Source organism: Mercenaria mercenaria, chromosome 13 (genome assembly GCF_021730395.1).
Source record: "Mercenaria mercenaria strain notata chromosome 13, MADL_Memer_1, whole genome shotgun sequence".
In the NCBI taxonomy this organism is placed as follows: Eukaryota; Metazoa; Mollusca; class Bivalvia; order Venerida; family Veneridae; genus Mercenaria; species Mercenaria mercenaria.
Window position 1 is genome coordinate 14794970 of NC_069373.1, and position 144179 is coordinate 14939148.

Sequence of the window (144179 nt, forward strand, 5' to 3'; positions counted from 1 at the left end):
TCATACCCACATTTTAGGTGTCTGTTTGGAAGATATCATCTCTCTGACGATACATGACCCCTACTTTTCTTGTTGTTTTTCTTTTGTGTGTGTGTGTGTGTGGTTTATAGGTCATTTAAGAACATAAGGCTAGTTATTGACCCTGGCTATGTGTTGCAGCTCTATGTAGATTGTTATTTGATACTGTATACCCATAAACAATAAACTAGAAAGAATTATTTAGGCTTGGTGGGGATGACGGGATACTAAAAGACAGCGTAAAGAAATGTAAGAAACAAAGAAATAATAATACGATGGGTTGGTGGGGAAGATGTTATGTGATACTAATAGATAATATCAAATAACACAAGAGTCTAAAAGTAAATTAATATTGCTTGAGTAGATGGCTGAATGCTTTGGATATAGTGTTAGTCAGTATGTCAAATGCCAATTAACTACCTAACCTCAAAATATCGTATGAACAAAATATTTTTGAATAAAAAAGGTTTTACAACATGTACCTTCATAGAAACTGGATGATGCAACTTTGTCATCATTAGGCGTTTTGATATATTCAAGATGGCCGCCAAGATGGCCGCCAAAAATGCAAAATTGACTTATTTCCTCAATTATAGAAGAATTCGACAAATATTATTAATGTATATATTATTTTTGTTGCTAGAGGTAACAACATAAACATCAAATGTATATTTTGAAGAAGAAAATCATTTGAAAAATCCAAAATGGCTGTCAAAATAGCCGCCAAAACGGAAAGTTCCTATATTTTTAATTAAGACACTCTAAATCTGCAGGTTTTCCAAATAATTGTTCCTTCTCTTGAGAAGGAATATCTTAATTTGGTAAGTCACACTTGACTGAGCAACTGATATCGAAAGCTATTGTCATTACAAGCTGGCCAGTTAAACTCCGTGACCTTAGAAATAACCTCTGACGTTAAACTATTCTTTCCTAATTGAGGCGACCCTCTGACTAAACGCGTTCCGTGGAATACATATGACTAAACCCGGGGATGATTGATTGATTCTTCTATTTCCTCCATTTTTGAAGAACATAACTTATGTACATTCAGTCGGCCAGATAGACATATATCAGCAAATTTACATGTAAACAATTAAATATTATCGTCACCTTCAACTGCATGGTTAATATGTGAAAACAAACCCCATTGCGACCTTCTAATTATGCGCAACAAATTCACGCATCGAATCGTAATAGATTGACCGGGTCAATGTCTTATTGCCGTATAAAAAATTTACTCTACTGAAAGTGGTAACAGATTTAATTTGTTGTTGGATTTAATAATTTATGTTAAATAACTAGCGTAAATACTTACTTGACATTTTTGGCAGTATAAAACAGACATTGCAACCAAGATTTACAAGATGATCATTATATATTTATATAGATGTGCCCTAGAAGGAACTTTTGCTATGCTTTAACTTGTAATAATCTAATAATTGAAAATGTTTATAACATTTTGAATGTTTCTTCAGTAATTTTATAAAAAAAGGTGGATAAAATTGATGTTCTCATTCAAAAGCATTACAATTTGAACACAAAAAATATATAAGAACGTTGTATGATTTGTGATCAGTTTGCTACAAACAGTAATGACACACTCAAAGACTTTAGAACGCCCAATCTATGCATTTGTAAAATTTGTTTCAATACGATAATCGTAATGCATATGCATAATTTAGATAAAGGTATAATGGTGGAAATTTGTCTGTGCTAAACGAAGCGTGAAGCTCATATTCGATTACGTTTTATTCCGATATCGGTTGCCGTCTCTGGATAGAAATAGCAAATTACTATCTGTTTGTCTTTACATTGTTAAACCATAAACGAATTGACCATTTTGTCCAATGATAAAAGGGTTGATTGATTTTTACGTTGCAACACGACAAGGTAGGTGACGTTGACGTAATGTAAAACGTTAACATGGTGGCGTTAAGTGACTCTCCCGTACTGATATAAGTGGTTGGTGATTGATATTTTCGATTTATTATACCTCACTTTTGTTTACAATGGTAAAATCCCATTACCCGAAAAGAGATATTTTGACTATCAGAAACATTTTCAACTTTTCTGACACGTGACCAAGCGAAAGTGACTGTCAGGTCATGTGACCGCGCTGATATTTTGAATGTCATATAAGGGCAAATAACTGCTTCAGGTTTTTAGCCATATGATTGCCTCCCTTGTACACAATGTCATATTGTAATGACGTCACTTTTCAATGTGTACACAGCTGATTACCGCGCTAAAGATGAAACTGAATTAAATGAATTAAAAACTTTTTAAAAACTTTTTATGTGCCTAGTTTTGTTCGGTATAATAAAATAAATACCATATGGCAGCGTGTGTGACATTGATAGTCAACCCTCGGAACAGAATGTCACCACTCGGCTTTCGCCTCGGGTGACATTCTGCCCTCGGGTTGACAATATCAATGTCGCACACGCTGCCATATGATATTTATATATTATAGCGTTTCAATAAAAGATTTTGAAAAACGCCTTTAAATAAAAGTCCGAATTGCTTTATGAAAACGTTGCTCATGACCTTGTTATCGACGTCATAATGTAATAACATTTAATTTTTATAAATGCGCTTAAGGTGGGTTACAGCACAAGCTACACTTGCATACTCGGGCAAAATAATAGTTTTTTTGAAAAGACAATCTGGATGTAACGTATTTGAATAATAGTGTTCTACGTTACATCCAGATTGTCTTTTCAAAAAAACTATTGAACGATTGACATATACATTGAATAGCACTTCAGTTTTCGAAGTCTCTGTCAGAATCACTAGAATCATCATCTGTATCACTGAATATTACACCAATAGCCTTCGTCCATATATATTGAGAGGTACATGCTTTATGCCAGTTACAGAATATTGTGCGGGTGAAATGAGCTACAGAACAATAATCACAGCTTCTTCAAAAACCTTGATCATATTTGCATTGATATATCCACTTTTGTCCTGATTGCACTCTGTTGTCAGCTGTTTGGCAACGGCTGTCTATCCAATACCACTTAGCTCGAATACATTATCGCATCCAGACAGACAGGGCATGAGTAGGTAATAACAAGGGCATAATAGCTGAATTTTTTATGTACCTTACATGTTGCTGTATATTCAATTATCATCCACTGAGCACCAGTGCCTTCCATCAGTATTCATATTCTGAAACCTGTGTTTATCAAAACCATATGTCATGCCTGTGATTGTATTATGGTATTTAAGAACTGATAGACATAACTTGCAAGCACCACAAAGACAAGGCCATGAGGTTACATGCAAGCTTCAGTCACAGGTTAACAAACACAGACTCCTTAAATATATAAATGAGAATTGTCATTGATACAATAGATTTAAGGACTAACAAGGACGAAACGGATGTCATAATTCCACAGCAGTTGGTGTGTGAGCAGAATTTGTGACAGTGACATATGATGACACATTCAGATTTGTTTTGTTGATGCACTTTTTATGTTTTGTTGGTGGACTTTTTATGTTTTGTTGGTGCACTTTTATGTTTTGTTGATGCACTTTTATGTTTTGTTGATGCACTTTTTATGTTTTGTTGGTGCACTTTTTATGTTTTGTTGGTGCACTTTTATGTTTTGTTGGTGCACTTTTATGTTTTGTTGGTGCACTTTTATGTTTTGTTGATGCACTTTTATGCACTCAAGGATTTTTCATGCCTTATACTGCTGGAGAAAACTGCTTAGCAGACAATAGTGGATATTGTAGCAACATCAGGCTTTCAGGCACTATTTGGCAAATATTAGGGCTGAAATTAGGGCAATTTTTGCCAAAAATAAGGGCTAAATTATCCCTAACTTTTTGTAATTTCAGTCTCAACTTCCTCACTGCGAGGCGCATAGCGCTGAGAGGGGGTAAGTATGGGGAGGGGTTGCCTCTGCCCATGTTGGGGGGGGGGGTTCAGGTGGTCACCCCCTGGAAATTTTTGAAATACAGGTATGAAATAGTGGCCTCTGGTGCATTTACTGGTGGGGTTCCACCCTCATTTTAGGGGGTGGGGTCAGGGGGTTCTCCCCTGGAAATGTTTGGTGGCCTCTGGTGCAGTTTAAGATCTAAACTTTGAGGTAATGGAGGGGTTACTCCCCTGTTGATGGGGGTGGGGGTCAGGGGGCAAAATTTTGAAATACAGGTATCAAATGATGGCCTCTGGTGCGTTTCTGGGTCTTAATTTTGAGAAAATATTTTTACATTGCCAAAATAGTAGGGTTCATCTTTGATGAGTAAAGGTCACTTCTCAGCCAACCGGAGGGCACAAGCCCCCTCGGCCCGACCTTGAATCTGGGCCTGATACTTCATTGAGTGATGATGAAAAGCAACAATATAGATCTATATGGAGCTATTACTGGTGAGTTAAAAAAAACAACAACAAAAAAACCCTAAAAAGTAGATCTATTCCCAGTGAAGCTTATCTGAGGGAAAGTGTTTAGTGCCAAAACAAAAATTTAGGGACTAGATATTCTAGATCTAATTAAAAAATAACGGCTTTTATAGGAATTTGGCCCTTTTTGTTTTGTTTTCAGGAATTTTAGGGAGGCCTAAAAATTGGGATTTCTTAGGAATTCTATGGCAACTTGAAAGCCAGCAACATGTAAGACTATTTAGATCTATATGACTGCCTTTGTAAGACAGGGTTTCCCAGGGCAGCGTGGAATGGAAAACCGAGCACTAGCGAGGTGTTTTATACACGCTGTCCCGAGAGTTGGGAAATCGCCTGCCTTACTCAGGCAGTCACGTTAGATCATTTTTCTTGCCTACTGTTGATATTTCTGCAACCTTTTTCAAAGATATCATCAATCAAATTTGCTCAGACGCTATGACGTCATAATACGATGTCAAATTATGACGTCAATGTGCGCATATGTTCTCCAGCCCGCCTTTCCCCGCGTGGTGGCAAGAAACACCCAGTTATTACATTCCAGCTCTTAGCAGCTCATACCCTGTTTGGATGCGATACTGTTGCCAGACTATGTCAGGCACTGGAATGCAACTGCTGTCAAACAGGTGAAACGAGGATGCATTCTAGACAAATTGGAGATGTAGACTTAGATGGGATATGGACAAGTTCTTTGGAGAAACTATCAGTCCGATGTCAGAAAAGATAGATCTAGATCTAGATCTATTTGGACAAGAAAAATGGGAAACAAAACTGCGCAAATGATGTCTAAACAACAATCGATTCGTTACCACCTACATTGGAATCGTTCAATTAGAATGTCAAGAGCACACGTAGGCTACAGACATGCATCGGCCTATGATGGAGTAGTTTGGACCCAGACCCTTCAAATTTTGATGCTATCAGTTTTAGATGGAGCAAGGATCCAGCTCTTAAGAGGCTTGTTCCGACGGCAATCCTGAAGACAGTCCCACCCAGGCACCAGCTTTGTCCAGAAGTTCATCCTTTCTCAATCAGAACAGCCATGTGCAACATCCCGCTGTCGTTCTGTGGCTTACCTCGCCTGCACAATATTATGTAACTGCTATTAAAAGTGTAGCTGTCAAAAAATGGATCTAGATGAAATACATACTCAGTGATGCAGTCTGCCAGATGATGATTCTAGTGATTCTGACGGAGAATACGAAAACTTAACAAGTATATACATGCCAGTCGTTCAATAGCTCGTTAGAAAGTCAAACAAAATATATCATATATAGATAACAATACGAAGATAGAACAAGAACCAGTTAAGATTATACAGTAACATTGTAATGACACTTGATATGTCATTACTGGTATTTATAGCTAATTGATCATACCTACTTCTTATATACATTTTATGTTCAAAGCGTTATGCTTTCAAATAAGAATATCAATTTTATCAACCTTTTTGTTACAAAATTACTGAAGAAACATTTAAAGTGTTGTAAACATTTTCAATTATTTGAAGTACCCATATACGGTGGGGAAAAAACAGCACATTTAAAATGTTTAATGCAAAATACAGGGAGTTACCGTTTTGGCGGCCATTTTGACCGCCATTTTGGATTTTTCGAAAGAATTTCTTCTTTGAAATATACATTTGATGTTTATCATGTTACCTCTAGCAAAAAAGAAATAATATACACATTACAATCATGTCCTAATTTCCTGTAATTTAGTAGATAGATAGTAGTTCTCTTTGCATTTTTGGCGGCCATCTTGAATATGTCAAAATGCTCAATGATGACAAAGTTGCATCATCCAGTTTCATGAAGGTACATGTTGTAGAACCTTTCCATGTAAAAATATTTTGTGCATACTCCAACATTTTTTTTTTGGCGGCATACTATGTGTCATGGGATGTCTAGAGACAAGAAAATCGAGAAGATTTGTTTAAGCTGGTGTGGTAAGGGTGACGAATGCCAAGAAATAGGCCTACAAGGAACTAAAAGTTTGTTGTTGTTCTTATTTTTTGTTTTGTTTTTGGGACTGGTAATGTGATGATCAGAGGGGTGAGGTTAAGGGCAGGGCTTTTCATCAGGAAAATGGGAAGAGGCTTTGGCCTTTCAAATTGGGGAATTTATGCGCGATAATTGTCCATTTTGGGAACAATAATCAACCAAAAGTTAACACCAAAACACAATTAAATTTATCTCCCCTGAAACACGGACAAAATCCAGGCCATGGAACAAAACGGACTCGGTAATGCGTCACAAGTTGTTCTGTGCCTTTTTAGGCTATATAGTGCGACAATAATCATTACGAGACAAACGCTTCCTCTGAAAGTACTTAAAAATGTAAACAAAATCTTAACTATCTGTTAGCATGATTTTGAGAAATCTTACCTTGCATTTTGGGAAATATCGCTGCCACAGTTGGGAAAAAATAATACATTTTTGGATTGGGAAGTGGCCTTATATAGGTCTCTGTTATATAAGGATGAAAAGCCTTTAAGGGGTTGATAATATTAGAGATTGGAGGCATATTACAGAACACTGTAAGTGTGTGTGTGTGTGTGTGTGTGTGTGTGTGTGTGTGTGTGTGTGTGTGTGTGTGTTCGGGTTTAACGTCTTTTTCAACATTTTTTCAGTTATATAAACGACAGTGTCTACTTGTAGCAGTGAGCACAATGCCCAACTTTATAGTGCTGCCTCACTGGAATATCACGCCGTAGACACGTGACATGATACCCCACCCAGTCACATTATACTGACACAGGGCTGACCAGTCCTAACACTACCCTCTTAATGCTGAGCGCCAAGCGAGGAAGCTGCTAGTACCATTTTTTACGTCTTTGGTATCTCGCGGCCGGGGATTGAACCCACGACCTCCCGCGCTGGCTCTACCACTAGGCTACGAGACGAATACTGAGACACATTGAAGCAAGGACTAACTTTACCGGTGGTGGCGTTGTAGGAGGTAGTACGGTCAGACAGATACGGAGCACGGTGTAAACAAATACTATACTCACTGCACTTTTCAACAGGAATAACAAAGTATTTCAAGAAAAACGAAAGAAACAGAATCTTAACTCGGATTTGTATGAAACTGGCTATAAATAAATGAAGAGACATACTTTCACCTATCTCGGAACTTGAGTCATGGCAAAGAAGTGTGTGAGACGGAAAAATGGCTATGAATAAAAAGGGGCATTATTTCATTAAATCGAAAGCAAGCGGTGTGAGACCTGTGTCTTTCTACTGGTATTGCCATGGCGAATAAGTATGTAACTTCAGTCAATTCTGGTTGGAAGGATAACAGACACGCCTTGCGGGTCTGACGCTCATCTGATTTTTTTGTGTAATAGAATATGTCCTACCATGATTGTCAAGTCTAAAAAGGCCACATTCTGCAAAGAGCAGGATAGAGTTATGTTTCTTGAGTACAGTGTCCACTATGATGTGAAAAAACGTTGCAAGTTTAAAGCAATAGCTGGATATTTATGAGAAAAGTTGACTTAAACATAATACTCACAAGAAATGAATTTTCTAAGTCAAAGGGCATAATTATTGCAAAAAGTAGGTGGAGTTATGTTGCTGCTGTACAGGGTCACTTATGGTGAACATGTGTTGCAAGTTCAAAGCAATAGCTTTGAAGATTTAAAGAAAAAGTTGAGCCTAAATCATAAAAACTTAACCATGAAATCTGTATTTTCTATGTCCAAAAGGGGCCAATAATATGCAAAAAGCAGGACGGGTTTGTTTCTTGCTGTACAGGGTCAACTTATGATGGTGAACAAGTGTTGCAAGTTTAAAGCAATAGCTTTGATAGTTAGGATAAAAGTGACCTAACATAAACTTAACCAAGGAAAACTGATTTCTAAGTCCAAAGGGGCAATAAATCTGCAAAAAGCAAGATGAGTTATGTTTCTGATGTACAGGGTCAGCTTATGATGGTAAACAAGTATTCCAAGTTTCAAAGCAATAGCTTTGATAGTTTAGGAGAAAAGTTGACCTAAACATAAAACTTAACCAAGAAATCTGATATTTTCTAAGTACAAAAGGGGCCATAAATCTTGCAAAAAGCAAGATGGAGTTATGTTTCTTGCTATACAGGGTCAGCTTATGATGGTGAACAAGTATTCCAAGTTTCAAAGCAATAGCTTTGATAGTTTAGGAGAAAAGCTGACCTAAACATAAAACTTAACCAGGCAACGCCGACGCCGACGCCGACAACCGCTCAAGTGATGACAATAACTCATCATTTTTTTTCAAAAAATCAGATGAGCTAAAAAGGGACATAACTTCTGGCAGAATTGTATCATAACGAAGGCGGAGTTACGGAGGAACCCACGTCCGCATCATCAGTATGATTGAGAGTTTACACACGACGTCAACGCAGGGGGAAACACAGTGACTCAGTTGACTTAAGCCACGGCGGGCTAAAATCATGTTCATGCAACCGTTGAATCTGAGCAAACTTTTAATGAATGTTTACTTTCTCAGCTTACCACATAGAGTAATCAAACTGTTTAATTTGCTTAATTTACGATCAACCGTATTTTTGTTACATGTATGTAGCCTAAGCAGAGTTCCTGCGTGCCATGAATGATATACAGTTGTCACAAGACTTTTTTCTCCACATGTGCCATGAATCCTATGGTAGGTGCAAGATGAATGACATCAAAGTCGAATTTTCCTCACGCCCAGGGAAAGAACCAGCAAATTCTAGGTTCATGTTTTCACATCACACAGCAAGGAACCAGCAAATTCTAGGTTCAAGTTTTCATCTCGCACAGGAATGAACCAGCAACTTCTAGGTTCAAGTTTTCACCTCACACAGCAAGGAACCAGCAAATTCTAGGTTCATGTTTTCACATCACACAGCAAGGAATCACAGGAATGAACCAGCAACTTCTAGGTTCAAGTTTTCACCTCACACAGCAAGGAACCAGCAAATTCTAGGTTCATGTTTTCACATCACACAGCAAGGAACCAGCAAATTCTAGGTTCAAGTTTTCATCTCGCACAGGAAGGAACCAGCAACTTCTAGGTTCAAGTTTTCACCTCACACAGCAAGGAACCGGCAACTTCTTGGTTCAAGTTTTCACCTCACACAGCAAGGAAACGGCAACTTCAAGGTTCAAGTTTTCACCTCACGCAGCAAGGAACCGGCAACTTCAAGGTTCAAGTTTTCACCTCACGCAGCAAGGAACCGGCAACTTCTAGGTTCAAGTTTTCACCTCACGCAGCAAGGAACCGGCAACTTCTAGGTTCAAGTTTTCACCTCACACAGCAAGGAACCAGCAACTTCTTGGTTCAAGTTTTCACCTCACACAGCAAGGAATCAGCAAATTCTAGGTTCAAGTTTTGACCTCACACAGTAAGGAACCAGCAACTTCTAGGTTCAAGTTCAAGGAACCAGCAACTTCTAGGTTCAAGTTTTCACCTTACAAAGGGAAAAGCTTGCAACTAGCCAAGTAGTTCGCTAGCAATTAACACAGACGTGCAGAAGAGACAACAGAAAATGGTGAAAATACTGCTGGAGTAAAAACGACAAGACCAAATGTATGTTTCTAGGAATTGATTTATTAATTCCTGCACTGTCACATAGAGAACAAAGTATGAGATGATAAAGTCAATATAAATTCCTACTACAATTGGGAACATATTCATCAAAAACAATCATACTAAACATAAAACTGAAGTCAACACAAGTTGGCCGTATCTGCTTAGTTTGTCATAATTATAATTTAACCTGTATGAGTCAAAACATGAAAATGACCTCTCTCTTTAATTTTCAGTGCTTGTGCAGGCAGAAACAACACTAGAGGAAATACAAGAGCTGTCACAGGAGACAGTGCGCTCGACTATTTCCATGCTGGATAGCGAAACTGGGCACATTTGAGGAAACTGGAGCTGTCACTGGAGTGTTTAATGACTCCAATGGTGGATGAAGATATTGCACAATAGCTTGAGTCTGTGTCAAAATATTAAGTAATAAGAGAGGTAAAGATAAAGTGTATCAAAATACCATGAAAGTATAATTCTAAGCAAAAAGGGGGAATAATTCAGGTAATATTTGTGCAAGAGTTATGCACCTTGTGTCATGATGTGGAACAACTACGTCAAGTCTGACCAAGTCTAAATTAAATCCATTTCCTAATAACTGAGATATAGTGAAAATGCATCAAAATTTACATAAGATTCTAAGTAAAAGGGGGAACAATTCATGAAATATTGGTCCAGAGTTATGCACCTTGTGTCATATGATGTGGGTGGTAAGGTAGAACAACTCTTTTAAGTTTGAATCAAATCCATTTAGTAATAAGTCAGATATTTAGTGAAAGTGCACCAAATTAACCTGAAAATCCAAGTATAAGGAGGGGACAATTCATGAAATATTGGTGCCAGAGTTATGACCCTTTAGCCATTTGAAGCAAATCCATCAAGTAATAACAAAGATAAAGTGAAAATGCATCAACACTTTGACCTGAAATTTTAAAGACAAAAAGGGGGTAAATCCTAAAATACAGGTGTCACAGTTATGCCCCTTGTGTCAAAAGATGCAGGTAGTGATGATGAACAATTATTTTGTTTGAATCAAATTCCTTGTGAAATAACACAGATACAATGAAAATGAATCCAAAAATAACATAAAATTCTAAGTAACAAGGGGGCATAATTGATGAAAAATTGATGCCAGAGTTATGCACCTTCTATCATATGAGTTGGGTGATGATGTGGAACAACTATTTTAAGTTTGAATCAAAACCATTAAGTAATCACTGAAATAAAGTGAAAGTGCACCAAAACTTTGACCAAAAATTCTAAGTAAAAAGGGGGCATAATTCATGAAAAATTGGTGCCAGAGTTATGCACCTTGTGTTATATGATGTGGGTGATGATGTGGAACAACTATTTCAAGTTTGAATCAAATCCTTTAAGTAATAACTGAGATAAAGTGAAAGTGCACCAAAACTTTGACCTGAAATTCTAAGTAAAAAGGGGGATAATTCATGAAATATTGATGCAAGAGACCCTTGTGCCATATGATATGGGTGATGATAAGGAACAACTATTTTAAGTTTGAAGCAAATCCATCAAGTAATAACAAAGATAATGAGAAAGTGCATCAAAACTTTAACCGAAGTGCGGACACAGAAGGACGCCGACGCCGGGTCGAGTAGGATAGCTCTCCATACTTCGTATAGTCGAGCTAAAAATGTTTAATAAATTTTATACCTTGAAAAGATACTTAAAATTAGATGTCTTCATGTGTGCTAAAACTTAATTAAAACACAGTGTGTAAGTTGCATGCAAAAATGCAAATGAATTTGAAGATATTAGTAAACGTGTTGCACTAAGAACAAAGTGTTTATCAACAAGATGGCACCATTTCATGTGATGACTCACAAATATTCAAATTTCCAATGTTTTAAAACATAGCCTCTTCTCACATTAAGCTGAAGGTGTAAAAAAATGTACATCAAATTTTCTTAATTCTACATATTCATAAAGTGAAAAATGTACACAAGCATTTTTTTTATCTAAAAAGGCCTTGTACATACACATAACTTATTTTAGCCACAATAGTTTTACTGAAATGGTTTAACGGCAGAACTGCACCGGTTTCTATATAATACATACATGTTTATGAGAAAAATATTCACATCATATTCCAGGTACAAAAATATTCCATCAGTTACATAGGTTATTCTGAGCAAAACATGAAACTGTTGTCCATATGTTTTCAAAATAGTACAGCTAGATTTAACAGTAATTCATATCTGCCGCTATAAAATATACATACACAGGGACAAATATGACAAGTTTTTCCGAATGCATTAGGTATCAGATAGGCATGATAATACACTGGTCTCAACTTCAGACCGAATGATGGAAAAAATCCTTAAAACTGCACATTTAAAAACAAAAATTGTACAATTTTATTGCCTTTACATGGCATAGCTTTACCCCTGACAAGAGTTAACATATGTATATACATTACATAAATTGGTCAACAGCTCTAAGAACTGTTCAGTTTGATCATTCGAGAGACACCATCTTTTATATACATTCAACAGTTTTTAAGGCAGAATGAAAATATCCACACCTTGTTAAAACAATAAAACTGCACAATATATTATTATACTCTGTAAAATGATATTCTAAGTTAACATTTATTACAGAGTTAAACATAACTCCATGTCAAGTACCTGGTCCAAAAAGAACTGAATAAATTAAAATGATTGTACTGTGTCAAATTTTGACGAGTGAGTTCACCAGAAGCTAAAAAAAAAAAAAGATATATCATTAAATATAAAAGATCTTTAAAGTATAAACTAAAACTGGAATCCCTGCTTTATAATGATAAAAAGAAGTCTCACTTTCCTACATTAAAACAGGACAATGACAGGTGGAAATATTTCAACTATTTTCACCTGAGCAAAGGGAGTGAAAATGTGAACATTTTCTTATTTATATATCGTGGGCTGAGCGCGAAACTATTGTAACTGTATATAAATAAAGAACAAGATACAATAGTTTCGCGCTCGGCCCTCGATATTCTATATTCATGAAAAAACAAAAAAGTTCTTTTTACTTAATGTTTAATACCTTGATCTAAGCATTTTAGAATGAACTTTAAATCTCTGCATGAAAATCAGATTCATGTAAAGAAAGATGACGTTAAATGGAGATGACATTAGACATCTTGTGATATTAAAAAAGACACATGTGACATTAAATTCCATTCCATTTTATTTTAATCAGCATACCATTCTGTAATTTTTGTTAAGTAGATATTTGAATTGAGAATTATACATAAAAAAACGTGACTACAGTTTTTTATCTCTTTGTATGTAAAAAATCAGAAATTTGTACACAATGTACAAGGACAAAGCTGTAGGACAGTGAGTGATATGTAGAAAATGATGAGGATTATACTTCACTAATTCCACTGACAGAACACAGTATTTTATAATTTAGTATAAAACAGATATTATATATCAGCCATTTATCATATTGTCTAAGAAACCTATATGGAAAAAATCAGCATGCCTCCAGATTTGGCTAAAAAATAACCTTTCTTTCAAATTGAAATTTGGTCATATTATGAAGAATTTGAATTTTTGTTTCTCAAATATTTTAAGAGTTCCAAATCAAGAAAAAAAGATGACCGCGTCAGGAATTGAACCCCAGACCGCCGCAGCAATAAATACATTTTCCCGTCGTCGTAACCAATAGCGCTATAGATGAAATAGTGAATAATGACTTCAAAATATAGATATTTATAATTGAGACAGTTTACCTGGAGTAAAAGCGTGACAAACGCTTTTCGATTTTCATCGTTAAAAGTAGTAAAAACAGCAAATTCTCATGTGTTTCCGTAACATAAAGTTTGTCAGTAATTAAGTTTTAAAGCCTTCTTAAGAAATATAGCATTTATTTCAAGAAATCTAAAAAAAAATTTATTTTTTTTGTTGTCGAACGATCTGGAGGCATGCCGCTTTAATAACTGTTTTAATGTAAAAAAGTGAAGTTCCAAGAGATATGAACGATCTTCAAGGATTATTTTACTTCATGCATCCCTGAGTCATGAATATGAAACCTGCAATTATAAATAACTATTTTAGTCTGTACATATATATTAATATTTTCATGATTATATCTGTGCTGCAGATAAAATATGTGCTTAAACAGTTAAAATATGTGCTTAAACAGTTAAAATATGTGCTTACAGTGCAACATATAACATTACAACCATTCAACAACACCTGTTTTCCATTGCATTCTAGAACCTCAAAGGTCAATATAAAAACAACACTAAGCAGGATACAGACCGAGTGTTATATTAAATAGATGTCAAAGCAGAATAAAGACCGAGTGTATATTCATCAACTACCTCTAGCACATTAAATGTGTAGCAACCTTTTTCAAACAAAAACCTTCAAGAGATAAAAAAAAAAAGTATTATTTTTTAGCTCCCTGTGATGCCCGAATGATTTTGAACGAAGGACACTGTATCAATTCAAAGAATTCTGTCAAAGTTGTACCATAAAAACTAGTTCAGAAGTTAACATTTAGAAGCAAGTAACAAAATATGCTGTTCTACAACTGATGAAATTTTTCTATGACACTTAACCTTTAGCCTGCTGGTGTCAAGTGATTCTGCCTTTGTGACCAGTGCAGACGACAATATGCAGGCTGATCATGGTCTGCACTGGTTGCATTTCAGTCAGTAAATTTTCAGTGAACACCTCTTGAATAATATGTGGAGGCCAAAATTGAATTATGGACCAGTCCATTTTAGAAATTTAGCAGAGTAAAGGTTAAAAAGTATGGGGAATTATAAAAAAATCAATAAAAGATAAACAACTAGAAAGACACTGACTAGAGAGAACAAAGGACATGACATGGATGAACAATGAAACGTTTTAGAAACAGTGAAATAGTGTGACTGAGAGAAGGGACATAAAACAAGAGAAGACAAGACAGAGTACACCTTGGGCTGGACACACAGTCAGTAACCAGGTAACATACATTACTTATAATAATGTACACTTACACCATACAGGAAGTACTTAAAATATGCTATACAGGAAGTACCTGAAATAATGCCACACAGGAAGAACCTTGCTCCAAACAGGAAATACTATAAACATGAGCCATTGTTTTTACCAGCCTTTTCTTCCAGTTTGTTTATGAAATGCATATGACCAAAGACAAGGAAAGATTTCTAAACGACACTTGCAAAGATTCCCTAAATTATGGCGACCTTGTCATTCTTATATATATATAGTAATGCTAAATATGTTCACTCCATTCAGTGTAAGATTTTTGTTCAGCACTACGATGTGTTACTATTTATAGATCCTTATCATGACAACATCCATTTTTGTTAGAAATGATATCCGATCTGGTCAATAAAATGTCGTCTCTTCCAAACGTATTAATGAAGAAGAATAAATCGTTTGTATATACTCCTATCTGGAACAAACAAAAGTTTGAAAACAATATGAAGACATCATTCAATAACCTATATATTATATGCCTGATGACCTATATTATACACTTACTGAATGGTAAAAACTATATGTTTTATATTACGATGTCAGAAATAAAGTTTAATAACTGTTTTCTTCAAGCTTTGCCTTTAGCCCATCAAAATTTAGTGTTGAACTATACACCAATCAATTGCACAAATTTGTATCAGGAATTCTGTAATAATCATACCTGATGGCCTGCACTGGTACCTGCCAAGGCTGAGGAGCAATATTTATACCAGTTGGTCTGTATTTACACCTGATGACCTATATTTATATTTACACCTGATGACCTATATTTATATTTACACCTGATGACCTATATTTAAACTTAAAGACATACATTTACAACATATTTCAAGAGGAAGTTGTTAAAGAATGTGCAGAAAAGATTAAGTAAAAACCCCATCAATTAAAGATCCATAACTGCGGTTCGCAATGTGGAAAAGACGCATACACTGTGTGTCACAAGATAATATAATAAATACATGTAATATAATAAGCATAGTGCCTTTATTGATCAACTTGTCATATCAAAGTACATACAAAAATGTACAAGATCTTACAATAAAGGTGACAAAATGTGCCTGTGTAAATATAATAAATGAAAAAGAAACATTTCTATATGTCTGAAGACCCAAATAAAAAGGAAAGTTAACAACAATAACAAATTTCTGTCAAAAAAGACAATTTAGCACACTTGGTTATTACCAGTACAATGGATTGGGCCATCAATGCCCACCTTGTACAGTTTTTTGTAAAAAAAAAAAAAAAAAAAAAAAAAAAAAAAAAAAACACATTTGAGCCACGCCATGAGAAAACCAACATAGTGCGTTTACGACCAGCATGGATCCAGACCAGCCTGCACATCCACGCAGTCTGGTCAGGAGCCATACTGTTCACTTTCAAAGCCTATTGCAATAAGAGAAACCATTAGCAAACAGCATGATGGATCCTGACCAGATGGCACGGATGTGCAGGCTGGTCTGGATCCATGCTGGTCGCAAATGCACTATGTTAGTTTTCTCATGGCATGGCTCATTTATACAATAAGTACAGCTGGAAAATAGTGAAACTCCTAAATACACCCTGTTTAAATAACAAAAAAATTATAACAAAAAACATTATGTGTCAGTATATTAACATATTCACCTTGTTTAAATCTGTTCAATCAGACTTAATCTGAGGTCAATATACACTTCTGTTGACCTACCTTAAAGTACTATCAATCTAGGAATTATCCACTGTTGATCTTACATTACAGGCAGGTAGGAAACATTATCCTCGGTCAGTACTACTTTCATACAAGTAGGGGACAAAGTCCGCAGTCAGTACTACTTTCAAGCAGGTCGGGGACATACTCCTTGGTCAATGTTACTTTCAGGCAGATCAACAGATCTACATCTACATCTAGACTTAACAGTTTTATCATATACCCACAATGTTCAATGACAAAAGTGAGAGTTTATTTAGCAGGGTAGATAATATTCATTTCTATTTATGTACTATTGTTTTTTTTAAAATAGAAAATCAAAGTACATATTTAATGTAGCACGACAGAGCATCAATATTAAAAAAAAAAAAAAAACTCTCCTGGATGCCTGTTCTTTATCTTTTTCTTTGGACAAGTACTTTATGATTACATCATGTGACAAAAGACTGTTCAAAATGGATAACAAACACTTTATCGAAGCTCCGATGATTTTTATGGCCAATGGAGAGGGCTACCTTATACAATTAAAAAAAGTCCTATAATCTAAAAAATATGTCTGTGATCATGCACAAACAAACTTAACAACAAAAACAAAAGCAAAAAATGTAACTACTAACTGATTGTACAATTATTTTGATTAAAAAAAAAAAAGAATACAAAACAATAAAACCTTTGTTTCCTGAAATAAAATGACAACATAGGCAGTACTAACTAAACTAAATGATAAAATGACATCCTAATTATCACTTACTGTTACAGTAATAATTTTAATGCGAAGCAGGAATCCATTTCAAATATTACCTATCAAAAGCCCTGAAATGGTAACAATATCATATTTTTTGTACTATAATACAAGTTCTTAAGTTAGGAAATTAACAAATATCACTTATTATAATATAGGACACTGTCCTCTAGATAGTTTTAAAGCCGAGTTATGTAAATTTGACATTTATAATATATTCTAACCCCAATGTCTGGTTTCTCTATATTATGTTGGTATGGCAAATTTTATTGAATTACATGTATGGAAATGGAGCCTTTCTCTTTACCATGATTTCGAATGAACCAGCCATGAAAATATTGTGAAAACATGTGAAACTATCCTATATAATTAGATAAAGCTGTCTTCTAAATGAAAAAAAAAAAATCAAAATTTATATCTAGTAAAATATATTAATGAGCCGCGCCATGTGAAAACCAACAGTGGGTTTGCGACCAGCATGGATCCAGACCAGCCTGCGCATCTGTGCTGGTCGCAAACCCACTATGTTGGTTTTCTCATGGCATGGCTCATTTAATGGTTGATCCCTAAAGTCTGTAACAAGGTTTTTTATATATTTCTTCTGTATTATGCATGACCGAGATATACATGTAAGCTACTTCATTCTATAGGTCTCTGCAGGTGGTAAAAAGATTATTTGGAAATTTGAACATGCGAATTCTACAGTGATTTTTAACAAGTTTTAAGAGTTCCTTTTTAATAATTCCAACTTGTTTTGTTACGAGACATCTGATTGGTCGGCTGAAATCATGACCCAAGTTTATTGTTAAATCCACCATTTCTGTTGAAATGTGGCTAAATTTTCACACATTGTTTGCACTGTGGGTTGTTTTATTGAGAAAAAATGATATGTAGCTGGTAAAACTGGTAACAACCTCATTGTTTCTGGATAAAAAGTATTTCTGTGACCAATCATTTTCTTACGTGATTTCCTACTACAGTCTCTAATTGTTTTTTCAAAATGTTTGGTGCAAACAGAAAAAAAAAATAAAAATTGTGAAATAATAATAGGTTATTAGCTTTGTATCGGGAAATATGCACGAGTTCTTCAGTGGAAATATTGCGCGACTTTAGGAGCGCAATATTCTTCCGCTGAAGAACGAGTGCATATTTCCCGATGCAAAGATAATAACCTTTTTATTACATACGCATCTACACGCATAAATATTATGCAGATATCATAAATATGATCAATAGCCTGAATAGGATTGACAATACTGAACTAAATAGAAAAAATAGTGCAACAACACACACTGAATTACGTAACGCACCCGATATGAAATTCAGGTGTCAGTGTATGGAAAAATATTGACGTTTCCGGTACCAGTGTAACTTAACGGGGAATAGAAAGAAGTATGTAATAATATCTTCAAAGTTTTATGCATAATGCATTTAGTAATGTGCACTCTGTACTTTATTCAATATGCGCCAGACTTAGCAAAAGTAAACATTCTGTATAAAACCCAGGAAAACAGAAAATCTTCCTGTATTACCACCTTCAGAGTCCTTTTTTTTAAAAAGATGTTTGATTTTAACTGCATTGATGTATTAACCCTTAGCCTGCTAAATTTCCTAAATGGACTGGTCCATCATTCAATTTGGGCATTACCATTTATTATTTGAAGGGGTGTTCACTGAAAATTTACTGACTGAATAGCGAACAATGCAGACCATGATCAGACTGCACGGATGTGCAGGCTGATCTTGGTCTGCACTGGTCGCAAAGGCAGAATTACTGCTGCCAGCAGGCAAAGGGTTAAAAGCGAAATAAATGCAAAACCTTGTTACCGAAAATCTGAACCAAACAGTTATAAAAACTTCTATTATTATAATATATGAAAATCTGTGTAAAACCTGGTACAACATTTTGAGGTACAATCCAGAAATTCTGAGGTAAGCTGGTATTCTTGGTGTTAAATCTGAGTAAATATTAAATATTACCAATCATAACTCTGCAAATTGATACATAAAATTAAGTAAAAAGCGAGAGACCCAATTTTACATTCAGAGGCAATAAGACAATCAAACTGTAAGTAAAACAAGAGGCTGTTATTGAAAAAAAGCATGTCTCCCATTACCCCTTCATTTAGACATCAGAATCTGGCATTATGAGGGAAAACAAGATGGGAAATCATTAAAAGTAAACAGCATACTGTGTGCAACCATAACTAATTCACGAAAGTAAAAACAGAGATTTGATGACCCTTTATCTTTCACCTCAGTACCAATGCACTTAATGCAATGTCAAACTGAATATAAATGTAACACAGAATTATTACTGAATCAAGACTAAATAACTCCGCAATCAATACCCTGACCACTTCACTTTGACTTTAACCCTTGCCCTACTAAATTTCTATAATGAACTTGTCCATCTTTCAATTTGGACAGTACCATTAACTGTTAAAAGGGGTGCTCACCAAAAAGATACTGACTGAATGGCGAACAGTGTTGATCATGATCTACACTGGTCGCAAAAGGCAGCATCAGTCGTGTCCAGCATGATAAGGGCTAATATTCAGTATAAATATGATCAGGATGTGTTCCAAAATGAAGGCACTGGAGTGTAAATATAGAAATATGGCACTTTTCTTGACAATTCAAGGGCATGTAACTCTCAATCTACTTATCTAATCTGGCCCTTAATTGAACTTGAAAGAGACCACATTGGCATACACATTCTGTTAAATAGATTATAAATATGATTAAGACTGGTTAAGAAAGAAAAGCATTCTTGATAAAGTAGTACAGAAAAAACAGTCCAGACAAACTTTATCAAATATTAATCTGAAAGGGCCATAACTCTGTCAAAATAAAATCAACCATAAAATGCTGCTAACATCTGAAACCTTACTTGGTACTGAACCTTTCAACAAAATTTGGTTTAAATCTTTCCAAAGAAGTAGTCTAGAACAAACATTTGTGACAGATGGACAGACAGACGGCACAAAATCCATATTTCCCCCACATTAATTTTGTGGAGACATTCTTACCCATTTTAAGTCTAGAATAATATCTCTGGAAAACAGTAACAAAGCATTAACCTTTATCCTGCTGGCGGCAAATGATTTTGCCTTTGCGACCACTGCAGACCAAGATCAGCCTGCACTGTTCGCTATTCAAACAGTAAAATTTCACAGAACAGCCCTTTGAATAATACATGGTACTGCTCAGATTGAATGATAAACTAGTCCATTTTAAAAATATAGTAGGGTAAAGGTTAATGTCTACATCATTGTCAAAGAAAATCATACACACAGAAGTCATTAACATTCATGGTGGACAAGGTTTTGCGAAATTTCCGAGTACATCCACAAAATTTAATCCCAAGAAATGAATAAAATTACCATTTCATCTTCGTAAGTTCAATTCCACATATATGTATCTCCATGAAATAGTTGTTAAGGTCAAAACCATGAAACTTGATACCCAAGAAATAAATTGATTTTATAGTAAACTACACGAAGCATTGAAGACAAAGTTAATAACTGCTGCAGAAATAGTACTAGGATTCAAAATAATTACATCCATACTAACCAGACCTTTGATTTAAAAGATTTCCAGATTTACATGTACAAAACATACACAGTGTACATAACGAGGGTTGTTTGTAAAACTATCTCAACAATATTAAATAGAGATGAAGTTACAACAGTTTTGCAATCAACCCCAGTAATTTTCATTGAATTTAAATGTGTCAAGTACCATCTGCATTTCAGATTGTCGTACTGTGTGATAATTCCTTCTATTAATTTTTTCTCTGGTATTAAGCTAATGGAAATGTCCGCCTTAGTAACTCGTAGGTAATTCATACTTGGATGAATACAAATATCTTGATAATGACCTACTGAGAATCCATTATTGATACCCGATAACTACCAACATGATGTCAGAGTTATCTTTCTTTATGATAATGTTATATTAATTATCTAAAAATATTCTTTATTTAACATAAATGGAATAGGCATAAAACATAATGTGGTAAGATATTTTTGTTGTAACTTGAAGGGCTAGAAATCAGTTTCTTACAATAAATTTTTGGTCATGTTTTCGAACTTTGAAAAAAAAGATATTGTAGTACCCATGGATGTGTCAAACTTTACACCTACCTTATTTTTTTCTCAATCTGCTCTTTTAGATTATTTAGCTGTTATCATTACTTATTCTTCCATTGTAATACTTTCTTGGGTTAATTTACGATAAGAACAATTTCCTCCCTTGAGATATGTTTTCATTTTTCTGAAATCCTGGTGTAAAGACTAATTTACTATCATATAACAGATACTCCATTATAAATGTCAGCCCAAAATCTTACATAAATTTCTAAAACAACAAGCATTAAAAATATTATGCAAACTGACAAAAAAAAAAACAACAACAAATTAAGAACACCATGAAGGTCTGGTAACACCTGAATAACTTGCCAACATTTAGAAAACCATTCATTCCTCTAAAATGCTGAATACTTTCTCATAGACAAATATTTAATAAATTTTCTTTAATAATCAACCAATTCGACAAAAGCCTGTTCAGTCTGAAGAAAATGAATGCCCATTGCCAAGACATTATTGCATACATTTTTTATTTTAGTAACAGTGAGATGCCACAGAAAACAGATGATTATCCTGTTCCTAACAAAAAAAAGCATTTTTAAGCACTATCTATCAGAGCAGTAAATGAAATGGATTATACAAGCTCCCTGGCAGTTTTATAAAAGAGGAAACACATCAGACAAAATGGTTAATGACAATGAGTTACTTTCCCTACAATCTTATTATAGACTATTCTACCACACATAATGAGAGAATCTATTTTTGGATTGTAGGGGTGTCAGATAACGATGAAAATCATTTAATGACTCTATGAAACAAAAATAAGTTTACCCTTCACAAAAGCTGAGCATTGTTTCTGTCAACAAACACAAATTCTATCCTGCCCTTTTTTACTGATGAGATCCTGGGACAATTCCTCTCTTCTCCCCTTAACCATTTACAACAAATTTATTTTAAAATCAAAGAAAAATAATAAACAGCCGTATTGTTCAGATGATACAAAAAATCAAAACCCTCTTTAAATTCTATGTCTGTTTCTAAACCCTTTCTCAAAAATTCAATAGAAATATCAATGTTGTGCAATGTTGTACAATTTTATTACACTGAATATTTTATTGACTTACCTTTAAATACATTCAGATTACAGTGATTTATTACATTAAGTTTTTCGTTACAAAGATCTTTCTAGAAAACATAATCATTTCTAGGTTTTCTACTATAGATTCAAATATCACTGAATTATGATTATGTTACAAAGGCATCATCTAGGATTTTATGTGCCTGAAAACATTTGTTTTTATATTTAACAGAATATTCTCTTGAATCATAAACTGAAGTGGAACTATTAGTTGTTTCCAAATGAACGTAAGAAATGAAATTAAGCATATTACATAGGCCAATCTTTTATTCAGACAAGAAAAACTTCAAAATCAGATCCATATTTTCAGTCAGAAAAGGAAATGAATTAAGTATATACATTTCCTCATGTTTCTTCTTAAAGATTAACAACCTGAAAATTTTCCAATTTTCAAAACAAACTATTTTTAAGTATCTTTAACATTATTTCTTTCAAAACAAACTATTTTTAAGTATCTTTAACATTATTTCTTTCACACTTAATTAAAACAAATTCAATATAGCAATATATCGTTGAAATATTTAGAATTTTCTTCAATACACATTTTATTAAATTTACATGTAATTATAAAATAATATAACAAAATATCTACTCATTTAATCTCTTTTGAGAAGAAGAATAAGTATAGAGACAACTTAGTCATGGAATGTGAGACTGTACATATTTTGCTAGGGAAATTAGATGAATAAATTTTATCTGCTAGTCGTTGATCACGCGTGAATTCTCTCATAATGTTGATCCACCACTGAATAATTGCCAGTTTCTGCCACTTGTTGTTCATTTTAACTTCTGCTTTATATATTTCTGATAATCTGTTTGGTTCATTTTCATATTCAGCTTCTGTTGGGCAGTATGGAACTAATTTGCATATCTAGGCCAGCTTGATTGGTAACAGACTCATCACTTTGTCTAGAATAATGTTCCTGATGGTGCAAGTAATGTTCCTCAGAACTATTCACAAATCTTCCATTTGTAGATTCTGACAAATCAGATTCCTGAGACTGTAGCCTAGATTGTTCGCTTGCACCGCTATACGCCAGGGAACTCCCTAATTGCCCTTTAGGACTATTCTGACTAGACTTCGGACTGAGATCTAGACCCTGACTGCTATAATCTTGAGGTGAGCTGTTCATTGAATCTTGCTGATAGGTCAGTGAGTCAGGTCTCATATACATCATATCATCCCTGCATATACAATGAAATATGAAAACTTATTAATTACATTTCAAACAGTTGAAACTTGCTTCATTTTTCAGAATTTTGTTTTCTGAAGACTGTAAAGTGCAATGTTTAATATTTATTATTAACATGAGTCTGTCATAAACAGCAAGCTGACTATTCGAATACTGTCACAGAACAGAATTTTTTACCACACATAATTAAATATAAAAGAGTTTTAAGTTCGAAAGGGAATAATTTAGACATAATACTTATCAAGTTTTGGTAACTTGTGCTATCAACAAGTTATAACCGAGAAACATTTAATTTAATTCATATCTGCATTATTTGGATAGTAACTCATGTAAACTTTAACAGAATGTTAAGTCAAAAGGGGCATAATTGCTCAAATATGTAAGAGTTATGGACTTGACCCAGTAGGTAGGTATTGATCTAGGAAAGAAAAAATGTTCAAATCTATATCTTTTAGTAATAGCGTAGTATTGCACGCAAACTTACCAGAATTTTCTAAGTCAAAAGGGGATATTTCCAAATAAGGTATTGCAGTTATTGGATTGGTGTATCAATAGTTTTAAACCGAAGACACATGTGAAGTTTCATCAATTCTGATTAGATTTTGGAGTAGTAACTTGCATGTAAATTTAACAGATTTTTAAGCCAAAGGGCATAATTTGGCCAAAATCATGTCAGGTTTGGACTTGACCATGAGGTAGGTATTGATCTAGAAAATGAAAATAGTTTAAATCTATATGCCTTTAGTAATAGTCGAATGTCTTGCCGCAACTTTAACCAGATTTCTAGTCAAAGGGCATAATTTAACAAAATGAGGCTAGATGTTGTGGACTGGTGCTATAACTAGGTTATAACCCCGAAGACCATGTGAAGTTTCTAATTCATACTGCATTAGTCTTGGAGATAGTAACTTGCATGTAAACTTTACAGAATTTCTAAGTCAGAAGGGCATAATTCTCAAAATACATGTTAGATTATGGAACTTGACAGTTAGGTTGTAATTGACTAAAGATAATAAGTTGCAAACTATATGCTTAATTTTTAGTACTTCATGCAAACTACCAGGTGTGACGCCGAGGACGCGACGCGAGCAGGGTGATAGAATGCTAGATATTCTTCGAATAGTCAGTAAAAAAACAAAAAAAACAATTAAACACCTTTACTGATTTTAGGTTTCGAATTGAGCAAGATTTTCTTCTTGCACGAAGCATTTTGTCTACTTGCTGTACCCCCAAAGACTTATATTTTCAATTCCCAATGTATGTCTCTAGGAATCATAGAAAGTTTCTAATTATGGATTTATACCAAGAACCCTTGTCCTTACTGTAAATTTCATAAACCTTGCAGAGGGCGTCTGTCAACCATTGAACACATATGTACATGCTGTAAGTATTTAATGTAATCTTCTGTTATTGACCCCCAGCATTCCGAAAATAACGAGAAACTGCAATGACCATATTTTAAGCCGCACCATGAGAAAACCAACATAGTGCATTTGCGACCAGCATGGATCCAGACCAGCCTGTGCATCTGTGCAGTCTGGTCAGGATCCATGCTGTTTGCTAACAGTTTCTCTAATTGCAATATGCTTTCAGAGCGAACAGCACAGATCCTGACCAGACTGCGTGGATGTGCAGGCTGGTCTGGATCCATGCTGGTCACAAACGCACTATGTTGGTTTTCTCATGGCGCAGCTCATTTGTCAAAAACGGTACATCAACAGAGACTGCCGAATAAAAATGCGGATCATTTGGCAAATTAATTTCACATACAAGAAAAATGCTAGTACATAAAACCTTGACTCAAGCTGAAAGGTTTCTAGCATTTCTTGAGCATGCAAGCTTAAAGTGGAACCCTGTTATAGGTTTATTTCAAACAATCATTACCGCCCCAAAAAAGATGAAATAATTTATATATTTATACCATGACCCTTTTCACTAAAACTTTTACTGTTCACCCTATAACATGATGAAACCGTCTTCAAGAAATGTATTTTTTTGTCATACAATACTCATGGCAACAACTCTTGATGAATTTTTAACTTTAGAAAGTTTTAATGTACGGAAACTGTTCTAACATACTTAAAAAAAACTTGATTGAACTCACCTCTGTGGTGACTCTGACTTGACAAAACTATCGTTACTATTGTTAAAACTCTTCATGGACAGGTCCTCAACACCTTCCATCATGCTGCCATTACTTGTCTGATGGTTCATTAACATAGAATTCTGTTCCATAGCAACCTTAAAGGTCAAGGTTATATTGTATTGACTTACAAATTACATTATGGAAGGTCAAAGATCATTGGAGGTCAAAGAATGAGTAAAAAAATCTAAATATACATTGATATAGTTTACAAGTAAGCTTTCAAAATTGTACATACAAATTCATAAAAAAAAAAAACAGTAACTGAGGAAAAAATAAGATTGAAAACCCCTGCTTACCCTAATGCTAGCATTGATTGGGTCTCCATAGATACCTCCGTCTGAAGCAAATGAGGGACTGCTAGGAATGGCCCTGTCATCAGAAAAATAAAACATTTGTTATAAGTACTTCAAAATAATAATGAATAAAGCCAATGAATTTGAGTCACACCGTGAGAAAACCAACATAGTGCATTTGCAACCAGCATGGATCCAGATCAGCCTGTGCATCCATATTGTTTGCTAAAGGTTTCTCTAATTGCAATAGGGTTTGAAAGCAAACAGTCTGGATCCATGCTGGTCGCAAATGCACTATGTTGGTTTTCTCATGGTGCAGCTCAAATTTAAATTTTATATTTACATTATTCGTAAGTGACTTCTGTAACAGATGTAGTATCATATCAGTTTACAGATGAGGTGATACATAATTATAATGTCACATATGTTGAAAGAGTAATCTCTGATCAACTTCTTTGTTCCTGATAAGAATATTGGTCTACAAACTAGCATGAATAACACTGTATGTTTTGGGTTTAGTGCTGTTTTTCAAATGTGTTCCATTTATGTAATGGCAGACAGTCAACATAACCTGTGTTGCTGGATTCTTACCTGTGTACAAGGCTTCAAGTGTCTTTGTATAACGTAATGGTACAAGTACAGAGTTAGGTTTCTTCCATATAATCATTTTTTTTTCACATTTGTGTGAAATTATTTCCAAATTGGACTATTGGTTTAGGAGGAAATGTTGTTTGAAGATTTTCTATTTTTAGCTCTGGCAGCCCCTATTTGCAACCAAGCGGAAACCATATGAACCATTTTGGTGAGGAACATCCATGCCAAGTTTCATTAAAATCCTTTCAGTGGTTTTAGAGATGTCTTTTAAACATAACTGTTAATGACGGACGGATGGACGGACACAGCCACATGAATCAGAGTTAGAGGACAAATGTTTTTTGACTCCTTGGTTTTTATCAAATAAGCTTTGTTTTGTTTCTTTACTGCAGGGTTAAAACCAGCAGGATGAGAAAGGGAGATTTTTTACATTTCTATTCTTTAGTTATTTATGTTTTCATACCCTTTGTACATCTGTACTTAATATACAGTAAGGTGTAAGACTGAAAATTTTTCATGTTTATGTCAGTGTTTTCCACGACAAGCATTTTTGTACATTTATTCCCAAATGACACCCCAATATTCTGAATGCTTCAATGATGACACAAATGAACTTGCAATCAAATTTTCAGGGTTGTGTATTTTCATACCAAATCTAGTTAATTATGCACTGGTTTGCAAATCAGTACAAACTAGAGCTATCACTAAAGGTGATGAGTGTACCCCCCGCATGCACTGACACAGTACATTGCAATTTGACGCACACAAGATTGCATAATTATGTGGACTGTATGTATATAGACTGTATGTATACAGTATAGTAACAAAAAACAAAGTCCCATAACTATGCAGAATATTTATCTAAAAGAATGTAACACGCACCATGCACAACTAGGGTTGGTACTGATCACTTGTGTGAAGTTTCATTAAATTGTGTGCAAGGGTTTGGTAGATGAGGCACGCACAAGATTGCATATGCAGACTGTATGTACATAGTATGTTAACAAGAAACAAAGTCCCATAACTGTGCAATTTTTGTCGCTAAAAGAATCTAACATGCCCCATGCACAACTTCTGTTGTTACTGATCATTTGTTTGAAGTTTCATTAAATTGTGTCAAGGGGATGAGGAGAGATGGTGCGCACAAGATTGTGTCTATGTATATAGTATAGTAACAAAAAAACAAAGTCCCATAACTCTGCAAATTTTTTTTCTGAAAGAACCTAACATGCCCCATGCACAACTACTGTTGGTACTGATCACTTGTGTGAAGTTTCATTAAATTCTGTCAAGGGGATAAGGAGAGATGGTGCGCACCAGACTACGTCTACGGACAGAAAACCTGAAACCAGTATACCCCCCCTTACAACTTTGTTGTCGGGGGTACAATTAATCATGCGGACTGCTACCAAAGTTTAATTACCAGGAACACTTAGGGTCTGTATATATTGTAAACCGATCTAAACTAAATAACAAAGGTAGACATTGCCAAAATTTTAACAGTCTTATACATCTCAAAACTAGAGATGCTTTTGAGAAAAGCATATGTCTCCCACAACTGCCTAATCATCTTAATAGTAAGTCAGTCTTTATATACTGTTTACTTAATCCACATGTGCATGCGCTTTCTTGACACCAAAAGGACGCCTATACTACTAGTAGTATAGGCGCTGGTTTGGGGGCAAACTGCACAAGTAATCTGAGTGTTTTTGGTAATTCAAGGGCCATAATTCCGAAGTGCCTAGGCAGATTTGGCTAATTATCGAACTTGGCCGAGCACTTATTGGCAGACACATTTTGTTGAAGTTTGGTGAAGATCGGATGAGAAATGTTCGACTTGAGAGTGCGGACAAGCTTTGAGACAGACACACACACAGAGATGGACAGACTGGTGAAAATCAATATGTCTCCCACACCACTGTGTGGTGGGAGACATAATTACTTATTAAGATAAACCGTTCAACTAAATTTGTTTTCTATTGCCTGCTGTGTCCATGAGAAAAGCACTGTGATCTTTAGTAGTAACAACATTCCTGCCTGAAGTCCTGCTTCAATAAAAATGACTGTTTTTTTATTTAAACATTTAACAGTAAACTGAAGCCCCAGGAATATTACTACACAACACTTGTACGAGCAACCCCACAAAGGCCAGTTCTTGTAAATTTACTTCTCTTACTTGCTTTTAAATGAGTTAATAATAATAAAACATGGAGCTGCGTTCAATAAACGCTTGATGCCCCCAGTGGCATCCTTGTCGATAGATTTTGCACCTAAGTCCAAAACGAGGTCAAGGTCAGGGTCAAACTGAGGTCAGGTGATGTTTGAAGATGAGGAATGGTCACAGTTTACATCTGTATTAGTATCAATTCATTCTTGTAAGGGGTATTGATGCTAGACGAAACGGTCCCATTTGGTTAACCAAGAGATGGCCCATATAAAGCAACCCAAGTCCAAATGAGGTCATGGTCAAGGTCAAACTGAGGTCAGGTGATGTCTGAAGATGAGGAATGGTCACAGTTTACATCTGTATTAGTATCAATTCATTCTTGTAAGGGGTACTGATGCTAGACGAAACGGTCCCATTTGGTTAACCAAGAGATGGCCCATATAAAGCAACATAAGTCCAAAATGAGGTCAAGGTCAAGGTCAAACTGAGGTCAGGTGATGTCTGAAGATGAGGAATGGTCACAGGTTACATCTGCATTAGTATCAAATCATTCTAGTAAGGGGTATTGATGCTGGACGAAATGGTCCCATTTGGTTAACCTCGTACGGACGGACGAACGGACAGACGAATGGACATGACAATCACAATATGCCTCCCGCATCAGTAGATGCTGGGGGCATAAAAATTACATTGGAAAATCCTGTTTATGTGCATCTATGTACTGCAGAAGGATTCATTTGATTTAAACTAAAACAGTCTCATCTTTTCAAGCAAGAATAAGACACGTTCACTCTTGTGTGCACTATGACCATGTATGCTTACTCAGGTATAGTCACTCAAATATGTTCACTAAGACATGTTTGCTTACTTGGGTTTATTCACTCATATTTTCACTCAGGTATGGTCACTCAGATATAATCATTCCGATCCCATAACTTAACCACATGCCCTCGCAAATTTCAAGAACTTTATACTTCAAGGAAAAGGCAACAAAAGATTTACCCTGTAAGTTTCTGAGGTCGTCTCTTGTAGAACTCTACTTCATCTACAGTCCACACAGCCCCTTTAACATTTTCTACACGCATAAAACATTTGTGTAAACTCAGATTGTGACGGACAGCATTCTGAAACAAATATATTTTCTCTATTGTTTATAACTGTTATATAATTTTGTCTCATTCTATAATTAACATATAATCAAGGCCTTCGAGTGGTTTATCGTCTAATTTACCACGGTTCAGAGTTCAGATGCATAGGAAGTGAATCACAAGGACGTAAGCCCGAGCAGTTAAATACTGAAGCATCTGAAGGATGAACCTTGGTAAATTAGACGATAAATCACAAGAATTTATTTATTTATTTATTTGGGTTTTATGGCGCACCAACACAGTATAGGTTATATGGCGCCAAACAGGACTGCAAATTTTGGTTTCACATCTCATTTACATCGAAATAAAAACATGAGGTATGGAATCAAAATTTGCATACCTGCTGGAATCACAGAGTTACAGCAAAACCAAGTGTTAAGAAGGCCTTGATTGTTTTCATTCTGACATGCTCATTGACATATTTTAATAAATATTATGCTGGACTTCATTTACCCGAGGAGTAATGTATTGGACGTCATGCGGCAATTTGACGTCATAATTGGTGGGGGATAATCAAACTTTCTGGTTAATGTATTGCATGTAAAATGCATAATTAAAGTATGAGTGGACTCCCTAGTTGAGGTACAAACGAGAATATTCTTTCTCTAGACATACCTTCCAAGTAGCTTCATTCCTCCGAAAGTAGGCAAATGTGTTCTGAAACCACTGGTATACTTCATTCAATGTCAACTGTTTGTTCTCAGATTCTATTATTGCCTGAAATTGATATATTTTTGTTTGTATTGTGTTTCAACTGTGCCTGACCTGTCTAACAAACATGGTACATTTAACAATAAGATAGAGAATGTTTCTCATGAATTTCAAGAATATATATATATTTTTTTTTCACTAAATATTTCACCACTGACATAGCCATGACTAACATACGTCATGATCATTTATCATACTATCTGAAGATTTGTAATAACAAGAGCTGTCCATAAGACAGCACACTCGACTTTCCTCAGTGCTTGACTCCGAATTAGAGCTTTGCCAGTAAAACAATTTCCAAGTTAAAAAGGGCCATAACTCTGTCAAAATTCAATCAGAGTAATGGGGATTGTTTCTTCTGGTGTAGACTTTGATGGTAAATAACTATTTTAAGTTTCAAGTCAAAAGTTTTAATAGTAACAGAGATATTTGACTTTATCAAAAACTTTAACCAAAAATTCTAAGTTAAAAATGGCATAATTCTGTCAAAATTCAATCAGAGTTATGGGGATTGTTTCTCCTGGTGTAGACACTGATGGTAAATAGGCATTTTAAATTTCAAGTCAATGGCTTTGATATTAACAGAGATATCTGACTTTATCAAAACTTTTAACCCAAAATTCTAAGTTAAAAAGGGGTATAATTCTGTCAAAATTCAATCAGAGTTATGGGGATTGCTTCTCCTGGTGAAGACTTTGATAGTAAATAAGTATTTTAAGTTTCAAGTCAATAGCTTTGATAGTAACAGAGATATTTGACTTTATCGAAAACTTTAACCAAAAATTCTTACCGGTAGTTAAAAAGGGGCATAATTCTGTCAAATTTCAAATCAGAGTTATGGGGATTTTTTGCCTGGTGTAGACTTTGATAGTAAATAAGTATTTCAAGTTTCAAGTCAATAGCTTTGATAGTAACAGAGATATTTGACATTATCAAAAACTTTAACCAACGGCAACGCCGACACCGAGGCAAGCGCAATAACTCTACTTTTTCTTCGAAAAGTCGAGCTAAAAATTACAATTTTCTGTTCATAATTATTATTCACTGAAATGACTTTGACATAAATTTTGTTCATATTTCAAAACAAGCAACAACAACAACAACATCTTTTCCACACAATCGGATGCGCAGGCTGGTCTCACAAATGCACTATGTTGCTTTTCTCATGGTGCAACTCAATTACCTTAACTCATGCCCTAATCCTTACCTGCCTAATAAGTGACGCATACGTGAATGGAGGTCTTACATCTGTGCTTTTATAGAAGTCTCGATTTCTTTGGATTTCTGAAAAAAATCACAGAAAATGTTATCTGTGTAAATGAAGACATACTACAATAAATATAATTAGTAATTTCTGATTCCTTGGAGATCATAAAAAATTATTTCAAATGAAATGAACATATAATGGAAAGGAAACATGCATAATTTCTCAATTACTGATACTTTATTGCTTTTACAGTTGGATCATTTGATGCACAAACATTACTTTGATCCGTTTTGGACATTACCTAACAACAACATAGTACTAAACGACTTTCATACGAAACAGTAATTGTTTTTTGAAATGATGATCCACAGTACTTATTAAAGCATTATATCAGTCATATGACTTTGAATTATCACTGATCTTTCAATAATGTGTAAAACTTCCTCAGAATTAATGTAACTCGACCATGGTTGACTGGACCCGAATTGGACAGAGGAAACAGCAGTTGTCTGCAAGCGACCTAACGCTGGAACACTGTGGTTGAAATGACTCCATTATATTACAAACAAAATACCTGTTGATATTGGAAGATTGCACTTGTCTGAAACCCTTCGTCTCATAGGTCCTAGACCCCCAGTTGGGGTCGAGGGTGTAGACTGAGATAGGAGGCTGCCAGGGCCAGCTGAGGTCACTGAACTGAGAGAAGACTGTGGAGGTATCACGAGAGGTGCGAGCCCAGAGTTAGTCGTACTCAGCTGGGGCATTGTCGACGACTTCTTTGGTTGGAGTACAGGAAGAGAATTATTCCCTGCAGAAATGGTTTTAATGGGACTAACAATACTGGATGGCACTTTAGAAGAACTGATCTGCAAAACATTAATAACAAATAATAGTATTATTACAAACACAGTAAAACTTCCAACGCCGGTGTAACTTTCAAAAGAATAAGGTTATATAAATACAAATTATTTCAAAGCATAAATTTGCCCAGTTTATAAAGCAAGAATGTAAATGACCATGTCTGAGGGTTTAAAGTGTTTCCAGGAAGTATCTGTCCTGTTTCACATGCTTGATTGTAGTATCATTCAACATAAAACCTTAAAAATTAAAAGGCTATTCCAGCATTACATACAGCTCTCAATTAAATCTTAAGAAGATAGGAACTTTCTAATATATCTTGCCAGAGGATGAATTTCATCCCTGTAGATGGGATGAAGTTTAAACCTTACAATTAGGCAAGACAGACTTTGTAATACTTGTTAAAGCTGATTAGGATTAAAACTCGGTGCTGATTAAATAAATATCAACTTGTTGGTGGTTCGGCTGTTTTCAGGTTGCTTTTATTTTACGAACCAACCAACAATAGTCATACACACAATGTGGAGATTAAGAGAGTGTTGTACCAGTGAAGATGGTACAGCTTAATGCTGTTTACGAGCAAGAGCCAAAATAAAACCATCATGAATAGTTACGCAGTGTACAGTGCTTTTTAGAACAAATCAGACGCTGCCGCTTTTGCAAGCAAAGTTTACACTGTGTTTGGGACTGAATTTGACATCTTTAGAAGAGGAGTACCAGTTTCAACTAAAGTGTGGCGTTAGTATGTTTGTGTTAAAAACCAAAGTGCAGTTGACTGATAGCCTTACTCTCTCAATGGCATCTATTTATAGGGTCTCGATACACTCAAACTATAAAATTATTTTACTGATAATCTGAATTTTAAACATGAGGCCAATATTGGCCTCAGACGTTCACTTGAGGATGGTCATCAACCTTAGACCTTCTGAGCAGCCTTGGTGAAATCCATTTAGCAATTCATTAAAAAGTTATTGAAAGGTTTTCTATATTTTGCTGTGACACCCCCAATATAGAGCCAAGTGCCCTCATTTGAATAAAGTGTGTGCGTGCGTGCGTGTGTGTGTTCAGGTTTTACGTCTTTTTTTCAACAATTTTTTAGTCATATAAAAGACGGTGTCTACTTGTAGCAGTGAGCACAATGCCCAACTTCATAGTGCTGCCTCAATGGAATATCACGCCGTAGACACATGACATGATACCACACCCAGTCATATTATACTGACACCGGGCTGACTGAGTGCCAAGCGAGGAAGCTACTAGTACCATTTTTTACATCTTAAGTATGGTGCAGCCAGGGATCGAACCCACAACCTCCCGCACTCGAAGCATGCACTCTACCACTAGGCTACCAAGGCGATTCATTTGAATAAAAATTAGAGAAGTCCTTATAATGATCTAGTCTGATTACTATCCATCAAGTGATTCATGAGAAGAATTTGTTTATTCTCTTTTTTTAGCTCTAGCTGACCCTAAATGGGGCCAAGTGTCTTTATTTGAAAACATATGGGAGAGGACCTTATAATGATGCTGCAGACAAAGTCTGATGAAGATCCACGAAGCTGTTCATGAAAAGGCATTTAATGGTATATCTATTTTTAGCTATCACAACCTCTACAAAGGGTCAAGTGCCCCCCATTCAAATAAAATTGGGAAAGAACCTTATAATGCTGCCACTGACAAACTTTGATGAAGATCCTGACAAAAAGTTGTTAACAGGCGATTCTATTTTCAGCTCTAGTTGTCCAGACCAAGCTAAACCATTTCAATATAACTGATAAAGGTCAACGCCAGGATGCTTCTGACCAAGATTGGTATCATTTTGACAAGTAGTTTCAGAGCTGAAGATATTATACTAAAATGCTGATGCAGGATGACAACAATGAACGACAGACGCCATACCATCCACCTATACTAATAGCTCACCTAGAAAAATGTTCAGGTGAGCTAAAAAAAAACATTGTTGATGTGTTTTAAAGGAGAATGTGACTTACAATTTTTTCTGAGGCTTTATGGTCAATAGTTTCCTGATTTTTTCTCTGAGGTTGGGTATGCAGGTGTTGCATCATAGCATGTAATAGTTCCTTCTCTCTCGTTAACTGCAATATATATATATATATATATTCATAGCATGTAATAGTTCCTTCTCTCTCGTTAACTGCAAAATATATATATATTCATAGCATGTAATAGTTCCTTCTCTCTCGTTAACTGCAAAATATATATATATTCATAGCATGTAATAGTTCCTTCTCTCTCGTTAACTGCAAAAAATATATATATATTCATAGCATGTAATAGTTCCTTCTCGCTCGTTAACTGCAAAAAATATATATACATTCATAGCATGTAATAGTTCCTTCTCGCTTGTTAACTGCAAAATATATATATAATTCATAGCATGTAATAGTTCCTTCTCTCTCATTAACTGCAAAATATATATACTTCATAGCATGTAATAGTTCCTTCTCGTCCTTAACTGAAAATTTATACACTGATATATAATATGCATGTAATAGTTCTTTCGTCTGCATAACTGCAAAATATATATACATTCATAGCATGTAATAGTTCCTTCTCGCTCATTAACTGCAAAATATACATATATTCATAGCATGTAATAGTTCCTTCTCTCTCATTAACTGCAAAATATATATATACTCATAGCATCTAATAGTTCCTTCTCATACCTTTGCAAAATGAATTATACACGCTTGTGTAAATCTGTAATATAAGATCATTGCATGTAATAGTTTTATGTGCTGCATAATCAGTGATCAAACTGCAATATTATCAGTGTTCACAAACTGCTGCTCAATCAGTGTTCACAAACTGCTGCTCAATCAGTGTTCACAAAGTGCTGCACAATCATGGTCACAACTGCTGCACAATCATGGTCACAACTGCTGCACAATCATGGTCACAACTGCTGCACAATCAGTGTTCACAAACTGCTGCACAATCAGTGGTCACAACTGCTGCACAATCAGTGTTCACAAACTCTGCAGCTCAATCAAGTCTTATCAAACTGCAGCAAAATCAGTCCTTTTGTTGCTTTTTTGTATTTGATTAAACATCACCCTGACATAAGTTTAGGTTAGGTGGTGGTTCACACACTCAGCACAAGGAGTGTCCAAAAACTGCAGCACAATCAATGCTCACAAACTGCAAACAATTAATGCTTTCAAACTGCAGTGCAATCAGTGTCCACATAATGCAGTGCCATCCATGTCCACATATTGCAGTGCCATCAGTGCCCACATATTGCAATGTAATCAGTGTCCATATATTGCAGTGCCATCAGTGTCCACATATTTAAGAGCAATCATTGTCCACATATTGCAGTGCAACCAGTGTCCACATATTGCAGTGCAGTCAGTGTCCACATACTGCAGTGTAGTGTCCATATATCGCAGTGCAGTCCATGTTCACATATCACAGTGCAGTCAAATGTCCACATATTGCAGAGCAGTGTCCACATAATGCAAGTGTAGTGTCCACATAATGCAGTGCCATCAGTGTCCACATATTGCAGTGCAACCAGTGTCAACATATTGCAGTATAGTGTCCACATATCACAGTGCAGTCAATGTCCACACAAACTGCAGCAAAATCTATGCCAACAAACTGTTAAAGTGTCCACAAACTGCAGTATTATAGGTACCCACAAACTGCAGCACTGTATCCATATAATGCAGTGCAATCAGTGTCCACATACTGCCAGGAATCATGGCTAACAAACTGTAGCAAAATCAGTGTCAACAAACTGTAGCACAATCAGTGTCAACACCTGTAGCACAATCAGTGTCAACAACTGTAGCACAATCAGTGTCAACAAGCTGCTGAACAATCAGCGTCAACAAACTGTAGCACAATCAGTGTCAACAAACTGTAGCATAATCAGTGTCAACACCTGTAGCACAATCAGTGTCAACAACTGTAGCACAATCAGTGTCAACAAGCTGCTGAACAATCAGTGTCAACAAGCTGTAGCACAATCAGTGTCAACAAACTGTAGCACAATCAGTGTCAACAACTGTAGCACAATCAGTGTCAACAACTGTAGCACAATCAGTGTCAACAAGCTGTAGCACAATCAGCGTCAACAACTGTAGCACAATCAGTGTCAACAAACTGTAGCACAATCAGTGTCAACAACTGTAGCACAATCAGCATCAACAACTGTAGCACTATCAGTGTAAATAACTGTAGCACAGTGTCAACAACTGTAGCACAATCAGTGTCAACAACTGTAGCACAATCAGTGTCAACAAACTGCTGAACAATCAGTGTCAACAAACTGCAGCACAGTGTCAACAAACTGCTGAACAATCAGTGTCAACAAAATGCAGCACAGTGTCAACAAACTGCTGAACAATCAGTGTCAACAAAATGCAGCACAGTGTCAACAAACTGCTGAACAATCAGTGTCAACAAACTGCAGCACAGTGTCAACAAACTGCTGAACAATCAGTGTCAACAAACTGCATCACAGTGTCAACAAACTGCTGAACAATCAGTGTCAACAAACTGCATCACAGTGTCAACAAACTGCTGAACAATCAGTGTCAAGTAACTGCAGCACAGTATCAACAAACTGCTGAACAATCAGTGTCAACAAACTGCAGCACAGTGTCAACAAACTGCTGAACAATCAGCTTACACAAAGTGCAATAAAGTGGTTCAAAAGTACATCTATGTTTTTGTAATTGTCTATATAATTTAAATGTTTAATGACAATATTAACATATGAAACTTTACTGTGATAATTAACTTTTATAACATCATTCTAAAGTTAAAATCTGTCAAAAGGAAAATTGCAAATAAGCAGTTATTTTGCTAAAAAGGACATTTTGCTTTTTCTGCAAGTTCCTTAATTTTCTGGTTAAGTTTCAAGCTTCACTAGCCCTTAATTCTGAGACACATGATCAATTCTTAGTTTTGTTAAAGGTGTCCTAGACAAAAACTTCATTTTCTAAAATGAGAATAATTACCAAATATAGTTTATGTAAACATAAAATTAATCTAATATAAAGTTAAAATGTATTAACAGTACTACGCGTTAATTTTAAATTTTAAAATAGCTCAGTACATGCATAGCTAAATACAGTATAAACGTTGACAGCCACTAAAAATATATAAGATTTTTAAACAAAACTCTTACTGTATGGTATTTAATTGTTAACATAACTCTTAATAGCTACACATTTTACTTATATATTTAGTAAAACTGAATACATCTGACGAGACTTTCTCTACATCTTAACCCTTAGCATGCTGGACACGATTGATGCTACCTTTGCGACCAGTGTAGATCATGATCGGACTGCACTTTTCGCTATTCAGTCGGTATCTTTTTGGTAAGCACCCCTTTTAACATTAACAGCGAATGGTACTGTCCAAATTGGAAGATGGATATGTTCATTATAGAAATTTAGCAGGGTAAGGGTTAAGAAAATATCTTTAAAAAAAAAACTATTTTGCTGAAAGATGTGCATATTATCTTTAATCATACAACTAATTTTCCCATCTAAGCCATGGGTTTTCCAATACTGGTTCAGCCAACCAAAGCATTATTGACCAATACTGAGTAACTGATTTAAATTATTTGTATCATTTAAAGTATGTAACTTTTACAGCTAATCAAAATTCTATACCGTCAGTTCACAACCCACAGGTACAAAAGGTGCATCTGACAATCACAGAAAGTTTAATCGGACATCTTTACTCGACTACGAAATTCAGGTTACTGGGGCAATAGAATACAGTTAAAAGCTACGTGTTGATTGTTTATTCAATGTGTATGGAACAATGACTCTGATTGTTTATCTGTTTGCGAGCTGTCTCAACGTCTTCCTTCTCCTCGTCAATCTGACATATGCTAACAAATAAAACAATTCAGGTGACAAATTAATAGCAAGTAGACTGAATTAAATAACTATTTTACATTTAATGTTCCAGACGTATGAACTTTGTTTAGGGAAGTGCCGTCACTCTAAACAATTAAGCATAAACCTGCACTGTGATTTATGACCATATCCATTACATGTTAAAGACATGACATTCCGAAAATAAAATCATTTGTATAATTAGATGTGTTAAACATACATCTTCAAGTCAGCAACATTAATGTTAAACTGAATCATTTAAAATGAGGCATATAAATTTCCCTACATGGTAAAAGTATGTTTCACTATTAATTATGAGCTAGCAACCTTTGTTTATCCAAAATAACTCATATCCCATTATCAGGGCTTCGGAAATTTGCCGGTCTGTCGGTTTTGGACCGATTTTTGACTTTTCAGACCGATTCGTGAAGTGAAAAAACGAAAAAAATCAGTCCCGTTAAAATGGAGAAAAGTATAAATTTCGGTCTGATATCTCAATACACGATCACCTGCCAAGTAGGAAATTGTTGGTCGCACCTTCAGATAATCAATAAACGTGTCAATCGGTCTGATTGTCGCTTTGATAATCGGTCCGTAATTAGCGCGTGACGCAATCAGTGCTCGCGCGGCACATCCTTTAATGTTTGCAGACAGCCGACTGCGGTGTATTAAACATTTTTGACTGGTTTCCTAACGTTTCTGACTGGATCCAAATCATTTCGACGGGGATCCACTTCTTTTATTTAGAATCCGACGGATGGTTTATTTCAAAAGGCTATGTTTGATCACGGTAACAAACAAATGGTCGCTGCATTTAATTAGGTCTTTGAATTAATGAGACATCACACGGAAAACCGATAAAAATAATTTTTATAATTACTTGATTTGAAAAAATTACATGATTCATTTGTTGGGGCTCCAGTTGAAACAAATGCAGAAAATCGTCTTTGCAACCAGACTGTACAAAAAAGAAAAAAATGGACGGGCAACCACGAATGATAAAGAACTGTTTATCAAATCGGTCTTTTAAAAAACGTTTCAAAATTTCATTTTGTTTACATCAGAAGAGAACATATAACTTTATAAAATGTAGTTGCTTATCGAAGTACAACGTAAGTGAAATGAAATATCCGTGGCCAACCCGCGTGACGTTTTGGTACTATACATGCGGGAAATTCGATCTCAGCGTTCAAATAACGTACACATTCGGTCCGCGGCAGAGTATTCTTTAAATACTGAGGCCGTTTAGCGGAGAATGTGTGTCGTGTAACTCACTTTGACGCATTGTATTTTATAGAATTCCGTCAAAGAATGAGGAAATATCACAAAGTATCTGCCGTGTATACGGTATCGAAGTCACGTGCGTTGGCTTTTAGACTAGTTACGCACACGGTGTCAATGCCTCGTATTATCTCGGAAAAACATCGAAATTTAAACAAAGTAACGATCACACATAACAATGAATAACTGTCTTCATTGTATGGTAACGCGCGGTGACTGGTAACTCAGTTTTAATGCATGACATGCTTATTTCTTTACCCTATCACGTTTTACAAAATATGTAATATTGGGAATGCGGTGGGTGGGGTAGCGCCGATGTCAGGATTTTCGTTTCGGACCGATTGAGTTATCAAAATTTCCGGAGCCCTGCCAATAATTTATACATTAACTTGATACAGAGTATGTTTTGACAAAATCTGAAGAAAAAGAATTTCAAGTAAAATTAAATAATTACCAGTTGCATTGCCTTTATATAGTTCAAACAATTATCAGCTGCACTGACATTAGTTAAAACAATTATCAGTTACATTGACATTAGTTAAAACAATTACTGTTACATTGACATTAATTAAAACAATAACCACCATTAACATTATCTAAAACAATTACAAGTTACACTGACATTGTTTACAACAATTACCAGTTACACACTGATATTGGTTTAAATTATTACCAGTTACACTGCCATTAGCTAAAAAAATTACAAGTTACACTGACTTTAGTTAAAGCAATAACCAGTTACACTGACATTAACTTAAATATATGAAGTCTAGGACACATCTGCATTTGTGTTGACAAAATGATGGAAAAATGTTGAAGGCAATGAAAGATATTAAGAAGATGTTTGGTAGATGATCAACAGTTAAGTCAGATTTCAGGTTTTTAAATGTATTGTTTTACTACATGTATAACAGTCTGTCCTACTCTGTTGATTACTTAATTTTATTCTCACAGGGACTTTTTTACTGACAGAATGACATGGTATCATGTATTTAGATACTGTTTGCTTACATCAACATTATTAATTCAGAACTATTCATCACATAAATTTCTTTTCATGGTCCTATGTTAAAATGTAAAATATTCAAGACCAGCCCTTCCTAATTCTACAAATGTTTCATCTGCATGGCTCATTTCCTCAATTATGATGGACACAATGAAACCATATTTTTGTTTTCATTTATTGTCAATCATATATTCAACAAGGAAACAATAGTTCAGAATTTAATATGGCAGTTTTCTTAATATGCTTTTTCTGTTTGGTAAACCTTTTTAGAAAAATATGTATTGGTATGGTATGAGACATACCGAGATCTGCTGGATCCTATATTATATCTACATCTTAAATCTACAGTTTAATTGCGGTACGGTATGAGACCTACCAAGATCTGCTGGATCCTATATTATATCTACATCTTAAATCTACAGTTTAATTGTGGTTAGGTATGAGACCTACCGAGATCTGCTGGATCTTATATTATATCTACATCTTAAATCTACAGTTTAATTGTGGTACGGTATGAGACCTACCAAGATCTGCTGGATCCTATATTATATCTACATCTTAAATCTACAGTTTAATTGTGGTACGGTATGAGACCTACCGAGATCTGCTGGATCCTATATTATATCTACATCTTAAATCTACAGTTTAATTGTGGTACGGTATGAGACCTACCAAGATCTGCTGGATCCTATATTATATCTACATCTTAAATCTACAGTTTAATTGTGGTACGGTATGAGACCTACCAAGATCTGCTGGATCCTGTATTATATCTACATCTTAAATCTACAGTTTAATCGATCTTTTCTGTAACAAAGATTTTCCATGATTTTTCTTTAAGCACAAAAACTGTACCATTGATATTATAATCATTCTAATTTTAACCAGAAATTCTACGTAAAAAGGGGAGATAACTCATAAAATATTGATGCTAGAGTTATGGTCCTTGTGTTATATGATGTGAATGATGATGCTGAACAACTATTTTAAGTTTGAATCAAATCCTTTCTGTTATAAAATAAGATATAGCGAAAACGCATCATGACCAAAATTAACCTTAAATTCTAAGTAAAAGGGGCATTATTCATGAAAAATTGGTGCAAGAGTTATGGCCCTTGTGTCATATGATGTGGGTGATAAGGTGGAACAATTATTTTAAGTTTGAGTCAAATCCATTTAGTAACAACTGAGATAGCGTGAAACTGCACAAAAACTTTAACGTGAAATTCTAAGTATAAACGGGGATAATTCATGAAATATTGGTGCAAGAGTTATGGCACTTGTGTCATATGATGTGAGTGATGATGTGGAACAACTATTTTAAGTTTGAATAAAATCCATGTAGTAATAATAGAGATAGAGTGAAAATGCACTAAAACTTTAACCAGAAATTCTTAGTCAAAAGGGGGTATAATTCATGAAATATTGGTGTGAGTTATGGCCCTTGTGCCATTTGATGTGGGTGATGATGAGGAATAACTGTTTTTAGTTTGAAACAAATCCATCCAGTAATTACAGAGATAAAGAGAAAGTTCATAAAAACTTTAACCAAAGTGTGGACGCTGAAGGTGGGTCGAGTAGGATAGCTCTCCATATTTCGTATAGTCGAGCTAAAAATCAATTTTGAATTCACCTGTTAACACAGATTGTTACAAAATTTTCCAAGATATATCTTAGTAAGCATAAAAGCAACATTTCTGTGCAAAAATTTGTAAGATTTCTCACTGCTTTTTACAAAATTGTGGATTTGCCCAATTTTTAGAATGGGAAAACACATTTTTAACCATAAAATTGATGTTATTATTAATATAAAGGTATCTTAAAAGATCCTACAACCACCATTGTAGTTCTTTAGAATTATGTAAAAAAAATTATCTGGATCATACAAAATAAAGCAGTATTTTATGAAAAGCCTTGTTATGGTTTAGATTTGTGCAACAATAACACCATACAAATCTATACATAGTGTCTCAGTTAATTAAGTAAAATTAAGATACCATTACAACTTATTCTACTGAATTTCTTGTTACGTACAACAAAGAATGAACTGTTACATTAAATACATGATGGCACTGTCTTTTTAAAATGCCTATTCTGTTTACAAGTTTACTCACTCACACTGAACAAGTACATAAATTATTTGTTTACACAACTTAATAAACGAAACAACAAATAAAAAATTTGAAAAATAATGTTGAACATGCAATCTTGCGTTATAGTGATCACAGAAAACATGCTCGAACACGACATGATGCTCGAACATGCTTGCCAAATGCTCCCAACATGCCGTCTTAAGTCATCAGGAACTTGCCGAATATCGTCAATCCGTCACGAGCCTCGTAAAAATATCGTAAAATGGCTGTCATCATTTACCTATTTACCATATTTATCCCGGTATGACACTACCGTCAAGATATTTGAATCATGATCTCGAGTAATGTAGATGTATCCTTAATTATTATGTAAATATATTGACATCAACATTAACTATTGTTTCTATTGCCTACAGGTGTCAAAATCTGATACTTACATAAATATTTTTCACCAACAGGAAATATTTATAGAATATAAATGTAGATTAATGTTGACACTTCATTTAAATAATGCTTTGTTAGCATAACTTTCTTCTCTATCACTTTTAATACGCCTACATTTTTAAACATTAAAATATGTACATGTTTCTCATGTGCAAGAAATATTTTAAATATGTATAGACATGCTATTAATTCATTGCCTTGTGAGAAAAAATTTATTTCATTTCTCAAATAACATTATCATCTGTCAGATATGGACTAAATTCAGTTCTAATGACATTTTTTTTTTTTTAACAAAATGAATTGTCCAATACCATTAATTCTGTCAAATTTATTTTTAATATTTCATTCATGATATCCTCATACCAGCTACCCATAAGTAGATTTATAGTTGAAACTCTTTACCACAAACTCACTTATCTTAAAACCTTGACTATCACAATGATATTTTTAGTTCCATCAGAATGTATATATTTTCATTCTATTTTAGTCAAATTCAACAAAATGGGACTACAGTTGTAATGATGTAAACCCAAAGAATGGTCTGTCAAGTTCCAATATATATGTAAATACATGATGTTTTAACTTTCAATTAAAAACTGCTCCTCAGTTTTATCATATGAAATATATTATGGTTTGACGTGAAAAGACATGTGACTCAATTAATTACTTGTGATAATAAGTTTCTTACAATTTAAAAAATTGACATAGCCGCATATATTACTAAATATGTTATATATTTGTTGTTCAATGATGAGACGTTACGTATAATCAGGGATGTGATAGACCATTGACCAAAAACGAGGAAACAAGAGGATACCTCTTACAACTTTCAACAATATTACAGTTTTTGCACTTATCTTGCCAAATTCGACGTTTATTTTAAATTTCTGTCCAAAACGAGGAAATCAGCTGAAATGAGGAAGAAACACATCCCTGAAAATATATGTAATAATCTTCTTCCTACAAAAAAATATACGACGCTACAGCAGCATAATTAGTGAAAATACCTGCACTGACCAACAAGTATCATTTTAGGTTTAATATCATTTATTTTGAAATACAGTAATCAGTCTCATGGGATTCCAACTGTATATTAAGGGCTGGTAAACAAAAAATGTCCCAAGAGCTGGACTCTTACCAGGATAAACGTTATTCATTTTGCTGTATGGATATCTCCTTTCATAGTTACCGGTAAAATCATTTCCTTACTACGTTAACATGCAATTCCCGAAAGTCGTAACAGCTTATCTAATACAGAGGCTAATAACACTTGCAATTAAATTATGTAAGACATACTGAGAGTTTGCCAAAAGAATTTTAAGGAAATTAATTACAAGGGACAATTTAGACTTTAGACCTTGCTGACATGACAGCAGGAAAGCCCCGTAAACATGCAGTCTGTTACACTGACTCAATACAAGGAAATAAGCTCATGTAAAATTCTTCAAAATCTGGACAGGAAATCACAAACCTATAGAAGAATAAATACTCTGTTGTGGGTTGCATACCTAAGAAGCCATTTTGGGTGAATGTTATGTAACAATTCACATCAATTTAATTTAATGTGTGTATATGTAAGGAGACAATGTAAAAAGTAATTATCAGTTTAACATCATTCGAGACATTAAAATCTATTTGAGCCGTGCCATGAGAAAACCAACATAGTGCGTTTGCGACCAGCATGGATCAAGACCAGCCTGCGCATTTGGTTTTCTCATGGTGCGGCTCATTTATAGTGATGTCAACATTTACCTCCATATAGTTATCCATATCATCTGAAGTTTATTTTTCAGATATTGATCTGTCATTTTATACTTGTTATTTTATTATAACAAAATATTTCATATTATATCTCTGAACAGTATGATTATCACTACCTTATTATATTTCAAACACAAAGTAGTTCAGGAAGTTTCCTTAAAGGAATCAACATTATTACTCTTTTTAAGAACCAGAGTAAAGCAAAATGTAAGCTTGTGCACACTTAATATAAACAAGCCAATAAAAATTGTGTTTTTTTTTTTTTTGTTTGTCCTACATATTCCCTTCAAAAATGGAACAGAATATGCCAATTGCAACAAACTGACCAAACAAACTTAGCAGTCTAAAACCGCATTCTACATTCTGTATCCCATTCTGGCATACCAGAGGTTTACCATGGTTCCCATGTTGAACATCTGATGAATGAGAATGCTGTATCCTTGCTGGAGTTTCTATATGCATAAATAGCACTGATCAGGGATCTTGCAACCACCAACAAAACAGCACCACCAAACACATAAATTTAGTGATCTTAAACCTACCTGTATTTCTAACTGAGAGAATCTGCATAGATGCGTACTCTTGACTTGTGTGATGTTTCTGTTACATACCCCTACAACCACCACCAGAACATATAATTTAGTGGCCTCAAACCTACCTGTATTTCTAACTGTGAGACAATCTGCATCTGTACCCTGGCTTGTGCAGTGTTTTTGTCATCTAATGTATGCTCAGCACATAAATGCCTGAAACACAAAGAATTATGGGTATACATCAGATATCTTTTGTTTTTGTTTTGGGTTTAACACAATTTTTCGACATTTCATTTATGTAATGGTGGGCAGTTAACCAAACCAGTTTTTCTGGATTCTGTATTAGTACAAATGTGTTCTCCCCAAGAAACTGCCAACTTCCCCACATGAATCAGAGATAAAGGACAAATAATTTCTGAAACAATGTCTTTTATCAAACTGTCACAGAGAACATACACTTCGTCCGTGGATCCTTCTCACAACCCCATGATCTGTAGATCTGCGCTCTCCCTACTGAGCTAAGCAGGCAGACTTACATCAGATATCACAAGAATAGAAACCGATCTACATCATAACAGTATATACAAAACTTTTACGCAGCATAATTTCATAAACTTTAAGTCCAAGTTATGCAACCTGATATAGAATGGTCATTTTATGATGCCAAAAACTTATGAAAAGTTTGAAAGCATTCAACACAATAGTTCCTGAGAAACCTGTTTACATGCACAACTTTCACTACAACTTCCAATTTAAAATAGCAACAAGTTTTGCCAAAAATTAAGCCAGAACTATGAATCCTATCATGTAAAGTCATCCTCGAATTTGAAAGCATTCGGTTCAGTAGTTTTTGAGAAACCTGCTTACATGTAAAACTTCCATGATACAGACACTAATTTAATGGTGACAACAAAAGGTTTTCTATTTGAAAATTTTAAGAGGAGCTAAAAAGCACTAGCTTTCGAAAAAAAACAAAAACAAGAGCTGTCCGTAAAACAGTGAGCTCCACTATTCGGCGATTTGACAGTAAAATGAATTTATGTCTCAATTAGAGAACTCTACTTTAAAAACAAGATACACCAAGATGATGATGGTAAAGATATATTTTGAGTTTCAAGTCATTATCTTATATAGTACCAAAGTTATGTCCAGAAAACGATGTTTGTCAAAAAATTTAAGTATGAAAGGGGCATAATTTGGTCAAAAATACAAATCAGAGTTATGGGGATTGTTACCACACATGCAGATGATAATGATAAAGATACATTTTAAGTTTCAAGCCATTATCTTATATTGTACTAAAGTTATATCCAGAAAGTGAAGATTGCCAAAAAAACTTTACGTATGAAAGGGGCATAATTCTGTCAAAAATACAATAATAATAATAATAACACTTTATCTTACGTGGATAACACATTTGGTGTTTAACCAATTTTCAATATGGTCCACAATTACAGTTACGGGGATTGTAACCACACATGCAGATGATGATTATGTAGAAATATTTTTAATTTCAAGTCATCATCTTTTAAATTAAAGTACAAAAGATATGTCTATAAACGAAGCTTTCGAAAAAAATTAACATGAAAATAATTCCAAGTATAACAACTTGGTGACCTTGACCATGGGTATAATGGGCCCAGCCCCTGCACGTATTTTGTTTGTATGCTGGACAATGTTTATGTGAACTTACAGTAAGATATAAGAAATAGTTACAAAGATATGACAGAAAAACAAAAGTTGCCGAAAAACTTTAACCTTAAAAATAACCTAAGTATAACACCTTGGTGACCCTGACCTTGGGTTTTATGGGCCTAGCCTCTGCACATACTTTGTTTGTATGCTGGACAATGTTTATGTAAAGTTACTGTAAGATATAAGCAATAGTAACAAAGATATGACAGAAAAACAAAGGTTGCCAAAAAACTTTAAACCCAGAAAGGGCACGCCGATGCCGGAGCGAGTAGAATAGCACCCCTATTCTCCGAATAGTGGAGCTAAAAATCCATTAAAACAGTTATAGAACCACTACTGAAGCTTAACCGAAACCCGACCTACAAATCTAAACATTTCTATGAACACTCTAAGATCTATTTCATTTGAGGGGAATAAATCAGAAAGATGGTGACAATATACACAGTTTGCACTATATAACAAGCTTCTTGTCACTATTATAACTGTTTGTCTATAACAGATACTATGGAATTAAAATCAAACATGCAAACTCCCGTCATAAACATCAAATCTGCATTTTAATTGCATATATAACAAATCAAATGACATATTAAGGTGTTAAAATAATACACCTAAATCAAACATTAATTGCAGACAAATGACTACGTTTGAACTGTGTATTTTGTTAATGACACAAGTTTTGTTTCAAATTATTTAAGTGATATATATGATAGATTAGTGAAACAATTTTATTGACTATTTAAGTCTGCAGTATCATATAAAGGCAGGAAATGCCTGTCTACTGCATATAAACTTACTCTGCAAAGTGTGCACTATTGTTACAAATTGCCTTATTGTTCTTTTGTTTGTATAGGTATTTCAACGGTATTTCAGTTATGTAACAGCGGGCAGTTAACCTAACCAGTGTTCCTGAATTCTGTACAAGTACAAACCTGTTCTCTGCAAGTAACTGCCAACTTCCCCACATGAATCAGAGGTGGAGGACGAATGATTTCAGACACGATGTCTTTTATCAAATCGTCAAGGAGAACATAGTATTACACCTTGCCCAGGGCTCGAACTCACGAACCAGAGATCCATACATCCATAGATCTGTGCTCTCCCTATTGAGCTAAGCGGGCAGGTTGCCTTATTATATAAGTACATGTTATTTAAGAAATAATATGTTGTTATATTCTTGAAAAACATGCGAGGGATGGCGGCTGAGGCTGGAAAATATCCAAGACAATTTTTTAATTTTAAACTTTATTAACTGTTGCCAGAACTCATGTGTTCATTGTCGCCGTTCAACCCATGACACAAAACAGACATGATTTTCAAAAATATAACAACTGGAGGAGAATTGCTTGTTAAAGTGGGCGAGTCTTGAAGCCTCAGCGGCGACTCTCTCAAAGTTGTCGTTTACAAAGCTGTTCATGACTGACATAGCTTTGCTGGAGACACCAGTGTCAGAGTACACTTGTCTCAACACCTTGTAGATGTAGAGTAGGATTCCCTCCTCTTCCTGTAGAACAATATTTCATTGTATCTAAACAAAATGAAGAGGTTACATACTCCTGAATAGTTTCATGAGGGTGTAGCCCCCGAGCGAATCGTAATATACTGACTGTGTACAACCAGTACTGAGTGATTAGATACATTAAAACAAGGTTCTGTTATACATTGTTTTGATCCGAACATATGTTTTATGTAAACAAGTGGATGGAAATGGGAAAAACTATTGTATGTAGCATGTATGGTGACAAATATAGCAGGTAGAATGTCACGTCAACCATTACCATGCTTTCATATGGAAGGTATAATGTCCCTATGGATTAACTTTAGTGACATTCATGACTAAAGAGTTCTGTGCATATAATAATTCATTCAGACTGTGTGAATTAAACCCTTACCCTGCTACATTTTTATAATGAACTTGTCCATCTTTTAATTTGGACAGTACCATTAACTGTTAAAAGGGGTGCTTACTAAAACGATACTGACTGAATGGTGAATAGTGCAGACCATGATCAGACTGCACAGATGTGTAGGCTCATCATGGTCTGCACTGGCAGAATCACTTGCCACCAGCAAGCTAAGGGTTAAGTGTAACACTGTTCTATTATATAATTTTGACTCTGAAACACACCTTTATGTAAAATAATTAAATGTAGTAGCACTTTTTCTTAGGGTCTGTACTGCATCAACATGTTAATTTTGCTTTGTTTTAATGAAAAATGCACACAGGTTATTAATATTAGAATGTTACATATGTTACATTCAGAGTATGTATTACTGTTTAAAAAAGAACATTTCTGTGTAAAATATGGTTTATTGAGGCTTTTCTGTGTAAAATATGCATTACTGTGTGAAGTATGCAGTATAATTTTACTTGTTCTGTGTAAAATATGCGGTATTTATAGGTTATTAGCTTTGTACAGGGAAATATGCACGAGTCCTTTAGCAGAAATATTGTGCAATATTCTTCCACTGAGTGCATATTTCCCGATGCAAAGATAATAACCTTTTTATTACATACGCATCTACACATATAAATATTATGTAAATACTATAAATATATTCAATAGCCTGAATAGGACTAATAATACTGAACTAAATAGAAAAAATTGTACAACAACACACACTGAATTATGTCACGCACCCGATATAAAATTCAGGCGTCAGTGTATGGAAGAATATTGTTTCCGGTACCAGTGTAACTTAACAGGAAATAGTATGTAAAGTATTTTAAGAATTGTTGTGTTGCTACAACATGACTATGTAAAGGATGCCAGTGCAGAAACAACAACAGCCGTCACTAATGGTGAAAAATGCCCCCGCAGCACCTTGACCTTTGACCTGGTGATCCCCAAAGTCAATAGGGGTCGTGTACTCAATAAGCACTATTAGCATGTGAAGTTTGAAGGTCCTGGGTGCAATGGTTCGCGAGTAAAGTGCATTCATGCAAAAAGTTAACATTGTGACAAACGACGAACTAACGGACGGACAGCTGAAAACTAATATGCCTCCCTTCAGGGGCATAAGAACTTATTTTGTAAATGTATGCAGAATTGTTTCACACTAAGCTCATAGTTAAGCAATCAGTTTAGATCCACATGAAAATATGCAGTAAAAATTCTCATAGCCCTTTTTTGTTAAACAATTTATTTAGCCCACATGAAAATATACAGTTGAAATTCTCATAGCCCTTTTTTGTTAAACAATTTATTTAGCTCCACACAAAAATATGCAGTAAATATTCCCATAACCATTTTAGGTAAAAAATCAGATCTTGTAGTGTAAAGTATACCGTATACTGGTACTGATGATAAACCCGGACAGATGATAAAGTCGACCACCTTGGAAATTTTCGATTGCAATCAGTTATTTATAAAGTTAAACACACCGTCTAATAGTTTCCATTTATAACACCAACTGGTGTAAACAAAAACAAAATGGGTAAATATTCTGTATAAATAAATGACTTACATGAATTTGTATAAAAAATATTTATCCAAAATTACTGGGGAAGAGGGTATTTTTTGCGCATGCTCACTGTCGAAACATGAAGGCCTGACATTTGGTAACTTTTCATCACTTGATCAGGAATGACTGTTGCAGCTTTTTGAGGAAAGTTTCAATATAATAATACCAAGAAAATTTTGTAAATGACAAAGTGTTTGAATTTATCATCAGTCAACGGTCATACAGTCCCCATTTTACATACCCCTTTCAGGGCCTCTCTTCGTGTGAGTTTGTTTACTAAATGTAAATTTGAATTAAGTGAAGTTTTCAGCAAAGGTTAAGCTTTATTTTGATACCGACCGTTGATTACAATTTGCAGAAATAAAAAAGTTACAGGTAAAAAACTTCATTTTCTGTTCGGGTTAATCATCAGTACCAGTAGTGTCACATGAACCATCTTGTTAAGGAATAATTTTATGTATGTATGTATGTGTTCGGGTTTAACGTCTTTTTCAACAATTTTTCAGTCATATAAACGACGGTGTCTACTTGTAGCAGTGAGCACAATGCCCAACTTTATAGTGCTGCCTCACTGGAATATCACGCCGTAGACACGTGGCATGATACCCCACCCAGTCACATTATACTGACATCGGGCTGACCAGTCCTAGCACTATCCCCTTAATGCTGAGCGCCAAGCGAGGAAGCTGCTAGTACCATTTTTTACGTCTTTGGTATGACGCGGCCGGGGATCGAACCCACGACCTCCCGCACTCGAAGCGGACGCTCTACCACTAGGCAGGAATAATTTTAGTTGTATGTGAACTTACTTGGTAAAAGACGTCATATCACTACATTCTGTGTCACAACCAGGCCATTTACACACTCCATGTCTGTACAGTGGACTAAATCCTTCTTCTGATTTAATGCTTGCAGCCGACTGTCCAATCATAGCTCCTGTTACAAAACAACAAAAAGCTAACCTGACCAATCAATACATCTGTACTGAAAATACTGAAACTTAATTATAAATATTAGCAGAACCAAATTAAATCTATATAATTTTCATAAACATGTCCAATTGAAACTTGGTTTAACAGACTTGCTTATCTCAAAATTCTGACAACTTTGGTTCTGTCGAAGCAAATTTAAAGTCACATCCTAATGTTTCGATGCATCAAAGATGTTGAGATGTTGAATACATAAAGACATTATCATGAAAATTTAAGGGCAGTAACTCTGCAAAGATCCAGACAAAAGATGTGTGTGTACCACCACCCTACAGTGATCTATTTTTGTATTAAGTTTCATGAAGATCCATCAATAGGTTACTATGTTTTGTAGAATTTACGAATTTTAAAACAAAGGGCAATTACTCTGCAGTTATGGAAAAGATCCTGACAAGATATGCATGCACTACCACCCTAGTGATGTATATCAGTGTTAAATTTCATGAAGATCAATTAATGGATTACTTTGTTATGTGGGAATTAAGTGATTGTAAAACAAAGGGCTGTAACTGTGAAGTTTCTGAAGTAATCCTGACGAAAGTTGTGCATGCGCTATCGCCCTGTAGTGATCTACATTAATGTAAAGCTTCATAAAGATCCATCAATAGGTTACTTACAGGTAGATACAGCCAAAAATCCATTTTCTTACCTAATCAAGGGGAAAGATCTGCCTTTACAATGCCAAGGGGAATAATGCTATATGTGAATAAATGTCGTGCTAATCAATAATTATGTCAGGTTTGATAATTCTAGCTAAAATGTTTTTTTAAATTACAAGCATTTTCAATCTAAAATAGACAGATGCATAACCGTATTAACAGCCGGACAGACAATGCCAAATTTTTATCCCAATATGTTATAATTGAGCCGTGCCATGACAAAACCAACATAGTGGGTTTGCGACCAGCATGGATCCAGACCAGCCTGTGCATCTGCGCAGTCTGGTCAGGATCCATGCTGTTCGCTTTCAAAGTCTATTGCAATTAGAGAAACCGTTAGTGAACAGCATGGATCCTGACCAGACTGCACGGATGCGCAGGCTGGTCTGGTCCCATGCTGGTCACAAAGCCACTATGTAGGTTTTCCCATGGCTAGGCTCAATTATGTACATGTAAATGAGGCTCACTCAACCACTTGCACCAAGTATAATCTTAAGTCAAATTTTGGCTATCTCAAAATATGATGCTTGGTCCCTTGGAATATGTGATACCAAATTTCAACTGTTATTATTCACAGTTATCACTACTGAATATGCCTACTTTCTCATAGGTACATAAAAACTGCAAATGTGATTCGAGTACTGCTTAAACCTGTGATTTCCAACTCCTCAATCAATATAAATATACAAATTAATACTACAAACCTATAGGGAAGGTGTCCTGAGTCATACCATTTAATCCTAGCAAAGATCCCTGAACTAATGGACTGATGCCAAGTCCGCTGCCATTCAATGCCCCTATATTGGTCCCATTTGGAAGGGCAGACTTGAGATGGTCATCGCTGGTCCCCTGAGATGTCGCTAACTCTTTCCATGCTTGGTGCATGTCTACAGGTGAAACAATACCTGGAAATAACAAAACACTGGTCTTTATAGACTGTCATATTAATTTGATGGTTTTTCACGTACAGTAGAACCTGTCTAAGTAGCTACCTGTATCAAGTGGCAACTTGCCTTCAGTAGCCAGTCCATTAACTTCACATTTTTTTCTCATTTCAGCTTGTGTTAAGCAGTTACCTACCTTAAGCAGATAGATTGTGTTGTATCCTCAACTGGCCGCTTAATACAGGTTTGACTACAAACAACATTATGTCCATTGAGAAAATAAGTCAAAGCTTCATAAATGTGTTTAAAAAAACAAGAGGGTCATGATGACCCTGGATCGCTCACCTGAGTAATATGAGCTACAGGTTTCAAATGTCAAACTGATGATAAAATATTAAGAAAGTCAGTAGGTCATATTCATGGTCAATGAAATTCAGTTTTACAATTGGTGTGCAAAACTGTGTATGTCATCAAAATTTCAGGGCTGTATTTTAAAAAACAAGAAAGTAGGTAGGTAGGGCAAGGTCAAAGTCAAGTGACATCATATTACTTGGGGTCATCAGGTAATTATAATTAAACAGTTTTGGAAATAGGATCAAATGATTTTTCCTATATAACTCACATAATAACTAAGTGACCCCAGAGTGGGGCCTCTTTTAACCCCAGGGGCATAATTTGAACAATTTTGGTAGAGGACTACTAGACAATGCATCATACCAAATATCAAAAGCCTAGGTCGTATGGTATGGTTTCAAACAAGAAGATTTTTAAAGATTTTTCTATATAAGTTTATATAAAACTTGGGACCCTCAGGGCAGGACCTCTTTTCACCTCAGGGGTACAATTTGAACAATTTTGGTTGAAAGCCATAAGACAATGCTACTAACAAAATATCAAAGGTGTAAGTGTTGTGGTTTCAGACAAGAAGATTTTTAAACATTTTTTCCTATATAAGTCTATGTAAAACTTGGGACCCCCGGGGAGGGGCCATATTTGACTCTAGGGGGATAATTTGAACAATCTTGGCAGAGGACCACTAGATGATACTACATACCAAATATCAAAACCCTATGCCATGTGGTTTTGTAAAAGAAGATTTTCAAAATTTTCCCTATGTAAGTCTATATAAACCATGTGATCCCTGGGGCGTGGCCGTATTTTACCCTAGGGGGATAATTTGAGCAATTTTGGTAGAGGGCCACTAAATGATGCTACACACCAGATATCAAAGCCCTAGGCCCTGTGGTTTTGGACAAGAAGATTTTTAAAGTTTTTCCTTTCGGTTGCCATGGCAACCAGAGTTCTGCATGGAATTCAATTCTTTGAACAATTTTGAAAGGGGGCCACCTAAGGATCATTCCTGTGAAGTTTGGTGTAATTCTGCCCAGTGGTTTTCAAGAAGAAGATTCTTTTAGAAAATGTTGGCAGACACACGACGCACGACGGACATTGAGCGGTCACAAAAGCTCACCATGAGCCTTTGGCTCAGGTGAGCTAAAAAGACCTGGAAAGATAAACAGATTTATGCTTACCAAGTGTCTTTATGGACCACTCAGCTATACCTCAATCTTTAGGTTGTAAGATAATGCATAGTACTACATGCAGAAGAATGGTCCTTTAAAGCGTGCATCATCAATAAACATAAAATTCTAAAATCTTTTATGGACTTTCCACAAATTTGCACTATAAACTCCTTTTTGCAATACTTTGAGTTACGAGTTAGCCACCATACGATGTAAAAGATATATTCTGTTATTTATCACTAGAACAACGCTTAAAGCCAAAATGTGTGTAAACAAGTGCTCTGAATTAAGGATAACATGGTGTTATAGCCATATTTCATATCTTGTAACTGGATGGTAATATTTAAATGAAATTTGGTCCCTTCAAAGACATTCAAAACTAAAAAAGTTTCACCAAGAGGTTTTTCAAATTTTGTCATTTTTTTGGGAGATAATCGGTATTAAAGTTACAATTGATGCCTATGGGAAATGTATAATTTCTTTGATTACGAGAATCTGAACTTAAGTTTCGAGAAAGTTTGCGGTAGAAAGCTGCATTATATGATTCTAATACAAATATCAAAAAGAAATCTAAAATTCACCGTAGGGAAAAGGAGAGCATTTTTTTTTCTAGTTTTCAGGGGAGATAACTCATGAAAAACCAAAATTATTAGGGGAGGTAATCTAAAGGAAATTTTTGAGAACTTGTGTCACTATATAACTTGTCAATATGCACCTTATTTCTATCGTTTGACATTTTCAAGGCTTACATTATCAAGTTGTATGTATACACTTTTGGTGAAATTGAGGCCTATTATGGGTAGTCATCCTTAATTCATACCAAGTCCAGTTTTGTACTTGACCTAGATTTCATGGAGACAAACAATCTGATAAAGTTTTATGAAGATCAAACAGAAAATGTGGCTTCCAGGGTGTTAAAAAGGTTCTTGTATGACTTTATCTAGTTTTTGATTTGAGGTAATTCAATTCTGTTCTTGTCCTAGAGTTCACAGAGACAAACATTCTGACAAAGTTTCATTATAGATAGGTTATAAAATGTGTCCTCTAGAGTGTTAACAAGGTTTTCCTATTAACTGACCAAGTGACCTATTTTTTGGCCCCAAATGACCCAGTAACAAATTAGTCTCAGGTTTCATTAAGATTGGGCTGAATGAGTATAACAATACAACAGTGGCACAGCTGTTGCAGTTGTTTTTTTGTACAAATGATGTTGTTGTTTATATACCACATATGTAAGTTCACCTACCTTTTCAATATATTGACTACATGATGTTTTTTGCAGGTTATATTATATAGGATTATTTCTATAAATAAATGATATGATACAGTACATATACAATTTTTTTAAAGAATATAATATATACAAGACAATGTGATTATCCACGTAATTCAAATATGCAATACCTTTTTAATGTATAAACAAACTTTACAGGTAAAATGTAGGATTCAGCACTAATACAAAGTGCTTCTCTCTTGGGACCTTCTTACCCCAAAAAACAATATGGAACATTAAATTTTACACACCAGATATCACTGGACTGATGGACCAAATAACCTTCCAGAGAAAATCTTTCTTTAAAAGGTCAGAACAAGTAGCTCTTTTTGATACATTTATATATTAAGTAACTTAAAATTACCAGCAGAAATATTCCCTAGTAAAATAACTGCATTATACAAGGCCATTCAATCTCCTACTTCTGCCATATTCATTTTCATATGACCTTTAAGTACAGTATTACTGAAAATAAACTATATTGATCAGGAAATCAGAAAATTTTCCTCACAGCAGCTGTTAAAAGAGGGTAAACAAATTTTGTGCTGAATATTCTTAAAACACTGCATCACTCTTACAATTAATTTTGAACGTACACTATCCTTTTCCAGTATTCTGTAAATTGCTATTACAGAAATGCAGTCAATGTTGTCTTGAATCATACAATATCTCCTCATTAAAACAAAAAATTTGTACGCATATTAAGCAGTTTCCTCCTTTTTATTATATTGGCAAACTTTTTTTTAAAATAAGAAACCATTTAATCTAAAAAATATCCTGGAAGGGTTAAAAACATTTTTTTTCATATTCATAATAAAATATATGCTTTCACTTTATTCTTTCCAAGTTTTGATAGTATTTTTTTGTACTGACCACTGCATAGCTAAGTATTCAAAATATTAGAAGTAATTTCTATCTTCATTTTTTTTTTCTCAATAAAACTGTAAAAGACCAGTTAATATTTAATATCATCAATCAATGTTTTTTCTCTAAAATTAGAATTTCTTTAACAGCAATAATTTGTTTGTATTGTTCATACAAAACGCATGTTTCTGCAAACCACTTGGGGATCTTATATTCTCTATCAGTAATCAGTTTAATGCATGAATGAAGAGTACTAGTGTCTTCACATTTTCTCTAGCATGGTACAGGAAATATTCCCTTGCAATAAACAACTTAAAAACTACTTTTTACATTCTTGATTCTTAGATTTATAAATCTGGATCCACTTTATAACAGTTACAGTTCTGAAAAAAAAAACAACAGATAAAAATATCAAGCATAATGGATTTATTTCTAAATTAACCTAAAAAATATGCCGACTCACTGCCAAAAAACAACAATTTAAATCCCCAGATCAAATGGCCGTCAACAAAAGGTAATCAAATTGATCAGGTCTTATGTATCGACAAAAATACTTACCACAATATTTATTCATACCCATGTATATCTAAAACCATATAACAATAAGTAAACAAACGCCTTGGTATTTTTCACAGTTTGCTTTTGTTCAAAAAGTAAGGAATACAAAGCTACCTTTAAAATTGACCCCATGACGGACCTTTGTTTTCATTTCACATTCCGCCTAATTTATCTGTTGTTATTTTTGTACTTGTCTAAACAAAACAATGTTTACACTCACAAACAAATGCCACAATTTATTTAGGTCATATAACAATGCTTTGAAGAGAAATGATTTTTTTTTCCTAATCAAGACGCAAAAAGATTTGTAACATCTGTGAAAGTTACTTAAAATATACCGTTATGAAACAGTCTGTTTTTATGTCACCATTCTAGTAAACATGTCAATTTATCATATTTCATATGTTCCTTTGTCAATAGTAAATCAATGTAAAAGTGGGATATTCACAAAAAACATCTAAATCAATAACAGCTATTGCAATCCCTAATGGATCAAGTTGCAACATTAGATATGAAAATTAAGCGTATTTACTTCGATGCATCTTGGTCATTGACTTTACTACACCAGTGAAAACTCACTGTTATGTGAAATATTGACAGTAAATAAGACATTCAATCAGTTTTTACATCAACGTGTAAATAAAAGATTCTTAGAATAAATACAGAAGTAGCGTTTATTTAGTCTTTTTTGTTGTTGTTGTTAAATTATGTACCATTAATCCCTAACTATGTATTACAAGGACAGGAAACAAAGGCCAAAATACAGTAAAACTGCTATCAAAATGCATGTAAGAATATAACAGGTATTTATGACACCATTCTCCTGAAAATTACCATGTATTTTAGACAACCATTCTCTTTACAATCACAACTGACCCCTTATAAAGGAGGACTTCTCCAAAACAACCACCTTCAAAGTAAAACCAACAGTCATACAGGGTTTACAGTGACAAGGTTGCACTGTACTGTTCAACAACAGCTTACTTTTGAGCGGAAATACATGGCACTCTATCCCCCAGCATTTGTAATGCATTGTTTATACTTTATGATGTTGTATAAATAAAACTTCAATTACGAATTCTCCCTGCAGGGGGAAAACTGAGCTCTTGTAAATAAACGATGTAAACAAATTCCTTGGTAACCTACAACTGTGTAAACAGTTCTTCATTCTGTAAAAAACTGGGGTAAACATTGCAAAGTATAAACAGTGCTAGCTTTATGGATTGCCCTTGGCAGAAATAAACAGATCTTAGCTAATAATAAACATTGAAAGACAAATCAATAGGCCTTCTATAAAATCTAACTGGTAAACAACAAACCCACCAATGCTGGTAGAGGATGAAATATAGGCAGTGGCACTAGTTTGTAAAATCTATATTTTCTTTAATTTGTGAAGAAAAATATAAATTTAAAACAAGTGATATCAATTAAAATCATATCAAATGTTTAAAAGATTTTTGAATAAATATTTTGTAACTGTTATCAAAACTGCTACAATCAATCAAATACTGCACCAGAGGGCTAATTAATAACAGTATAATCAACCATTTCAGTATTTTCAATAATACAGTCTGGTTTAACAATATTAAATTATTACCTTACCTTTAAACATGTAGGTACTTTAGACTCATACCAAAATACTGATAAAACACTTTTGAAACCACATCAATTACAGCCAACTAATGTCCTTTACTTTCAATATTGTCAACTTGAACTAATACAGTGTTTTTGTCATGGAAGCTCAATTTTGTTGGTTGCATAATTCAAATTAATGCAATATTGTTCTCTGCATCATGCATTCCCTTACTAACTGTCCAAAGGTTCACTATCTGAATTCAATTAAATGTATTTTATGTTAACAGAAAGTTTACTCTTAGAATTCATTTAAATACATTCTATGATGTCAAAAGTTTATTCCATGCATTCATTAAAATGTACTTTACAATGTCAGGTTTATCTCTGCATGTCTTTGGCATTACCAGAATGTTCACTCTCTGCATTCATCAAAATTTAATTTAACCCACTGCATTCATTTAATATCTTTGGCATTGTGAAAAAGTTTCATGTCTGCATTCATTAAATACTTTGGTATTGTGCAAAAGTTTGATGCCTACATTTGAGCCACACCATGAGAAAACCAACATAGTGGGTTTGTGACCAGCATGGATCCAGACCAGCCTGCGCATGCGCGCAGTCTGGTCAGGCTCCATGCTGTTCGCTTTTAAAGCCTATTGGAATTGGAGAAACTGTTAGCGAACAGCATGGATCCTGACCAGACTGCGCGGATGCGCAGGCTGGTCTGGATCCATGCTGGTCGCAAACCCACTATGTTGGTTTTCTCATGGCACGGCTCATTTATTAAAACTCTTTGGCACTGTGAAACCTTTGTTAAGGCAATTCTGCACATTCAGATCGATTTGTTTTCTACAATCTAGAATTTGATAAAACCCTGAATTTTCATAACTTCAGAATATACACTGATAATTCAGCAAATAAAAAAGACAGGGTTGTGTGCTTGATTGTTTGCTAGACTGATCTAAAAAATTTTTACCTTATGGAATTTTTCATAATGGGAGTCTATGGGAAAATCACAAATTTCATAACATTTTTGCGAATAGAAATTTTTCTATAATGTAGATTTTAATGAAACTTTTCAGTTGTAAATAAACATATTGTCCATAATGTGGTGAAATAAAATGTATAGGTCCGTGTTCTTATTTTTGAGATAATTGCTATGATTAAGTTAACAGCATATTTCAAGCTAATTTTCAGACATTATTTTGAATTATTCAATGTATCAGATGTTTTAATATATCATTTTTTAACTTTAGAAAGATAGAAACAGTGTTATTTTAATAAATTTACATGCGCATTGCCATCGATTGAAAAAATGATCTTCATTTCCAGGCTTTATTCTATGTTTTCTGGATAAATGACATTACACCATCACTTCCAGTTTATCAAACGTGCAGAACTACCTTAAAAGACTGGATATCTACATTCATTAAATGTCTTTGGCATTATGAAAAGGTTTGATGTCTACATTCATCAAAAATCTTTGGCACTGTGAAACCTTTGTGAAAAGGTTTTCAATGTCTTCATTCATTAAATATCTTTGACACTGTGAAAAAGTTTGATGTCTACATCCATAAACAAGGGTGCGGGAATGTCACAACATACGCCCGTCACAGCAAATTTGTTTACACTAGCACCTGTATTTGCAAATGGAATTTTAATTTTCTAGTTGTTTACAATGGTTTTTTTTTTTTAGAAATTATTGTAATTCTTTTATTTTTCTAAGTCCACAAAAAAAATCCTTACCAGGTAGAGATACCTTAAAATACACCCAAAATTTGAAAGTAACATCAATGTTGTACCACAGAAAAGTGGTCTTGGTTTTTCCCTACGGTCAATTATAAAAAAGTTACAATGTAAGTTATTTATAGTAACAACTAAGGGAAGTTAATCTTTAAAGAGAAAAAAAAAAAAATCGAAAAAAAAATTACAAGTCCACACAAAAATCCTTACCAGGTAGAGATAGCTCAAAATACACTTCAGAATTGGATGTAACATGCATGTTGTACTACAGAAAAGTGGTCTCGATTTTTCCCTACGACTTGTAATGAAAAAGTTACAATATAAGCTATTTATAGTGACAACAAAGGGAAGTAATTCAAAAGAAGGGACCAGTGCATGACACTCCGTCTCATGATGGTGTACAATTGTGCCAAGTTACATCAAAATCCCTCCATGCATGAAGAAGAAATGCTCCGGACAAAGTCATTCTTGTATCTGACCTTTGACCTTTAAGTTTGACCTTGACCTTAGACCGAGGGACCTGGTTCTTGCACATGACACTCCGTCTTGTGGTGGTGAACATTTGTGCCAAGTTATATCAAAATCCCTCAATGCATGAAGAAGAAATGCTCCGGACAAAGTTTTCATTCTTGTATCCTTGACCTCTAAGTGTGACCGTGACTTTACCCCTAGGGACCTGGTTCTTGCGCATGACACTCTGTCTCATGATGGTGAACAATTTTGCCAAGCTATATCAAAGTCCTTTCATGCATGAAGAAGATATGCTCCGGACAAAGTTTTCATTCTTGTATCCTTTGACCTCTAAGTGTGACCTTGACCTTAGACCTAGGGACCTGGTTCTTGCGCATGACACTCCCTCTCATTATGGTGAACAACTGTGCCAAGCTACATCAAAATCATTCCATGCATGAAGAAGATATGCTCCGGACAAAGTCATTCTTGAATTTTTCATTCTTTTATCCTTTGACCTCTAAGTGTGACCTTGACCTTAGACCTAGGGACCTGGTTTTTGCGCATGACACTCCGTCTCATGATGATGAACAATTGTGCCAACTTTCATCAAAATCCCTCCATGCATGAAGAAGATATGCTCCGGACAAAGTCATTCTTGAATTTGACCTTTGACCTCTAAGTGTGACCTTGACCTTAGACCTAGGGACCTGGTTCTTGCGCATGACACTCCGTCTCATGATGGTGAACAACTGTGCCAAATTTCATCAAAATCCCTCCATGCATGTAGAAGATATGCTCCGGACAAGGTCTGTGGACGCCGCCCGCCTGCCCGCCCGCCCGACAGGGGCGTTCCCATAATACGTCCCGTTTTTCAAACGTGCGTATAAAAAGCTTTGGCTCTGCAAAACCTATGTAAAAATGTTTCCATGTCTACATTCATTAAATATATTTGGCTTTTGTCTGCATTCATTAAATTCCTTTAGCATTGTGAAAAGGTTATGAAAAGGTTTATTCACTGTATTCATTAAACATCTTTGGTATAGTGAAAAGGTTTGATGTCTGCATTCATTAAATATGTTTGGCACTGTGAAACCTTTTTGAAACATCTGATGTCTACATTCATTTGATACCTTTGGCATTGTAAAAAGGACAAATGAGACAAATGACAAAAGCTTCCATGACAAAAACACTTTCTGGCAATGTGAAAAGGTTTACTCACTGATTTCATTAAATGTCTTTGGCATTGTGAAAACATTTGTACACTGCAATCATTTAATGCCTTTTGAGAATTCATAAAATGTCTCTGACATTTGTCCTAATGCTTTTTCTCTGCATTCATCAAACATCTTTTGCATTGTGAAATGGTTTATTGTCTGCAACCATTAATTGTCTTTAGCAAATTGTCAGAAGGTTTACTTTTTTGCATGAATAATGTCAACAGGTTTTCTCCACATTAATCAAAATTTAATGTCTTTAGCATTATCAAAAGGTTTACTCTCTAAGCTTGTCAAATGTCCTCAACATTGTCGATAGGTTTCTAAGCTTGTCAAATGTCTTTAGCATTATCAAAAGGTTTAGTCTCTAAGCTTGTCAAATGTCTTCAACATTATCAACAGGTTTACTCTCTAAACTTGTCAAATGTCTATGACATTGTCAACAGATTTTCACACTGCATTTGTCAAATGTCTTTATTATAAAAAATCTTGTCAAGTGGCTTTGACATTGTCAAAAAGTTTACTCCATGCATTGGAAAATGTCAAAACATTCACTCTCTGCCCCTTTTCATGGCATACCACACAAAATATAATTGGTTGATGTGACATAAACATGAATGTGTTTTAATAATGTACCCTGCTAAATTAAATCTCTATAATTAACTGGTCCATCTTTCAATTTCGACAGTATACTTGATTGTTAAAAGGGGTGCTTAGCAAAAAGATACTGACTGAATGGCTAACAGTGAAGATCTTAATCAGACTGCATGGGTGTGCAGGCTGATCGTGATCTATACTAGTCAAAAAAGGCAGAAATCAATTGTTTCCAGAATGATAAGGGGTAAAACACAGGAGGCAACACATCCCATGCAATAGTTTAAAAATTTACGACTGCAATGATGTATTCTAAGTAAGTTAATTTGTGCCCTTAATGTGTAAATTAACCTTTAGCCTGCTGGCGGCATTAGTGATTCCACCTTTGCGACCAGTGCAGACCAAGATCAGCCTGCACGTCCATGCAGGCTGATCTTTGTCTGCACTGTTCGCTATTCAATCAGCAAATTTTAGTGAACACAGGTACTGCCAAAATTAAATGATGGACCAGTCCATTTCGGAAATTTGCAGGGTATACAGGTGTCAAATATGTTTATGTGACACCAAAATTGCTGTGATTTAATGAAAATGTACATATTTTTTTAGAACAAGAATTATGCATGCAAGATTCACATCTGTGAACATATTTAATGACTTGTTTAAGCCATTTTATCTGTATTTATTGAACTAAATTTGCTGAACTTTAATCTTTGCTTTTAAAACAAACTGTGTGTTAACTAGGGTATGAAGAAAGAGGCAAATAAACACATTTTATCTGACTGCTTAAGTATGAAAAAGTAATTTTCATGAAAAAAAAGTATAATTATCGACGATGCATTCAAGTGTAAAATAATAAAAAGAAAAAAATGAAAGAGAAATGTATTGTTTGTTTGTTTGTTCAAAAAAGCATGTCACCTCTGAATGTCATAACCCCCTCATAAATGTATCCTGTGTCATTTATAATAACAGATAACATCAACAAAACTGGCTAAATAAGCCTTGTCTAAGTGTCTAGACATTTTTTTGGAGCAAAAGCAACCCGTAAAATAATATACAGTGTTTCATAATATCATTTTTTTCCCATGTTTATGTCACCTTAGTTGTTAGCTGTTTATATGGGAAAAGTTGGGATTGATCCACTAAGAACAAGTTTTTTTTTTGTATTTTTGTCATATTTTGAGTTTAAAAGTTCATGACCAAGCAGATGTTCTTGAAATAATCAACATTTCACGCTGAAAGAGTCCACTTTTTTATATTTCAAGGTTCATCTCTTTCCCACAAAGCATGGTCCTTCAAAATGAATGGTTCACTATTCTCACTACAATACATTGTTTACAGTACCTTTTCAATGTATGGTTCATAATGTATGGTTCACTACTGTCACTACAATACATGGCCTACTACCTTTTCAATGTATGGTTCACAATGTATGGTTCACTACTGTCACATCAATACATGGTCTACTACCTTTTCAATGTATGGTTCATAATGTATGGTTCACTACTGTCACTACAATACATGGCCTACTACCTTTTCAATGTATGGTTCACAATGTATGGTTCACTACTGACACATCAATACATGGTCTACTTCCTTTTCAATGTATGGTTCACAATGTATGTTTCACTACTGTCACTACAAGACATGGTCTACTACCTTTTCAATGTATGGGTCACTATTCTCACTACAATACATGGTCTACTACCTTTTCAATGTATGGGTCACTATTCTCACTACAATACATGGTCTATCATCTTCTCAATGTATGGTTCACTTCTGTCAATACGATACATGGTCTATTATCTTCTCAATGTATGGTTCACTTCTGTCAATACGATGAGTCAGTCTACTTTCTTCTCAATGTATGGTTCACAAAAAATAGTTCACTACCACAATACATGGTCTATTTTCTTCTCAATGTATAGTTCACAATATATGGCTTATTACTTACACTAAAATACAAGACTGTTTTATTCTCAATAGTCTGATCAATGCTGTCACTACACAAAATGGTCTACTTTCTTTTCAATGTATGTTTCCTAATTGTTCATTACTGTAACTACCATATAATTATCTATTTTGTTTGCAATACTTTGTTTGCAACTGCATGGTCCATGCTAAAAATACTAAGGCTGCTTTAGACATGTCATATATTATTACCTTACAGTAAATGCTAAGCAGTGTAAGTCTGCGTGAGAATAACAGTAAACAAAGAGATACTGTGCTGACATAAGAAATGCAAATTTATGTATATAGAGACAGAGATACTGTGCTGACATAAGAAATGCAAAGTTATGTATATAGAGATACTGTGCTGACATGAGAAATGCAAAGTTATGTATAAAGAGATACTGTGCTGACAGGAGAAATGCAAAGTTATGTATATAGAGATACTGTGCTGACATGAGAAATGCGAAGTTATGTATACAGAGACAGAGATGCTGTGCTGACATAAGAAATGCAAAGTTATGTATATAGAGACACTGTGCTGACAGGAGAAATGCAAACATATGTATAATTATAGAGATATTGTGCTGACATGAGAAATGCAAATGTATGTATATAGAGATGCTGTGCTGACATAAGAAATGCAAAGTTATGTATATAGAGATACTGTGCTGACATGAGAAATGCAAACGTATGTATACAGAGATACTGTGCTGACAGGAGAAATGCAAAGTTATGTATATAGAGATACTGTACTGACATGAGAAATGCAAAGTTATGTATATAGAGACAGAGATACTGTGCTGACATAAGAAATGCAAAGTTATGTATATAGAGATACTGTGCTGACAGGAGAAATGCAAACATACGTATATAGAGATACTGTGCTGACATGAGAAATGCAAATGTATGTATATAGAGATACTGTGCTGACATGAGAAATGCAAATGTATGTATACAGAGATACTGTGCTGACATAAGAAATGCAAATTTATGTATATAGAGACAGAGATATGTGCTGACATAAGAAATGCAAAGTTATGTATATAGAGATACTGTGCTGACATGAGAAATGCAAAGTTATGTATACAGAGATACTGTGCTGACATGAGAAATGCAAACGTATGTATACAGAGATACTGTGCTGACAGGAGAAATGCAAAGTTATGTATATACAGATACTGTACTGACATGAGAAATGTAAAGTTATGTATATAGAGACAGAGATACTGTGCTGGCATAAGAAATGCAAAGTTATGTATATAGAGATACTGTGCTGACAGGAGAAATGCAAACATACGTATATAGAGATACTGTGCTGACATGAGAAATGCAAATGTGTATATAGAGATACTGTGCTGACATGAGAAATGCAAATGTATGTATACAGAGATACTGTGCTGACATGAGAAATGCAAACTTATGTATATAGAGATACTGCGCTGACATGAGAAATTCAAAGTTATGTAACAGCAAATATAAAGATTTACCTTGCTGAGCAGTGTAAGGCTGCATGAGACAGGCAAGCAGAAGCTGCCGCTGTTGTAACTGTATCTGCTGAATCTGTTGCACAATCTGCTGCTGCTGTACTGCTAAATGCTGAAGCTGCTGCTGAGTTTGTTTCCCATTAGTTTTCTTGTCCTGTACCAACTGGGACTGCTGCAGTAGATTCAACTGTAACTGCTCATTCAGTTGCACCAATGCTTGCTCCTGCACCTTCTGTTGCTGTTGCTGAAAACATAAATGTTACCAGAATTCAAACATAATATACATATTTCCTACTCTATCATGTTTTCATCATCATCATCATCATCATCAACATCATATCATCATCATTATCATCACGAATGGCAATGATGACAACAACAACACAACCATAAACACCTTTTAACCCTTAGCCTGTTAAATTTCTAAAATGGACTATTCCATCATTCAATTTAGGCAGTACCATTTATTATTCCAAGGGATGTTCACTGAAAATTTACCGACTGAAGAGCGAACAGTGCAGACCATGATCAGCCTCCATGGATGTGCCAGCTGATCTTGGTCTGCACTGGTCGCAAAGGAAAAACCACCTGCCACCAGCAAGCTGAAGGTTAATCACACATCTAAATGTTCCTGAGAACACTACAATAACAATCTTCTACAATTATTCACATCAACATCAATAATACAGTTACAATGTGCCTCATTCAGTCCATATATACCTATAATCAAACCCTTCCATATCATCAAAATAAAACAATCATAAGAAAACTAAATCTGAAACAATGTCAATGACCTATCACCACAATCCTTCACAACAACAGATATTTTTTTCACAACTTTAAACAGTAAACAACTCACTGTATTGTTTTCTTAATTGCCAATTAACAACAATAAAGCTTACCCAATTCATGTCACTTTGACCTTTTCCCCTACATTCATAATTCTCTACAACCTCTTGTATTTTTTTCTCTATCTTTCTTCCACCACTTGGCAATTTTCGACTAAATCTCTTTGCACAGTTTACTTTGAGATAAAATATTTGTTATAAACATAACAGATAAACAAAGTCTACGGCTTTCAGATTTGTTTACACAACATATGAATTTCCGTTAACAGTTTGTGATTTTAAGATTTTTGGGAGATCTTTGTTTGATATGATTTACTAAATCAGTCTTTTTTTTATCAGATGGTGTAAGCATCCTGTTTTTTTTTTCTACAAAAATAACAGCATAATTATCCTTTATGTTTCTTTAAAACATTCTTCAAGCCAGTTGTGTGCAGTTTTATATACTGCATTCTTATAATTTTTCACCCAGTGACTTCCTTCTTTCTGTCATGTCCTATATTACTTACCTAGAAACCAATTGGAGATAAATTAAAACACTAATGAAATTTCATTGAAAATAAAAATTAAGTGCCCAACCTTTATATCACTTACATAACATTTAAGAAATGTGTGTCACATATCTATAACATACTGAACATGCTACTTCTTTCAGAGTCTTAACTCGGGCGGTAGACCCTTAATGAAACTAAGCTCATACTCAATTTTGTAAAACATCATTTGACTTGGATGGTGAAGGGACCCTAAATAGCCTAGAAGAAATTACACTATCTGCATGGAAATTGCCAATTTGAGGGCTGAGCATGAAACTATTGTATCTTGTTCTTTATTTTTATACAGTTACAATAGTTTCGCGCTCAGCCCACGAATTGTTATTTATGGGTTTAAAGCGGTAAATGATTTATTAATAGCTAATTAAAACTGGATTAAATCGCAGTAAAGTACCTATAGGATACACAGTATGGGTCCATGAGCCATATACACTTCAATATATTCAATATATTATAATTATAATGTTTTCTCAGAAAAGAAAAATGCCAAAAAGTCATTTAGATTAATGGCTCATTGTCACAGGGGACAAAAAAATATATGACATTTTGGTATTTTTCTGAGAAAACATTATAATTGTAATATACTGAAGTGTATATGGCTCATGGACCATACTGTATCCTAGGTATGTTACTACCGCCTGTGGATTAAATGAGACTTTTGGTACTACTTTCAGTGGATACATTTTTCTATGATTTATCACTCAATTTAGTTTTGACTAAAATGACAATGTCATGTTCTAAAGACGACAGTATTCATAATACCTTAATTGCATTCTAATATCTAATAATACGTCAGAACATATTTTAACATCATAATTCTACAGCAGATAAATACATTTTTTGAATTTATTGGTAAATACGTCTGAAGAGAAAATAAATTATGATTATAATCTGCAGAAATCCTATAGAACCACCAATTACTGCTGTCGATCAATTATGATATTATATATTTGATTGAAAGACCTATCAAAAAGTTACCATCTTTAGAAATTGTAAACTATATGGGGGTCCTCTATTTTCGTTCAACTACTGTAAACAAGTAAGTTACTATTGGAATATAAGTAAATATATAATATATAAATATAAACTTAATCATTAACTGTCACTCTATTGCAACTACAAAACTTCAAGGTCTGACTTCTCAAAATAATTCTATTGACAATAAAGGTTAAAAGAACTCTTTCTATTTGTACATTCTCATGCATAAAAAAGCCTTTATATTGTGTAATTGTTGAGATGAGTCAGTTCAGAATGAATATGATTGCAGTCATCACAATTTGTTATGTCTGACTGGCTATGGATGGAATACAAATTCCTTATGCAGGCTCGACTGGCTATGGACAGAATATGACTGCAGTTAGCTTAATTCCTTATGTAGGCCCGACTGGCTATGGACAGAATATGACTGCAGTTAGCTTAATTCCTTATGTAGGCCCGACTGGCTATGGACAGAATATGACTGCAGTTAGCTTAATTTCTTATGTAGGCCTGACTGGCTATGGACAGAATATGACTGCAGTTAGCTTAATTTCTTATGTAGGCCTGACTGACTATGGATAGAATGTTTGCAGTCATCTCTATTCTTTATTTAGCAGGACTTGCTCTAGACTGATTATAACTGCAGTCATCTAAGTTCCTTTTACAGGTCTAACAGGCTGTTGAAGGAATAGACTGAAGTCATCTCAATTCCTTATATGTTTGAAAGAATCAAATGTGTTGACAGAAACTGTTCTTAAATGTTCTTCACTGCATATTACCATCAGTAAAAAGAGAATTCTTTTCCTTAATATCCACATAAATAAAATACATCATCTGTTTATGCAATTAGTTACGGCAAAATATTTTGACGATGTAAAAGACATCCGTGTATTTGACAGATGATGAACAGGCGATTGTCCGTATCATCGAAGAAAAGTGACAAACTATCGCCGACGGCTCTGGGACAAATATATATGTCATCATTAGATCACTTCATTATTACATTACGCATACAGATACCATCTTAAAAACAGACTGTCATGCTTCAGCTACAGACTGACTTACTTTCCTTTCCTGTATAAAATTTACTTTTTCTACTTAACAGGTAAATTCAATGAAATGGTATCCCCACCAAACAGGATAATTGTAAACACTCTACTAAAAAAAGTAGATTTTTTTAAAAATATATGTCAGTTTGATCTCATTTATTTTGATTATCATTTTGACCAATGAATCATAATTTACAAACAACCATTCTAAATGGTCAGTGTTGTTCTAAGGATATATAAGTAAACGAGAGGGCCAAGATGACCCTAGGTTGCTCACCTGAGAAACATACCATTACAGTGTAAACATGTTTGACCTAGTGATTTCATGGATACAAATATTCTGACCAAATTTTCATTAAGATTGGACAAAAAATCTTGCGGGTAAAGAAGTATTTTCTTTAATTTGACCTAGTGACCTAGTTTTTGTGCCAAGATGATCTACATTCGAACTTGACCTAGACTTGATCAAGGCAATCAATCTGATCAAATTTCATGAACCTTCATTGAAAAATACAGCCTCTATCGCATACAAAATGTTTTTCTTTAATTTGTCCTAGTGACCTAGTTTTTGACCCCAGATGACCCATATTCAAACTTTACCTTAATTTCATCAAGGCTATCATTCTGACCCAATTTCATGAAGATCAATTGAAAAATACAGTCCCTATCGCATACACAAGGTTTTTTTGATTTGACCTAGTGACCTAGTTTTTGACCACAGATGACCCATATTCTAACTTGACCTAGATTTCATCAAGGCAATTATTCTGACTAAATTTTATGAATATCCAGTGTTAAATGCAGCCCCTATTGCGTACACAAGGTTTTTCTTTAATTTGACCAGGTGACCTAGTTTTTAACCCTTGATGACCCATATTTAAACTCGACCTAAATTTCATCCAGACAAACATTCTGATCAAATTTCATGAAGATCTGGTGTAAAATGCTGCCCCTATTGCATACACAAGGTTTTTCTTTGATTTTATCAAGGCAATCATTTTGACCAAAATTCATGAAGATCAACTGAACAAGAGGGCCATGATGGCCCTATATCGCTCACTTGAGTTGCTTGCTTGAACAAATTTCTTTGCTAAAGCTTCAAAAACAAGAAAGTAGGTCAGTAGGTTATATTCATGGTGACTGAAAGTCAGTTTTAAGATCAGTGTGCAAAACTGTACATGCCATCCAAATTTCAAGAAAGTAGGTCAGTAGGTCAAGGTCACAATCGGGTGACCCTTATCACTTTGGGTCATCTGGTAAATATAATTAAACAGTCTTGGAAATATGATCTGATAATAATTGAAGTGTTTTTTCCTACATAACTCATATATCAAGTGACCCCTGGGGCGGGGCCTCTTTTCACCCCAGGGGCATAATTCGAACAATCTTGTTAGAGATCAACTAGGCAATGATACATACATAATATCAAAGGCATACACCTTGAACTTTCAGACAAGAAGATTAAAAAAAAAATTTCCTATATATGTCTATGTAAAACTAGGGAACCCTGTGGCAGGGCCTCTTTTCACCACAGGGGAATAATTTGAAAAATCTTGGCAGTGGATCACAAGGCAATGCTACATACCAAATATCAAAAGCCTAGGTCTTGTGGTTTCAGACAAGAATATTTTTTCCTATACAAGTCCATATAAACCATGTGACCCCCATGGGTGGGGCCATATTTCAGCCTAAGGGGATCATTTGAACAATCTTGGTAGTGGCCCATTATATGAAGCTACATACCAAATATCAAAGCCCTAGGCCCTTTTGTTTTTGACAAGAAGATTTTCAAATTTTTCCCTATACAAGTCTATAGAAACAATGTGACCCCCCCCCACTCCCCCAGGGCAGGGTCATGGGGATTATTTTAACAATCTTTGTAGAGGCCCACTAGATGATGCTACATATGAAATATCAAAGCCCTAGGCCTTATGGTTTTGGACAAGAAGATTTTCAAAGTTTTTCCCTATATAATTTTATATATGTGTCCTCCGGGGCAGGCCATATTTGGCCCTAGGGAGATAATTTGAACAATCTTAGTAGAGGCCCACTAGATGATGCTACATACCAAATATCAAAGCCCTAGGCCTTGTGGTATTGGACAAGAAGATTTTTGAAGTTTTTTCCTTTTGGCAACCAGAGTTTTGTACAGAATTCAATTCTTTGAATAATTTTTAAGGAAGACCATCCAAGGATCATCCCTGTCAAGTTTCATCAAAATTGGCTTAGTGGTTTAGGAGGAGATGTTGTTTGCAGTCATCACAATTTGTATGGCTAAAACATTTAAAAATTCTATGATATTTTTATAATACTGAAACACTGCAAACCATGCATATGACTCTGGACAGAAGGATATGAAGGACTGATGTACAGACGGATGGAAAAAAGGCCATGCCAAAACCAAATCCCTCTACTTTTGGCAACTGATAATTTTGCACTTTAATAAGAAGCCCTCCCATAACATCTACCACTCCTTTGTGTTTAGTATTTGTGTTTATCTGTCCATTTGTTTCTTCTGGATATCCATGTTCTAATATATAATAACTGACTGGGTATAATGCTTTGACCTATAACCTCAAAGAATATCAAACCCTGCTGGACATGATTGATTCTGCCTTTGCGACAAATATAGATCATGATCAGCCTGCATATCCATGCAGTCTGATAAAGATCTGAATTGTTCACATTCAGTCAGTATCTTTTTAGAAAGCTCCCCTTTTAACAGTTATAATAACGGTACTGTCAAAATTACAAGATGGACAAGTTCATTATAGATATTTAGCAGGGTGAAGGTTAACACACTCCCAGACATAAGAGTTAAAACTTCTTTATTCTAAATCAACTTCAGAGAAAATGAAAACTTTGCTCAATCTCTACTCCCTGGACTTCTAACAAATACTAAGTACATTTGAGCCACACCATGAGAAAACCAACATAGTGGCTTTCTCATGATGCAGTTCATTTACATATTAGCCATGCCATGAGAAAACCAACATAGTGGGTTTGCGACCAGCATGGATCCAGACCAGCCTGCGCATCCGCGCAGTCTGGTCAGGATCCATGCTTTTCGCTAACAGTTTCTCCAATTCCAATAAGCTTTAAAAGCGAACAGCATGGAGCCTGACCAGACTGCGCAGATGCGCAGGCTGGTCTGGATCCATGCTGGTCGCAAACCCACTATGTTGGTTTTCTCATGGCACGGCTCATATAGGTTTTTGGGGACTGCCACCAACAAGTATGTCTCCTTGGGATTTGCACCACAACCTGGAGTCTGATGCTCTGAACCTTAGCACAACTAAATCTTATATATCTATACTGTTACTTTAAATATGCAAGGTTATTAACTAAAGCAAACAAGTTAACACCAATAAAAAAAAAATAGAACTGGTTTTAGAAGTTTTTTACAGTTCCAAAAGGTATATACTTTTTTGCCTTCTGATACTGTATTTATAAAATGATCAAATTTTGTAAAATTTGATCAAGTGTTGCCAGCTTCCAAGAAACAACAACAAAAAATTAACAATCATTATACAAAGTTAATACAGGCTCTGAAGGTTTAATATTACAGTTGATTTCAGAAATAATATAACAAGAGGGCCATGAAGGCCCTGTATCGCTCACCTGACCTATTGACCTGAAGATCAACAAGATTAACATTCTGACCAAGTTTCATTAAGATATGGTCATAAATGTGGCCTCTAAAGTGTTAACTAGCTATTCCTTTGATTTGACCCCGTGACCTAGTTTCTGACCCGACATGACCCAGATTCGAACTTGACCTAAAGATCATCAAGATTAACATTCTGACTAAGTTTCATGAAGATACAGTCATAAATGTGGCCTCTAGAGTGTTAACAAGCTTTTCCTTTGATTTGATCCCGTGACCTAGTTTTTGACCCAACATGACCCAGATTCGAACTCGACCTAAAGATCATCAAGTTTAACATTCTGACTAAGTTTCATGAAGATACAGTCATAAATGTGGCCTCTAGAGAGTTAACAAGCTTTTCCTTTGATTTGACCCCGTGACCTAGTTTTTGACCCAACATGACCCAGATTTGGATCTGACCTAAAGATCATCAAGTTTAACATTCTGACTAAGTTTCATGAAGATATAGTCATAAATGTGGCCTCTAGAGTGTTAACAAGCTTTTCCTTTGATTTAACCTAGTGACCTAGTCTTTGATCCCAGCTGACCCAGATTTAAACTTGACCTAAAGATCACCAAGATAAACATTCTGACCAAGTTTCATTAAGATACGGTCATAAATGTTGCCTCTACAGTGTTAATTAGCTTTTCCTTTGATTTGACCGGGTGACCTAGTTTTTGATCCTACATGACCCAGATTCGAAACTGACCTTAGGATCATCAAGTTTAATATTCTGACCAAGTTTCATGAAGATATAGTCATAAATGCGGCATCTACATTGTTAAAAAGCTTTTCCTTTGATTTGACCTGGTGACCTAGATTTTGACCCCAGATGACCCAATATCAAACTCGTCCAAGACTTTATTAAGGATAACACTCTGACCAAGTTTCATTAATATTGGGTCAAAACTGTGACCTCTAGAGTGTTAACAAGCTTTTCCTTTGATCTGACCTGGTGACCTAGATTTTGACCCCAGATGACCCAATATCAAACTCGTCCAAGATTTTATTGAGGGTAACATTCTGACCAAGTTTCATTAAGATTGGGCCAAAATTCTGACCTCTAGAGTGTTAACAAGCTTTTCCTTTGATTTGACCTGGTGACCTAGTTTTTGACCCCAGATGACCCAATATCGAACTCGTCCAAGATTTTATCGAGGGTAACATTCTGACTAAGTTTCATAAAGATTGGGCCAAAAATGTGACCTCTAGAGTGTTAACAGTCAAATTGTTGACGACGGACGGACGGACGGACGGACGGACGACGGACGACGACGGACGCCGGACACAGGGTGATCACTAAAGCTCACCTTTGAGCACTTCGTGCTCAGGTGAGCTAAAAATTGTAGTTATATTGGGTTACTAAACAGGAAATGGTACAGACTATTTACTAAACTGTTAGCAGCTTCTCAGCTCGGCTGACTGCTTCAGGGCCAGTTTTCATTACATCCAGATACTTTGAATATAATTTTCCATAAACAAGTTAGTATAATATCACTCTTTTGACAAATTATTTGTTTAAATATGTCAGTTTTTATTCTTCATTTGAATATTCAGCATGGCACAAAAAATGCACTAGGTTGCCTCGCATCAAAAGAGAAAATAAACAAGAATAATGTCAACGTTGTATGACAGATGCTCACTGACTAAAAAATGAAGTAGAAACAGGAGCAAACTATGAAATAAAATCTGAGATGAAATTCTAAATAGCATGTGCATGGAAACCAAGTTCCCTTGGATTTAGATGAAAAATGTATGAGAAGTCAAGTATATACGATACAGATGTTACGTAGTAATATGGTTACGTCCAAAAAGGGACATAACTCAAAAAATATTGATCAGACATCTAAGTCTCAAATATATGCACATGTTCACTTCATGTTGATGATATATACCACATTTTGTTTGAAATGGACGAAAACTGTAAGAGTTGAGTACACAAGGTATATGGCAATGTCCAAACTGGGGCACAAACCTAAAAACAAGAGGACCATGACGGTGACCTAGCTTTTGAGCTCATGTGACCCAAGTTTGAATTTGACCTAGATATTATCAAGATAAAAATTCTGAACAATTTTCATGAAGATCCATTGAAAAATATGGTCTCTAGAGAGGTCACAAGGTTTCTCTATTATTTGACCCATTGACCTAGTTTTCGAAGGTACGTGACCCTGTTTTAAACTTTACCTAGATATCATCAAGGTGAACATTCTCACTAATTTTCATGAAGATTTCATGAAAAATATGGCCTCTAGAGAGGTCACAAGGTTTTTCTATTTTTATACCTACTGGCCTAGTTTTTGACCGCATGTGACCCAGTTTCGAACCTGACCTAGATATCATCAAGGTGAACATTTAGATCAATTTTCATGAAGATCCATTGAAAAATATGGCCTCTAGAGAGGTCAAAAGATTTTAATAAGTTTAGGCCTACTAACCTAGTTTTTGACCGCAGTTGACCCAGTTTCAAATTTGACCTAGATATCATCAAGATGAACATTCAGACCAACTTTCATACAGATCCCATGAAAAGTATGGCCTCTAGAGAGGTCACAAGGTTTTTTCATTATTTGACCTACTGACCTAGTTTTTTAAGGCACATGACCCAGTTTCAAACCTGACCTAGATATCATCAAGGTGAACATTCTGACCAATTTTCATGAAGATCCATTCAAGGGTATGGCTTCTAGAGTGGTCACAATGTTTTTCTATTTCAAGACCTACTGACCTAGTTTTTGATTGCAGTTGACCCAGTTTCAAACTTGACCTCTATATCATCAAGATAAACATTCAGACCAACTTTCATACAGATCCCATGAAAAATATGGCCTCTAGAGAGGTCACAATGTTTTTTTCATTATTTGACCTACTGACCTAATTTTTGGAGGCACGTGACCCACTTTCGAACCTGACCTAGATATCATCAAGATGAACATTCAGACCAATTTTTATGGAGATCCATTCACAAGTATGGCCTCTAGAGAAGTCACAAGGTTTTTCTATTTTTAGACCTACTGACCTAGTTTTTGACCGCACATGACCCTGTTTCGAACTTGACCTAGATATCATCAAGATGAACATTCACACCAATTTTCATACAGATCCCATGAAAACTATGGCCTTTAGGTTTTTCTATTTTTAGACCTACTGACCTAGTTTTTGAGGGCACGCGACCCACTTTCAAATTTGACCTAGGTATCATCAAGGTGAACGTTCTGACCAATTTTCATGAAGATCTCATGAAATATATGGCCTCTAGAGCGGTCACAAGGTTTTTCTATTTTTAGACCTAATGACCTAGTTTTTGACCGCACGTGACCCAGTTTCAAACTTGACCTAGATATCATCAAGATGAACATTCAGACCAAATTTCATACCGATCCCATGAAAAATATGGCCTTTAGAGGGGTCACAAGGTTTTTCTATTATTTGACCTACTGACCTAGTTTTTGATGGCACATGACCCAGTTTCGAACTTGACCTAGATATCATCAAGGTGAACATTCTGACCAATTTTCATGAAGATCTTGTGAAATATATGGTCTCTAGAGAGATCACAAGGTTTTTCTATTTTTAGACCTACTGACCTAGTTTTTGAAGGCACGTGACCCAGTTTCGAACTTGACCTAGATATCATCAAGATGAACATTCTGACCAACTTTCATAAAGATCCCACAAAAAATGTGACCTCTAGAGTGGTCACAAGCAAAAGTTTATGGACACACGCACGCACAGACGACAGACGCTGCGCGATCACAAAAGCCCACCTTGTCACTATGTGACAGGTGAGCTAATAATACTATTACAACAAGGAGTTGCATTCAATAAACGCTTGATGCCCCCGGTGGCATCCTTGTCGATACAAAGCAACCTAAGTCCAAAATGAGGTCAAGTTCAAGGTCAAGGTCAAACAGAGGTCAGGTGATGTCTTAAGATGAGGAATGGTCACAGGTTACATCTGCATTAGTATCAAGTCATTCTAGTTAGGGGTATTGATGCTAGACGAAACGGTCCCATTTGGTTAACCTCGTATGGACGGACAAATGGACAGGACAATCACTACATGCCTCCCGCATCAATAGATGCCGGGGGCATAAAAATTGTGCTTGTCTACTTCATGCTGATGATGTGTACAAAGTTTCACTAGAATGCCATGGAAACTGTAGGAGCTGAGTTCACAAGGTACATTTGATGCAGTTGTAATAAGGCTAAGTCAAGAAAATGGACATAACAAAAAATAATAATCTGACATGAAAATCCTAACAATATGTAATGTCCACTACATATTTATGATGTATTAAGTTTTATTTGAACTGGATGAAAACTATAGGACTTCAGTTCACAAGAAAATGTGAGGGATCATGGACAAATGTATAGACTGGAAGACATACGGACAGACAGTTCAATCACTATATGCCTGGCAGGTCTGTGACATCAGGCGCGTAACGAGCTGTCTGCAAGACAGTGCACTCGACTTTTCTCAGTGCTTGACTCTGAATTAGAGCTTTGCCAGTAAAAACTTTATAAAACTTTAACCAAAAAATCTAAGTTAAAAAGGGGCATAACACTGCCAAAATTCAAATCAGTTATGGGGATTGTTTCTCCTGGTGTAGACTTTGATAGTAAATAACTATTTTAAGTTTCAAGTCAACAGCTTTGATAGAAACAAATATACTGATGTTATCAAAACGTTTAACCAAAAACCAAAAATTCTAAGCCTATCTTAAGTTTCAAGTCAATAGCCTTGACAGTAACAGAGATATTTGACTTTATCAAAAACTTTAACCAAAAATTCTAAGTCAAAAAGAGGCATAACTCCATCAAAATTCAAATCAGTTATGGGGATTGTTTCTCCTGGTGTAGATCTTGACTTTGACAGTAAATAACTATTTTAAGTTTCAAGTCAATAGCTTTTATAGTAACAGAGATATTTGACTTTATGAAAAACTTTAACCAACGGCGACACCGACGCTGATGCCGGGGCAAGTGCAATAGCTCTACTTTTTTTTCGAAAAGTCGAGCTAAAAATAGGAAAAAATTAGTCTATCTTGTTTGTATTTTGTGTCATACTGTTTATCCCTTTTTTGTGCATGATTACGCTTAAAAGACAGTGCTGTACTCGGTATTATTTACAATTTGGTGTATGATCTTATCAAATTAAGGTGATTTGGTTTATTCCATCACCAAAAGATGGCATCACGTATTCAGAGTTCATTTTGGCTATTGTGGCTACAAGCATTATAATTCAGCCTCAGTCAGATTCCAGATTTCCAGAGTGTCCTTTTCATGTAATATCTAAAATGGCTTTCATATTTTTATATAAGGTAACCCAAAGAACATTTTGTGAAATTCAATCAAAATTTTAACTGGTAGTTCAGAAGATGGCATTTCAGGGTTTTTTTTTATATCTTTGACAAATTTGAAAAAGGTAGAAAATCTTGGTAAAAGGTCATCAAAAGGATGGTTAAAAAGCTGGCAATTACAGATATTTTGTTGTTTTTTTTTTTGCTTTTAGCTTTGTTGGTTAGGTGTCTGATACAATGGATCACAAGTGGTCAAAACCGTAAAATTTTGAAAAGCACAAAGTGTTCTGAATAGCCCCCACTTTCATCTATTTTTTCAGCCTACTTACAAATGCTATCATTGATTGTGTCATTATTACACAAAAAAGCAAATCTACCCACAGAAGAAAAATAAAACGTTACCATGACAACAGATTGCTGTGCCTGTAACAGCTGCTGGAGATGAGGAGGGGCTGTTGCTCCTTGTTGAACCATCAACATCTGTTGTAACTGCTGTGGGGAGAGTCCATGCTGGGCAGCTAGCATCAATAATGACTGATGTTGACTTGAACCAGCACTGAGGTCAAGGTCAGGGGACCTCTCATCTGACGACCTTGGCTTGTGTCGGGAGAGACTCCCTGCCGACCTAACATCTTCCTGAGGTGATGCCAGTCCCTGAAACAATAAGTCCAGGTAATGGTTTCTGTTGAAACAAAAAAGCTTTTCCTTTTATTTGAGCCAGGGATCTAGTTTTTGACTCCACATGACCCAGTTTGGGTCTTGGCATAGGAATCATCAAGATAAACATTATGACCAAGTTTCATGTGAAGATAGGGTCATAAATGTGGCCTCTAGGGTGTTAACAAGCTAGTTTGATCGGGTAACCTAGTTTTTGACCACACATGACCCAGTTTCGACCTTGGCATAGAGATCATCAAGATAAACATTCTGTGCAAGTTTGTATCAAATCAAAGCATAAATGAAACCTCTATATGACTAAAAGGGCCAAAATAAAACATGATGGAATCTAGCTGGTTTTCAAAAGGAACCGAGATCTTATTGTGACTCAAGTTGTGTGTGAGTGTGGCTAAAATCGAATGTAAAATGTCACTTCTATCGTGTTCACAAGGTAAAAATTAACAAACTGTGGCTCTTTCAGGGGTCAATCAGGGGCTGTAACTCCAAAACCTATGATTGGATCTGACGGATTCATCACAGAATCCAAGATCTATTGTTGTTAAAGATATTTTGCAAGTTTTTATCAAATCAAACCATAAATGAAGTCTCTATATGGCTGTAAAAGCCAAAATAGCAAATTTGGCCCTTTAAGGGGCCATAACTCTGTAACCCATAACGGGATCTGGCCAGTTTTGTGAAAGGAACCAAAATATTATGCCAATACAAGTTGTGTGCAAGTCTGATTAAAAGCAATTGCAAAATGTGGTCTCTATCGTGTTCACAAGAAATTGTGGACGGACGATGTGCATCAGATGACGTACGACAGACAAAGGGCAATCACAAAAGCTCACCTTTTCACTATGTGACAGGTGAGCTAAAAATCAAAATAGAATTATGGAATCTATGCAGTGTAAGTCAGTTAATCACAGTGAATAAGTGTGTGAAGTTTCAATCTATTCCACCAAGAAGTTACTGAGATACCAGCTTACATATAAAAACTTAACCAAATCGGGACACAGACGTCATCGAGGATGCCACTGTGGACACGTCCGCAGACACACGTGTGAGACCAATAGTCTACCTATTCTTTGAATAGTCTAGCTAATAAAATAACAGCTCTACCTATTCTTTGAATAGTCGAGCTAATAAAATAACAAACAATCCAAAAGCACAAGTATAATACTCAAGTATCAAAAGGAAGAGTTTCAGATTACTACATACTTAAAATAGTTACCTATTAAACATATAAATATAAAAAATGTCTCTCTGAAGTCGGCAATGAGTGAATCTGCATTTGAAAATATACATTTTACTTAGTGCCATGAACACATCAATAAATGAACTCCATAAATACAAACATATTATCAGAAAGATTTCCATACTGGATTTTATTTTATTAACGACAAATTTAATACATGTACAAAAAAAAAAACCCTCAAAAGTAACAGTATAAAATTATTGTCATATAACAATTATCTCAGTGCAACCATACTGTACGAAACTGTAAGTGCAATACCTGAGAAAGCTGTTCTGTTTCGCCGTTGGTCACACCTGAAGGTGAGTTAACATGGCTGTTTCCTGCCTCACCAGTTCCCTCATCCTTCCCCTGCTTCCCCTCTGCGCTTAAATTCATGGCACCTTCCTCCTCTGCAGCCATCAGCACGTCATACTGGAATAAAAAAGGATCTACTTAGGAACTTAGTAAAATATATTAATTCCACTGTGAAGATGATGTACTAGCTGGTTATGATGGTCACATGACCCCTGTAAAATTAAAAGCAGGTTAATTTTCATAATGAGTGACCCACTCCTTATCCAAAATCTTCCCCTTTTATAAAAACATAAAGAAAAGCAAGAGCTTCAGTTGCCTTAATCACTTGCCTGAGCTAACTAAATCAGTACAATATCTGAAAGACAGTTAAACAAGAGGGCCATGAAGGCCCTGTATCGCTCACCTGACCTACTGACCTAAAGATCATCAAGATTAACATTCTGACCAAGTTTCCTCAAGATATGTTCATAAATGTGGCCTCTACAGTGTTAACTAGCTTTTCTTTTGATTTGACCCCGTGACCTAGTCTTTGACCCAACATGACCCAGATTCGAACTTGACCTAAAGATCATCAAGTTTAACATTCTGACTAAGTTCCATGAAGATACAGTCATAAATGTTGCCTCTAGAGTGTTAACAAGCTTTTCCTTTGATTTGCCCCCATGACCTAATTCTTGACCCAACATGACCCAGATTCGAACTTGACCTAAAGATCATCAAGTTTAATATTCTGACTAAGTTTCATGAAGATATAGTCATAAATGTGGCCTCTAGAGTGTTAACAAGCTTTTTAACCTAGTGACCTAGTTTTTGACCCCAGCTGACCCAGATTTAAACTTGACCTAAACAGCATCAAGATAAACATTCTTACCAAGTTTCATTAAGATATGGTCATAAATGTGGCCTCTACAGTGTTAACTAGCTTTTCCTTTGATTTGACCAGGTGACCTAGTTTTTAAACCTACATGACCCAGATTCGATCTGGACCTTAAGATCATCAATATTAAAATTCTGACCAAGTTTCATGAAGATATAGTCATAAATGCGGCCTCTACAGTGTTAACAAGCTTTTCCTTTGATTTGACCTGGTGACCTAGTTTTTGACCCCAGATGACCCAATATAAAACTCGTCCAAGACTTTTTTAAGGATAACATTCTGACTAAGTTTCATTAAGATTGGGCCAAAATTGTGACCTCTAGAGTGTTAACAAGCTTTTCCTTTGATTTGACCTGTTGACCTAGTTTTTGACCCCAGGTGACCCAATATCGAACTCGTCCAAGATTTTAATAAGGGTAACATTCTGACTAAGTTTCATTAAGATTGGGCCAAAAATGTGACCTCTAGAGTGTTAACAAGCTTTTCCTTTGATTTGACCTGGTGACCTAGTTTTTGACCCCAGATGACCCAATATCGAACTTGTCCAAGACTTTATGGAGGGTAACATTCTGACCAAGTTTCATTAAGATTGGGTCAAAATTGTGACCTCTAGAGTGTTAACAAGCTTTTCCTTTGATTTGACCTGGTGACCTAGTTTTTGACCCCAGATGACCCAATATCGAACTTGTCCAAGACTTTATGGAGGGTAACATTCTGACCAAGTTTCATTAAGATTGGGTCAAAATTGTGACCTCTAGAGTGTTAACAAGCTTTTCCTTTGATTTGACCTGGTGACCTAGTTTTTGATCCCAGTTGACCCGATATCGAACTCGTCGAAGATTTTACGGAGGGTAACATTCTGACCAAGTTTCATTAAGATTGGGCCAAAAATGTGACCTCTGGAGTGTTAACAGTCAAATTGTTGACGACGGACGGACGGACGACGATGGACGCCAGACACAGGGTGATCACTAAAGCTCACCTTTGAGCACTTCGTGCTCAGGTGAGCTAACAAGGCAATTTAACACAGCAGCCATGTCATATGCAGGGTTTCCACTTGGCACAATTTTTTTTCCCGCCACTTAAATTTTTTAAAGAAAAAGGTGCGCTGGGCAGAGAATCAATAATGTTGAAAAAAATTCGAATTAATATAATATCACTCAATTAGTTCAGTTTTTAAATTTATTTTCTACATTCCACAAATAACTCAACAAGCAGATGCATACACATTGATTTATCATGTAAAGATAAGTAGTCAGTTCAAAATTATGTACTATTTTTTTCAATCTCTTTTTCATTTCATACTTTAACTATGCAATTTGCTCTTTAACCAGTCTATACTAATATCACATTGAGTCAAAAATAGGTTTTAATCTTAATTCTCAACCATTTTCAAAACAAATCTATAAAACTATCCCTATACATAGTTTGCCAATTTTGAATTATCTCCCTTTAATGGTCATTTTTCACTACTAAGATGTTTCTAAAACATGAACATTTAGCTCTTTAATTTCTAACTTTTTATTTTAAAATTTATATATGGTCATTTATCCAAAACAGAGTGTTTTATTTTATATTATGACTTTTGAAAAGCTTTTCAAAAAGGCTTAAATTTCATTATATAAATATATCTAAATTTCTTTAAAGTTTCATACATAAAATGTATAGCAAAAATACCGCCTAAAGTTACAAGTAGCTCTTTATTTTGATGCCCTTGAATGGGGCCGTGTATCAATGCTTTATGTTGGGCATGTAAAAGAACCAAACGAACTGCTTTAGTTCATTTGTATCACAAATTCTTCGACTGAAATTATACAAACGCGCTGAAATACACAATGGAAACCCTGCATATGCAACTGAGTGTTGCAAATTACAAAAAAAAAAACGCAACCAACTGAAGAAATGAATATAATGACTCCGTGATTGATGATCGACTACATCAACATTCATGTGAAGTGATATTCTAATTATTAATTAGGTCATATAGATGAAAGTATATCTGGTTACACTGAAGTGTGACAATAACTTCTTTGTTGGGTTTAACATCACACTGACACAAAGATAGGCAATATGACGACTTTCCAGGTTTTTTGTGGTGAAGGAAGACCCCAGGGGCATTATTTCATTATAGGCGGGCATCAAGGTAGAAAGAACTACCCAACCTTCAGTAAGCCAGCTGTATGGCTTCCTCACATGAAGAATTCAACGCCCCAAGTGAGGCTTGAACCAACATCAGTGGGAGACAAGTGATTCGAAGTCGAAGACCTTAACAACTCGGCCACGGAGGCCCCAGTGACAATAACCGATCAGCTGCATAGTATATAGCACCAAATGACAGGATAATGTTGTTGAAAATCACAACCAAAGTGAAAAATAATGAGTAATCTGTTTATTATCTTTTGATATAAACAGTTTTGTAAACAAATGAAAAAATGTATACAGCTGCAAAGACATAATGTTTTGTCATTAACTCTTACCGTGCTAAACTTCTATAATGAACTCGTCCATATTCAATATGGACAGTAGTCCATATTCAATATGGACAGTACCATTAACTGTTAAAAGGGGTGCTTACCAAAAGATACTGACTGAATGGTGAACAGTGCAGATCATGATCAGACTGCATGGATGTGCAGGCTGATCATGATCTACACTGGTCGCAAAGGCAGAATAAATCATGTCCAAGGGTTATTTTCAGGAAAATCCATGGTTTCTAGGGATTATATTATGATTTTTCTGATCAAATTTACTTGTTGAAAAGAATTTATTTGGAAACTGTCGTACTTTTGTCAGTGGCAGTATACTCTGTTTGTCTCAGTGTAGCTATGATCCTTGCCTATAAAAAAATTAATATTTTCTTTTAATATCTGTATCACTGATAGTCAAGTTATTACGGTATGTCCTGGCAAAAACAGAAAAAGAAATGCTTTCATGAAAAATGCTAAAATACCAGTTTTTTACCAGTAAGAGGATTTAACTCCAAGCAACTACATGTATATGCATTACATCAGAAATGTGGATGTTTTAGACTGTTGACAAACTTATTGCAGATGACGGAAGATGGACAACTGATGTTTGAGTATCCACCTATACTAATAGTTCATCCTGAGGCCTTGTCCTTAGTCTAAGCTTGGAGAATTGTACATGTTTCCTATAATTATTGTTTTCTGTATTTAACATGTAAAAATATATTTAATCAGAAGATGCCCCTCCCCCCACAACACACACTTCAGGCCATGCCGATTGTTTCTGAGATATGTAACATTTAATTACCTCCCTTTACCTAAAAAATACACATTTGGTACACATTCTCAGTATTTTTTCACCATTTCATTTGAAAACTTAATGTTTCTTATTAAGCAATTCATATCTGGCACATAACAGTCACATTGTTTATTATATCTATGAATATTTTATTTTTTGATGAAGTGATCAATTCAATGCATTCTACTAAATTATCCACATTTACAGCTGTTAGTATTACTGAAAGTGGAGGCGCAAAAAAGATATGCACCGGCAACTCCTAAACCATTTTTCTCGGATTCAAAGATTTATAGAGGGTCATAAAAGGAACATTATTATCTAAATCATCCAAACAATATAAAAATGCTTAGTGTGATTTTGGTAAAACATTTTAACTGATGATATTAGCCTGATTACTTTTAAATAAATGAAAAATGTCCAAGACAGGATGGGTGTGTGTGTTTGTGTGTGTGTGTGTGTGTGAGTGTGTGTCAAATACATTTATTTGGGGGTACACGGTATACAGGATACTGAATCATGCAATTATTTTTTATTTAATTGGTTTGGAAGTGAAATAAAATTCATAAAATCTTACACATATATTTAAATGCAACACTTTAATGTGGTTTGAAGCAATACTTTGCCCTGAGCTATTTACTTACTTATATGTAAATATATATAATACTGGTTAATTAGTTATGGTTAGAAACAGAAGGAAGAAATATGCTGATCAATGCTATATTAAATATTTATAATAAATCAGATATGAAAACACTATTCGCAAATAAAGTTATTTAAAATCCTGACCTGACCAAATAACAGCAAAATAAAACAATAGTGTGACAATTGGCAATGTAAGATTTAAGATTAACTTCTGATTTAAGTTTAATCCCCACATTTATTTACTTATCTTTGTTTTATTTTTGTTTACTGCGGCCAAGCCGCAGGGATTAATCATTCTAAATCTGTAATTACTACTTTATTAACTGGTCATCTGCCAAACAAACCTCAGCATGAATTACCTCCCTTTCAAGGAAACATCTGTATAGTAGTTATCTCCCTTCATCTTTTTTTTTTCCTTAAATGTATCTATATAACTGATAATATATTCTGTTACAAGTATCAATAATTTGATCTTTAATAAATAATAGAAGTACACATGCTTACAAAGTGCTGTTTTAAGTTTGTTCAATTATGTGGAAAAACATTGATTGTTTAAGAAAATAGCTGTTAATTGGTGTCTCCATTTACACAACATAATAAACGTGCCGTGATCTGATAAACAGGTCATTCTATAGAAAACCGAAAACAAAGGGACATTTAAAGACATTTAATAGGCTAAATGGAACCATTACATTTCAATATTTAAAAGGCTAAACTTAGAATCACGCCCCATTGATGAAAATCATTAATCCTTTTCCTCATTTATGAAAGAAAAATGTGACCCACTATTATTGCTTTTCTATCTTCTTTTGTAAAATAATGTTAAACATTTAGAAATGAACAAGAGCTGTCCGTAAGACAGCCAAGCTCGACTATTCGAAATATTGTCACAGAAGCAGGAAATTATTACCCAAAATGTTAAATATCAAAAGAGTTTTAAGTTCGAAAGGGGACATAATTTGACCAAAATACATATCAGAGTTATGGGACTTGATGTTATCAACTAGTTTTATAACCCCGAAGAAACATGTTAAGTTTCAATTCAATATCTGCATTAGTTTTGGGGATAGTAACTTGCATGTTAAACTTTAACCACAATTTTCTAAGTCCAAAAGGGGGCATAATTTGCTCAAAATACATGTTAAGAGTTATGGAACTTGACCCAGCGAGGTTGGTTATTGACCTTGAAAAAGAATAAATAAGTTTCAAAGCTATATGCCTTTTGGTAATAGCTGTATGTACTTGCACGCAAAACTTTAACCAGGATTTTCTAAGTCCAAAAGGGGGCATAATTTGGCCAAAATACATGTCAGAGTTATGGGACTTGGTGCTATCAACTAGTTTTATAACCCCGAAGACACATGTGAAGTTTCAATTTAATATCTGTAGTAGTTTTGGAGATAGTTACTTGCATGTAAAACTTTAACCAGAATTTTCTAAGTCCAAAAGGGGGTATAATTTGCCCAAAATACGTGTCAGAGTTATGGGACTTGACCCAGTGAGGTAGGTAATTGATCTAGAAAAAGAAAAAATAAGTTTCAAATCTATATGCCTTTTAGTAATAGCTGTATGTACTTGCACGCAAAACTTTAACCAGAATTTTCTAAGTCCAAAAGGGGGCATAATTTGGCCAAAATGAAGGTCAGAGTTATGGGTCTTGGTGCTATCAACTAGTTTTATAACCCCGAAGACACATGTGAAGTTTCAATTCAATATCTGCATTAGTTTTGGAGATAGTAACTTGCATGTAAAACTTTAACCAGAATTTTCTAAGTCCAAAAGGGGCATAATTTGCTCAAAATACATGTCAGAGTTATGGGACTTGACCCAGTGAGGTAGGTAATTGATCTAGAAAAAGAAAAAATAAGTTTCAAATCTATATGCCTTTTAGTAATAGCTGTATGTACTTGCACGCAAAACTTTAACCAGAATTTCCTAAGTCCAAAAGGGGGCATAATTTGGCCAAAATGAAGGTCAGAGTTATGGGACTTGGTGCTATCAACTAGTTTTATAACCCCGAAGACACATGTGAAGTTTCAATTCAATATCTGCATTAGTTTTGGAGATAGTAACTTGCATGTAAAACTTTAACCAAAATTTTCTAAGTCCAAAAGGGGGCATAATTTGCTCAAAATACATGTCAGAGTTATGGGACTTGACCCAGAGAGGTTGGTAATTGACCTAGAAAAAGAATAAATAAGTTTCAAAGCTATATGCCTTTAAATGATAGCTGTATGTACTTGCATGCAAAAACTTAACCAAGGTGTGACGCCGACGCCGACGCCGACGCCAGGGTGAGTAGAATAGCTAGACTATTCTTCGAATAGTCGAGCTAAAAATAGCAACTTTTTTTTATCTACACGACAAGAAAAATTCAATTCAATTCAATTCAGTTTAATAATTAGACAAATGGTGTCACACTTAATTAGCCTAAATTATCCATGTTTTACAGGTAACTTAGACAAAATTATGATTGATTTGTACAGAGTGTGATTAATTAATATATGAACTTTGCACTTATTTGAAAATTTTCCTGGAAAAGCTCCTTAGTATAATCACCGTAATAAATTCTTCAAAAGTTGTTATGTTAGGAAAGTTGATAAAATTAAATATTACATTCCTGATCCAGGTCAGTTTTAGGTTTTTTTACATCATGATTTTTTTTAAATAGATGCCATGCAACAAGAAAAGGTAAATAATTTTATGCTGAAACAATGAGAAATTTATTACTAACCTGTTGTGGTGCACATGAATATGAGCGCATATATTTGTCCTGAGGCCAGTGACTTATTCTTACGTCTCTGTCTACATTACATGATAAGGAACGGGTCATGTCAGGTCGACTCTGTCTTAAACCTCGCTCATTCATAAACCTATATTCATTCCTAATTACATGCTTTCCTAAATCTTTTGACCCTTCCATCAGTTCCTCATCTGAATTACTCTCCCAATCAAGCCGTTTCATATTTCCATTTTCAACATTTTTTGCACTGTATTTATTAAACTTACTACTTCTTTCAAATCCATTAGTTTTCAAATGTACTGAAGGTAAATTCTGAAACTTTTCCTTTGAACTTTCCACATTGCTTTTTAAACAAACTGCTTTGTTCTGAAACTGTTGTTTCCCATTTACGTTAAACTGATCTGTTTCAGAATAATTAAAATTCTCCTTAAAACAGCGGTTTTTAAGTTCCTGTTCACTTTTAAACTGTAATCCTTGACAGTATTCCATTGATAAATGATCTGATCTATTATTTATCTGAATTATTATATTATGAAAACTGTTCATGTCAAATTGTTCTCCAGAGTTATTGTTCACCTACCTACTGACATACATCAGCTAATTTCCATTCATAAACATTTGAGGAACATCTGTTGTATTCGACAGTTTATCTCTACCTGGCATGTCTAAACAATCCTTAACATTCTATAGCTTATTCCCCGTTGTTGTTTTTTTGCTGTTTAATCTAAGCCACATTTTCATGTTCTGTTTTTTTTCGTTGGAGGTTACAACAAAAAATAACCGATTTGAGCAAGTGATAAAAGTCTTCAAATGCTTCAATAGTTTTGTAATATTGCAATAATCACAAGTACAGAAAACATAAATTCGTCTGCACTCTATTAATTTTGCCGATAGCTCTTTTATATCTGTAGCATGTAATTTTTTTTTCTCCAATAAAAGAAACAACTATACAGACCGAGTCACGATATATTTTTTCAGCCGATTACTTTATGTTAATTTTTCACACACACAGAATAAACTAACAGGCACACACTAAACAAGTCAACAGGAAATATCATATAGCCCCTTAGAAAATAAAATGGTAAAATATTAAATAACAATGAATTATGCATTTAAACACTAAATAGTAACGAAACATAGTAAGTGCTATTTCCTTCCACAAGTAGTAAATTACAACTGTCAACTACACCATAATGCCCCAATGCCCTAAAAAAGGTCTTGTACGAATACCGTAATCAGTTTGACCTCGATTATAGCATGGTCTACTTTGATTTGGAATAAGAAGTATATACATTATGAAATAAATTACACCGCTTTAAATAAGTGTATATATAGACAGTTTATTATGTATTAGTTAAATAAATGATTAATGAATGTGGTTTTCTGCAATGTCTATTTAACTGGGATTGTCTTCATCTTTAGGACCAAGTAACATTTTTGAAGTTTTTGGAAATATTGAGTCAGTCAAAATGATATAAGACAGTGGAAAAGTTTAACTTGTTTCACTGCATTAACATTTGATTTTAATCTTAATTAACTTTAAACACTGGAGATGATTTTAGCTTATTATAGCACGTACACGTAACTATAAACACGGTAAATTGCCACAGATAACTATAATGAATATCATTAAAGCAAGAAACAGACTGTTATTGTATTATTTTCACACGATTTACTTTTATTGGTTAGAGAACAGCACAAACAAAAACCGAATTTTATGTTGCTATTTTGCATGTTGCCTCATTATGGCAAACATTTATACCATTTAATCTGACATGGCACGATTTTAACTTTGAACCAACATTGCTGAGAGTTGCGTTCTGTTGTTGTTGTTTTTTTTTATACATTTGTGCAAAGTTATTCAAAAATCATATATAATAAGGAGTTAAAGTAATTATGCAGCAGACATTAAATACTACCTTTTGACCTTTGATCTCATCCTTACAACCTTGACGTTGAACAGTGCAGGCTGACAGTTTGGTTCAGTGTAATTGTCCCATAGTCTTTATTCAAACCTTATATATCTTGTTCACAGGAGACAGCTCAAAAGTGTTGCAGTATTACCAATACAACAATGTTCCCAGCAGCTAGGATATGCAAATGATGTAAAATGTATGCACAAATGGGAAAATTAATTACTTCAATTTTTAAAAATATCACCCATTCTATGCAAAGGACCAACACGGGTACTCACAGCATTTTTCATGACTTAAAACATAGTACTTCTAAAGTACCTCACTATGATATTTACAAGTTGGCATTCTAAGTAATCAGGGTTCATGCAATATTGGTGCCACAGTTATGGACCTTGTATTATGTGATGTAAAACGGACAAATAAAACACAGTTGAAACATTGGTATAGTTCGGTTTTGAGGTCAGCGATGTCTTTGTACTTTAAATAATGGAACGGTCCGTTATTTAGATAATGTTTACAGTCAGTCGTATGATGCAATACAATATTCTAATTTATTATATACCTATATAAATTCTGTAAAAAAAATGGGTTGTATTTCACAATTAAATATGAACGGACAGACAAAAATTCCGTATTGTACCTTTTAAATTCATTATTGTACCTTCCGTATTGTATGCTGTCGGACTATTTTCATAAATATGCATGACCCGACACATTTCTATAAATAGCGCACATAAAAACTTCACTAAGTTCCATTTAATATCGACAAATATTGAGATTTCGTTCAAAGACAAAACAAGAATTAAAATAATAACCCTATTTTATTCCACATACACAAAAATGTACCGCCTAACTAGGCGTGAAAGTAAAGGTACTAAAATTGCAGTCTGCATTTTGTAGATGTGGGTTCGATATCCGTCACAGTCGCAATTCTTTTTTAGCATTTTATTCTTTAAATTTTATCTTTAACATAGCATGAGATATAGATAAAATGAATTAATATTGAAGTCGTTAGACTATTGTAATATCTTTTTACAAATAAGTAGTAGTGGTACTAACCTAAATCATCATGCAGATTTCTCTAATCGGCAGACGATAGTCTATGTAATGAACTCTCAAACGCCAAAATCAAACTACAAATTGTATCCTTTAAACAATTTATTTTACTATATACATTACATAACAAAACATATTCCACTGGGAACCAGTTCTCTAGAAAAATATATAAAACATTCATAGAAATGTGTATAAATTAAAAACAACTTTTTTCAATATGTTATTACAAAATTAACTATTACAAACTTAAATTATTAATACACAGAGGTAGTCATTTTTTAATGCTTGCTGGAGTATTGATTTCTGAACATTGCAATATTGTGGCTTATTGACCGTTGCTCTTCCAAATGTTCTGAGTATTTCATAGGCCTATAAGGAGCAGCGTTTTTGAAAGTTGGCGGGGGCGGGGAAGCACTTGGTCTGCCCCCTCCCCACCCTAATATTTGGCCCCAAAAACTGATTTTTGCAGGAAAAAAGCCAATTAGATGGTAAAGTGTTGTTTTTTTTTGCTGATATTTTAGTGACCGTAATCACTTAACATATACAGGTAATGGGCTATAGCTGGATTTGAACCATTATCTACTGGGCACCAACTGCTGAGCAGTTACAAGCCTTTTTGAATAAAAGTACAAGAACAATAGAAATGCATATTTTGAGAATGTTGAAAACAACTGAGCACAGGGTACACCAGTTAGCTTTTGTGATCAACAACTGTCTTTCCTCTGGCTGTCAGTGTTTGCCTTGTGAACAGAGATGTGGCTATAGTTTGATTCAATTCATTTGGTGAGAGTGTTGCCTTGTTGGTACTAAGTTTCAGTTCAGGTTGAACAGGGTTCTCCCCCCCAACCCCTCCTCCTGCCCTACCTTTCCCCCCAAAAAAATCGGTAAAAATAATAATAATAAAAAAATTGGTCTGATACGGATTTGATGTGATGTCGTTTTTTTTTGGTTGTCCAAATATTTTCAGGGAAAATTAGGGTAGGTTTAGCTGCCCTCCCAACTCCCAACTTTGAGTTCACTCCTACACCACTGGTATTTCCCTCTGCTGAATACAGACTACCTACAGAGTTTATGTTATACAGCAAGTATCCAACTAGAATGTGTCTGTAGGACACAGGGTTGCCCCACTGCTACATTTGTCACAAATAAGGGGCAATAATTCATTTGTTTGCAGTCTTAAGGGGGTTTTATATTTTATATAAAGGATTCATTATATTAGGCCATTTACTTCTCAAAGTGAGCTATAATGATCATCATAAACAAAAAATCCACTATTTTGGCTATTCAAGGGCTGTAACTCTGTAATTAGCACTAAAATCTTAAGAAGAATGCCAAGTGTGCAAGGTGACACATCAAGATAAAGACTCATGCAAGGTTTCATCAATTTATATCAAATACTTTTTGACCTAGGCGTGTCATTAGGTGAACATGTGCATTTATGATTATTTCAGGGGGCCATAACTTTGGAAATAGGGTGTGGAGCCAGACGAAAAATGGGAGGTGCCCAAGTTCGTATCATAATAAAGACTCATGCAAGTTTTCATCAATTTATATGAAATACTTTTGAGCTAGGCACGTCGCAATGTGAAAATGTGTATTTTTGACTATTTCAGGGGCCATAATTCTGGAAATAGGGAGCGAAACCAGATTACTCGATACATTACCTTGATCAGAGTGTATATATGGGTAATATAAGAACAAAGGTTTGGATAATGTTTTACTAACTTTGACAACTTTGTAAGATTTTGGTCTGACATTGCCATTGATGATTTATATGAACTTTCTAATAGCTATATTTTTTTATGTCTCCACCATTAAAAATGGCAATGGAGAGGAGAACAGGGCATATACTGTTACTTATGAGCATGAGTCTATGTGTTCGCAAATATTTTGTCCGTCTGTCTGTGCATTGTTGGATTTTGAAATAACGTGGCAAAATAATTGCCATAATAAGAGGACATGTCACAGTGAGGCAAAATCCAGATCAGAGATCCAGGTCACACTAAAAGTCTTGGAAGTCCTTTTCTGGCTGACAACCTTTTACACATCAGATCTTTAAATTATATGGCATAAGTAACCATCATTATAAGATGAAAAGCACCTAAACACCATATATTACTTTCCAGTCCATTACCCACTGGACTCACACTTGTATGTGTGGCCAAACATTACATAGCATAACAATTCTTCAACTGCCACCGTAAGCTATTAAACGATAGACAGGTACATAATTATATACATTTTTTCAGCAATACATGGAATATTACAACGTGATGTAATTATGTGTACAAATTTACTAGTCACATGTATATTTAATATGTTATGCAAGTAATTATATTTACCTGAGTTTCCATATTAAATATATATTTTTACACAAAGGTATATTAATAAAGTTATATAAGCAATTAAATATTCAATAATTACAACAGAAGAGAGAAAATTGAGTTTTAATTTAAATGATTCAGGATAGTCCCATCTTTAATTATAACTAGGACTGAAACCAGTGCTATAACAAGCTTTTGTCATGAAATATAATTGTCACGTCTGATAATTATTTTTGTACAATTATTCAAAGTATTTGAGAAGGATGAGTTGAATTTCCTCTGCCTGCCTAAAAGGTGCCATGCCTAATTATTTTATTATATACTGTTTGGTTTTATACTAATTTGTTTTAGCTCCATTGTGATGAAAACTTCAAGCTTATTGGAACCATTCTTGAGTCCGCTTCATGAGAAAACCAGTACTGGTGTGAAATGAAAAGTCATGGTCGTGATCCCAGTGGGGCTGGAACCCAGTACCCCTGGATTGAGTGGCCGACACCTTATCCACTTTTAAGACCACTGCTCCCCTCATTTGCTGTCTCCTCATTTTTATTCAGTGTCATTTTTGGTATATGGTTTTGAGCTATTTGACTCACCCATGCGTCAGGGTGTCGGCTTCCCGATTCCATTAAGTTTTTTGTATGTATCCCAGTAACCATTTTGTGGGAATGGATTGAAACTTCACACACTTACTCAATGTGATAAACTGACTTACATTGAGCAAGTTTCATTAACCCTATTTTGCTTTTTTACAGAATTATGCCCCTTTTTGTCCTAGCAGACCACTGCTCCCCTCATTTGTTGTCTCCTCATTTTTATTCAGTGTCATTTTTGGTATATGGTTTGAGCTATTTGACTCACCCATGCATCAGCGTGTCGGCTTCTCGATTCCGTTAAGTTTTTTGTATGTATCCCAGTAACCATTTTGTGGGAATGGATTGATACTTCACACACTTACTTAATGTGATAAACTGACTTACATTGTGCAGGTTTCATTAACTCTATTTTGCTTTTTTACAGAATTATGCCCCTTTTTGTCTTAGCAGTAATTGGTTAAGTTTGGTATCTCAGTCCACACTATTGCGAAACTCTACACACTCGTTCACTGTGATGAGTTACACTGCATAGGTTCCATAACTCTATTTGGCCTTTTTACCAAATATTCCCCTTTTTCGACTAAGCAGTTTTTGTTAAAGTTTTTGTATGGAAGCTGGTATATGCTCTTCTGTTGTTCTTGTATTACCCCTACAGGGGTAAAAACCCACGTAAGACACCCCCAATCAAGGTTATATAACCCGATCAAAATATCTACCTAACCTATAGCTGTTTAACTACATTTACAAATATAGAGAAGACCAAATGTTTCAAAATTTTAGTTCAACTCTTCAAAAATTAAGTAGAGCTATTGGACTCACTCATGCATGGCGTGTGCGTCTGCATATATAGGCATCCCGATTTGGTTAAGTTTTTGTATTTAAGCTGGTATCTCAGTAACACCTTGTGGGACTGAATTGAAACTTCACACACTTCTTTACTGTGATAAACTGACTTACAATGCATAGGTTCCATAACTCTATTTTGCTTTTTTACAAAAGTATCTCCCTTTTTCGACTTACAAATTTTTGGTGAAAGTTGTATCTCAGTACCCACTGATGGAAATGGATTGAAACTTAACACACATGTTAAATGTCATGATCCGACATGCAGTGCACAGGTTTAATAACTCTATGTTGATTTTTTTCAAAATTATGTCCCTTTTTTGACTTAGTAGTTTTTGCATGTAAGAGCTGATATGACTGTACAGGTTCCATAACCCTATTTAGCAATTTACAAAATTATGTCCCTTTTCTCACTTTTATATTTATTCAATTGACAAGGCTGTTGACTAGTCGAGCGTTACAGGGATAAGTGATCACACCCTCTGGCGACCATGTTTTTTGACGAATCAAAATAATTTGAATAATCTTGGTAGAGGGTCACACAAGGACCATTTGTGTAAAATTATTTTAAAATCGGGCCAACAGTTTCACACAAGAAGATTTTTTTAATATCCACTATATATACATAACATGAGACAATGTGTTTTTAAATCATTTTCTTCTTTATTGTAACATATTTATGAAAAAAACTGCTTTATCACGACGCAATTTTCTCCCTATTTTAGTGGTTACATTCCCCCAAAGTTTAAAACAAGAGGGCCAAGATGGCCCTAGATCGCTCACCTGAGAAACACACCATAACGGTGTAACATGTTTGACCTAGTGATTTCATGGAAAAAAATATTCTGACCAATTATCATTAAAACTGGCGCAAAAAAATCTTGAGTATAAATAAGTATTTTCTTTGATTTGACCTAGTGACCTAGTTTTTGACCCCAGATGACCCGTATTCGAACTTGACCTAGATTTCATCAAGGCTATCATTCTGACCAAATTTCATGAAGATTAATTGAAAAATACAGCCTCTATCGCATACACAAGGTTTTTCTTTGATTTGACCAAGTGACCTAGTTTTTAACCCCAGACTACCCATATTCGAACTTGACCTAGATTTCATCAAGGCAACCATTCTGACCAAATATTATGAAATCCAGTGTAAAATACAGCCTCTATCGCATACACAAGGTTTTTCTTTGATTTGACCTAGTGACCTAGTTTTTGACCCCAGATGACCCCTTTTGGAACTCGGCCTAGATTTCATCAAGGTAATCATTCTGACCAAAAATCATGAAGATTAATTGAAAAATACAGCCTCTATCGCATACACAAAGTTTTTCTTTGATTTGACTACCTAGTTTTTGAACCCAAATGACCCAGTTTTGAACTCAGCCTAGATTTCATCAGGGTAATCATTCTGACCAAAATTCATGAAGATTAATTGAAAAATACAGCCTCTATCACATACACAAGGTTTTTCTTTTATTTCACCTAGTGACCTAGTTTTTGACCCCAGATGACCCACTTTCGACCTCAGTCTAGATTTCATCAAGCTAATCATTCTGACCAAATTTCATTAAGATCAATTGAAAAATACATCTATCGCATACACAAGCTAAATGTTGACAGATGACAGATGCCGGACGCCGGACATCGAGTGATCAGAAAAACTCACCCTAAACAAGAGGGCCATGATGACCCTAGATCGCTCACCTGAGTAATATGAGCTACATGTTTCAAATGTCAAACTGATGATAAAAATTAAGAAAAGCAGTAGGTCATATTCATGGTCAATGAAATTCAGTTTTACGATTTGTGTGCAAAACTGTGTATGTCATCAAAATTTCAAGGCTGTATCTTAAAAAACAAGAAAGTAGGTCAGTAGGTCACAGTCAAGACACATCATATTACTTGGGGTCATCAGGTAATTATAATTAAACAGTCTTGGAAATAGGATCAGATGATTTTTAAGTATTTCCTATATAACTCACATAAGAACTAAGTGACCCCAGGGTGGGGCCTCTTTATCCCCAAGGGCATAATTTGAATAATTTTGGTAGAGGACTACTAGACAATTCATCAAACCAAATATCAAAAGCCTAGGTCGTATGGTTTCAGACAAGAAGATTCCTATATAAGTCTATGTAAAACTTGGGACCCCCGGGGCGGGGCCATATTTGATCCTAGGGGGATAATTTGAACAATCTTGGTAGAGGACCACTAGATAATGCTACATACCAAATATCAAAGCCCTAGGCCATGTGGTTTTGTACAAGAAGATTTTCAAAGTTTTCCCTATATAAGTCTATATAAACCATTTGACCCCCGGGGCGGGGCCATATTTGACCCTAGGGGGATAATTTGAACAATTTTGGTAGAGGACCACCAGATGATGCTACACATCAGATATCAAAGCCCTAGGCCCTGTGGTTTTGGACAAGAAGATTTTTAAAGTTTTTCCTTTTGGTTGCCATGGCAACAAGAGTTCTGCATGGAATTCAATTCTTTGAAAAATTTTGAAAGGGGGTCACCCAAGGATCATTCCTGTGAGGTTTGGTGTAATTCTGCCCAGTGGTTTTCAAGAAGATTTTTTTAGAAAATGTTGACGGACACACGACGCAGGAAACACACCGCACTACGGACATTGAGCGGTCACAATAGCTCACCATGCTCAGGTGAGCTAAAAAACTATAGAAAAACAGCTATCAAATATGAACTTATAGTATTTAGCACAGTGTGAAGTTGTACTCGATTTGTTCACCAAACATTAATTTGGGTGTTCGTGAAGGAACAAGCACATGAGAATATATATGAATAGATCTCTCCCGATATCTATTTTGTTTTCAATTTTTGTAATTTAACTTTAAATTGTAGTAAATATACAAATAATACTGCATTAATACACTTAGAATTAGCCAGAGACATTGTGCTCATCCAGTACCGTTATCTGACTATGAATGAAATGCGCCAATTATAGTGATGTAATAAAGCTGTGACGTCACCAATGGCTAAAAACAAATCGATAATGTGGGTCAGTGGGTGACTTTCTTCAGGTACTGCGAAGTGCTCATGACATGACATATCCGGTATTTCATAAGACAAGCACAAGAATAAATGTGCTATTCAGAAATATTTTTCTTTTCGCCATTACATCATCATTATGCTCGCAATCATATCTGAAAGTTTGAAGTACCTTGATTACGCCGATTTTAAATAGTCATTGCTTGTGACTCTGCAGACGGACCATCAGGGGAGGTAACAAGAGTCATGGATTGGGACTAGCTGCAATAGGGATCATCTACTTGGCATGTCCAATCATCCCATTTAGTTTCAACGTTCTGGGCCTAGTGGTTCTCAAGTTATGAATTGGAAACAGTTTTCCATGTTCAGGCCCCTATGACCTTGACCTTTGACCGAGTGACCCCAAAATCAGTAGGGGTCATCTACTCTGCATGTCCAATCATCCTATTAAGTTTCAACATTCTGGGTCAAGTGTTTCTCAAGTTATTGATTGTAAAGTGTCTTCTATGTTCAGTCCCCTGTGACCTTGACCTTTGATAAAGTGATCTCAAAAACAATAGGGTTCATCTACTCTGCATGACCAATTATCCTATGAAGTTTCAACATTCTGGGTCAAATGGTTCTCAAGCTATTAATCTGAAATGGTTTTCCAAGTTCAGGCCCCTGTGACCTTGACCCCAAAAACAATAGGGGTTGTCTACTCCATAAGCCCTTCCACCCTATGAAGATTGAAGGTTCTAGGTCAAATGGTTCTTCAGTTATTGATTGGAAATGAAGTGTGATGGATGGACGGACGGAAGGACGGACGGGGCAAAAACAATATGTCCCCCAGTGGGGGAGACATAATAAAAATATTTTTCAAAATTCAAGAAAGCAATATCTAGTCCATAGAAAGACTAACCCCTTCTCCCTTGAAAGAAAAAAATGTCTACTTTAAAACTTGCAGTGTTATTTATGCAAACAATTCAATTCAACATATAATATGATATATTGTAACTGACAAATTGGCAGATGAAAATTTAAAGCTTTTGGAAATATAATCCCAGTGTAAGCAAACTAAAGTAGTTACTTATTTATTTATTTTCAATGACAAATATTCCTGCCATTAAGTTCTAAGCCTTTAAAAATGCTTCCAACTCAGTGTGTTCATTAGTGATTAATTTTCAATCAATAAACAAACAAAACCGGGGTAACATCAATAAATATTTACAGAATAACTCTCCCACCAACAAAATATGAAATATGCATCAGAACTGAAGATCAGAAGACTAATTTAACAAAGGACGGACCTTGAATTAATACCCAGTATAAAGAGACTGCAACTTGTCCAACACAATAAGACCCGACACAGAATGGCAACTTAATCACCACTAGTAAATATCAAAGATTTCAATAAATGAAAATGTCAGATAATTTTAAACTTTTAGAGTAAAGAGTAAACACAATTAAATAAGCAACAAGATGTTAAAATGTTCAAGTACTTTAACTGAGACATATTTAGAAAGTATCCATTTACAGGATTCACTTAAAAAAAGCCTTAATAAAAACCTAAACTCAACATAGTCCACTCATGCACCTAGCTGCTTAGCTATACTGGAAGAGCTGTGGCTTGTTTGTTTGTTTATAATTTATAATTTAGAGTTACCTCCTGTAACACACATGGGACACCAGGGACAGGGGACTGTGGTTTTGTAGTCAAGACAGTGTTACCACTGGACCGCTGCGTCCGCTCTAGGATCCAGAATAATATATCCACACATAGCAGCAAAGGGAGATAACTTCTCATGCTATTCAAATTTCTACAAAATTATGTCCCATTGTTTATAATCGAGTAAAATGCTGTATGAAATACTAAACTCTATTCTGCAGCTACAGTATCTGTGACTGTTTCAAATTATTCATCACCAACCTGTGCTGTATAGGGAGAAGTTGTCAGCAACTTGAGGGTATAAATGACTTCAAACTGTTTGTCTGAAACATGATAATATCTGAACAAAACGATGATAAAATATCTGAAAGTTTTACAGCACTGAATATGTAACTGAACAAAGTACAAATTAATAAAAATATGATCACTTATCTGGCTAATATACTGTATATAAAGACTCCAGTTATTATTAAACAGAATCTGGCAGTGGCTTGTCTTTAATACCCTAATTTACAAAAGTTAATGGTAATTAAAACAAACTATTAAAATTTTGCTATTTTCTGATCTTCAGTGATGGCAAGGACACCAAAATTTAACTCCACTATTTCAGGGTTGTTTTCCATACCTGTAGCAGGAGCTGTTTACAGACATCTTCCCCTCAGAAAATTGTCCTTTTAAACCGCAATTTTCCTCTTAAATTGACTTACCAGAATTTTTATTTCCCTTTACAATTTTTCCCCGAAATGAAGGACTGTCTTTGTGAGGAAAAAAAAAAAGGACTTTTAAAAAAGGTGTACCCATTGCTCTTAAGGTCTTTAAAAGGTACACAGGTGCACTTATTATGAAAAATATGAGAAAAAGTGTTAAACTTAATTTTTCAGAACATATTTCATTTGTAATTCAAGTATTTATAGAAGAGGCGTGGAAAACAAACAATTGTTTACACAACCTACTGCTAAGATCCTCTTAGATCTATAATTGGTTCACTGCAAGTGTTTTTTCTAAAAGTATAAATGTATGGCAATGTCAATAAATAATGCCCTCTCTCATAGGAAGTATTGATTTACTAAAAAGCATTCTTCAGTAAAAACAAGTAGCGAAAGATATCCCCATATCAAATTTTGATTTTTTATTTACTTTCCAAAGGAAGACAGCTTACAAATCATGAACTGTTTACATGAATACTCGTCTAAATAATTCAGGTAATCTTAAAAGAACTCTAGTTACACAAATAATCACCCAAACAGATAAATGAAGCCAAATCATAAATATATTTCAAATTCTGGTAACTTAGTCTATTTTGGTTTTGAATATATTAAACAATTTTTTTTATCCTCTTTTATTATCCTGAGGCATACTTCTATAATAAGTGTTAAAATGTCTGGAACAAATTATAAACAAAAATTAACTATACTCATTTCAGACTTAAATTTTGAACAGTCCAAAATATATTAGTCAAAAGTGTTTTAATACATCATTGATGGTAAAACTATAATTCTAATAATTATGATTTTCTCTGTTAAAACACTCCTACTATAGAATGACATCACGTTAACGGACGGTGATGTCAATGTTTTTGTTGCGACCAAGAAAGAGCACTACTATATTTTATCTACTGTTTTAGATTAAGGGCATATTAGAATCGAAATAATTTATAAGAAAACCGTATCTTAACACTATTTATACACTCGGGCGGTAATACATCGTACAAATAATTTCACTCGTGCTGCGCCCTCGTGAAATTATTATGCCTGACGTATAACCACCCATCGTGCATAAATAATTAAGTGTTAAAACACTCTTTTGCTATAAATTATTTCTTGAATCTTTGAACAACAAATTAACTAATCTAATACAAGTTTTGTGTAAATCAATATCAACAACTTCATCAAGTGTTTCATATTAATACCTTGATTTCTGACTGACATAACCCATAACTGGATCAGACCTAGGACTTAGATCAGTCATATTGCATTCTGTAACCTCCATAACTAAGTCTTTTCAACTTTGCATTATTCATCATTTCATGACTCGCACCAGTCCCTGCATTTTGTAACCTATCACTAGATCAGTTGGAAAAGCCGAGTGTGATTTTGAAATCAATACCTAGATCAGCCCCTGCCTTTTGTAACCAATACTAGTAGATCACCAATACCTGCCTTTTGTATTAAACCTAGATCAGCCCCTGCATTTTGTAACCTACACCTAGATAAGCCCCTGCCTTTTGTAACCTATACCTAGATTAGCCCCTGCATTTTGTAACCAATACCTAGATCAGCCCCTGCATTTTGTAACCTATGCTTAAATCAGCCCATTTATTTTGTAACCTTTGCCTAGTCAGCCCCTGCATTTTGTAACCAATAAATCAGCCCCTGCCTTTTGTTAAACCTATACCTAGATCAGCCCCTGCCTTTTGTAACCTATGCTTGAATCAGCCCCTGCATTTTGTAACCAATAAATCAGCCCCTGCCTTTTGTAACCTATTCATAATTTTAACATGTCCAAAACATTGCGGAATGATACTAATTTCACTTGGGTAATGATTTAACCAATAAATCAGCCCCTGCATTTTATAATCAGTAAATCAGCCCTTGCATTTTGTAATTACCTTTGCCTAGATCAGCACCTGCATTTTGTAACCTACATTTTTCACCCTTCACAAATGCAGTTACAGTAATAGAAAAAATCAATTCTTGCTCATGTCCTTTTTGTTACAGCAAACAACAACAAACAAGCTGCGCCATCTGCCAGTAATAACAAAGCACAGTGTGGTAAGACTATTATACAAGCATATTTCATAAGTGTATGAAAAGCAATGAGCTATAAGTATTTTAAGTTTTAAAAAAATACATTAATTTATGTTTCTACTATACTGTTGTCCCGAGTTAAATGTTGATCACTGGTTTCAGATTTGGCATTTCGATCAAATGCATTAATTTTAAACAACATTTCTCTCTCCTCATATACCTGTAATCAGAGACTTGGTTAGGGGCTTATTAAGGAACAACAGCCTTTATTTTACACAGAATGTCAAAAATCCCTTTTACAATATAAATATATTAAATATTGTCTCTTAAAATTCCCTCTATTTAAAGTAAAAATAGTTAAGTTTTTTTAGTGTGCATTCCTTTTCATTTCAACAGAACTTCCATTTTTACATGCTGCAATAGGCCAAAAAAAAATAATTTGTGCGAATTAATTTATTGTCAATTGATCTTGGCTGCGAACTCAAAGCAGAAAAAGGGAGGTAATAAAAACTTCGAAAATTTACATAATTATGATAAAAGTGTTGCTAAACATTAATTGTCAACATTATGTGTATCTTTCACAAATGTATACAAACCCTATTCTTATATTACTATCATTCTTTATGCTAAGTATGTCTCTCATATATAAACCAGGCAATTAAAATGAATTTTAAAAACACTTCAAGTGAAAATTAATGTATTATACATGTATATGGTGCAAATCATTAATGATATGAACAAATCCAATACTTGACCAAAATAAGATTGATCACCACTTGGAGAATACAAATTCATGTATGTATACATAGAGATCTTCACAAAGTTCTGCATTTCAACACAGTAAAATATCTGTAAAGGCAAACTGGAAAACAAAGTACAGTTATTAAAAGATACTTAGAATTATGATAATTGTAGAAATTTACATAGTTCTGTTACTGGAATTCATGTCATTTTGATGAGATACAACTAGATCTTTTTTTTAAGAAACAGGGATCAAGTCAACTTGATGCCCAAGACATACTGTTAATTTCGCAGTTGACATTTGACCTTGACCTAGTTTTCTGAACAGCATAATATCATATCCTACCAAGTTTGAATAAAACTAAATGGGAATATTGTCAAGCCAGAAAAACTTATCAGAAAATTATTTTGAATGCAGGTCTCTTAAACTGACCAGGTGGTACTGTATATGATTAATTCTCTCTATTATATATATCTTACGTCTACTTGCTTAACTATTCAACCCCTCACCCCTGCCCTAGTCAAAATAATTTGACATTTAAGATTGTTTTATATTTGTGACAGGCAATCTAGTTTCTAAACAAGTGGAGATATTACCCATATGCATAAGAAAAATAACTCAATATTTCCTAGGATCACATCAAATTAGACTACCCCTGCCCCACCTCATCAATTGAATCGCCCAATGTGGACTTAAAGTAAGGATAAGTATGAGTTTAGGTAGAAATGCTTGTGTACTAATAAAATGTGCTTTCAGGAGAAGGCAAGAAAAATATTCAGTAGCACTGCCCTTTCTAGGCTCATACCTGTGGTTAGTACAATAAGAGTGAACCGTTTTTGAATACAACCCTTCATGATACTAGATACAGGCTCTGCCTGAACAAAACAAATAATTATCTCTAAAACAAACTAAGCCAACTACACATTACAAACATTATGTTTCCGTACAGGTAACGTTGGTATTACATAATTCAAATACATTATGTACATCATCCTAGTTATCCAAGGTGTTCTACTAATTCGGTCAACATCAGCAACCATTCATAAACGTCCTATTTTCGCTTTGCATGGACCACGTGCATCATTTTTGAATGAAAACTCTAAAATCTATACTCGCGCAAAATGAAGATTACATGGCAACACTTGAAAGATGAAATTATATTATGTGAAAGTCGATCTGTGTCAATAATTGATAAACAATGAACTTACTGCTTCTCATTACATATGCAAGTTGTAAACAGGAAAATATAAAAATAAAAACTGGAAACGATATGTTCTTTGTCATGCAAATACAAACATAAAATACAAGCAAGATCATCATTTGATATCAAAACAGGTCATTTGAATAAACGCTTACCTTTTGGATATTGTTATATCTTGCCGCACTATCCGCATTGCTTGAAGTTATTAGCGGCGAAACATAGAAGACAAACAGCGAGACCGAATCACTAATGTAAATAAACACATATTATTACGCAATAATGTTTATTATTCCTATATTACTTTGCATCGTGTAGTTAGTCTATAATTTCATTTAATATTCTTTGAATGGGTATTTAAAAATCATATCGTATAATTTTCACTTAAAGATATAATCATTTGAAGGGAAAAAAAATAATATAAGGACTACTTTTTAGCAGACAACTTTGTTGTTTTTTCTTTGCGTTCTTCGGTTCAATTATCGTCACAGGCACCTGAGTGTAAAAAGTGTAAACAGATTTAAATTTACATTCAGTTCACCGCCTCTATTCCATCTATCGGGTACTAAAAAGTAATTATATTACTTTCAGAAGAATCAAAGAAAGCACAAGGAATTTTGTGGCATGTCAAACGTTGCTAAATTATATAATATTATGTATGTTATTATCATTGTATGTTTGTTATTATCAATGTCCTGTCATTCATATTCTAAAATTTGCTATTGTTATTGTATATGTCGTTATTCTTATGGTATGTTCGATATTCTTATGGTAAATTCTATGTTTCGTTATTGTTATTGTATCTTTGATATTGTTATTCAATGTCGTGTCATTCATATTCTAAGTCTTACCATTGTTATTGTATATGTCGTTATTCTTATTGTATGTTCAATATTCTTATGGTAAAAGTCATTATTGTTATTCTATATGTCGTTATTCTTATTGTATGTTTGATATTCTTATTGTAAAAGACGTTATTGTTGTTGTATATTCATTATTGCTTTTGTAAGCTTGATATTCTTATTGTATGTGCAATTTCCCGCGATATAAATAGCACAGCGACGCTACTGTATACAAAAACAATCACATAACATAGAATAAGAATGACACATTTTGTAAATAGAATCGTCATGCAGATATTGAACAACAATGATGGCTTTTGCCATAAGAATATTGAACATACAATAAGAATAACGACATATACAATAACAATGGTAATACTTAGAATATGAATGACACGACATTGAATAACAATACCAAAGATACAATAACAATAACGAAACATAGAATTTACCATAAGAATATCGAACATACCATAAGAATAACGACATATACAATAACAATAGCAAATCTTAGAATATGAATACGCTATGTTATTTTAACAAGAATTTAAACACAACCCTCCTAAAATAAATAGTCAAAGTCAGTGGGGACCGCTAAAATGGAAACTACCCCTTTCAGGGTAACGATCTCGTGCACAAAAAGGAGACATTTTTTTTGCGCTTGACTAGATCACAACCCTTAGCGCAGAAATCGCAAACATGAATACGTTCATTCTACAGATAGAGGAGCAACTTGGACAGCAAAAATGTCCACACATCTGATGTTCCCAAATATAATCAGATTTGGTTTTATTTAGTTGTTTCATGCCTTTGGAGTACACATATCAAATATTTTAGTTAACTATCGACAATTTTTCGTTATTTCATTGATTTTACCGAGATAGCCGTAAATCAGCGACAGATACGTTACAGTGCGAATTTTCATACAAAAAAAATATTTTAATATAACACATAACAGTATTTGTGTCCGTTGTTTACATGTTCAGACTAAAAACTCTTTATAGTTTTATAAGAAATGAAGTTATTTATATATTATGATCGAAGAAATAAATCAAATTGCATGGAAAAACAAACGTAATTTACACAAATATCAGTTGTCATAAAACGCACTTCATATTGGATTATGAAATAAGATCTGTATCATCATGTATGTTAACGTACTAGAACTGATGAGGGAAACATACTATATGAACAATATAACTATTGGTTCTTAGATATATCCGAAAATACAGTCTTTTTGGTGAAAATAGTCTACCCATTTCGTATAAACGTATCTGTCGCATTTTTAAATTGCTTAATTGGCGTTACATTTGCTTTATATTTCATATATTTTGATATGATTCTATTTGAAAATAAAGAAATATAACATAAAATGTTCATGTTTTGTATAGAAAAACTTTAATTTGAACATCTAACATACAAAATAGAAATTGTAACGTATCTGTTTTATTCAATATTTATGATGTCTTATTAATTCCAGATATCAATAATAAAATCGTAATCAACTATTTTCTAAAACTTTCAGTTAAGGTGATGATTATTCAAACAATTCAAACATTTTTACACTTTTATAGCACAGTCGTATAACGTATCTGTCGTTTGTAACGTATCTGTTTTTAATATGTTTTCTCAAGTGAAAAAATATGAAATCTTGACTAAAAGATAAATACTTTAACTCGGATACAAAGTTAAACACATGTTCTACTACACTGTCCAGTAACATTTCTAGATAAATGCAATATAAATGTATGCTGAATGAAACACTTCGTAACGTATCTGTTAAAAACAAATTGAAACACAGTGGCAGTTGAACATCATCTTATTCTATTTTCTACAATATGTTTATTTCGTTAATAAATAAATGTTATTTTGATAATCATATCATTAAACATTCAAACTGTCAATAGTCGTTCCGGAACATGCATTACGCACCTGAGTATTTGAAGTGAATAGATGTTGTAACGTATCTGTTGTCCAAATTGTCGACATAAAAGGTATGCGATCAATATACACATGATTGACACATATTGAAAAAGGCGATATTTTATTCAAGATATATATCATTAACTAATCATTTCAGCATAACAGTTTAGTAATTGTCCCGATATTTAAATTTCAGTACCATGAAATTTAATTTAACCCTAGGTCGTCGACATAGATTTTTGACCTAATGTGCATGTGTTTAACGTCTGATTTCGAAAATTAGTTATCTCTAGTGGACATTTCAGTGCGATTTTAGACAGTATAAAACATGCCTCCTTCATTTTGAAAGCAAAATAATGATAATACCAAAAAGCACAAAAAGTTTAACTGTGCAGACATCTTTAAATTGGAGTTGCTCCTCTATCTGTAGAATGGACGAATAATGCGGGTTAAGGGAAGTAACTCTACTATCGCTAGAATCGAAATTTTGAACCGTATTGTAAAACAACATCAACATCATGTTACCACCAGAAATAGCAAATTTCGGCACACGAGCAAGGATGTGATGATTTATTTCTGTTTAAAAGGTATCGACTAGTTGAGTTCTATATGAAGACTACATTTCATTTTGCAGTATTCTATCAATCTGAGAGGTTTTGAATGGCAAGTCACTGCTGTGGTAGACGGACAATTTATAATTCGGATGGTGGGCGTCCTAAACAGAAATTATGAGTTGTCAAAGATACATAACTGCTCACATCTTGCAGCTAGAACCTGGTTTCTACATTACTTTTTTTTTAATTCTGATCAAAGAATTTGAAATATAATAATTCACAGATATAATGATTACTGGGCGAAATATATTTAAGGAAGTGTCTAGCCGTCCGGTAACCGGATGCCTAGCCTGCATTCTAGCCGTCCATTTACCGGACGGCTAGCAAATCCTTAGGGGATTTTCTAGCCCTCCGGTAATTGATTTCTTAATGAATAAGTAATGATTTTATATAGTTTTAAATGTTATTTATTTAAGATATCAATGCTTATCTGATTTTTCAGTCGATAAAACGAATGAGATCATGTTTGTATAATAATCCGTTGATATTCTATTTTTAGAAATGAAAAAACATTGATCGCCGAATGTCCATGTTATTTTGTAAAATTTTTAGTGATGTTTTTCTAACGGCCTAAACTTTAATTTTTAAAACACAAATTTATATGGCAATGGCTACGATAACGGTACCGTAATCCTAGCCTCCTAAGGCAGGCATGAAAATTAAATGAAATAAGTAAGTTTACAACATCATTTATGCATGTCCTAACATATACTTTATGCCTCTTAAAATACTTCCGTAATCCTAGCCTATCCTCATAGGGTTGTCTAGGAATACGGAACTTCCGTAATCCTAGAACCGGAGGCTAGGATTACGGTACCGTAATCGTAGCCACTGCCAATTTATATACTGGTTGGGAACCATTTTCTGGACACATTTTAATATTTCGGCTCCATTATTCCCTAAAAAAAGTATTTGACATAAATGAAGCCCACACTGCACAAACTTCAGCTCCTGTCGCATCCAATGTTGTAATCAGCATCGCATTGTGACATAAAATTTTGGTTCCATAGGGCCTCAAATGGGGTCACTAAAAGAAGTTATTTTCCCCGTCAGGTAAACAAGTTTCCGGACAAATATTTTGACAGTGTTTTGCAGTCAATTTGATATCAAAATAAGTAATTAAACTATTTCTACACATTTATCATTCATCTCTTCAAAATTGCACTTGAAACATATCCCGACTTTCAGTAGCAGCTACGAAAGCAAACCGAGGTTGACTATAAAAAAACTCGAATTTCGTCTAACACGAATTCTTGATAATTCCAATAAATATAGAATAAAATTAGTGCGAAAATCGACAGCCCTGCATCCTAAGTAACTTTTACTGTGAAACTTAAAGTAGAACATGTTATCAGCAGACAATCATTATGTAGTTTAATTATTTCTTCCCCACTTGATACATCGGCTAGTGTGAACTACTGCGCATGCGCAATTCTATCTTCATGCCCCGTTACGACCGAATGTTGTTTTGTAAACGCAGATGAGTTAACACCAAAACCCAAACATTATACAGCCTTGTAATATAGTGGTTTGTTGTAGACATGAAGAACAAACAGCTTAATGATCTAGATGAAACAATTACATGAATAACAACGAAATTACGCGGATATTACATGTGTCCGGAAACTGGTCCTGTCCGGAAAATAGTTCCCAACCAGTATATTTTTTGAAGAATGGAAACCATATGAAACATGCAAGCAATTCATTAATTAATTTTGACTATAATTTTGAAATAAAATGGATTAATTATGAATGCTTAACTACTGTTTTTCTAAAAGTTTTGAACATCACACTGCCGCTATTGAAATTAAATGTCATTTAAAACAGTTATTCATCAAAAAAATATTTGAATACTAAAATATGAAAATTGTAAGTATTTAAAAACTGTTTTAATTTTGAAAATCCAGTGAAAAAGTTGTTAAAATTTAAAAATTCTGATCCCATAAAAGCCACCAGATGAACAGATTTTAATGAGTGACGTCACAGCGATTTCGCCATTATTGATTTAGGCAAACTTTAGTTTTATCGATTGAATAAGGCAGTGATTTATTGTTGTAAATCTTTAGTATGTATTCACACAAAATTTTGTTTGCAGATAAGTATCGATATCTTAAGTAAATAACATTAAAACTATATAAAATCGTTACTTATTCATTAGGAAATCTATTACCGGACGGCTAGAAAGTCCCCTGAGAATTTGCTAGCACGCAGGCTAGGCGTCCGGTTACCGGACGGCTAGACACTTCCTATATTTAAAGTCGGCGAGACATCTAATAATGTAAATAAGGAAGATGATTTATCTTTATTAAAAATTGTATATGCTAATCTTGACAGTGGACTTTGTAACAAGAAAGAGGAGATTTTAACTCCTTTTAAAATGAAAAAGATCCTGATATAATGATTTCTAATGAGATCTTGCCAAAAAAGAAACGTAAGAAAAAAAGACTTACTCTCTTAGATTTTGCTATTGAGGGATATGACTTTGTAATTAAATCCCTGACAACAGGGTGTGGTGTAATTATATATTTTAAAACTTGTTTATGTGCTCAATCGATAGACATTCTTAATGATTTTCATTTTGATGAAGCAATTTGGATCTGCATTAATCTGAAAGGTAGTGACACTCTACTGTTGAGGAATATTTATCGTAGTCCATCTTCTAGTTTAGAAAACAGTAATTTATTACATGGGCTTATAAGTAAAGCAGTACAGTGTAAGGACACCCATTTTTAGCTCGACTATTCGAAGAATAAGTAGAGCTATCCTACTCACCACGGCGTCGGGGTCGGCGTCGGTGTCGGCGTCGGCGTCACACCCTGGTTAAGTTTTTCGTACCAGTCCACATTTTGACAAAGTCTTTTGAGATAAAGCTTTGCAACTTTCAACACTTGTTTACCATCACCATGTCCAGTTATAGGCAAGAGTACATAACTCTGTCAAGCATTTTGACTGAATTATGGCCCCTTTTGACTTAGAAATCTTGGTTAAGTTTTTCGTACCAGTTCATATTTTGACAAAGTCTTTTGAGATAAAGCTTTGAAACTTTCAACACTTGTTTACCATCACCATGTCCAGTTGTAGGCAAGAGTACATAACTCCATCAAGCATTTTGGTTGAATTATTGCCCCTTTTTGACTTAGAAATCTTGGTTAAGTTTTTCGTACCAGTCCACATTTTGACAAAGTCTTTTGAGATAAAGCTTTGAAACTTTCAACACTTGTTTACCATCACAATGTCCAGTTGTAGGCAAGAGTACATAACTCCATCAAGCATTTTGACTAAATTATGGCCCCTTTTGACTTAGAAATCTTGGTTAAGTTTTTCGTTCCAGTTTATATTTTGTGTAAAGTGTTTGACATATGGCTTTGAAACTTTTATATCTTGTTCAGTATAATAGTCTCTATCAATAGGCAAGAGTACGTAACTCTCTCATCTTTTTTGGCTGAATTATGGCCCTTTTTGAACTTGGAAATTGGTTCTGTTTTGTGTATGTCCATGCTTTGTCAAGACTATTTGACATATGGCTTTTAAACTTTAAACACTTGTTTATCATTATGATTTCCATCTGTAGGCAAGAGTACATAACTCTGACAACTATTTTGACTGAATTATGGCCCTTTTTGGACTTTGAAATTTGTTCAGTTTTTCTTACAAGTCAGCGTTTTGTCAAAACTATTTGAACTGTGGCTTTGAAACTTTTAACACTAGTTTATCAACATGATTTCCATCTGTAGGCAAGAGTACATAACTCTGTCAACTATTTTGACTGAATTATGGCCCTTTTTGGACTTGGAAATTAGTTAAATTTTTCATATAAGTCCATGTTTTTCCTAGCATATAACTTAACATATTTGCCATCATGGTCACACATTGCCATTTAGTGCAAGACTAATCGAAATCCACAAATACAGGAACATTTTTTGTTTAATTCTTTTTTTTGTTTAGTCTGAAAATCTATGGAAATATTTTGACCCCATTCTTCAATCAATTCTTCGAATAGTCGAGCGCGCTGTCATCCGACAGCTCTTGTGTGTTAACTGGTGATTTCAGTTATGGAAGTATTGATTGGGAGGCTTTGCAGTCAAATGACTCTGTTGACTACATCACTTCACACTTTATAGAGTGCATTAAAGGATAACTTTTTATATCAGCATGTGATGGAGAACACTAGACATAGACAGGGCCAATCACCGTCGAGGTTGGATTTTATATTTACTAATGAGCGTGATATGCTTAACGATCTAGAGTATCTTCCACTGATAGGTGCTAGTGACCACGCGTGTCTCTGTTTTAACTTCACATGTTATGTATCAAGAAAGGTCCAAAGTGAACCAAGATTTAACTTCTATAAGGGAAATTACGCCTCTGTGAGGCAGGAACTCGCAAATTTTAACTGGGACAGTATTGAGTCCGATGTTATAAACACTTTCTGAGGTAATTTCACATCTGTATTAAACAATTGTGTCAATGCGAACATTCCTAAAGTAAATCCTTCAAAAAAAAAACCAAAGAAAAAACCATGGGTCGATAAGGAAGCACTAACTGCTATTCAGGCAAAAAAGAAGGTTTGGAAGCAATATCGTATGTGTCAAACAAAACAAAACTATCAAACGTACGCTGCTAAAAGAAATCAAGCAACGAAGATTTGTCGTCAATCAAAGTTAAATTTCGAACGTCATCTTGCAAAGAACATTAAATCTGATAGCAAATCTTTTTGGAATTATGTCTGTTCACAGTCATCATAGTGGTGTATAAGCGACTTGAGAACAGAGGAAGGATCATTATCAACTTCTGATTGACAGAAGGCAGAACTTTTGAACTCGTTTTTTTTCAAGTATTTTTACAGATTAGGATTTGGATGATGTTCCAGAACTTGAAGATAGGGGGTTCATTGGTCTGTTAATTAGTATTAATATAAATGCATCGCTTGTAATGAAGAAACTAAACGCTTTAAAAACCATAAATCTCCAGGCGTGGATCAAATTCACCCTTTGTTTTTGAAGGAATGTAGTACTGAGATTAGCGACATTGTTTCCAAGCTTTTTACAACTTCTTTAGAGACTGGGGTTTTACGAGATACATGGAAAAAGGCTCCAATAACACCAGTTTTTAAGAAGGGGGATAAACACGTATGTGCGAATTACAGACCAATGAACTTAACAGTTACATGTATATTATGTAAAGTTCTGGAATCGTTTGTTTGTGATGCCGTTATGAAACATATGGAAACCTTTGATCTTTTTACAAAACAACAACACGGTTTCAGGTCAAACAGGTCTTGTGTTACCGTAATTACAAAATTTCGTAAGAATAGTAAAGTATGCATTTCTAATAGGTATCTAAGTGTAATGGATCATTTTGAGTTTTAAACAAGTATTTTGTAGAAATACGAAAAATATAAAAGTGTGATAAATTGTTGTTTTACAGGGAGCAACAATGTCATACAATGTTGACATCATTCTTGTTTTCTGTTAAGCATGCATATTGGTGCTGAGTGAACTGTGACAACAATTACAGCAATGACCGATTCAGCAAGTACAGTAGGGAGTTTGAGTGAGAAATCTTCAGAAGAAAGACCTGACAGAGCAAGCCACGAGGAACATCTTCGTCTCGCCGGTATTGTTAAAGGTGTTCATGCAGATCTACGCAAAAAGTACAAGAGAAGCACAGGTACCTGTAGTATTGAAGAACAAGGAGAAATAATCCCAGAAGTTAACATAAATATATTTTTAATCCCCCGCCGTGGCGGAGGGATTATAGGAATGGTCTGTGTCCATCCTTCCGTCCGTCCGAGCTCACATTTACATAGTTAGGTGGCTATAGGAACAATAGGTAACTGTACTTTTTCTTTGATGTCATTCATTCCGTAAGGCTTTTATGTGGCTATTTTTTCTTACGTGGCTAAAAGAACAATAGAGAGAACAAAAGAGTAGCCACATAAGTATCCATATGTAGGAACGTCCGTCCTTCCGTCCGTAACAAAATTGTGTCCGGTCCATATCTCCTAAACCCCTTGAAGGATTTTCATGAAACTTGGGTCAAATGATCATCTCATCAAGACGATGTGCAGAACCCATGAGTCAGCCTTGTCCGTTCAAGGTCAAGGTCACAACTCAAGGTCAAAGGTTTGAGCCTGCCATTTTGTGTCCGCTCTATATCTCCTAAACCCCTTGAAGGAATTTTATCAAACTTGGGTCAAATGATCACCTCATCAAGAGGATGTGCAGAACCCATGAGTCAGCCATGTCGGCTTAAGGTCAAGGTCACAACTCAAGGTCAAAGGTTTGAGCCTTCCATTTTGTGTCCGCTTTATATCTCTTAAACCCCTTGAAGGAATTTTATAAAACTTGGGTCAAATGATCACCTCATCAAGATGATGTGCAGAACCCATGAGTCAGTCATGCCGGCTCAAGGTCAAGGTCACAACTTACGGTCAAAGGTTTGAGCCTTCCATTTTGTGTCCGCTCTATATCTCCTAAACCCCTTGAAGGATTTTCATCAAACTTGGGTCAAATGATCACCTCATCAAGGCGATGTGCAGAACTCATGAGTCAGCCATGTCGGCTCAAGGTCAAGGTCACAACTGAAAGTCAAAGGTTTGAGCCTTCCATTTCGTGTCCACTCTATATCTCCTAAACCCCTTGAAGGAATTTTATAAAACTTGGGTCAAATGATTACCTCATCAGAACGATGTGCAGAAATTATGAGTCAACCATGCCAGCTCAAGGTCAAGGTCACAACTAAGGGTCGAAGGTTTGAGCCTTCCATTTGGTGTCCACTCTGTATCTCCTTAACCCCTTGAAGGATTTTCATCAAACTTGGGTCATATGATCACCTCATCAAGAACTCATGAGTCAGCCATGTCAACTCAAGGTCAAGGTCACAACTGAAGGTCAAAGGTTTCAGCTCTATATCTCCTAAACCCCTTGAAGGATTTTCATGAAACTTTGGTCAAATGATCACCTCATCAAGACGTTGTGCAGAATTCATGAGTCAGCCATGTCAGTTCAAGGTCAAGGTCACAGCTAAAATCAAAGTTTTACCCTTTCACTATCCATAGCAGTGGCGGGGGATTTAGCTGTCTTTCAGACTGCCTTGTAATTCTGAGAATTCAGTAATTATAGGGAAGTAATTTTTGTGATTGAGTTAATTAATCTACAAAATTTAATCCCACTGTGTTCAAAAGTTAAAATCCATGAATTTATATCCCAGGATACTCTTGCTACTTCATCAAAAACCATGAAAGTTTATGCCCATGAAATTAAAATGTTTCACTAAAGGTGTAGTATGCATTTACACTTTATGGCAGAAAATGCCAGAAGTCAATACTTGACCTTTACCCTGGTACTGAACTGCCAGCACCACTTACTATTCACAGGGGTGTTCACTGAAAATTTACTAACTGAATAGCGTACAGTGCAGACCATGACCAGCTTGCATGGATCTCGGTCTGCACTGGTTGCAAAGGCAAAATCACTTGCCACCATCAGACTGAAGGTTAAAACATTATGCTTACGAATACACAATTTATAATTCAACTATTCCAAAATATAGACCGCAAATTGAAAATTCTACATTTGCACAAAATTTCAGTAAACTAAGTAAATCTAAGAAGATGAGATGGTGAAAAGAAAAAAAAGATTTTGTTGAGCCATTGAACTCACCCATGTGTCGGCGTCCGCGTCCGCGTCCCGATTTGGTGAAGGTTTTGTATGTAAGCTGGTATCTCAGTAACCACTTGTGGGAATGGATTGAAACTTCACACACTTATTCACTGTGATAAACTGACCTACACTGCACAGGTTCCACAATGCTGTTTTGCTTTTTGACAAAATTATGCCCCCTTTTCGACTTAGAAATTCTTGGTTAAGGTTTTGTATGTAAGCTGGTATCTCAGTAACCACTTGTGGGAATGGATTGAAACTTCACACACTTGTTCACTGTGATAAACTGACCTACATTACACAGGTTCCATAACTCTATTTTGCTTTTTTACAAAATTATGCCCCTTTTTCGACTTAGAAATTCTTGGTTAAGGTTTTGTATGTAAGCTGGTATCTCAGTGCCCACTAATGGGAATGGATTGAAACTTCACACACTTGTTTACTGTCATGATCTGACATGTACTGTGTAGGTCCCATAACTCTACTTTGCATTTTTTTCAAAATTATGCCCCTTTTTCGACTTAGCAGTTTTGGTTAAGTTTTTGTATGTAAGCTGGTATTTCAGTATCCACTTATGGGAAAGGATTGAAACTTCACGCACTTGTTCACTTTATGAGCTGATAAGCACTATGAAGGTTCCATAACCCTTTCTCTCATTTTTACAAAATTATGCCCCTTTTTCGACTTTTGTATTCATTCAATTGACAAGGCTGTTGAATAGTCGAGCGTTGCTGTCCTCCGACAGCTCTTGTTCTACCAGTTTGTCTTTCACTCAGAAGTTTTCAACCTGTTTTTGAAAATAACTATTATGCATAAAGTTTGTTCACGGTATTAAAGGTCAGTCCACAATTTTGAAATAGAAAAACATTTTTTGTACACAATTAATATAAAAATTTTAAATTTGATAGGTGAGACGGAACTTGAAAGGATTTGGTATGAACACTGTCAGAATAAGCCTGTTCTCTCCCAGTATGCTGATGCCATGCATCATCTAGCTACAGACCACTGGACGAAACACCAAGGTGAGTTGATCATCCCTTAGTAGCTGATGCCCACAGGATTACTATACCAAATTTATATAGCACCCTTTTCAAAAAAAATACATTCAAAGATGCTTTATATGTAAACTCGGGTACTCGGGCACAAAGTTCATCCTCCACAGATACAAAGTGACCTCCTCCTAAAAAAACTAGTCTTTAAGTTTGAAATATATCTTAGAAATGTTCCTTGTGTGATCCTCTACTAAGGTTATTCAAATCATTTTGATTCGATGGAAAACATGTTCTGTCATATGTTCTGTCATATAATATGGGTGGACGGATAGCTTAGTGGTTTGCACACTGGCCTTCCAATCCTGAAGTCGGGGGTTCGATCCCCGGCAGCTACTCTGGAATTTTCAGAAACGCTTTTCAGTGTTTCCCACCCAAATAGAGGTGTACTGGTCAGGAACCCAGGCAATCCTTGCATGTATCAGTGCTATATACTGGGCACGTTAAAGAACCAGGCTGTCTGTTCGCAATGAGCTAGGCTAAGTTAGCCGGACAAACCTGTATCTGATTTCTGATCTCTCTGTTATGGGGGCTTTGTCTCACTCTGTCCCTCTGGTCAGATTGCTCTGTGTCTGTACTAGTAGAGGATGAATTATGCGCCCTGTGTGGCTGCATTTGAACTATGTAAAGCGCCTTTGAACGTGAAATTGATCATGAAAAGGGCGCTATATAAATCTGGTATAATGATAATAATAATAATATACAGTCGAAACTCAATATCTCAAACTCGTGTTTTTCAAAATTCAGGCAATCTCGAAGATATTTTTAAGTCCCTTCCTGAAAATACATGCACAAAACACCATTTTAAGTCAGTATGCATTAGACAGTGCCAAGCTTTAATGAATCGTTTCATTTTACACTGCACGAACTCATGTTGCGTTAAATGTCTTCACATTGGACTGCATGGCATCAAGTTTTTATACACCGCTTTTAATTACACAAAGCGGTTTCAATATGCATTAAACGGCGTCAAGTTGTAATAAATCATCATTTTAAGTCAAATTTTCGGTTATCTCGACCTAAAACGCCCGATCCCTTGGAATTCCAGATACCGAGCTTCAACTGTGTTTTTTAATTGATACAATCTAATACCAGTCACTTGATCTGTTAAATCCAAGAGTTTTCACAATGGTCTGATTTGTCGAAAACAGTGCCATCAGACGAATGCCGTCTTCTCAACAGCAGGTCTGATTTTGAAATAATTTTACAGAAATGTTTTTCTGTGGCCCTCTACTAAAGTCATTAAAAGTAAAAAAAGCATGGATTCTGGAGATTGGTCTAGTTTCCTTATATGGCTCTATGAAAATTTTCCCTTTGGCAGGATTTTTTTAAATATGTATAGCTTTGAAACTGATAAGCGATACAGAGCCATCATGGCCCTCTTGTTTGAGATAGGCTTCAGACAGAAAGCAAACAGATAGACAAAAATACGACAACAATTATGCCCAGGGGCAGAATATTGAGCCCGCCAGCTGTCAAGTGTGACCTTGGCCTTGGACCTAGGGACCTGGTTCTTGCGCATGACACTCCGTCTCATAATGGTGAACATTCATGCCAAGTTACATCAAAATCCCACCATGCATGAAGAAGAAATGCTCCGGACAAACTTCAATTTAACCTTTGACCTCTAACTGTGACCTTGACCTTTGAGATAGGAACATGGGGTTTGCGCACGCCTTCTCATTGAGGTAAACATTCATGCCAGATATAAACAAGATTGGTCGGTGCAGGCATGCACGCACGGACGCATGCACATACACCGAAAGTGGCAACTATATTGAACTCACCGCAAACGGGCTCGACAAAAAGCAGAAACGTCACAATGACTTACTCTTCAGCTTCAAGCTGTGTGATAATTTTTTCCCAGTTATAAACCCTTGTAATGTTGTTTTGCAACTAGGTGTCTTTTTTCATTTACAGAAACGAGAATAGACTGGTGTAGGGAAGTCATTAATGAATATTTCAAACACGATGGTCTGAAAAAAGTTCTAGAGAAAGAAAGAAGAAGGAAAGAAAAACAAAAAGATAGAAACAAATTTCAGGAACATTCTGCTGCACAAACCGAACCTGGTAGGATTACAGCGGATTTTGCCGGCACAGATGGACTTACAACAGAGATTTATCCTGACCATGTAGTAACTAACAATAATGTTAAACCAGAAACAGGTTTTGATTTTAGTGTGACTGAAGCAGGGACTGGTTCAAAACACAATTTTGTCGATAGAGACCAAATATCTACAGCTGAAAGTAGAAATGAAGACATATCAAGAAAAGAGTACAATTTGATGTAAGTAGTTACTCATTTCTTTGTTCTCTAGTTAAATCCCTTTCATTTTAAATACCTTCAATAGGAGTGACACTGTACAGACAAGCATTGTCTTTTTAGCTTTTCTCATTAAAAAAAAATCAAGAGTATTATCATCAGTCACTTGTTGGTGTTGGTATTGATTAAGATTTTTATTTAGATCCATTTTTCAGCTCACTTGAGCAAAAGGTGCTCAAGGTGAGCTATTTCAACCCCCCGTGTCTGTTGATGTCCTTCAACAGTTTGACTGTTAATAAACTAGAGGTCACAATTTTGGCTAAGTCGGAACGAAACTTGGTCAGATACACTAAAAATTTCAGACAAGCTTGATATCCTTTCCGCAGCCTTAACGTACTAAAACGTATTAGCGTCTGATGGCCCTTTCACGCTTCCGTAGAGACAACATTTATTACATGAAACTTATTTTGAAAATATTTCTGAAATGTCTAGGTCTGCAGCTCTCAAATACGGTTATATCTTACATCTGAGGCATATACTGACACTCTCAGACAACATCAAAAATGACATTTTGAGCGATTTGATGAAGTTCCATAATTATCAATGTACCCTTGGTCCGTTACGGACCCCTGTGGGATTTCTGTTTATCCAGAGCTAAAATATTTTTTCATAGATTAAAAAGCTGACATGCTGTTCTAAAGCCCAGGTAATTTCAATTCGTAATAAAGTGCTAAAAATTGGCTCCCCAATAGCAAAAAAAAAAAAAAAAAAAAAAAAAAAAGAAGTCCACGCGCATACATTTAGACGAGGTGACCCCTGCGCGTGACCCCTGACTATCTACGAATTGAAATGCGGCTTTCGTTTTCAAGTTTAGCATTTCTACTTTCATACGTATGCCTGGCGAGATTGCATAAATATGTGCTGGCCGTCCTAAGGTTAAAGGGTCATCTGGGGTCAGAAATAGGTTACTAAGTCAATAAAAAGGAAATTCTTAGCTAGAGGCCACATTTTCTACTTGATCTTCATAAATCATTCTCAGAATTTTTGTATAAAACCGTGATCATATTCAGATCTGATTAAGATGAGATAAAAACCTAGGTCGCCAAGTCAAAGCATAGAATGACATTGTTAACACTCTAGAGGCCATATTTTTCCATTTGATTTCCGTAAAACTGTGTCAGAATGCTTGTATCTATGCAATGTAGGTTAAAGTTCAGAACTCGGTTAATAGATGTCAAAAAATAGGTCACTAATGGTCATATCTTAGAAAAACCTTAATAATACTAGAGGTCAAATTTCACTTGAAAATTTTGATTTCAGAATGTTCGTCTCTATGGCCATGTTCAAAATTGGGTTAAACAAAGTCACTTTGTTAAGTCATAAGGAAACTATGTTAACTTTCTAGAAGCCACATTTTCTATTTGATCAGCATAAATCTTTGCAAGAATGCTTATCTCTATGAAATTTAGGTCAAGTTCAAAAGCAGGATAAGTCAAGTCAAACCATCAAAACCTAGGTTTCTAGGTTAGATCACAGAAGAACTTTGTTTGCCCTATAGAGAACCCATTCTCTACTAGATCTTCAGAAAACCTTGTCAGAATGTTTGTCTTTATGAAATCTAGGTCAAGGTTGAAACTGGATTATCTATGTCACTAGGTCAATTATTGAAAGACCGTGCTAACACTCTAGAAACCACATTTTCAACTTGATCTTCATGAGATTTGGTCAGAATATTTATCTGTTAAATTTCTACGATAAATTTCTGACTGGGTTACATGAGTAAAAAGCTGTGCCACTGTTAAAATATTGAAATGGTTGATTAATTATCTTCTTGAATTACATAAAACATGGTGTTTGACTCTGTGAAATTTAGTTCCTGTCAGAAAAAGCTTGTCAAGTCTCAAAATAATTTTACAGATATTTAACATGCAGTCCCTTCTACTGAACTATGAAACTCATGTGAGCAGTCAAGAGCCATGATGGCCCTCTTGTTATTGAAGGCTGTAAGAACTTTGACTATAAAACTTTGTACACATTCTTATTTTTAGATGGGTATGTAGCTAAAGAACTGTAAGCCTCCTCTGCCATCTGCCAATGTAGCCTAATGCTACAAATTCAAAGAACTGGCTACAGAATTTTCAAAGTGGCTACAAGAATTATATTAAAATCTGGCCAAATTTCAGCAATTCAGCTTCAGTCTGTCAGTTTCTCTTAAAAGTGGCTACAGCTGGAGGCCCTGCTGCTACCATAGCAATGTGGTGTGTGTTTTAGGTATTCCACTGTTCGCTGTTGTTCATTACTGAGCAGTCCTGATCACTGTTTGATGTAAAATGAAATACACTGAGATAGAAAATATCTAGTATATTACATCCCTTTAATTTTACATCATTGCATGTCTAAGAAGAGTTACGATTCCTTGTTCGCAAAATTATTTTGTATACGGCAAAAATGTGAAATGCCTTTAACTATACACTTCTATTTAAAATGTTATAAATGTATTTATTTTTTAGCGATACAGGGACATTTTTATGCATTTCAAAGCTTTTCAACCACTATAATGCTGAACACGGTTGATTCTGCCTTTGCGACCAGAATAGATCATGATCATCCTGTATATCCATGCAGTTTGGTCAAGATCTGTACTGGTCACCATTCAGTCAGTGTCTTTTTGGAAAGCACCCCTTTTAACAGTTTATGGTACTGTCCAAATTGAACGATGGACAAGGTCATTACTCATTATAGAAATTTAGCATTAATGCCAGTGTTTTGAAAATATTTGGTACAACGAACTGTCTCTACATCCATCGCCTCCTCCAATAGCTTTTTGTGTAGATATGTAAAGAGGATAAACAGACTTGAGTTTTATTTTGAATTGGTTGGACAAGTTTTGTCGAGCCCGCTGGCGGTGAGCTTGACATAGTTGTCACAATGGCAGTTTGATGTACGTTTGTGCGTCCATCTGTGCATGCCTCCATCCAGACTTGTTTTTCCAACCATAACTTTGACATGCATGGAGAAATCTTGTTTATATTTGGCATGAATGTTAACATCAGTGAGATTGAGTGTTATGCCCAACCCCAGATAACCAGGTTCCAATCTCAAAGGTCAAGGTCACAGTTGGAGGTCAAAGTTCATGTCAGATCTTGTCCGGCCCATTACTTTGACATGCATTGAGGAGTCTTGTTTATATAACTCAGTGAGACAGAGTGTCATGTGCAAACCCCAGGTTCCTATCTCAAAGGTCACAGATAGGGTTCAAAGGGCAGGCTCGGCATATATTGCCTGTGGGCATCTTGTTAGCCATTTTCCTGTATTTTGACTTTCGGCATTACTGTTACATTTAGTCTTACTATAGTCGTCAGTAGTAAAGAAAAGTATTTACTGTCCAAAAGGAGCATGTTTAGTGAAATGTAGTATGAACAGTGTTTTATACTGGCAAAAGCAAGTAAAAGATCCTCAACAGTTTATTCAACATTAAATTTGAAAGAAAGCACAATTTGTGGTACTTTAAAGGAGACCTGACTTAATCATCCTGTCTTTCAGTTTCAGTAAATTTTGAAGCAAGTAAATAAATTAAGACCAAACATAACCTGATAACCATTCAGTGTTGTATCATTTGCATCAAAATAACCTGCGTAAGTTGTATAAATGAAGTTCAGTAACTCTTTGTCAGTTTTGCAAAATTTAATTTATCTCCCTTCGTAAAATGATAAAATACAGTACTGATATTTATATGACATTTAAAGTCAGTGCAAAATTGGCATAAATAAAGCACCCACCCACATTTTGCACCGAGGTGACAAATTGTGAGATTTTAAGTATTAGTTCTGAGATTGTTAGTTTTAAAAACAGACAGGGAAAGAATGATTCTACTGCTAGTCCTATTATAAAATGCAATTTACCTTAGACCGTTTTCTTCTCCTGGTCAATTGATGCAGGTGAAAGTTCATCCAGATCACCAGTTGTTTTTCTTTTCAAGGTCTCCTGTTTTTTTTTTCTTTTACAATGCAGTGATAGAAAATAATAGTCCTGTTTGCTGACAAACAACTTTTTATAGACTGCAGTTATATTGATCAGATATAAATTGACAAACAGACTAGAAAGGATTAAATTTTCATCAAGTAGCGAAATCCTAGCAGGGGCATTGATGTTTTTGTTTACACATTTCTCCTCTGATTGTTTACATTTTATGTTTTGAGATAATTGTGTTGTTTACATTTCTTGGTTGCCATGGAAACGAGGGGAATATTTTGAAATCTCATATGGTTTAGGAGAGAGACTAAATTACATGTAATGATTATTGAAGTGCCTAAACAAATGTTTGATTTATTGTGAAAAAGTTCAGTGTTCTGATTTTTTAATGGATTATTTTGAGAGTTACTAATGAATATTAACCATGAGGTTTTGAATTAAAAAGATAGCATTACATAGCCTCTGAAAAATAAAGTATTGCATTGTATACTGTAAAAGAAGAAATGTTCGCAAGCATTTAATTTTCGCTATAATAGTTAGGCCCTACTTCTCGCGAAAATTAATCCTCGCGTAAATATTCACCATTAGTATAATTCGAATTCAAGTAGGATACAATTTTTACAATTTCGTGAATATTAAACCTCGTAAACATACACAAAATTTCAAATTCACAAAATTTTAACCCAGCAATGATATGTGCTTTCACAGTTTACATTTATTTTTTGTGCAGAAAACTTTTAGTAGAATTCCTTGTTATGGCTCTTGTATATTATATTGTTGCACATGATCAAAATAGAAGCAAAACTGTGTTGCTATCTTCAATCCCCAATATTGTACCAGATTTCATCCTGGAGGTTTTGAATTCAAATTTGATCTTTATTTTCATTCTATGTGGAGAAGTTGTTTGTACTTGTAGCAAACTGGCTTTAAGTGCTGATGAGAGATTATTACATAATTAAAAAAAGACCTTTGAAATGTGACTGTCAAAGAAAATGTTACTATTTTACTGAAAACTAAACATGAAATGCTCAGGGTCTGAGAAAACTTACAATGTAAAAATATTATGGGACCAATTTTTGCCGAAAATGACAAAAAAAAAAAAGAAAGAAGAGAATTGTAGTAGGTTGCTTTGTGTGCTGTAAAGGAGAACTTTGGGAACATAATGGTGATCATTGTGTTTGTTATATTAATGAAGTTGATGTAGCTTGTAGAGGAACTGTTGACTCAGATAAATAAACAAAGCTGGTAGAACCATTTTGTTTATCCTTATTGATTGTGTAAACAGAAAGTGTAAACAGTTTGGAACAATCTGCAATCAGGGAGTCTCCAAGCAACTTGCATTTAACACTAGCCACTAGACTGATAATAAAGAATTGGCCACAAAATTTCAGATTTTTGTGATTTTTCTTTTATTTTATTATATTAATAGTGACAAATGCCAGACTAGTTTACAGATTTTTCTCAGAGAACTGATTCTTAAATTATCATGGTATTGTACGTAGGATATAGACTGGTTATATCCAATACTTTAAAAATAATAAAAAAAAAAATACGGCATAGTCTAGGAGCTAGTCTAACTAGTGACTAAGATAATATTTCTACTGCTTTATATAGAATACTCCCACTATCATTTCATTCAGTTCTAAAAAAAAACCCACCAAAGTACCATATTTATCCAAATTAACAAAAGGATAGTATCTTTAGTAAATAGATAGACAACAGTTACTGTTAATTTAACCTAAGCCTGCTGGCCGCAAGTGATTCTGCCTGTGCGACCAGTGCACACCAAAATCTGCAGGCTGCACAGTCTACACTGTTCGCTATTCAGTCAGTAAATTTTCAGTGAGCACTCCTTCGAATAATAAATGGTATTGCCCAAATTGAAAAATGGACTAGTTCATTATAGAAATTTAGCAGGGTAAGGGTTAATTTATTATCAGCTATGCCTGAGGTTTATATCTCTTTAGAAACAATTCTGGATGCATGTCCTTAGTTTGATAGAAACACAGTTACATACATGCTATAATATGCTAGAGATAACATTTATATATTTACAGAGGTATTCCAGTAGAGGATAGAATCCGTCTGTTAGATGTTGGAAGCTGTTTTAATCCATTCCTGGAGTTCCCTGAGCTTCAGTCTGTTGGTATTGATATCAGTCCGGCTGCTGAGGTAATGGTTTAAGTTTTAATCCCATCTCGAGTAAGCATTGTTTGTCTAATCCTATGTACTATTATTATTTCTGTAAAATCAGAAAATTTCATGAACTTTGCTAAATTTTTTTAGTTAAAATCAGTTCATGAGATAGAATATTACAAAAGTATGGCCAGCTTTTGAAACATACAGGACTGTTATAACAATAGCAGCTAGCTATTTTGCAATATTTATTTCTACGATTGAATAAAGTTCTGTCAGTGAATGTAGTAAAATCTAAATTGTGAAAAATTCTGATCTTATTAGGCCTAAAAAAAAATCTTTGTTTCTGGTAACATGCTAGAAAAAATTAGGGTAGGTAGGTCAGAAAATTTTTTTTTTTGGATTTTTTTTTTTTTATTAAGGGAGACTTTTTGGAAATTATTTTTGTGTCAAAAAATGAACACAAATAAGGGGGTTATGCCTTTAGAGCATCTGTAAGTTGATTTTTAACATCACTGGCTATGTTTAAAGCATAAAAAGTGCAGTTTTGCAACTTTTTGTTTAAAAGTTGAAAAAAATATTCCCCAAGGCATAAAAACATTTAAGGTCGGGCAAAAAATTTAGGACAGGTTGGGATACCGGAAACAAACAATTTTTTTATGCCTTATGACTGGAACAAGTGCTCAGTCTAAAATTGTGATGGATAAGTTCAATAAATGAATATCCAGTGTCTGCCACTATTTGCCATTCAAAGTCGAGATTTACTGTGAAATCATTAATATTCGTGGGGGACGAAATTTCATGCCCACAAAATTAAATGATTTTACAATAACCAAGCCCTAACTTTAATTTGTTGACAAAAGTAAAAAAAAAAAAAAAAAAGATGTGACAGATGGCATGAAAATATTGTGCTATTTATTGTCTGAGTAAAACCAGTACATTCTACTCTGAAATGCACCTATGCTTGATGTATCTTAGATTAAACAGTATTCAGTGTCACTATTTGTCATTCAAAGTAAAGATTTACTGTGAAATCATTAATATTCGTGGGGGACTCATTTTTGTGGATTTTGTGGATGAGTCGATCCACGAAATTTAATCGAAATGAAAAAGTAAAATTCCCATTCATTTTATGTTCAAAAGTTGACAATTCCACAAATTTATATCCCCACAAAATTGCCGTTTTTGACCAAAACCACGAAATTTCATGCCCACAAAATTAAATGATTTTACAGTATCCAAGCGCTAACTTTAATTTGTTGACAGAAGTAAAAAAAAAAAAAAAAAAAAAGATGTGACAGATGGCATGAAAATATTGTGCTATTTATTGTCTGAGTAAAACCAGTACATTCTACTCTGAAATGCACCTATGCTTGATGTATCTTAGATTAAACAGTATTCAGTGTCACTATTTGTCATTCAAAGTAAAGATTTACTGTGAAATCATTAATATTCGTGGGGGACTCATTTTTGTGGATTTTGTGGATGAGTCGATCCACGAAATTTAATCGAAATGAAAAAGTAAAATTCCCATTCATTTTATGTTCAAAAGTTGACAATTCCACAAATTTATATCCCCACAAAATTGCCGTTTTTGACCAAAACCACGAAATTTCATGCCCACAAAATTAAATGATTTTACAGTATCCAAGCGCTAACTTTAATTTGTTGACAAAAATAAAAAAAAAAAAAGATATGACAGAAGGCATGAAAATATTGTGCTATTTATTGTCTGAGTAAAACCAGTACATTCTACTCTGAAATGCACCTATGCTTGATGTATCTTAGATTAAACGGTATTCAGTGTCTGTCACTATTTGTCATTCAAAGTCAAGATTTACTGTGAAATTATTACTATTCATGGGGGACTCATTTTTGTGGATTTCGTGGTTGAGTCGATCACGAAATTTAATCAAAATGAACAAGTAAAATTCCCATTCATTTTATGTTCAAAAGTTGACAATTCCACAAATTTATATCCCCACAAAATTGCCGTTTTTGATCAAAACCATGAAATTTCATGCCCACAAATTAAATGATTTTACAGTATCCAAGCACTGACTTTAATTTGTTGACAGAAGTAAAAAAAAAAAAAAGATATGACAGAAGGCATGAAAATATTGTGCTATTTATTGTCTGAGTAAAACCAGTACAATCTACTCTGAAATGCACCTATGCTTGAGGTATCTTAGATTAAAAGGTAGGACCAGCTATGACTTAAAAGTTCATGCAAATACTGTTTACAAAACTGGTAAAAGTTCAAATAATAACGTTTTATTCTTTTGTCACAATTGATTTTTACTTTTCGATCATCTTTGTGTAAAATGTACTTTAGTAGAAGAGAGAGTTTTTTGAATTTCATTGTTTGAAACTGCGTGGATAAAGATGAAATGTCAGTTTAATGACTCAGTTGGTATCAGTGTGGAATTGAGTAAAATTAAATGTTAGACATTTTTTCATCAGTTTTGATACAATAGTTTCCTTAATGTTAAAATATTTATCTATTTTATTAAGATAATTATTATGTCTCCCACACTACTATTGATATACTCCTGTGTGTGTGCGTGTGTGTGTGTGTGCGAGTCAGTCAGTCTGTCACAAATCTTGTCCACACTCTTAGTTGAAAAGTTCTCATCCGATCTTCACCAAACTTGAATAAAATGTGTTTGACAATAAGTCCTTGGCCAACTTCGATAACTAGCCAAATGGGCACAGGCAGTTCGTAATTATGGCCCTTGAATTACCGAAAATACTGATGTCAGTGATACAGGTCTTGGTGCATGGTTGACTCAGATACATAATGGATCTAGATGATTAGGCAGAGTTGTGGGAGACATGCGCTTTTCTCAAAAGCAGCTCTAGTTTTATTGTAAAGTGCAAATAACATGTTGATTTTACAAAACAAATACAAGTTACACAACTGCTTTTTTATCAGAACTGGTGCAGTCACGTGACAATACTTTAAGTTGAAACTATGGCAAAAAATCATCAATAAAGATGGTTTCATTATTTCTTAAAAGAACACGAAAATGACCGTTATAAATTTCTTATGAGCTTCTATTCCAATTATTACAGGCATAAGCATTGTTATGTTACCACATAGTAATATTTTCCAGGTAAAATGCATAAAAGATGGTAAAAAAAAAAAACAATAAAAAATGTGAAAAAAAAAATTGTAAAATCACTTTCTTCATGTGAGATACCACTGTGTTACAAGCTGACTGATGGCAACCCCACTTGTGGAAATAATGCATAATATGGTTTTAATTATGTCTCCTACCACACAGTGGTGTGGGAAACATAATTGTATTGATTTACTCCTGTCTGTGTTTGTGACTGTCACAAATCTTGTCCGCACTAAGTCGAACATTTCTCATCCGATCTTCACCAAACTTGAACAAAATGTGTTTGACCATAAGACCTTGGCCAGGTTCGAAAACTAGTCAAATTGGTCTAGGCACTTGGGAGTTATGGCCCTTGAATTACCGAAAATCTGCCTTTTTACTCTTGTCCATTCTCTAAGTCGAACGTTTCTCATCCGATCTTCACCAAACTTGAACAAAATGTGTTTGACCATAAGACCTCAGCCAAGTTCGATAAGTAGCCAAATTGGTCTAGGTGCTTCAGAGTTTATAATGGCCCTTGAATTACTGGGAATTGGCCTTTTTACTCTTGTCCGCGCTCTAAGTGGAAAAATTTTCTCATCCGATCATCACCAAACTTGAAAAAATGTGTTTGACCATAAGACCTTGGCCAAGTTCGAAAACTAGTCAAATCAGCGTAGGCACTTTGGAATTATGGCCCTTGAATTTCGGAAAATCAGCCTTTTTACTCTTGTCCACGCTCTTAGTCGAACATTTCTCATCCGATTTTCTCCAGACTTGAACTAAATGTTTTTGACCATAACTTCTCGGCAAAGTTCATTAACTAGCCAAATCGCCCAAGGCACTTCAGAATTATGGCCCTTGAATTACCCAAAATCAGCCTTTTTACTCTTCATAGGTATATTTGTAGTGAGTAAACAGTATATACTATTTAGATGATTAGGCAGTTGTGGGAGACATACGCTTTTCTCAAAAGCAGCTCTATTTGTTTACTTATTACTCCACCAGTCACACATAATTGCATTACGGTGTCCATTGTTCACTCAATGTGACAACACAACTCATAAAATTGCTATTTATGGTGTTTACTATTCAATGACTACACCACTTGTGAATATATTGCATAAAGGTGTTCATTCTTCACTTTAATTTATAATGACTATGCAACTCTTGGAATTGCTGCATGTGGTGTTCACTGATGACAACGCTACTCATGAGAATATTCCAATAAATTAAATAAATGTGTTCAATGTTCACTCATGACTACAACATTCATTAGAAAACTGCATTATAGTGTTCATTGTTAAATCATGACTACACCACTCGCTAAATTTCTACATCTGGTGTTCAGTGTTCAGTCAAGATAACACTAGTCATGCAGATGTTGCATTTTGGTGTCCATGCATTGTTCACTCATTATTTAGTCATAACTAACTACTCATGATCAAATGCATTATGGTGTTCATTGTTTACTCATGACTACACCAGTCATGAAATTGCTGCATCAGTCAATTGTTTACAAAAGTATCAGATTGAATATAATCATATAAGATATTGAATGGCTGGTTATTTTTGCAAGTCAGGATTGTCCTTTTGAAAGCCTCATTTGAATTGATATTCATGTTGTAACAATGTCCTTCCTGTATCATAGTATATTGTGTCGTAGTATCTTCATTTTAATCTGTGACAGATCATCTTTGTATAGTATAAAGTTTTTCACTTCTGTGTAGTTAACATCATGACATTGTGAGACTAAGTGGAATAAAAATGATGTTTTTTCGATAATAAGACAACATTATAATTTCATATCAGTTTTTGGAACTTTATATCGCTTTGAAAACAGATTTATCATAAAAAGGTGAATAAAAGAAAAAGATGGTATGAATTATTAAGTAGCCAAGTCTCCATGGGAGTTTTTTAATGTGTTGTACAGAAACAACCTTTTTGCACACAGCCTTTAAGTTGATTTTGTCTGAAATTTGTAACTGAATTATTGAGGGGTTAAATCATTGGTACCAGAGTAATGTACTGCCCTGTAAATTTCACATATTATCCAAATTTTATACATATTAAAAATTACAAAAATTATACAGAACGTAATGCAAAAGCCATTTTCTGACAAACTCCCATATACTGTTCAGTATATGCCCGAAGGGACATTATTATCTTATGACGCCCGTGTCCATCTGTCTGTCCATCTGTTAGCAATTTCGTGTCCAATCTGTAACTCTTGAACCCCTTGAAGAATTTCGAATAAACTTGACACAAATGTTCACCACATCGAGACGACGTACAGAGTTCATGTTTTGAATGGCTCACTTCAAGGTCAAAGTCACACTTAGGGGTCAATGGTCAGATGACTTTGTTTTGTGTCCACTCTTGAACACCTTGAAGGATTTCCAAGAAACTTGACACAAATGTTCACCACATCGAGATGACGTACAGAGCTCATGTTTCGGATGGCTCACTTCAAGGTCAAGGTCATACCTTTGGGCATATATTTGCTCCACATTGCAGTGCTCTTGTTTTGATATGTTTTGGTAAAATTTAGATCATAATTATGCAGCATTTACAGGGCATTCATTACTTTGGTGTTAGAGTGTCAAATATTGCTAAATTTCTATATTTCAATTTGGACAGTACCATTAACTGTTAAAAGGGGTAGTATGTAATATTTGAATTGAATAAAAGTATACCCCAGGAAAAAAAAATTAAAAAAACTGTTAAAAGGGGTGCTTACCAAAAAGATACTGACTGAATGGCAAACAGTGCAGATCTTGATCAGACTGCAAGGATGTGAAGGCTGTTGTCGCGAAGGCAGAATAAATTGTGTCTGGCATGATTAGGGTTAGTAATATAGTGGCTGCTTATAAGGCTACTTTAATCATTATGTTAACTATTTTATACTATATATTGCAGAGTGTTTTTCACTGCGACTTTCTTCATCTACGCACCACAGATCCGTTACAGGTAGCCAACGATACAATGACTACATTCATAAATAATCTGAACAATCCTATAGACTGGTTGCCTAGGGAGTTGTTCCATGTTGTCGTATTTTCTCTGCTACTAGAATATTTTCCTGCGCCATATCAACGATGGATAAGCTGCCAGAAAGCGCATGAACTTCTCATGTATAATGGGATTTTGGTCATAGTAACGCCTGACTCATCGCATCAGAATCGTAACGCAAGCATGATGAAAAGTTGGAAAATTGCCATAGAGTCGATAGGTTTCAAACGCTGGAGATACGTTAAACAAGAACATATACATTGTATGGTGTTTAGAAAAATTGAAATAACAGATACAGATAAACAAGAAAATTTCCTTAAAGGTATAACACCTGATATGATTTATATACCTCAGGATTTTCATGATGTTGCCGAAGATTTTTCCAGTGGTGTTGACGCAACAAGTCCGTATAGTTACGAAGATGAACAATTTTACAGAGAGCATATATTGCATGAACTGCCAGTGCTTACTTCAGAATCTGATGAAAATGATGATTAAATTTTATATTAATGTGTATTTCATATATTGTCAGCTGAAGAAGCTTATTAAAACGAAACATGTTTTGACAAAACTGTGTTGGTTTATGAATTTACAATATCATATTAATGTTTTAAGAGTTGTTAGATGCTTTGTACAACTTGCCTTGCAATCTTTGTAATATGCCCAAACATTTATGGGGGGCGAGAAGAATATAGCATTGCTGCTGTCCATATGTATGTATGTATATACGTCCATTATACATATGTGACGAAATCTTGTGTGTCCAACTCTTACCACACTATTAGCCTGATTTGCCTCGAACTTTCCAGTGTCGACAACCTTGATATGCAGATGACCATAAGTAATGGACATTTTTCTGTCGCTATATTTTCTAGAATTCAGAGTTGGAGTTCAGATTTTAGTATCAATTAAGCTTTTCAGTAGATGTGATTTAGTCCGTCCATTTAAGTGTTTAAAGATAGTTAATCACATTGTAACAACCTTTTTACAAATTTTGTGGGCCTGAGATTTATTTGCCATGATACCAAATCAGCTGCTTACATTAACACTCGGGTTGACAGTATATTTAACTTTATCATTCTCCATTCTATTATTGTTTCAATAATATGTATTATGTTATAGTTAAGGAAATTGTTGAGGAAATCTGAATAAAGTCAACCATTTTACACTCTAGCGAACATTGTTAGCTCCCCTGAGCATTTTACTCGAGGGAGTTTTAGTGATCACCCTGTGACTGTCATCTGTCTTCCTACCATCGGCATCAACATTTTACTGAAACATCTTCTTCTCTGAAACTACTGATCAGAATTACATCAAACTTGATCTGTAGTGTCCAGGCAATGTCCTCTTTCAAATTTTATTCAAACGTTTCTGCTAGACCGATACTTAAGACTTCCTAAACATGTCAGACTGCAGAATTTCAGTGAGTTCTGATGGAAAGGCAATGAACTTTCTAGACCACACAAACTAAGAAATATGAATTGTTGACAGGTATAAATGTGTTTGTTTTTTTTTCTGGAAACAGTACAAATTTATGAAGTAATAATGATGATGATGATAATAATAACGACTTTTTTTATAGTGGATGTTTGGCTTAGTCAGTTTACAATATGGTCCATAGATACATGGCTTTTATGCCCCCTGCATTGAAGACCTGTGGGGCATAGTCTTCCTTCCATTACTCTTCCTTGTGTACACCAACAGTTTTCATCCAATTCAAATGAAGTTGACATATTGTCGGCACTTTCCTGTCTGATTATAATTTTTAGCTCACCTGAGCATGAAGTGCTCAAAGGTGAGCTTTTGTGATCGCCATGTGTCCGTCGTCCGTCGTTGTCGTCGTCAACAATTTGACTGTTAACACTCTAGAGGTCACAATTTTGGCCCAATCTTAAGGAAACTTATTCAGAATGTTACTCTCAATGAAGTCTTGGACGAGTTTGATATTGGGTCATCTGGGGTCAAAAACTAGGTCACCAGGTCAAATCAAAGGAAAAGCTTGTTAAAATGCTAGAGGTCACAATTTTGGCTCAGTCTTAATGAAACTTGGTCAGAATGTTACCCTCAATAAGATCTTGGAAGAGTTCCATATTGGGTCAAAAACTAGGTCACCAGGTCAAATCAAAGGAAATGCTTGTTAACACTCTAGAGGTCACAATTTTGGCCCAATCTTAATGAAACTTGGTCAGAATGTTACCCTCAATAAAATCTTGGACGAGTTTGATATTGGGTTATCTGGGGTCAAAAACTAGGTCACTAGAAACTTGGTCAGAATGTTACCCTCAATAAAATCTTGGGCAGGTTTGATATTGGGTCATCTGGGGTCAAAAACTAGGTCACCAGGTCAAATCAAAGGAAAAACTTCTAAACACTATGGAGGCCACATTTATGACTGTATCTTCATGAAACTTGGTCAGAGTGTTAATCTTGATGATCTCAAGGTCCAGTTTGAATCTGGGTCATGTAGGATCAAAAACTAGGTCACCAGGTCAAATCAAAGGAAAAGCTAGTTAACACTTCAGAGGCCACATTTATGACCATTTCTTAATGAAACTTGGTCAGAATGTTAATCTTGATGATCTATAATAACATTCAGATCTGGGCCAGGTGGGGTCAAAAACTAGGTCACTAGGTCAAATCAAAGGAAAAGCTTGTTAACACTCTAGAGGCCACATTTATGACTACATCTTTGTGAAACTTAGTCAGAATGTTAATCTTGATGATCTTTAGGTCAAATTCGAATCTGGGTCATGTAGAATCAAAAACTAGGTCACTGGGTCAAATCAAAGGAAAAGCTAGTTATCACTTTAGAGGCCACATTTATGACCATTTCTTTATGAAACTTGGTCAGAATGTTAATCTTGATGATCAACAGATCAGGTGAGCGGTATAGGGCCTTCATGGCCCACTTGTTTGAGATACAGCCTTGAAATTTGGACGACATGTACAATTTTGCATAACGATCTTAAAACTGACTTAGTTACCATGAATGTGACCTACTAACCTACTTTCTAATATTTTAGCATCAGTTTGGCATTTGAAACATGTGGTTCATATTACTCAGGTGAGCGATTTAGGGTCACCATGACCCTCTTGTATGAGTTAAAGCTTTTTTTTGACTTGTCATTTACTGCTTCATCTGTACCTTGTGAACTTAAGGTCTCCCACAGTTTCCACAGTTTTAATGCATTTTCGCTCTGCTCTGTAACTATTACTAAATGGATTTGACTTAAAATAGTTTTTCCTCATCACCCCGACATCGACATCGTATGACATCTTATCCTCCTTTCTACTTAGAATTTCTGGCCTATTTTGATATACTTTCACTATATACCTGTTATTTCTGAATGGATTTGATTCCAACTTAGAAAAGTTGTTTCACACCATAACCCACACCATATGTCCCAGGGTCAATGTCTCCAGCTGATATATATCACGAACATGTCCCATTTTTGCTTAACATTTCAGATTAAAATTTTGATGCACCATTACTGTATCTAGGCTATTACTAAATGGATTTGATTCAAATTGAAATAATTGTTCCACATCATCACCAACATCAAATTACATAACGTATATTACTCTGGCAGAAATATTTCATGAAATATGTCCCTTATATGCATTGGACTTTGTTATTTTAAGGCCCATGTGGTTCTGGGACAATCTGTGTATGAAAAGAATTGGAACCACTGCCTTACCCTTGCATGATCGTAAGAGGCGACTAATAGGGTCTTAACACTTGGTTTTGCTGTAACTCTGTGATTCCAGCAGGTATGCAAATTTTGATTCCATACCTCATGTTTTTATTTCGATGTAAATGAGATGTGGAACCAAAATTTGTAGCCCTGTTTGGCGCCATATAACCTATACTGTGTTGGTGCGCTGTAAAACCCAAATAAATAAATAAATAAATTGTTATTTTAAATAAACTTTCAAACAGATTACCGAGATTTGACTCGGACTGTTCTTTGACATACAGTCCACATAGTTATGAGGCATTAACACTTCAGTGATAGCTCCAGTTTCTGCAGTTTCACTACCAAGCATGGAGCTATATATGGTCCTCTCACAAATTGCTTCAAATGGGAGCGCTTGGAACTAGAGCTTGAAATAGAAATATTTTTTGAATAACATTAAACTTATGTTCATAGTATAATTGTAGGGTCATCTCTCAAATTCGTTCAAATGGGAGCACTTGACTTGTTTTGTTTTTAGCTCACCTGAGCAAAAGTGCTCAAAGGTGAGCTTTAGTGATCACTCTGTGTCCGGCGTCCGTCGTCGTCCGTCCGTCCGTCCGTCGTCAACAATTTGACTGTTAACACTCTAGAGGTCACATTTTTGACCCAATCTTAATGAAACTTGGTCAGAATGTTACCCTCAATAAAATCTTGGACGAGTTCGATATTGGGTCATCTGGGATCAAAAACTAGGTCATCAGGTCAAATCAAAGGAAAAGCTTGTTAACACTCTAGAGGTCACATTTTTGGCCCAATCTTAATGAAACTTGGTCAGAATGTTACCCTCAATAAAATCTTGGATGAGTTCGATATTAAGTCATCTGGGGTCAAAAACTAGGTCATCAGGTCAAATCAAAGGAAAAGCTTGTTAACACTCTAGAGGTCACAATTTTGGCCCAATCTTAATGAAACTTGGTCAGGATGTTACCCTCAATAAAATCTTGGACGAGTTCGATATTGGGTCATCTGGGGTCAAAAACTAGGTCACCAGGTCAAATCAAAGAAAAAGCTTGTTAACACTATAGAGGTCACATTTTTGGCCCAATCTTAATGAAACTTGGTCAGAATGTTACCCTTAATAAAATCTTGGACGAGTTCGATATTTGGTTATCTGGGATCATAAACTAGGTCACCAGGTCAAATCAAAGGAAAAGCTTGTTAACACTGTTGAAGCCGCATTTATGACTGTATCTTCATGAAACTTGGTCAGATTGTTAATATTGATGATCTTAAGGTCCAGTTTGAATCTGGGTCATGTAGGATAAAAAACTAGGTCACCAAGCCAAATCAAATGAAAAGCTAGTTTACACTAGAGGCCACATTTATGACCATACCTTAATGAAACTTGGTCAAATCTTGATGATCTATAGCTCAAGTTCAATCGGGTTAGGTGGGGTCAAAACTAGGTCACTAGTCATATCAAAGGAAAAGCTTGTTAACACTCTAGAGGACACATTTATGACTATATCTTCATGAAACTTAGTCCAGAATGTTAAACTTGATGATCTTTAGGGCAATTTTGAATCTGGGTCATGTCGGGTCAAAAACTAGGTCACCGGGTCAAATCAAAGGAAAAGCTAGTTAACACTGTAGAGGCCACGTTTATGACCATATCTTAATGAAACTTGGTCAGAATGTTAATCTTGATAATCTTTAGGTCAAGTTTAAATCTGGGTCAGATGGAGTCAAAAACTAGGTCACTAGGTCATTATCAAAGGAAAAGCTTGTTAACACTCTAGAGGCCACATTTTTGACTATATCTTCATGAAACTTAGTCAGAATGTTAAACTTGATGGTCTTTAGGTCAAGTTCGAATACTGGGTAATGTCGGGTCAAAAACTAGGTCACGGGGTCAAATAAAAGGAATAGTTAGTTAACACTTTAGAGGCCACATTTATGACCATATCTTAATGAAACTTGGTCAGAATGTTAATCTTGATGATCTATAGGTCAAGTTTAAATCTGGGTCAGGTGTGTTAAAAAACTAGGTCACTAGGTCAAATCAAAGGAAAAGCTTGTTAAGACTCTAGAGGCCAGATTTATGACTGTATCTTCATGAAACTTAATCAGAATGTTAATCTTGATGATCTTTAGGTCAAGTTCGAATCTGGGTCATGTGGGGGCAAAAACTAGGTCACCGGGTCAAATCAAAGGAAAAGCTAGTTAACACTTTAGAGGCTACATTTATGACCATATCTTAATGAAACTTGGTCAGAATGTTGATCTTGATGATCTTTAGGTCAATAGGTCAGGTGAGCGATACAGGGCCTTCATGGCCCTCTTGTTTTATAAACAAAACAGATGATACCATTCCTGAGCAGTGTATCAAACATAATTATCTTCAAGGTAGTCGAGGTCAGTTTGGCATTTATGGTCACTATGGCCCTCTTTAGCTTATCTGAACTTGTTCAGGATTAGCTATTAGTACAGGTGTACAGTCCACTGGCTGATTTCATGCATCAACATTTTAGCTTGAACATCTCCTCTCAAACTTCCGATAAGAATTACACCAGATTTGGTCAATGGTATCCTCAGATGGACTTCTGTCAAGTAAATTCAAATGGTTCCACTTCAGCTAAAAATAGAAAAACTTACTGGTAGGCAACTTCATTAATTTTCGACTTTAAACCACTGTATGGATTTTCACCAAACTTGGTCTGAAGCATCCTTGTTTGGATCCCCCTTAAGTTTGCCCAAATGGTTCTGCTTGTGGCTTTTAAGGGATGGCCAGAGCTAAAAGTCATTAATGGAGCTGCACCATAAAAAACCAACATAGTGCATTTGCAACCAGCATGGATCCAGACCAGCCTGAGCATCCTTAAAATGACCTCTCATGAACTGCTTGAATAGAACACGACTTAATGTGTAGCATCCATGCATGGACTTCTGTCAAGTTTGTTTACTGGTTTATTTCTGTGCAGGCTGATCTTGGTCTGCACTGTTTGCTTTTCTGTCGTGAACACCCTTTGGAATAATAACTGGTACTGCCCAAATTGAATGATAGACCAGTCTGTTTTAGAAATTTACCAGGGTAAAGGTTAACAACTTCACCAGGATATTCACCAAACTTGGTCAGAAGCAAAATGAAAAGGTTTAAGGTTCTTCTTAGGTGAGCGACTTGTTGTTCATACACTAGATTTGCACAACATTGTTACTGTAACTGGCACATTTCACTCCCTGTAGGCATAATATTAGACAGAAAGACAGATTATACATAAAGCTTATATTTTATGTACTGTGAAATCATTTTTATTCGCGTAGGACGAATTTTCGCGTATTTCGCGCTAGGACCAATGCGCGAATTTAAGTCAGCGCAATTGTTATTTTTTATTATATTTTTCATTAATAAAAATGCTAAAATTGAAAATGCCCGAATTAAAGCCCGCGCGAAATAGTCCTTCCTCATGTTTGCACGAAATTTCATGCCAGCGAATTTAAATGAGTTCACAGCAGTCAAAGTTTAATAACTGTGCAACTTTAGTAATGCCCTTTTTTCACTGGAATAAAATTAATGTGGGTATTGTCTTGTCAACTTTAAAATGCACATGTTGCAGCAATTACCTCAGTGGGGGTGGGGGGACCACACAGAATTATGACAATTTCTAAATTCTCAATATAATACACATAAAAAACCTTCACCATCTTGAACAATAAATAAAGAGCATGAAAAATAGAGAGATTCTCCAAGCATGTAAACATCGCCTGGCAAAATGTAAACATTGTGGGACTACTTTCTTTTATACTAGCTATATGAAGAGGACCTTGGGTGACCTGTGTTTCAGCTGACTGTAAATGATGAAAGAGGCCAGCCAACTGTCTTTTTTTTTTTTCTTTCTTCAGAATTTGCAAAATTAATACAGCATTTTGTCAATGATTTAAACAATTGCTTTGTATTATTTTTATATTAGAGGTTTATTTGCAAAGTTTTCTTTAATCTTGTTACTGAATGTAGTTCGTCAGAATTTAGGACCTAACAGCATTCTGATTTTCTTAGTTAAACATTATCTTCTTTTTACACCCTTCAGTGACCTCTTTCTATTTAAATGTTTGTTTGTGGAAGCAGTAATGTGTTTTCAAGCTTTTGTTTACTTTTTTTCCTTAGCGGCTGATAACAGCTGAATTCAGCATAAACAAACAATGGCTACCATAGCAACCATTCTGAATAATAATATTCTTTGTTTGAACCTTCAGATTAAGTGCCAAAACAATCATGTGCAAAATACTTTAAAAAATACTCTGATTACAGTATAGCCATGTATAGAAAATGGTATCATTCTTTAAATGTAAGGCTAATGCTGAAGCATTACATGTATATATTATTTGTATCTAAAATGGATAGGGAAACTATTAATTTATTACAGGCAATTTTAGATTGAATGGTTCTATTTGATAAATACTGCGTAAATTATAGTAGAAAATTTCAACCAGTGATGCAAAATCTTGTAATGTCTATTTTGCCAGACTTTCTGGCCGAGTTATTCTTGCGGTGATAATAATTTATGTCTATTAAATTGTTAAATATTTGAGCCGCACCATGAGAAAACCAACATAGTGCATTTGTAACCAGCATGGATCCAGACCAGCCTAGGTTTCTCTAATTCCAATAGGCTTTGAAAGTGAACAGCATGGATCCTGACCAGACTGCACGGATGTGCAGGCTGGTCTGGATCCATGCTGGTTGAAAACGCACTATGTTGGTTTTCTCATGGCGTGGCTCATTTGTTAAAACTATTTTTGCTGCACTGTTTATTGAACTTAAGTCAAACTGGGTCAGAATAATCAGTACCAAATGTTTTTGTTTGCATATTTTTGAAATTTATGAGTTTAGTCTATTAATTCTGGGAGAGACTTTAGCATAGAAATGTTGAATTGTGTTGTCAAGTCTTTTTATAAATCAGAATGTATTTCAACCAGCTAGATACAATGTAAAAGTATCTTTACCAGTAAACAACTAATATGCAGTTTTTACAACTGAAACCCTTTAATTGAAGAGCTTAAAGACTTTTTCAACCTCCAGGCAGTTAAAGGAAAATTTATTATAAAACTAAGCTTGTAGTTATTACCTCCCTTAGTAAACCATTGATATGAAATTATTTTATGACAATTTTGTTAAAATGCATTTCAATAAAACAAATTTTCAAACTTTTCCAAATTAGGTTTGCATCAAGTAAACAACATAAGCATTATACAATCAATAATCAAATTATGGCAAAATACCTGTTATACTTCAATGAATAAGTGCCTTAAATAGTTAATGTTAAACATGCTCAAAAAAATTAGGGTAGGTAGGTCAGATTTTTTTCTTTTTTTTTGAATTTTTTTTATTAAGGGAGACTTTCTGGAAACTATTTTTGTGTAAACAAATGAATACAAGTAAGGGGGTTATGCCTTTAGAGCATCAGTAAGTTGATTTCTAACATCACTGGCCATATTTAAAGCATAAAAAGTGCAGTTTTATAATTTTTTGTCAAAAAGTTGACAAAAATATCCTTCAAGACCATAAAAACATTTAGTGTCAGGCCAAAAATTTGGGGTAGGTCGGGATACCGGAAACAAACAGTTTTTTTTACGCCTGATAAAGAACAGCCTCACAATGATATATCTACAAGTTTACTTAATGAATATTGCACTGTCCTAATAACTTGACCGAACAGCAGAGCTTTTTGTCACATAAGCATGTTTCTCAAAGACTGTCAGGCCAAATGCATTAGATAATATTACAAGTTACATAAGTCTAGCTTTTCTGTTAAAATTATGTCATTTTTAACTTAAAGTTTTGCATGTAAGTACTTTTCACAGAAACTATGAGGACAAAATTAATGTTTTCAGACTTCACAAATTTCTTAAGTATCATACAATGACCTCACAGGACAAGTTGCCCCATTTATGATTAGAAATTTTTGGTAAAGATTTTCATGTTTACTTACAAGCAGCTCTTTCAAAAACTTCTAGGCCAAGTCTTTTCAAACTTCACACGTGTCTTTGGCATTATTAGTAAACCTAACGGGAGAAGTTACATAATGTTTACAGATTGTTTGCAAGTTCAGCTCTATGGATCTTACAAGTTTCGGTTGGATAATCTAAATGGTGAGTGGTGAAACTATTTGCTGAATTAATTTATCATTGATAGAAATGATCAACTTAAAATTGCAGTCAGTGAGGAACTACATCATTGATAAAGACACTATTTTATGTAGTGCATGAACTTTGTTTTAGGAATATTCAATGATAATGATTAGGTAAAAAGTATTTTCTTTAACTATATATATATGTATACAAACAACAAAACTGACACAAAGTACTAGGCTCTCCTGCTACTTATGAATAATTTTTAACGTATATATTTTAGCTAGACTGTAAGAAAATCTACAGAGTTATCTTCCTTGTCCTTGTGTTTATGTCTGTCACTGCATCCAGATTTCAGTTTATCTCTGTAATTTACTCGATGTTTTTGTTTGTTTGTTTGTTTGTTTTGGGTTTAATGCCGTTTGCCAACAGTATAGTGGTGGACCTGTTCTCAGCAAGTAACTGCCAACTTCCCCACATGAATCAGAGGTGGAGGATGAATGATTTCAGACACAATGTATTTAATCCAATAGTCATGGAGAGCATTTGCCCAATAGTGCACTCTCCCTCAGAGATTGAGCTAAGGGGGTGGGCTTTACTCTATCTTACTGCTCCAAACCGTAGGTAGTTGTTCCTTATCATCTTGTGCATATTGTACAGGAGCTAGAAGTATTCTACAAATTATGGCCCTATCATACTTAGTGACATTTTTAGCTCACCTGTCACATAGTGACAGGGTGAGCTTTTGTGATCACCCTTCGTCCGTCATCCGTCCATCCACAATTTCTTGTGAACACAATAGAGACCACATTTTGCAAGGAATTTTGATCAAACTTGTACAAAACTTGTATTGGCTTGACATCTCGGTTTCTGTCGAAAACTGGCCAGATCGCATAATGGGTTCTAGAGGTATTGCCCCTTAAAGGGCCAGAATTTGCGTGCGTGTGTGCGTCAACAATTTCTTGTCTGCACGATAGTGGTTTCATTTATGATTTTATTTTAACCAAACTTGCACACAACTTGTATCACCATAAGATCTTGGTTCCTTTCTTGAACTGGCCAGATTCCGTTATTGGTTCCAAAGTTATGGCCCCTGAAAGGGTCAGAATTAGCTATTTTGACCTTGTCTGCACAATATAGCAGCTTTATTTATGATTTTATCTTTAATGCGTCGACAGAAAAAGAACGGGAATGGAGACTCAGTTACAAATAAACCCTCCTACTGTAAATCGTAGTGTTAACTGAACAAAATTCATAAGTAACAGAGACTAAATTCCCAAATTCAAAGTGACTGATCTCTTAATTTCATCACACTCTCTTATATATAAATCTTTAGCATTTTCAGATTTCCATCCATCTTCCATGCTTTTTCAGTAGTCTGTCACAAATACCATGTTTGCTAGCTGAAGTAGCACCCCCTGACCTAAAGGAATGCAAGCCAAAAAGCTGACTGTTCAAACCTATAACTGAAAGATTTTGTGACAGAATTTCTCTGGCTCTTGAATATGAAATTGGCTAACCTTTCTGTAAAACATAACAACCCCTTTTTAGCCCACCGTCATCAGATGGTGGGCTATTCAAATCACTTTGCGTCCGTGGTCCGACGTCCTTCCGTCCGTCCGTCCGTCCTTCCGTTAACAATTTCTCGTTATCGCATCTCCTCAGAAACTACCAGGGGCATTTTGACCAAACTTTCTCAGAATGATGTATTGGTACTTTAGTTGTGTCCCCCTGAAAATCAGACTGGTTCAACAATTTTTTAGTGAGTTATGGCCCTTTGTTTATTTCTATAATTTACATAGATTTATATAGGGAAAAACTTTGAAAATCTTCTTGTCCAAAACCAAAGAGCCTAGGGCTTTGATATTTGGTATGAAGCATCATCTAGTGGTCCTCTACCAAGATGATTCAAATTATTTCCCCGGGGTCTAATATGGCCCGCCCCGGGGGTCACATGGTTTATATAGACTTACATAGGGAAAACCTTTGAAAAACCTCTTGTTCAAAACCATAGGGCCTAGGGCTTTGATATTTTGTATGTGACATCATCTAGTGGTCTTCTACTAAGATTTTTCAAATTATCCCCCTAGGGTCAAATATGGCCCGGCCCCGGGGTCACATGGTTTACATAGACTTATATAGGGAAAAACTTTGATTATCTTCTTGCCCAAACCACAAAACCTAGGGCTTTGATATTTGTTATGTAGCATCATCTAGTGGTTCTCTACCAAGTTTGGTCAAATTATCCCCCTAGGGTCAAATATGGCCCCGCCCTGGGGGTCACATGGTTCATATAGACTTATATAGGGAAAAGCTTTTAAAATCTTCTTGTCAGTAACCTACAATATTCAAATTTGGACCACATGTATGGTTTTGAGTGGCAAGATGAACCTTGACATGAGTTGACCTTGGTATTGACCTAGTGACCTACTTTCACATTTCTGTAGCTACAGCCTTCAAATTTGGACCACGTGCATAGTTTTGAGCACTGAAAAAACTTTGAGCTTGACATTGACCTAGTGACCTACTTTCACATTTTTGAAGGTACAGGCTTCAAATTTGGACCACGTGCATAGTTTTGTGTTCCGAAATGAAATTTGACCTTGATTTTGACCTAGTTACCTACTTTCACATTTCTCAAGCTACAGCCTTCAAATTTGGACCACATGCTTAGTTTTGTGTACCGAAACAAACTTTGACCTTTACATTGACCTAG

The 144179-nt window shown here is 34.9% G+C and overlaps 2 protein-coding genes and 2 long non-coding RNA genes across 6 annotated transcripts; 2 read left to right on the forward strand and 2 right to left on the reverse strand.

The window, feature by feature from the left end:
- Nucleotides 1-9979: 9979 nt before the first annotated feature.
- Nucleotides 9980-23070, reverse strand: LOC128547829 (uncharacterized). The gene is made up of 2 exons (XR_008366678.1): nt 15770-23070; nt 9980-15717 (listed from the first exon to the last, which is right to left on the reverse strand). It is a non-coding gene; the product is annotated as an uncharacterized LOC128547829 (long non-coding RNA).
- Nucleotides 23071-23475: 405 nt separating this feature from the next.
- Nucleotides 23476-89927, reverse strand: LOC123530506 (forkhead box protein P1-like). Its single transcript, XM_053520743.1, has 15 exons — nt 88988-89927; nt 81435-81587; nt 79664-79915; nt 66889-67129; nt 53475-53675; nt 51932-52058; nt 46088-46175; nt 34951-35055; nt 32676-32967; nt 32102-32178; nt 30799-30900; nt 30038-30159; nt 26278-26350; nt 25940-26076; nt 23476-23827 (listed from the first exon to the last, which is right to left on the reverse strand). Exons 1-15 carry the CDS (start codon nt 89540-89542, stop codon nt 23476-23478), a joined length of 2877 nt encoding a protein of 958 aa, XP_053376718.1. The 5' UTR covers nt 89543-89927.
- Nucleotides 89928-108319: 18392 nt separating this feature from the next.
- Nucleotides 108320-132234, forward strand: LOC123529716 (S-adenosylmethionine sensor upstream of mTORC1-like). Of its 3 annotated transcripts, none has more exons than XM_053521237.1 (6): nt 108320-108433; nt 113937-114130; nt 117033-117146; nt 119094-119460; nt 125466-125580; nt 131568-132234. In XM_053521237.1, exons 2-6 carry the CDS (start codon nt 113980-113982, stop codon nt 132156-132158), a joined length of 1338 nt encoding a protein of 445 aa, XP_053377212.1. In that variant the 5' UTR covers nt 108320-108433; nt 113937-113979; the 3' UTR covers nt 132159-132234. The 3 variants fall into 3 exon arrangements, with proteins under 3 accessions (XP_053377212.1, XP_045166153.2, XP_053377211.1); XM_045310218.2 differs by having other exon boundaries at nt 108328-108433; nt 113888-114130; XM_053521236.1 differs by lacking the exon at nt 108320-108433 and adding an exon at nt 112524-112658.
- On the forward strand, nt 114813-116880 carry LOC128547831 (uncharacterized). Its single transcript, XR_008366679.1, has 2 exons — nt 114813-116497; nt 116664-116880. It is a non-coding gene; the product is annotated as an uncharacterized LOC128547831 (long non-coding RNA).
- Nucleotides 132235-144179: the final 11945 nt, after the last annotated feature.

Excerpts from the sequence above, each read along its gene's own strand:
- LOC123530506 (XM_053520743.1), bottom strand. The coding sequence starts at position 89,542 with ATGAACAGTTTTCATAATATAATAATTCAGATAAATAATAGATCAGAT. Across the intron at positions 35,056-46,087 it reads TCTCACAGTTAGAAATACAG|TTAACGAGAGAGAAGGAACT; the intron begins GTAGGTTTGAGG and ends TATATATTGCAG. Across the intron at positions 26,351-30,037 it reads CGACCTCAGAAACTTACAGG|GGCCATTCCTAGCAGTCCCT; the intron begins GTAAATCTTTTG and ends TTCTGATGACAG.
- LOC123529716 (XM_053521237.1), top strand. The coding sequence starts at position 113,980 with ATGACCGATTCAGCAAGTACAGTAGGGAGTTTGAGTGAGAAATCTTCA. Across the intron at positions 114,131-117,032 it reads AAAGTACAAGAGAAGCACAG|GTGAGACGGAACTTGAAAGG; the intron begins GTACCTGTAGTA and ends TAAATTTGATAG. Across the intron at positions 119,461-125,465 it reads AGAAAAGAGTACAATTTGAT|AGGTATTCCAGTAGAGGATA; the intron begins GTAAGTAGTTAC and ends ATATATTTACAG.